The following is a 121896-nucleotide window of genomic DNA, read 5'->3' as shown; positions in this document are numbered from 1 at the left end:
AATTGTTCGTGCCCAAAGCCTGCAAGACTGCTTTTAGTTGTTCATATGCCTCCTCCAAACCCTCGGATGCTATTAATACATCATCGATGTATACCAGAGCTAGTTCTTTCACTACCCTTTTTATCATCGCCTGAAAAACTGAAGGAGCATTAACCAAGCCAAACGGCATACGCAAAAACTCCCACTGTCCATCTGGGGTAACGAACGCCGTCTTCTCTATCGAATCGGGATGTATAGGCAATTGATAAAATCCTGATTTCAAATCGAGAGACGTAAATACTTTCTTCCCGAATAGTTGATCAATCTGATCCTCAATAATTGGCAACGGAAACTTCATAAGTTTGGTCTTTCGGTTCAAAGCCCGATAGTCTATTGCCATACGCGTGTCTCCAGTTTTCTTTTTTACGAGTACTACCGGACTAGCGTAGGGCGACGTACTCGGCCGAATGATACCGTTCATTTCCAATTCCTCTACTATGTTACGAACTATTTCCTTATCGGCCTGCGAGAGACGATAAGGTTTATGAAAGACCGGTTCATCATCTAATAATTCAATTTTTAGTTCCGTTACCGAGGTCCGACCTAATTCGTTATAATTTAACGCTACACAATTTCGATATTCGTTTAATAACTCCAATAATCGACTTTTATCTCCAACACTACTATCGCAGCAGATATCTGTCTCCACTATCGGTCTTCTTTCCTCATAACTAGTCATGTTTACCTCCAACACTTCTCTGCGATAATCACCACATGTGAACGTAACACCCGAAGAATCGGTTATCGCTCGGGTCCCCGCTTTGTTTAATACATCTCTGCCGATAATAATTTCTTTTGACAATTGATCGTCCGCTACGACCAACACCCTAACTTTAAACGGTATATTGTCAACAAATATATTGATTTTAGAGCGTCCAATGGGGACCACTTCCGAATTATTGAAACCGGACAACACCTTATTGGTGTCTTTCAACGTCAAATTTAACTGGCGTGCTAAGCTTTCCCGAATTATCGAACATTCGCTCCCTAAATCAATCGTGCATGTTTTCTCCATAGACTCTACCACACATTTCTTCAAAGATTTAGCCAAAGGATCGACCTTCACCTCTAATGCTTGAGCCCGATGGTTCCCGATGTTTTCGCCCGACACCGATGCCCCTTCCTTGTCTAGTCATGCTCTCTCACTCTTTCCTTTTCCTGCGTTTTCCATACGTAGCTTCCTATAGCATTTACTGTCTGTATGGCCCGAAATACCACAATACCCACATTTCACATCAGTTCTACCTTTTGCTAAAGCACCATTTCCACCTGTTCCCACGGAATTTCTTACCCCCGCGTCCTTGCCAATATCTGTCGTTCTTTTTATATCTAGTGGACAATTATACTTTATATGCCCCTTTTTCCCACAGTGAAAGCATACACCCGATTCGACTCGTCTCGCTTTATTCCATATACCTTCCCGGTCAGAGAAATCTCTTTTCCCTTTGGTAACATTCGATCTATTGGATAGTTCAATCGTAAGCGAATCTAAACAGTTCGTTAGTTCCGGAATTGTTTTTTTCTTCGCTACCGTTAGATTCATCCTAATATGGTCGTCATGAATGCCATACACCACGCACTCAACTAATTTCTCTTCTGGTACGACCAGATTTAGTTTGTTAATTTTTTTTAATTTCTCGAAACAATATGCCTGCAAACTTTGCCCCGGCACACTTTTGTACCCGGCTGCAACTTCTAATAGTTTGCCAAAATTCTCCTCCCCAGCAAATTGGCTGCTAATCAGTTCCGAAAACACGTCCCACACCAACGGAGGACTCGTAAGGCTATCGTACCACTGTTTGGCAATCCCTTGCAATTTACCTACCGCGTAAAAAACCTTATCTGTCCCCTCCCAATTGCAAACTACTGCTAATTCATTAATTTTTCGCAGCCATTCCAACACCGACGCGTCTCTAACCTCGGGATCAAAACCCGGAATGATCTTATCATTCGCGACCTGCTTAACACGTTTAGAGCCTGCTCGAATAGCGTCTGTCAGAGCTGCCGTCAATCTCGCAAAATCGGACTCACCAATCCCCGAGGTACCGTCACCCATACTCGAGCTTCTTCCTCCGTCCGATCGTCCTTCTCTGGATCGGTTCCTGTGGGTGGATGGCTGTGGCCTCGTAACCGAGTCCCTACGTTTTTCCATTCTCCGTGAACTCCGAGACCGCTGCCTATGATGTCGACTCGATTTTCGGACTCGCTCTCGTTCGCAGCTGTCCGGCGACTCTGATCGTCTCTTACAGACTTTCTTCGACATCTCCACCACTTCGTCAAATTCACTTATTATTCACTCGAAGACGACTTTCGAATAATCAGGTCGACACCCAACACGCGAGTGTATCCCACTTCTGAACTGTAAACTTTTATTAATATATGTTTTGAACAAAAGTAAAGTAGTGGCCGTATTAAGTGTATGTTTGGATTTTTCCCGTTCTGCTGCCCAAGCGATCCTTCTTGGTCAACGGTCTAATTTTCACTGGGCCTCGGCCCGGCTCGTCCCTGCAAGGCCAGCCTCCACCGCATGGCCAGTCCTTATCTCCCAACCTAAACATCCTGGGTTCTTTGAACCCGAATCGGACAAAGCCCCTCTGTGCGTTCCGTTACATTTACGGTGATGGTTTTACTCTATTTTCTAATAACAAATAATGTAAAAAAATTAATTTATAAATAATTCATATTCAAATTGGCTGAAAATTATTACCATTGTATGAATACGTACTTATTTAATTTTCCTTGCCTAAGAAAAGTAATTTTAATCTCTGCAGCATGTATTGTATGCAAGACGCTGCTCTTGCACTGTGGGATGTCGTTATCTCGAAGGGCCTACGTAATTCATTGTTCACAATCCCGTGAAAAATCATCTGATTTAAAATTCCGGAGTTGGTGAAAAAGGTACAGTAAACTGTTCCTGCACATTCTCCGTCAAATCATCGTCATTCTCTTGAATTCGAATATTACTTCCAATTTCTAATATTTGGTTTATATGTATACCTGGAAAAGCAGCGGTCAGCATCGGAGACAGTCGGTGTACAACATTGTAATGATAGAATAAAAACGATGACTTAGCTTTTTCATTTCTAATTTTTTATTCATGAAAATTTTTTTAATATATTGTGGTCACATTTTTCCAATTAAAATGATACCAAACACGACATGCTTTAGACCATTCTTATTCATTATACGTAATAAGTAACTTATTTTATTTGCGAAAAAAACCTTACAAAAACTGATTTTTAACATATGAAATATAAAAGGCAAAGTCAAAGAAGGTATGTACATATGTTTTTCGAAAGAAAATATCACCAAAACTACGCTATTCGAGCCTACGTTAGACACCGGGAGTAGGAAGCTTTACACGGATGGGAGACAGAAGGAAACGGAGACGGCCGAGAATGAAGTGTTCCAGGTTTGACATTTGCTGGGACGGGAGAAGCGACATCATTTTGAGGACGAGCCTACGCGTGGAGGCTGTAAAGGAATTGTTTTCTGTACATTTTCCATCAATTCTGGAATTTTAAGATGTGGAACATCGAGAAAGAACACGACATTTAGCCAATTTGAATATGAATTATTTACAAATTAATTTTTTTACATTATTTGTTACAGCATCAGTAAAGCAACAATTTTGCCTAAACTCTTTTCCACCGCACACCACGTGCATCTTGGCAGTAAATTACGTGCAACGTCTATCGTCTTTGATGTTGTCAACAGAAATATCTGTCCAAACTATATATCGTGTTTCGTCTCATTTTAATCAGAAAAGTATCGGCAATATATTTAAAAAAAAGATCAGTGTTAAAATGTTAAAATTAAAAAAAGTTATGTCATTGCATTATGAGTTGTCTTCCGGGAATTCGAGTCAAAGGAGCTGCGGCGCATGCCGCAGCACACGTGTTCATCAACACTATCGAACCTTAGCGTAGCGAGAAAATCGATAAATTAAAGGACCGCAAGAAAACCAATAAATAGGGACCGTAGCAATATCTGGGCGTTAGAATTGGTATGCTGAAGTTACGCTGAGAAGAGTGATATTACTGTATTTTCTTACTCAAATTCATCCATATTTTGATAACCTATTTAAAAAAACAATAGCGTTCTTTAAGACAGAGCCCCTCAGGCTGCTGAAAATAAATCTGAAAAGGTGCAGGGATGCTCAAAATCTTGTGCATCAATTTGCGTGCAAGTGAGTGGTGGATGTTGCCCTGATCTCGGAGCCGTGGAAGGTACTGGCTGACTGGTGTATCGATCTCAACTGCATGTGCTGTTATGCTGTGCGTATATTGTCATACGTTGCTGGCTATGGTTGTAAGTTCTTTTTTTATCCTACTTTTAATACTTGTACGAAACGATCCGTCTGACTGTTTGTTTCTGTAAATTTCGAGGTAGAGCAAATTCTTCCTAATTGACCCTCAACTTGAAAACAAAAATGGACAATTTGGAAAGAAGAGGTACAATTATTCGAGCCTTGCGGCTCGTTTTATAGTTATTGACAATCGGTAACGATCCTACAATCATTCTGTTTTGTAGTCTTTTGGGATTGTCACCTTATCGTTGCACATAACACTACCCTGCTGTAAGCTGTTTGATCAACACTGAACGCGAGCAGCCAATCATGTACCTTTTTGTAATGCCAATCTAATTTTGTCTAATTTTACGTCAGCTACAGTCGCTATAGCTATATCGTCTACTGTAACTGGCAATATAATTATGCTATCTAGTTCGTAAATGTCTACTATGTTGTATTCAGATTGTGATTGTTCTCGTATCTGTAAATGTATGTGATAATTCATCTGCGTTGTCATGTAATTTGCTATTTTTATATTTACTTTGCAAAAATATTTACTTTGCACTTTACAAAATGTGCTAAAACTTAGTGGTTTTTAAATTGCTGCTCGGCTAATAATTCATACAGTGGAATCAACAATGCGTTTAAATTTTCAATAAATCTATCATATCAGTAGTTTCTAAACTCAATGAATGCCTTTAATTCCGTAGTATTTTATGAATGTGGCATTTTGTCAATCGCATTTATTTTCGATTTAGTCTTATGAATGCAATTTTTGTCGATTGTATACTCGCAATATTCTATAGAATCCTTGAATAATTCTGATCTTCCACATTAATTTTTATATTCGCTTCACCTAATCGCGTTAAAATATACTGAACGCGATTAAAGAAAAAAACGGGAATCAAGTTTAGTTTTTCCTCTAGAATAATCTGTAATTGCCGATTCCATTTTCGGCACACACGCACTCACGGCACACACATACTTAACGCGCACGCATTTTACTTACTACATTAATAAGTCCTAAAATTCTTTCCAAAACTTCATCTAGTTCAGATGATGATGCATCAATTGATGAAAAGAATACATTTTCATAAAAAAAATGTTTAGAAGACTGTGCATCTCATTGGTTAATATTTTCATTTTGAACAAATTCCAGCAAATAAAATCGCCTTTAAAGTAAAGTTTAAAGTATCCAGATGTACCATTCTTCCACGAGAAGAAGGCATGGTCCATTTCTGCTGCAGTCCGCTGATCCTCCTATAATCGCAGACAGTAATCGGTAATGATCGATGACGGTGACAAAAGTCATTTTTCCGTGTACAATCATTATCCTCTTGGTCTCGCTACTATCTGTCGTTGACTTTTGTCACCGTATTCGACCAATATCGATCACTGATTGGTATCATAGGAGAAAAAACACCGGATAGCAGCCGAAGTTTGTTTGTAAGGGACCTCCGATAAGCTAAACGCTCGATTGAAGAATACTGACGTTTGGCTTTTCGAGCCGTTCGGCATCGACCAAAGCCAATGTAATCACCTAAAAACCGCCCAAAGACCTCTATGAATCATCGACTAAAAATAACTTGTGCTTCGATCCCTATGAATCAACTACTAGATATAACTTGTGCTCGACCCTTATGAATCAACTAGAATTTACTTGTGCTTCGACCCCTAGGAGATAAGAACTTAGTATAAGAGACCGACCGAAACACTCAGTCCTCAGTCTTGACTGAACCACGGAACCTTGTGTATGGAACATACATATTATTTGTAACGATCAGTATTGTGAATAAAGAGATTGATTGTTGGGCTACGGGTCAACATCATTTTTTTTTTATTTCAAGTCTCGTTTTCACGTGACACCAACCGCGCGGCATGCCACATCTCGTAACTCTCTCTCTCTCTCTCTCATGACTCGTAATTCCGCAATTTTTACATCGTACATTGCGATCGAGAGTACAATTTGTCGTTAAATGGTTTGTGCCACATCTAAAACAAACAATATTAGTCACCGAACGGTACTGCTTATTTGGCGGTCTCGTGGATCTGTGTGTCGCAGTGAAGACCGCGATAGCAATTCCCGATTGTAGTTGCGTGGCGTCTTTTTCCGACAATTTTATTAACGTGGCAATTTGTATTTTCTCGAAATCTAAATCTTCCATTTCTAATAAACATGCTTGTGCCCGTATGCTGACTAGCCTGTAAACGAATTTGTCCCTTAAAGCCGTTTTTAAATAATCCCCAAAGTTGCAATTAATACTTATGTAATACCTCAACAAAGGTTTGTACTGCCTTTCCGTCCACTAGCTTTCGTAAGTAAAAACGGTATTTTTCTGCGGTTTCTAGTAGTTTCGGTGAGTAAAATTCTTCCAAACGTTTGTAAGGATCCGCCGGGGCCAGCTTATTACAAATCATGTAGAAGGCTGTAGATACGATGTAATGTAATAGATGTTGCAAGTATCATTTCCAGTTCGTAATGGCCAGAGCAAACGTATCGATATTAAATGTACCTTGTACAAGAATAGGTTGCGGTATCTTTCTTTGTATACTAAAATTTTCTCCCCAGCACTCTGTAAAAAAGAAGAATAATTGAGCTTCTCAAGAAGGAAAATACTCAGAGGGAAGTAGCAGAAATAATCGGGTGCAGTCAAAATACCATTAGTGATCTAAAGAAGAAATATGATGAAGCAGAGAGTGTTTCTAATCGTAAGAGTTGTGGTCGTCCTCGTGGAACTACTAAATAAACCGATAGAAATATACGTAAAATTCGGAAGAATGTGAGAAGAGCCGCTTCGAAACAATTAAATGGACAATGGACACCAAATGTCTCTGATCGTACAGTTAGGAATCGATTAAACGAAATGGGTTTCACATATCGAAAAACTAAAACAAAACCCTTGCTTACAAGGACACAGAGAAAGAAACGTTTGCAATGGTGTAAAGAACGTAGGAATTGGATGGTCGAAAATAATATTCAATGACGAGTCACGTGTATGCCTTGGAGTAAGAGATGATGCAAGAACATTTGTTTGGAGAAGAACAAATAAAAAGTTTAATGAAGATTGTTTAAACCATAAATAAAAATTTCCACAGTCATATGATATGGAGCTATGTGTTAGCGAAAGGAGTGGGAAAATTGTGTATCCTTTATTAAAATGTTAATTCAGAAACATACATTCATATCTTGAAACATTGTTTAATCCAAAGCATAGAAGATATGTTTGGAGATTCTTTTACCTTTCAAGACCACAGCGCTAGTTGCCACCGCAGTAAAATAGCGAAGTATTATTTACTACAAAATGTCGTCAAGACTATGCAATGGTCGATAGAAAATTTATGGACAAAATTAAAGAATTTGGGAAGAAAGCCACAAAGTAAAGACGAGCTTCGACAGGCCATAAGATTATCGTGGGACGAACTTTCACCAATAGATTGCAGAAACTTAATCACATAAATACCACAGCGTATTAAAGCTGTTATTCGAGCACAAAGTAATGTTATAAAATGTTAATTGCACCTTCGGCTAGAAACTTATTTCCATGTCTCTCTCTGATCGGAATCTTTTTTCCGTCCAAAATTTTGTTTTACCTCTTTTTTGTCAATTGAAATAAATGAAAGTTTATGTTATTTTGTGATTAATTATTTCTTATAAAATTTCCCTACATTCCTGATCGATTTCAATTATACACAATAATATTTTAATATCCCCAAACACGACAGTTGTCCATAAAATTTTGTATCAATCTGTTTGATCGGAAACTTTTTGCCACATGTTTAATATAACCCTGTTACAGACTGTGTGTACGCCACAAAGCGTGCGAATTGTCGTCTACGTAGGAAGTGGGCAGAATGATGCACGAGGCGGTTGTACTTGCGTTCGAAATACCTTCCTTAATTGTTTTTAACACATTCGGTGCATTCATACATCTATTCTTACATTCTTCAGTTTCAAAACTGCTTATTAGATTGCATCATGCTCATTTACTTTTGGAATTTGTTAAAGGAAACAATGTCAAATGTGTGTGTAAAATATTTAAATGGAAGTGAGAAAGCTATAATTACAATTTTGAAACAGAGAGGTGAGTCGAATAGAAATACCATAAATTCTCTCCATTTGTTTCTTATCTTGTAGACAGAAATAGACAATTTGGTAAGAGGCGATATGATTATTCGGACCTCGCGACACGTTTTTATAATTGACAATCGGCGACTATAATAACGTGCCGCGAGGCTCAAATAATCTTATCTCCACTTCTTAAATTATCCATTTTCGTCTACAAGCTGAGGAACAATTGGAAAGAATTTTTTCAGAAGGAAATTAATTGTTTTGAATGTGAAGTATGAAATTTTGTGCAACTTAAAGTCAATTACGGAAGAAAACATGCTACAAAACTAAATGAAAAAGATAATAAAACGGTTATTTGTAATTTCGCATGGAAAATAAGATTTTGTTTGCATAAATCGCTGTACAGGTGTTGATGTTTATAGTGTACAAATATATTTGTACTCCTCAGTTGCTGTTATATTGGTCTTAATTGAATTTTGAAAATTTAATCCCAGAATCCTTTCATTTTGAAATGCGTTTGTGCGAATTGCACTCACTGTATGATCGAGGTACTTAGTATAGTAAAGCAAGGTTTACACAATCCATAATATGAAAACAACATGAAGCTCTTAGTTCAGTAATTTTCGGGGTGACTTACAAGTCTTTTCATTAACGAATATGTAGACCTTACAAATGAATGCTTATGTCAAGGAATATAATTTTTGAAGATGTTAGATAATTCAATTATTTATCAACACTGCAGATTTCATTCTGACTAACAAAAGTTTTCATATAATATTTAGCAACTTTACGATTTTTGAACGGGGATACAGTAAACCGTCTCATGTCTGAACCCCCATTATCCGAGTAGCCTAATATTCATATGTTTTATTCACCTAACGTCCTGTTATTCGAACTGCGTTCTGCAGCAATGTTCGCATACAATTTTTTATAGGGTACTGGAGCCGGTTACTGTAGGGGCTAATTGCTATGCCTTTGGTTCGTTTTCGGGTATAATTAACTTTGTATTTATCGACTAAGCCATGTTAAATTTTTGTATTCACTTATTTTATTTATCTTTTAATACAAAAATTGAATATGTCTTATTCGATAAATATAATATTAATTATGCCCGAAAACGAACCAAAGGCACAGTAATTGGCACAGCAATATTATTTAAAGGAACACTATATAAAGAAAAAAAATTCCATAATGTGTCATGAAAGTATCGATTTATTTCTAGAGGATGCAATAGTGGGCTATACAGTAAGTTCCGCTCGGAGTAATCAATAAACCGTTAGATCTAAATCAATAAAGTGCAACTTTTGATATTACCTGTGCATGGTAGTAAATGTTTCCCTCGAAATTCAATTTTTTGAATTTTTACGACTGACCAAAATAGTTTTTCTTATAAAGTTTCTATCCATCTCTTGAAGCTACAAGATCCAAAACATTAATTCTCAGACAACTACGTTATTGGATTTAGTACTTTAAACATAAATTAATGAATTGAAACAAAAAATTAATTGTTCTGATTATTTGTTACGCTGTATTAATATAACGTATACATCTATGAGTATTTGGTTTTACTATTTAGAACAGAGATACACAATGCATATCGTATTTTCTTTATAACTTTTTAATGAAATACTTTTGAGCATATGTTTATATGATATTTTTTCTCATTTTGTCTCGTAGAATATGCTGACACCGTTTGGGCAACTCTGCATATGTGCTGACAGTCGCGTCGTTATTTATGTTGACGGCCGCAAATTTCAACAATGCGTTACATTTCACTGCTTTGTTGATGTCATACACGACTAAAGAAGCTCCTGTTTTTTGTTTACATTAAGTATGGGTAATGACTTAATTGCTTTGCGGCTCGTTTTTATAGTTACAGATTGTCAACAACTATAAAAGCAAGCCGCAAGGCTCTATTAATCGTACCTTCTCTTCCAGAATTGTACATTTTTGTTTCCAAGCTGAGTGTCCAATTAGAGAGAATTTACCTATGCCTCTTATTTGTAGTAGTCCGAAAACTTGAGAACTACTAGAAGGAAACGTTTGTAACAAATTGCACATGAGTTTGAAATATCTAAAGAAGATGTTAGGAAGATATGTCAAAAATTACAAAAGATATATAAATCTGAAAACTCAGTAGATCGATTAATCACTAAAGAATTTTAAAAGATCCCCCCCCTCCCGTTCACTATTGCACAATAATTGAAAAAATATCTTTATCTACCAATATCCATCACGCAAATCAAATCTCGCATTTGTGAGAAAAAGACCATATATTTCAAAAGTGAATGCACCAAAATATCTACATTTTGTTAAAGAACATTACAATAAGTCGATTTCATTTTGGAAATCAATAATTTGGAGCAATAAATCGAAACTTGAATTAAATTCGAATAAAAAGAAAAAATATGTATAGAGAAAAATAGGTGTAACGTACGGAGAATCTACCCACGTATTTTTTATATTCCTTCCTGAAGGCATACGCCAGGCTGGCGCCAGCCAGGGGTACGACGACGAACGTTCTGGAATCGGACCATATAGGAACACCCCCACTACCATTTTTCCACAAAAATCTCAGTATATAAAGGGCTCAAATGCGACCGGGATTTGGGCTAGTTTCGAGACATTCGTCGACACGTAAACATTAGTGAGATCGAGTTCAATTCTCTTTCGACCAATCTACGAGATAACAACCTAAAGTCAGAAGCCCCCGCCGGTTCAGTGCGAAAAACTGAGAGCGCGTTAGAGTCTGCGAACACTCACTTACAATTGTTAAAACTCAACGCGTAATAAATTAGTTTTTACCAGTTCTCTTTGATTTCTAGTTTAATCATTTCCATCTCCTGTTTCGAACCAGTAGTTGGTAAAACCCACCAAGATATATCTTAACCGCTCGAGGTATATCTTTATTTTCTAACAAATTTACGAAGCACCCTAACACCAATTTCTCCAAACACCTTATCCTAACTTCCTTGAAGGTAGCCACCCGTGTCGAAATAAACATCGGCTGGTCTACGCACCTCATCCAAAAATTCCAATTGCGTGCAACCTCCGGCCACCCAAACTGCCTGGCCCTCGGCTCGTAACAAAGGCGACGCTTTGAAGTAGACACTAATAACACTCACTGTCAAACACAATGGTGGGAATATAATGATACGAGGTTGTTCTTATGACAACCAAATAGGCTACTATTATTGATTATTACTGGCTGCTGGCTGTGTGTTAATAATAACGATCCGAAACACACAGCAAAAATAGTTAAAACATTTTTCGAAGAAAATGGTATTTCTATGCTCCAGTTCAGTCCAGATTTAAATCCTATAGAACATCTATGGGATAAACTAGTGCTACAATTTCCACGAAATCAGAGATATAGAAAACTTTTTACAGCCATAAAAAACAAATGGAATGAAATAAGAACAAATATTTTGGAAAAATTAATAAATATTTAGTAATATGCCAGGGTTGCTGTATTCTGCACCTTGTCCTGCAGGCTTGTACCAATAGATAAAATTATATGGACAATTTAATAGTCGCAAGTGGAATTATGATACTAATTAACGTCCCAATAGAAGAAGTCATCAAGGAATTACCGAGTCAGAGAGCCACCTAGAGTGGTTAATATCTGAAACTTTTGTCACGAACCCAGAAGCAGGAAAAATCTTCGAGTAGATCATCAACGCTCCAGGGAAGATTAAACGGACTAACTTTGCTTTTTCAACAGAACATGACCAGTAACGAAAATTGATTATCTCGCGGTGATTAAAGATTTTGTTAACCATAAAGCAAGATAATAGATAAAATAGTTGAGGCTACAGAGGTCTTTTTGAGAGTCATGTGTGCTTTATGGAGAGTTACATAGTACGTACTTACACTTACACCCAAGTCTGCGTATACATTTTAAAACGATATAACTTTTTTAAATCTCGTCCAAACGACTTCAATATTTTTGAGATTTTAGAAACACTAGTTTACCAGGCAATGAGCATACAAATTTTTGCAAACATTGCAATTGGTCAGAATGACAAAATGTTATGATTGTTTTTATTTTTTTACTTGAACTTGTATTGAAAATTTAAAGATTGCCTTTTGTATATCTCGATAGCTTATGTGCATGTTCTACTCAACGGAATATTATGTGAAAATTCATGTGGATTTTCTACCTAATGGTGTACAATACTTTGAATTTTTGCAGAGTTTTTAATTGTGAAATCAATTTTAAAGAAAATCCGGAAGCTTTGAAAGGCTTATTTCGTAAGGAAGAAGTCAATTCACCACATTCATACCTTTATCTTAATACTACCTTGTTATGGTTATGAATGTATATTTTTCAGATTTTTCATAGAGGTGAAACATACAGAGAATTTCCCGACGTATTTTTTTGAGTCTTTTACGCGTCATGCTTAGCTACATACACAGTGCGACAAATAAGTTTCGAGACTGGCCGAGGAAAACATCATTGAAACAAGATATATGAATATTTTTCAATTTTTTAAATCAAAATATTCTCCTGCAGTTTCAATTCACTTTTTTCAGCGATTCAACAATGATTCAAATGCGCGTTCTAGCTCATTCTGTGGAATTACCTCTAGCACTCATGTAGGTGTTTTGATGGTCAAATGTCTTTAAAAAAAAAACATCCTTTCAACTTCAATTTCAATTTTTGAAATAGGGAGAAGTCACACGGGGTCAAATCAAGCGAATATAGTGGATTCAACACGCAGACTTGATTTCGAGCCAAAAATTGACGAACAATGAGTGAGGTGAGACTCTATGCATTATCGTGCAACAGACACCAGGTCTATGCATCACGATATTCGGGTCGAATACGACAGATTCCGGCCATAAAACGCTTCAAAACTTCGAGATAATATGCGTCAGTAATTGTTTGGCCAGTTGGAACGAATTCCTTGTGGATAATTCCTTTGCTATCGAAGAATGTAATGAGCATTGTCTTAATTTTTGATGAAACTTTCCGTGTTTTTGTAGCCTTGTGGTGAATCTTTCGACTTCCATTCCGCACTTCGATGCTTGGTTTCTGGGTCGTACTGAGAGAACCATGTTTCGTCACCCGTAACAATTGATTTCAGGAAGTTTGGAACATTTCTGGCGGCTGCAACGACTTCTTTGGAATGATTGAAACGATTTTTGGTCATATTTCAAACGTCGATCTAAAAACATAGATAGTGCTATTAGTTACTAAGATATGGTCCGAGTCTCAAAACTTATTTGTCGCACTGTGTATATGCGGAGTCTCGAGGCTCGAGTTGTACTAGGGCCTCTGCCAGACGGCTACTCCCACAGAATGAAACCCGCCACCAAATCCGCTCCTAGTCAGGATCCATCAATAGGTTAATAAATAAATGTATTCAACAATGGTAAGTAAAATCACGTTTTCCTAAAGTTTGTTTGATCTTGGCGCTGTACTATATAGTTCTATAGGTTGTCTTATACCTCCACTATAACTGTCGTCATTTCGATGTATAAACGAAGTGTTTGCGAATCAATTCGAAGGGTTTGCAACCCACGGCAGTCATAATATGTAGCAGTACTATGTCTATCGTTAAATAAACTTCGACAACTAATTTCACATTAAAAATCGTTAATTATTTTCTGAATAATTGTTTTCTACAAACAGTAACAGGAATTTGGAACTATTGGCTTGCTTCACGCTCATTTTGTGTTGATTCTCTTTGTTACTTATTTTTTGAGAGAAAAGAAGATCATAAAAAATGACGGAGCCGTATTGCACATCTAAAATGAAAGGAAACGCTAGTTTACGCGATGCAGGATTGTCTTTTTTGTGTAAATTTGTTAGGGAATTTGTTTATGAATAAAAAGAAAGGAATTTAAAAATGAACGTTATTAATTAAAAATGTTAAATTACTCTAAGGTTGAAAAATTGTTTACTATATTCTCGCTAGCGCTATTTAATATTATTTTGCTAATTTCGTTCATTGTACATAATTTAATTCTTTCGGATTTCAACATTTTTAATTCGTAGACACCGAACTTTCTGGACCAGCCATACTTATCGGGCTCATTATTTAAACGTTTTAGAGGAGCTTCAAATAATAGCTCCTCTGCCTCTCTTTCGCGCTTTCGTTTCTTGCTGATGTCACGGGACCGTATCAGGTCCTGAAGAAATGACGTATGCTCCTTTATACTCTTCTATCGTACAGGCGAATTCACCGATACGTATGAAGAAGGTTAAGTTCAAATAATCACGAAACATAGAATTATTACTTAAGGTTCACAAAAGATCTTGTCTGAACGAAAGTAATTAAGTATTTCCGTAGAAAATACCAAAGTAACGCTTAGAACACAGAAATCGAACAATCTTCCTTTTTCCTGGTTTTGGTGGTGTCCATTGGGGTGGTTCGTAGGCTGGTAGATCGCTAGGCCACGAGATTTGTGTAATATTGTCTTCCGGAGCGGTTGAGTACCGTACGCTTTCGAACTGTTGAGGGCTATTGGTTTGAACATTTTCCTGACAGCATATTTTTACACAAATGGTCGAAGGTATGCAGGTTTTTATACATGCAAGTCTTTATAAGAGCATATCCGGTGCAATTAGATTAGGCGTCGGAATGTCGCCCTGCTTCACACTGGCGTCGTTGCAAGGCGACATGACCGAAGCAGCGTCGTTTTTCTCGTCGTCACTTCATTCTGGGGCGGTTTCTGGGCTTATGGCTTCCACCTAAAATGTAATGGTTTTATGAAAATATTGTCAATCAAAAAATCTATTATAGTTTCGAACGTCAAGAGACGAATGGTTGCAACAAATTCAATCGTCGGTGGAATTTTTCACATTGCTTAGGAGCGATTGACGGGAAGCACGATACAATGCTCTAAGAATAGCGGGAGTAAATTTAATTATAAAGGCACGTGCTATTATGTATAACCGATGCAGAATACAAATTTATTTACGTGAACGTTGGATGTAATGGGATCTAATTTGAGAGACCACGAAGGATTCAAGAGCGCTATATAGACATTATTGCATCAACTAGATCACGAAAAACTACAGCATCAAACACGTCGAATAAAAACTTAGAACATCGCGATATACCAACAAAATTTTAACTGTTATTATCAATAAGTTAAGTGTTGAATCTCCACAGATGAATTTCATTTCAACGAAGTGCAGTTATCGTCAACTGAGCTGCAGTGGATTTTACAACTCCGTGAGGCTAGACGTATGAGTCAACGAATTCGTGAACGCTACAAAAGTCTTTAAATCTGTCAATTCTCGAATCCTTTCCTGAGCGGAATATACCAATTTCATTTTGTTTTGTAACTGACGATGCGTTTGCTATGAGATGTCAAAACCGTATCCAATCTGCGACCAGCCTGCGCTGAATCGAGTTTTCTATAAAACAATCTATAGATTGTTTCGCGTACGTCTTATTAAAAATACGTTTCGACCAATTTCCACAAAACATTGTGCTATGCAGACATATGTACAATTTTTTGTACAGTCATTGGATTCTGATTAATTATAATTAGATTGTAGATGTTTATGCAAATGCATATGTTTACAGGAAGGAGATAAATTTATGGGACTTAGATAGAAATTTGTTTCATCATTTGAGGCTTACAAAATTATAATTTCTTTATTACATATTTTGCATGTTCCATATATTTTGTATATTTTGTATATGTATATTCGATTAATTAGATTTTAACACGTTGGGGAACATGATTAGAGGCGGCAATATTTTATGCAAGCATGCGTATGCCATCAAAGAAGTAACTATCTTTCATATTATTTTATTTAGATAATTAAGATTAACTGCGAGATAATCAAGTTTTCATTTATTTCTGTGCTGTCGGAATTTTTAAAGACAAGAACGCAGTGTGCGTTAGAGCAACACAAGAGATTTACCCAAGGTCAAAATGTTACTGACGATTTTGCTTTTATTCAGCTAAAAAAGAGTAATCGTAACACATTAACGTAGTAGAAAGTACACTAGTAGTAGTAGCAATACTAAGTAGCAGTAAATATTTGGAGATAATTCATGTTCTTGAATATATTCTGCATTAGTTTTGCATATATTTTGCATATTTCGACATATAAATTTTGCATATTTCGACATATAAATTGTGCATACATATCCGCAGTCTAATTATAATGAATTGAAAACGAAGGTACAGATGGTTGCGTGCACCCTTGCTCGTCCTAGAACGAATCAGTATACAGGGTGTTCCACAATTATTTTAACAGCCGAAAATGAGGGGTAGCTGAGGTCATTTGAAGTAACTTTTTCCTTTGCGAAAATGCAATCCGCGGCTTTGTTTACGAGTTATTAACGAAAAACACTGGCCAATGAGAGGTGACGGTGCGAGAGAGAGGGTCCGTGAGAGAGTCCGCAGCACGAGGCTTTGACAGAAGGTCGGGACGGACTCAAGCCGCGTTCGAAGTATTGAACAAGTCACGAAGCGAAAACTTTCCGGATTTTTTTAACTACATAACAGTGATATTTTTAAGAAAAACGCTGTTCACCTTTACTTTAGAACGTCTGAAGAATATTCACTAATTTTTCGGACTCGAAAGAATATGTAGTTTAACTGTGACAGCCGTTTTAATTTTCTGGTGTGCATGACACCTTATGTGTACCATATGAAATTTTTATGCAAGGTGTGTACAGTGAAGATTAATAAAGTTCGCAAATGATATTTTAATTTAAATAATTCCGTGTACGAACAGAATTCAACGAATGATTCGCAAAGCTGATTTAATAATAAATAATCGCGTTAAGGTACGTAAAGGATTTGTTTTTTAGAGAAATATGAAAAATATTATCGATAAGAAACTCACCCATTTAGTTGAGGATGCATTTGCTGACTCGTACGTACTGACCTCGTACAACGAACAGCTGATCCCAGGTCGATGACCGCAACATTCGAGGGATACTGTAGGTGGAACCTCTGGTATGGTTATTTGCAAAGTTCACTTACTCTGCACTGTCACCAAACACTGATCAGTTATTTAATCACTGATAATCCGAATCACTTGTGGATATTTAAGAAAAATCACTGAGACTCGTTCGCGAATAATCGTTTATTCGACGCGTTCGTTCGGAAGTCGACGTTTCACTGCCGAAAAATTCAGGCCTTGACTGTGGGTCCTTGTTGTTCTTCGTTCGGCCGTCCGAGGAAATGACACTCGATACCATTTTCTTCGCACGGCCATTAATTACGTTCTAAGAGCGCAGGGTGACAGCGGGTCGGACACAGTTTACGTCTCGGCATATCTTGTTTATTTCATTTGGCGGTACCCTGCGCTTCGAAGAAAATAGTATCGGGTGTTATTTCCTCGGACGGCCGAAAGACGAACGACAAGGGCCCACGGTCGAGGCCTCGATTTTTTGGCAGTGAAACGTCGACTTCCGAACGAACGCGTCGAATAAACGATTATCCGCGAACGAGTCTCAGTGACCTTTCTTAAATATCCACAAGTGATTCGGATTATCAGTGATTAATTAAGTGATCAGTGTTTGGTGACAGTGCAGTGAAAGATCAGCTGTACGTTGTACAAGGTCAGTGCCCTTCGACATCATGAATTTCAGCCAGCAAATGCATCCTCAACTAAATGGGTGAGTTTCTTACTGATAATATTTTTCATATCTCTCTAATAAACAAATCCTTTACGTCCCTTATTTATTATTAAATCAGCTTTGCAAATCATTCGTTAATCTTCACTGTACACCTTGCATAAAAATTTCATATGGTACACACGAGGTGTCATGCACACCAGAAAATTAAAACGGCTGTCACGGTTAAACTTCATATTATTTCGGGTCCGAAAAATTAGTAAATATTCTTCAGACGTTCTAAAGTAAAGGTGAACAGCGTTTTTCTTAAAAATATCACTGTTATGTAGTAAAAAAAATCCGGAAAGTTCTCGCCTTGTGACTTGTTCAATACTTCGAACGCGGATCGAGTCCGTCCCGACCTTCTGTCAAAGCCTCGTGTTGCGGACTCTCTCGCGGACCCTCTCCCTCGCACCGTCACCTCTCATTGGCCAGTATTTTTCGTTAATAACTCGTAAACAAAGCCACAGATTGCAAATTCGCAAAGGAAAAAGTTACTTCAAATGACCTCAGCTACCCCTCATTTTCGGCTGTTAAAATAATTGTGGAACACCCTGTATAACGCATTTCTCCCATTACAACACGGACATTGTAATAACTACATAAGGAGTCGAAATTTTTTTAATATTTCCAACGGGAAAGTCCCATGGCAGTATAGCCACATAGATTAAAAATAATTTTATTTACTTTGACATTAAATTTGACTTAAGTATTTTATTGAGATCAATTTTAATGTATTATTAAATCTAATTTACATATTCTATTAAGTCTAATGTTAATTTTCTATTGGGTCATTATCGAGTTCAGTCTCAGATTTTGATTATATTTGAATATGTTGTTCTTATCAACGATATACAAACATGCTTCGAATGATTTTTCAAAGTTTTCAATTTTACACAGGCCTGCAAGGAGAAGTGTCACTTTTTTTTCATGAAATCATGACTATTACGCTACCAAACTAATAAAAATGAAATTATTGGAGTTTATAGTAACAACGTAAGAGTATGTAAGGAAAATAATTTTAGTTGAAAAACTGTATTTCTTCACTGTTTATTTTGCAATGATTACAAACAAACGGGTGTATTTTAGCAGGGCACTTTTGAAAACTTGAAAAAGGAGGATATAGCACCCTTTTACGGACAGCTTTCCAAAAATATGCACATATATCTGACCAAACAAAAATTAGATGCACTGACCACCTGCTCCGACGTACGGTGCAATTTTAATATTTCCAATTATAGAATCTCCATTTTTTTTAAAAGCTGTTTGCAAACGGGACACTTGGGGTTATTTCCTCCTTTTTCAAGATTTAAAAATGTGCTAAACCACATCCCGTTTGTTTAAAACAGGTGCGAAAGAAAGAGTGAAGGCATACATTTTTGCAATTAAAATTATTTTTCCTGCATACTCTCAGGTTTTTACTATAATTTCCTAAAATTTCAATAGTAATGATTTTACGAAAATAAAAGTTGACACTTCTTCTCGCAAGCCTATGCAAAATTGAAAATTTTGGAAAATCCTTCGAGGTATGTTTGGATATCGCTAAAGGCTGCAACATACTGAAATGTGGCCGAAATCTGAAATTGCACTCCTAAACTGTCCGATTTGACGTATAATGATCATATTAAGTTTAATTTACGTTTTTTATTACTGTGTAATTATAGTTTATCGTTAAGTTTAATGTAACCTTTTCATTCAGTCTACCTTTAGTTCTACGTTAAGTTAAGCTCTATGTTAGATAAGTCTACATTAAGTAACTGAAGTATTTTATGAAGTTCGATTTAAATTAAATTGTATCGATATTTGAATAAATTAGTTAAATTTTCACTTACAGTAGTGATCGCTGACGGTGGTATGAATGACGATTGTGTTGTCAAAGTGATCAGCAACGACAACGAAAATTATAATGCAGAAAAATATTGCCAGTTGGTTAGATCTACCTCATCCTCTCCGCTCCCGCTCTTCCTCGCCCTGTTATTTTTTTATTTCTTGCGACAGCTGCAGTAAATATTTGTTTTAATAAAGAGAATGCTAAGAATTTAACTTTTTGTAATTCAGTATATGTCGTGTACTTTACCGGGTTCCGCACATTGTGAATTTTTCTTTTCTTGTAGGCATCTGACCTTGTCTAATATTTCCTTCAGTACGGGTTCCTGCTCATACAAATGAATCAGTAGTATTGTCTTATCTTTTAAGATTATTCACAAACGAAAGTATATTAGATCGGCTCCTTTTTTACAAATAGATCGTGATATCTAATGTATTTAAAAAATTAAAGAATTAGATGCAGAAGCATTAGAGTTAATAAATAAGTAATATAACGTACAGGACAATAACAATAACAATAACGATACAATTTTTATGTTATCTAACAATATCCTGACATTTTCACATGATCCAGATCAAATTTATTAATATGGATCACTATGGTACTGCGGCGAGCTAATCTTAGAGTACGGACCGGTTCCGTATTCTGAGAGTAGCTGTTCTGCTAGCCACAATACAGCTTATACAAATTTCGAGAATATGAGTCAATACGTAACGAAAGCCCTTAACTTATCACCAAAATTAGCCGATATCAGGAACCCGTTAAAAATTGTTAATTAATTAATTGCCGGAATGCTATAAGAATTTAAGGCGATGGTAATTGCCTTAGACAATTTGCAGGTACCAATCACCACAGATTTCGCGAAAACTAAAAGAAAGGTTCCAAGACCTTGCATCACTGTGTGTTTTTTAAAACATAAAGCGATAATTATAAACTGCACCACGAACTTATAGGACGACCTAATAAAGTTATTGCAGAGAGGAAAGAAATATAAAATTTTTTATTTCGCATAGAAATTAATTAACGACAAAGAAGTGCTAATCGACTTACTAGCTCTGGAAGAAATCGTAATAATTTTTGAAATTTTGTGCAACGATGATATTTGCCACCTCAAACTTAATTACGTTTTCATGTAATATTTTTTTTCTATTATCATTAATAAGGGAGAAATCTGAAGTGCTCACCGCCTAACATGGTTAGACCACTCTATATTTTGTGCCACGTTTTACTTTAAATTCTTTATCTTTAGATTTTATTTAAAACTCACTCAAACAATATTAGTCGAATGAGTTAGACGTGTGTCGCGAACGCTCTGTTTGTTTTGGTTTTACCTATTACGATCACTCAGTGGCCGTTTCTGACAGTTATCTGTGGCAGTTAAATTTTTAAAATAGCCTACAATGCCAAAATCGTTTTAACATCGCAAATATGCAACAGATGTAGTAAGCTAGTCACAAACCCAGTGGAGTATCAAATCTGTGACGTAGTTTCGCATACTGGCTCCTAATGTCTAACAAGATCTGAGTTGGGCGGCTCTGAAATGACAGTGGTTTCGATGGAAAAAGAAAGAGGAGAGCGTTTCGTCCAGGACTCGCTAGAGGAGTCATTGGTGCCACGCTCTATAATAATATATCGAGTGAATTATTTGAATTGTTTACTAACCAGTTCGCTAAATTAGGAGAAAATCTAACAGCCAAGATTACAAATGAACTCGATTATATTCGTGAGACTTACAAGTTTGAATTAGCTGAAATCAATAATAAAATATCTTTTATAACGTTAAAAATAAAAAAATCTGAAAGAGAAGATCACGTTAATTAACAAGAGTTCAAGCAAATGAACTAATATACAAGAGATTGTAGGGGAACTAGAAGAAAGACGGAACAGATCAAATAACCTAATTCTATTAAACCCTGTCAGGATGATCGCTGTAAGGTCACCAATATTTTAAATACAATAGTACCTAATAATTATGATAACATCATCAGAAGAGACAAAAATATCCGAAGCCATTAGTAATTAATCTTCCTTCAACAATTATTTCTGTTGTGATACTATAACGAAAAAAGATATATAAGGGACCAGCAAGAATTAGTCAAAATCTTACACAAGAGCAAAGATCTCACCTCAAGGGCCTTAAGGAACAACTCCGCGCTGTAAATGATTCTCTCATAGCTTACTGTACGTTACCCTAATAGAATCCCTGAGATTATGAAGAGAACCACTGCGTACTATGCAAAAAACATGGAGCCCGCCCGAATATCTACTTCCAGAACGTGAGAGGTTTGCGTATAAAACTCATCGAACTCTGTAGATCATTGTTGTTATAGCGCATGTCAAATATGATATAATTAGATTAGTGGGAACCAGGCTATCGGATGATATAGTAAATACTGAGCTACCTTTTAACGCTTATTCCATATATTTGGTTGTGACAGGAATGCACCAACATCGTCCTTTAGAGAGGTGGAGGAGTCTTATAGCAGTGTAGAATAAATGAAATTGCTCCTCATTAATGCTACCATTCGATGATATCGAACAACTTTTCTTTAAGTAGAACTGGAAGGGTGATCATTTTGTTATTGGCACTATTTTATTTCCACCCAATTCGCCGATATCAAGATCTCTGTGCATGTGTGTAAAACATTTTAGAGAAATACAATAATATTAACATATGCCTACTAGGTGAATATAATTTACCGTATCCATCCATAATTAGAAATAAAATATTTGAAGCAGATTGCAAAATAGCCGTATCGTAAAATATGTACAGTATTATACAAAAATATTGCCAATATAACGAGAACCGCTCTAAATTTAATATTTTCTAATTTTAACATCAGTTATCGTAGCTCATCTGTAGACTATTTACTACCACTCGACCTACATCACCCAACTTTAACATTTTACATATATTAATAATTTAATTTTAAGATTAATTATTTAAGTAAAATTAATTAGTAAAAATAATTAGTAAAATTAAATATTTAAGTTAATAAATAATTTTATATTTATGTTATATTTTCAAAATATACACTTTATCAAGTTCATTAACAAGAATAATAATTTATATCAAAAAGAACTTAATATTACTGAAATAATAAAATAGGAAAAATATAAATACTAGTAAAAATTAATCTTATTGAAGTAAATGCATATTCACAATTAATTGTCCTCCAAGTCGTGTTAATATAATGAATGAGAGAATAAAAAAACCGTAAGTATATTAATTTAATCAGTAAAATTTATTAGATGAAAATTTATTAAAATTTGATATAGGTATAAATATTAAAATTAAAATTGATATAAATAAAGTAATTACTCTTCCAAATTTATTTGGAATTACTCGAAGAATTGTGTATGCAAAATAAAATATCATTCAGGTTTAATATGTTTTGGAGTAATTATTGGGTTTGCTAAGATGAGATTATCTGGATCAGATAAAATATATGGATATTTTATAATATTAATAATAATAATAAATATATTAATAATTAAGAAGTATCCTAAAATATCTTTAATAATAAAGTATGGATGAAAGCTTGTTAAGTAATATTTATTTCTTGTTCCTAGTGGATTTGAAGAACCTCTAATATGAAGAAAAAAATAAGTGAATAATTTGTAATAATAAAATAATAAATGGAAAAATGAAATGTAATGTATAGAAACGATTTAATGTTGCATTATTAATAGAGAATCCTCCTTAAATTCATTCAACTACTATTGGTCCAATATAAGGAATAGCCGATAATAATTAGTAATTACAGTGGCCCCTCAAAACGATATTTGACCTCATGGTAAAACATATTCTAAGAAGACTGTAGCTATTGATAAAATAAAGATAATTACTCCTACTAATCAAACTTTAGTTAATTTAAATGAATGATAATAAATTCCTCGTCCAATATGAATATAATAATAAGAAAAAAAATGGAGCTCCATTTATATGAATTAATCGAATTAATCAACCAAAATTAACATTTTATACAATATGAATAGTTCTTTCAAATGCAAATATAATATTAGGGCAATAATGTATAGTTAGAAATAATCCTGAGATGATTTGAATTAATAAATATAATCCCAAAAGTAGTCCGAAATTTCATCAATAATTGATATTAATTGATGTTGATAATCTATTCAATGAATTTATAAAAATATTCAGTAATGGATTTAATTTTCTGAATTTAAAAAATTTTCAAATTTTCATAATTTTTAATTTTTCGTAAAGGTAGATTATATTTTATTAAGCATGTTTTTATTGATAAATATATAATTATTAATAAATATAATATTATTAAAAAAGTTAAAAGAGATAAGGGATAAATATAAATTTTTTTAATTTTATAATCATAATACACACACAGTCTCTCTCTTTCTCTCTCTCTCTCTCTCTATAATAATTATAGAATTTTTAATATCTATAAATATAAAAATTATTATAAACATAAAAGTTATTATAATTAAATATACATAGTTTTTATGAAGTTTATAATTTTTATAAAAAAAGTTATCGATAAATCTTGTAAAGTATAAAAATATAATTATAATTCCTGTAATTGTAAAGATAAAGGTTATATAATAATATATATAGATTTGTTTAAATAAAATAATTTAAAATTTGTATAATAATTGTAAAGGTAATTAATAATATTATATAATTTAGTGGTATAACATTTTTTGTAATAATATGATTATATATATAATCATATTATTATATAAAATTTTTAATCTTTTTGTATATTGCATATATACATACATGTTACAACTGAAACAGAAGTAAAAACGAAAAAGAAGTGAGTCCGCACACAAATACGGAATCAAATACACTTTCAGTACATACTGCTATACATATAGTACTTAATTAGGATATGGTTAACCTTGCATTTTTCACTTTTATTTACTCACAATTAATTAGCACGAATTGTCAAATACTTACATGTCACAAAATCCAAATATTGAAACGCAATAGAAGAATCTACGGGTTCGAATTTCGAACCACGTGTTTGTGCAGTGAATAAGGAACACTAATTTTAACACTAGATTTACGGAGCACTAAACGTAGCTGTTTTATATTAGTTTTTAAAATAACAATAAGGCATTTATTCTGATTTTGAACGAGTCCTATGGTAATATCTGCCGCAAGTAACGCATATATTGAATAAATAACTCATAGATATATCTTTATAATCTGAATAATCGTAAATTGAAAAACTAATGACCCGTCATTTTGGCGGGTTCCCTAAACCTAGTGTTAACAAAATCCCAATTAACCCTATAAGAACGAAGAGCGTGCCTGATTATTCTCTTCGCGTCAATAAAGTTAACAAATATATAGCACATACAAATCTAAAGAATGCAAATACTAACAAGAAATGTAGAATATAAAACAGAAGAACTTCGAAAAATTGAAGAAAAAGTTCATTCATAATGTTCTGTATAAATATGTCGCTCAATAAATTAATGAAATTCAACCAAAGAATGCAAACGTAAACAATACAACCGAAACCTAGAATGGGTTAGTATCGTTCCGCACTTTCAATTGAACTTTGCATAAGTATTCACTTCTTCGACGATTCTAACACGATCTGACAAGTTGTGTCCTGATGCAAGAAATCTAAGCTGAGAAAACAATAAAACGAAAACTATAGTTTAAACACTTTCTCGTTCGAAAAATATTCGAATTAGTTGCACGTTGTTCACGATCACTTACAGCCTCCTGCTGACACATTTTCAAGCTCACAAAAGAATATAAACGTCCTATTCTTCAATCTTCAAATTTGAAAGTTGAATTCTGCACATCTGTGTTGTTATGATTTTAATGTTTTGTTTTGTTGACATTTTTCAAACAAGTTTGACTTCAGGGTCACTATCGAATCAACGACATAAAAACACGGCAGAACATATGAGTTTTTTCATGTCGAGGATTCATTTGATTTAGAGATGTCCCAGAAAGTGAGCTGACCAGCATCAGAAGGTAGAAGAATACTTTCTGGCCAATCTGAGGTCTCGGATAGGCGGTAGGCCACACACCCATCAGTAGAATTAGTCTTTTGTGGAACGTGGTGTCGGGGCCGTTTACGAATATCATCGTAACACGACGGCAGGTTACTGACTGCAGTACGATCGATTTTCCAGCGTTTTTATATCGTCGCACGCCCCCTTTTTTAGTGAAGTCATAATGAAATGATTGACAGAAGCTGTAATTTCGATAAGTCAACGACCGTCGCGATTTTTCCGACGGCGAGAGTAGAAAACAAAATGCATTAATAATGTGCACAAGTCCTTATACTACGGTCTCTCCCCATGGGTGTCCCTTACTTTTCAAAAAGTCGTTTCCGGCGTGGAATGTTTTATTTGATCAATTCCATTGTAATCCTGAATAATATGTACTTCGCACGCGTATTATATTATTTTTGATATGGGATCGTTTATACGTTATTCCAATACTCCTTTGATTGCACTAGCCTAATATCTACTTAATAGTTCTTAAGACTATTGCGGTTTTATGGATCTTTATTACTTGATACTGCCAGATTAGTAGTTCCGAACAAGAAACGAATTTGAGTAGGAAGAACGATTGAAATTGATGGGTAAGTTGCTATCGATCTGTCAATGTCCATAACTTTGTTCTTTGTTGTAGTATGTTTAATGTGATATATTAAATTTGATAAATTATACATTATTTTTTATTGTAAATTTGTTGATCCATATTGTACTCGCATCTAGCACATTCTCTACTGTTCACAGTTCTTGGTAAATCTATAATCTATAGGTTAGAACTAAGGGCTTGTTCTTACATTTTTGGAAAGTACATAGTAATTTAATCATTTCTTTTTGAAATTATTAATTAAGTAAGCTTATTCATAAGCTTTCATAAGCTTAGATTCATAAGCACAAACATTGAGAATTCTAAGACGAAGTGCTAAGTTTAAATGGACCGTTATGTAACTCCATGTTTGTTTTAATATTATGAAATAGTATATACGACAAATCCAATGGGCTATCGAATGTGTATGTTTCATTGAAGCGCATACTTGAATAACTTTGGAAATATTGTACGTAGAAATTCATGAAGAGAAGAAAATGAACACGGCTAGAACTTTCCAAGCAAGACTTATTAATATTTTCGGCACTGATAAAATGAAAGAAACTTTCTGTTATCGAAGTGTGTATCCTCCTGTACTGCTTAACTTCCCTCAGGGGCTGCAGCTGGTGAGAGCCAGTTGTGGTATGGGCTCAGCGAACCCAAGTTGCCTGAGCTCTAGCATACCGTAAGCCTGTGGTCATGTTTTACAGGCCCGGGGTCTTGCCTTAACTGGCCGGGCCGCGAGGATGATAACCTCTCTAAAAAATCCCTAACCCTAAGCAGAGGTGCGCAGTGATGGGGTGCGCACTGGTCGATGGCATCGGTACGTGGCCAGCGGGTGCGCTGGTCGCTAGCGGCCAACCTCTGGACACCCGACGCAATCCAGTTATATTTAACCTTACCTGGGTGCAGGGTGCTCCGCCCAGACTGACAGTTTATCCGCCATGCTCGTGGGAATGAATATGGATTCTAAACGCGAGCGACTAATATCCTTAAAGGATATTATTAGGGAAGGGGGGCGACGAGCCGAGGACGCATGACTCGATCGGTGGTAGTAGTAGAGAACGAAGTAGGAGTTCCGTTAGGCGGAGTAGTAGAAGCAATAGTTTGAAAAGAAGAAAGATAGATGATACAAATGCGTCGGAAGAAGGAAGTAATAGAAGTATTAGATCGAATATTAGTGTGAGTGGATGTGTAAATGTGCGAAAAATGGATGTAAGCATGATGGAAGTAGAGGGAAATGATATGATATGTATGAAAAAGATGAAAAAGGTGAGAAAGTGAGGAAGTGTATGTTTAATGATGCAAATCGTGTGCCAAAAGGTGTGAGTGAGTATTTGTTAAATTGTGTTAGTGAGTATGAGGAATGTATAATGAGATTAATATGTGAGAATGAGAGGTTGAAAGGTAGATTGGAAGAATATGAGAAACGCGTGGGTATGCCTGCCAGTCTGAGTAAAACGTATGCGAGTGTTGCTGGAATGGGTGTGGGTGTTGGAACGGGTGTGGATGTTGGTAAAATGCGAAGTGAGGGAGTGAGTAGAGTGGATGAAAAGAAAGATAGAAAATATGCTGTCATTGTGAAACCAAAAGACGACAAGGTGACAATGACTAGTGAACAAGTGAAAGAGAAAGTGATGAACGAAGTGAGTAAGGATTTGAATGTGCGAGTGAGAGCTGTAAGAAAGATAAGGAGTGGTGGACTAGCGATTGAAACAGCTAGTTTGAATGAGCTGAATAGAATAAAAGATTGTGAAAAATTCAATGAGATTGATCTAAAAGTCGAAATACCAAGGAAAATTGGACCAAAAATAATTGTTTTTGATGTGCCGAATGAGATGAATGAGAAAGAATTTATGAATGAATTGTATGAAAAGAATTTGAAGGAATGTGTGAGTGAAAATGAGTTTAATGAACGAGTGCGGATAGTGAGTAGGAGAAGTAGAAAGGATGCGAGTTTAGGGAATGTAATTGTTGAAATGAATGTGAGAATGCTGAATAAATTAATTAATGAAGGAAGAATTTACATAAGATGGAAATCTTGTAAATTCAAAGAATATGTGAGTGTGTTGAGACGTTTTAAGTGTAGTGGCTTTGACCATGTTGCGAAGGAATGTAAGGAAAAAGAGAATCTTTTGTCAAAAATGCTGTCAGAAAGGACATGTGAGAATAAATTGTGTTAAAGATGAATTTGTATGCGGAAATTGTAGCCTAAAAGGTAATAGATGTGATCATTCGGTTATGTCTGAAGAATGCCCGGAATATAAACGTATAGTTGAGAGAGAGAGAGAGAGAGCGAACGAAGATCAGTAATGACTAAGTGTATGTTAAATATAATTCAGTGTAATTGTCAGCGGGCGTATACGGTTATGTGTGATCTGGGAGTGGTTATGAATGAGAAGAGTGTATGTGTAGCGATGTTGCAGGAGCTGTATGTGGCTGTGGATGGGAGTATAAAAGGATTACCAAGCTGTATGAAAGTATTTGCGCATGAAGGTGAGCGAATGGGAGCGGCTGTCGTGGTGAATGATGTGCGTATAGAGGCGGTATGTGTGAGTGAGTGCACAATTGAGTATGGCGTGTGTGTGTGGTTCAAAGGAGACTTTGGTGAGTTGTATGTTATGTCCATGTATTTCAGATTTGATCGGGATATTGAGAAATATCTTAGATACATGGATAAAGTGTGTGAATGTTGCGTGGTAGGAGGGTCATTTTTGGTATGAATGCGAATGCGGTATCTCCCTTATGGTACAATAAGGGAGATGGCCGCTCAAGAGAAAATGAAATGCGTGGACGTGAATTGGAAGAATGGATCATTGTAAATGGTATGCAGGTGTTAAATGAGCCGAGTGAATGATATATGTTCTCTGGTCCGAATGGACAGAGTGACATTGATGTGACAATTGTGAATGATTCCTGTGTTGAATGTCAGTTTGAATGGCAAATAGAATGTGAGTAGGGAATAAGTGATCATAATTTTATAAGTGTTGGTATGATATTGGATAAGGAGTGTGTGGAAATCTTGAATGTTGAGAAAAGATGGTTTTGTAAGAATGTTGATTGGGATGAGTATATGGATGAACTAAGACATAGTATGGTAGCGGGTGTGCTTGATGTGCGAAATGATAAAAGTGCGGATGAATTAGCGGCTGGAATGGTACGTTTGATCCAAGATGTGAATGATAAGTGTTTGAAAATATGTAAGAGACTGAATAAGAGAAAGATTGCATGGTGGACAAGAGAGTTAGAGATAATGAAGAAGAAAGTACGGAACAAACGGAAGAAAATGCAGAATGCTAGGCGGCGAGGAGAAAATGTGTATGAAAGAGCACTAGAGTATAAAAGAAGTTTGAGTGAATATAAGAAAGAGATGTGTAGAGTGAAAGAGGATTACTGGAAGAAATTTGTGAGCAAATGGAGTAATGAGGACCCATGGGGTCCTGCTTACAGAGTATGTAGCGGAAAATGTCGTAGTGAATGTTTAAATACGATGAATGTGAATGGAAGAATGACGAAAACATGGAATGAAAGTGCGAATGTGATATTGGATCGCTTATTCCCGGCTTCGGAGATGAATGATGTGAATGACGAATTGAATGACGGAAATGAAGTAATAAATAAGGAAGTGAATGGTAATGGAGTTAATGGAGTAAATGATAAGAGTTTTGAATGGTATGAACTGAAAGAAGCAATTAGGGAAATGAGGTTGGCGCCAGGCGCCAGGAACAGAAGGTGTGAGTGCTAAAATCATGAGAAATGTAGGACGGAATATTTGAAGAGTATGTATGATGTGTGTTTGAAGACGAATACCTTTCCGAGTGAATGGAATAACGCACGTGTGATTATTTTGTTAAAGTCTCCTGAAAAAGTTAAATCAGACCCTGGGTCTTATAGGCCGATTTGTTTATTGTCAGTTCTGGGGAAAATCCTAGAAAAAATGATGGTCAGGAGGCTAGAATGAAAGATGGATGGGAGAATGTGTGACGCGCAACAGGGATTTACGAGAGGTAAATCAACGGAGACTACATGATTGAAAGTTAAGGAGTATGTATCTCAGAGTGTATGTAAGTATGTATTGGGGATATTTGTAGATTTTAAAGGAGCGTATGATAATTTGGAATGGTTTAGAGTCATTGAGAAATTAAGTGAGATTCAATGTAATGAGACTAGTTTGTGGAAAGATTGGGACCGAATGGTTTGTATGACTGGAATAAATGATATAGTATGGAAGCGTGTAGTACGTGGTTGTCCGCAAGGATCTATAGCTGGGCCGTTTATTTGGAATTGAATGATGAACGACTTGCTTTTAGATTTGAGTGCGGTAGGATGTAAATGTGTTGCATATGCGGATGATTTGTTTTTAATGATTGAAGGGCGTAATCGAGTGGAACTGGAGAGAAAGGGAACTGAATGGATGAGAATTGTGTGTCAGTGGGGAGAAAAAGTAGGAGTGAGTGTTTCTGAATCTAAGAGTGTGATGTTGATGATGAAGGGAAGTCTGGCAATGACTAGAAGCCCGAATGTACGTATGAAAGAAAAAGGTATGAAAAGAGTTGAGTGTGTGAAATATTTAGGTATTTGGATGACTGAGAGAATGCAATTTAAAGTACATTTGAAAAGTCTGAAAGATAAAATAACTGCAGTGGTTGGACAAATGAGTAGAGTGATGAGGCGAGAATGGGGAATGAGAAAGAAGGGTATGCGTGTGATTTATAGAGGTTTGTTTGAAGCGTCTATGATGTATAGTGCTAGTGTATGGTGTGACAGTATGAAATTTCAGTATGCTAGAGATATTATGAATAGATGTCAGCGAGTGGTTTTATATGCTTGTCTGAATGTCTGCAGAACCGTTTCAACGGATGCAATGCAGGTCTTATGGGTACCCCCCCCCCGCCCCCAGGACCTGGAATGTAGAAGGAGAGGCGTGATTTGGAGATGGAAACATGGTGTGAGTGTTGGTGAAAATGAGATTGTAAATGATGAGGACATGACTGGGGTGGAGGAGCAAGAAAGAGAGAGATTTATAAATGAGAGAATGATAGAGGTATGGCAGCGTAGATGGCATGAGAGTGAAAAAGGGCGAGTGACGTATGAATATATTACGAATGTTCGATTTGCATGGAAAACGATTAAGTTTGAGCCTAGTTTATATGTGTGTTTCTTGATAACTGGGCATGGAAGTATGAATGATTTTTTGTGGAAGCGTGGGTTATGTGTGGATTGGCGAAGAATGTGTTTGAGAGAAGAAGAGTGAAAGTGAGTGAAAGAGCGAATGTCGTGTAAAGCCTGGTGTCCAGAGGTGCAGGGGGGTCCCCTTGCAGGTTGAAAGGCCAGCTGGATACGGTTCGCCGGGTCTAGTCGACCAATTCCTGTAAGGGCCTTTGGAGAGTAGCGACTCCACGCACTCGAAGCGCTGGTTCATCAGTACCAGAAGTGTAGGCTTCCAAAATGGTAGTAGCTAACGCTAAAAAAGATCCCACTAGTGATCTTGACTGATACCGCGGGGACCGAAAGACCCCGAGGAGTGCCTCGACCCGGTCATGGGTAGGACCATCGCGGGGACAGTGGTAAGGCCAAATGCTGGTCAGAGGCCCCTTTTCCCGGAGTCTCGACGGGTGAGCTGCGCATCGTTCAGCTCGCGCACCGTCCTGTAGAAACGGTAGAGCGTGGAAAGTCGCTCGGCACCACTGGTTGTCTGCCCTTTAGGCCCTGCAGCCTGGGAGTGTATCAGTAGTTCCCGCATTAGCGGGAACGCGCTGATTGGGCATATCCCAATCCCACGCCCATGGGGGCCGTGTGGTTAAACCTTTGGGTTGGTGCCGCACGTTAAGTCAACAGAGACGAAATGTACTGCTTAACTTTCTTATAACTATGTTGTTTTGTACTTATTATTTATTATGCTTCTGGATACTTGAAGAATGCGTTTTGATTTCTGAACAGGATTTATTACAAATAGCTCGTACGTCTGGCGTTATACACAAGTGACAAGAAAGAAGAACATCACTCGGAGACATTATACACTAATTGTTACTCATGCACATCATATCGTGTGCAGCGTACCGTGGGGCACACGTGGTGTGACCAGTTGTCGAAGTCGCTTCGTGACGCATGTCACATTATGATAGCGATGCATTCAAATATCTGTGGTTGCAAACAAGAACACCTCATATCATATGTTTTTACTTTCGAAATAATTATTCGTCTGAAGTTACAATCATTAATTCTTTGTATTAATTTCGATTAAATGGCATTATATTTCTGAGCTCATCGAATTTGTTTCCTAGATTTTTCCGGATAAATATATAAATCCTGTATTCTCTAGTTTTCTCTTTGCAGTCACAGATATATTTTATAATTTTATGTGGGAACAAGTAGCGAAATGTATATATATATATATTCTTCAATGAGTCATATTGTCGACTTTCAAGATAATGATAGCTCTTCTCCAGTATCATTCATCTACAAGAAATCTAAATGACTGAAACTGAAAAGCATTAATGAATAAATAAATATTATCGCAGCGTCATTATAAATGAATCAATATAATGCATGGAATGGAAGAAAAAATTTATTTATAATGTGGTGCATTACAATGACTACAAAAACATTATTTCCGCCAAACAAATGAAAAAAATAAGAAGTATTTTTTATTATCTTATTCTATGTATATTTATGTTACGTTCTCATGCACTCGCGAAACGCAGCCTATACTAGCATCGCTTGGAGTAAAACAAACACTTGCTACTATTATAGTAAACATAATATAATCCCTACTGGACAAGGGAGACGAGGAAAACGAGGAGGATACTGAGTACATACTTTCCAAACCAAAGTGGAGGCTACAGTGAACGAAGTTTGCATACAGGCATTAGTATCTTTTCAATAATAAAAACTTAGTACTTTGTTACTAACATTAAAATTAAGTTGAAAATTTAGACGGCAATAAAAAATAAAAAACTAGTATTTTAAACACAAAAGAACATCTATATTTTTGGTATACAAGATGTAATGCAATAAACATATAAAGACACTGTTATAAAAAAAACAACAATTATAACAACAGTAATTAATATTTCCACCATTACGCGTTTTATTACTTCAAATACCATATTCTTTATACTGCAAACTAACTTTCGTTATGTCGTAACATTAATTTTATTCCATTCTTGCCTTATAGCGATTTCCAACTTTTTAACGTTACTACACCATTTATTATTTAATATGATCTTGATAAGATTCCCCATACGTTGTCTATGGGGTTTAAGTCGGGCAAACGTGCTTGCCACGTTATAAGTGATAAATCTTTTTGCCAAAACCATTCCATTATTTTTTTAGCGCTGTGTACAGTAGCGTCATCTTGCTAAGAAATTATATTTTCATCACGGTTTTCTTCTATAAACGGAATTAAACAATCTTCTAATAAATCTATGTATTTATTTGCGTTCAATGTGGTGTAAATTTTTCATATTGGTGTTTTTGCAGAATAGCTAAACGCGTTAAACTTCCTCCGCCAAAACTGCTGCTCATCGCCACTCCTATATCAGTACGCAGGTCGTATCAATAATATTTATGACCGTCTGGTCCATGTGTTTCCATGTGTTTAGTAAGAGGTGGTTTCACTGCTTGGTTTTGCCATAGTCTCCACCAAGTTTTCAAAAATTATGAATAACATTAACAGAAATATTGACTTTTAGCTATTCATCCAAGAGATAGTCCTGTATTATGATAAGTTTCTATTTTTATTCGTTTTTCCAAACTATTTTAATTAATAAAAAAATTTAATAAAAAATTAAATATTTTAATGTACAAATAATTGAAAACAGTCCTAATAGTAACATTCTCTGAATTAGGAAAGACGTTTCTCGTGTCAATGATGCTACTTTACTAATTGTAAGCAAATGTTACTCTTCTTATACAAATTTCGTACCTACCTCGGCAGATATTCTTGAGTCTGTGTTCATAAATTTGAAAATCCGGAGTTTTTTTGTATACAGCATCGCTTCACAGTAAACATATTGTCCAACGTATTGTAGTGCTCAGAAGGAGTCAGTCATTTCGGCAGAGGAATAAGGGGATACAGTAATTTCTCCCGGAAATGTCAAATTTCGGGTCACTATGAAATTCCCTGTACTAGTCCTGCGCCTATGTAATTTTGGGTAGGTAGCACGCGACGCAAATTCTCGGAAGACAACACGAAATGGTCTGTTTGGGTCCAAGTCAGGAAAGAAAAACCGCAGAGCTGCAAAATACGTGACCAATCTCCGTCGAATCGTGACATGTGGCCTCAGAATTTCCTCCGAATCGTGGCAATAAATTAGAAATAAAAAAGTTAAGTCATCGTTTTAATTCTAGTGCGACTACATATTTATATTAATGTATACCGGCATGCTGGCTGCTGTCTTTTTTGGCCGACTGACCTCGTGGCTCGAAGAGTCGTGTTTTAGCGCGATTTTGTATTCGCAGATTTGCATGTTTCGATTTCGATTCCAAACATTGAGAGAAGAAATTACTGTATTTCATTCGCTTCGCCACACCTGCACGCCCGTAGGGATCGGTCAACTTAGCCAATAATAATTAAAATTCTGAAAATTGGTAGAGGTTTGTTGGAGTGGGCAACCGATTCCACTTGCTCCTTCCGTCATTTAATTTATGCATAGTGTTTCAACCCAACAATATGTGGCGGCTACCTCGCCAATAGAAGGATTCTCGTTCACGCAAGTAACCAATCCGCCTCAAGTTGTATTTGTATGTATACAGACTTCGTGCGTCCTACCGCATTTCAACGTCAAAGGCATGGGTCCGCTAGTACAGCCTTACTGATGAGTCCTCAGGCGGGTCCCAGACGAAACGTTTCCTCCCTCTCTTTCTCCAACACAGTCACATTTCAGCCGCCGCCAAAAATACATTGCAAGCTTACGATCATGAGAGAAATACAACATGAGCAAAACATGATTATTTTCACTTATATGTCACAAATATTGTATGTTAGTCGTTTAGAAAGCAACACAAGTATAAAAAATATGAGTATATTACAGCACGTTTGCTGCACAATGCAATGAAAAGTTAATCAAAATGCTAATTAGTAATTAGTAATAACAAATAATCATGTGTGCATCAGAAGAATCTGAAGTTAATGCTTTAGAGATAAGTCAACGCTCTTGCATCTAGTAACTGTTGCGTCTGTTCTACTTTGTTTCGATTGTTCTCTGCCTCCTGACGTACGTGGTCGCATAAATAATACACACTCACATACCTACACAAAGTACAAACAGCACACGCGTCTGCTAATAAGGGAATTGCGTTTACCATACTGCGAGGGCGTTAATATAGGTGGGTTGATGAGAATTTGTCCTACACTTTTCAGCTGGTATTAGTTTGGTAGTACTTTAACTTTGGTAGTATTTTGATATTACTAAAGTTTCCGTTTCATAATCAGTGAAAATGAATACAATGGATTATACTTTTTCAGTCAATCATAGTGTCCATTTTCGCTCTATGTATACACGATCATATTACCAGTCCCATTCCCGAATCTACTGACGCATATAAAACCAAAACTCACTGGACCGACGCCCATTGTCTAGTAGTGATGAGCAGATCAGGAAAAAGTATTGTAAGCATGGTTTTATATGAGCCAATGCGCACTTCGCGTAGGGAATTCCTTAAATATTTTGGAAAACCAGTGAAACGTCATCCTAGACGAAATTTTTATTTTTGTAGCTTATGTAGCTTATTGTAGCTTACTAGCTCCCACTATATCGAAATGATTATCTGATTTATAAATTTGCAACAAACATGCGCCGTTGAATTAATATAAAATAAAAGTTATATAAATACTTATTATACTCGCATAGCTGTATCATACTTAGTAAATTATGCTTACTGTTTAAAATTAATGATAGAGTAAGTGTCAAATATTATTTTTTAAAACGAGACAATCATTTCGATACAAATAATTCATGCAACAGATGGAGTAATAAACAATTAATATTGATCAGACTTATTAGTACAAATTCAGTTGGCTTTCAATAACTTCATCAGCGATTCAATAAAAACTATTGTGATTCTCCCAAATGGATAAAAACCAAACTACCGAATAGGTAAAGCCCGAAGTACCCAAAAAAAGCAATATGACCGAACCAAAAACCTCCTATGCTAATGTTGCAAAGCAAGAGTACACTCCAACCCACGATCAAGCCATAATTTTACAATCAGTCGATAATATCACCATTAGAAAATATGTTCGAGCCATTGGAATTATAACAGGTCCTAAAGCCATAAAATACATTTCAAGAATCTCAAACGGAAAAATATGCATGTATTTGGACAGTAAAGAAACAGTTACAAACTTAACTTCAAAATTTAAAACAATAACAATAAATAATGAAAACATACAAATCGGACCAATGATCTTACTGACCCAGCGAATCATTATTAAATCTTGCACCAATCATTCCCAACTCGACAATACAAAATGTATTCAGAAGAAATAACGTTAAAATGTATTCAAAAATAACATACCTGAAATTAGGAATCATAGACCTAGATTTTGCACACATATTAAGTTTCAGAAGACAAGTCTATATAGAGGACACTAATAAAATACCGACTTCATTTACAATTACACTTGACAACAATACACATAGAATATTCACTACTACAGAAAAACAGATCTGCTTCAGTTGTAATCATGAAGGCCATATCACTAAGCAATGTCCTAACAATACAAACACGAACGAAAACGGTTCCCAGACCGATCCGAACCTAAATCCCCCCCCCCCCCCTGCCACACGTATCATCGATCATGAAGAAGGCAGGGCAGAATGAATAGAGACAGAAGAATGGAACACAAACAAAACAGAGAATAAGAAAAAAAAACGCTATCTACAACAACAGAAGAAAGCCATACCAACCCAGTAAAATTAAACGACTTGAATTTCGAGATCCCTGCTTCAATAACATTAAAAAAGGATAACAAAGTTCCTGAACCATCCAACAAAAAATCAAAACGACCCTAGAACCAGCTAAAAATTATATCGAAGACACAAGAAACAACCACGTATTAAACTACAATTTAAAAGTTTTCTAGAAAAATCAATTGGAGTACCAATCCCAGTAGAAATTACAGAAACGTATACGAACGATACAATAGCTATCACTGAAATGATTATAAGAAGAAGATTATGATAAATGATTATAAGAATCCAACCCCTCTTCAAAGAGCGGAGCATAAAAAACGGGTTACGAAAACTATACAAAAAAGAATCAATCAAGACTTATAACAAAAATCAAACTCTTCCTGTCACGCTCTGCGGTCGATGCACGTTGCTCTCGATCGATTGACTACGCGCGTTGCAATTCTCGCGCTCGTATCTCATTGATCACTGTTTTTCGTTAATAACTCCGAAAACACACACACACACACACACACACACACACAGCCACGGATTGCATTTTCGTAAAGAAAAAAGTTGCTTCAAATGACCTCAGGTAGATTAGTGGGATTTCCGAACCAAAGAATATCGTTTCTCACTTTATGCAATGCTCCCCTCCCCTGTAGACTGCCCAATCTTTTCGAGTTAAAATTCTTATGTGCAGCCTTTATGTTATCGCTCTTAACATAACAGGACTCGTGCCAATAATTATTATATTTTTTTATTATATATAAATCTACGTTTAGGTTTACTTTTTTCTATTTTTATTTCTCAACTATGTAATACCCAATATGTGTTGTAAGGACAAAAATAAACATTATTTAAAAAAAAAACTGTGTGACCAAGTCGGTCGACTACTAAGCGGAGGTGCCGAGTTCGCTTCTCGTATGCAGTCCTTTGTTCTTTTCCTAAGATTCAATAATATTAACATAAAAAATATTTTATATTTAATTTGCAAACTGCTTATTTATCTCAATTTTAAAGTCTTCTAAACTGTCCATTCAGGGTCAGATAGTTCACCTTTTCAATGATACAAAGTAGAAGTAGAGTGGTTTTTAATTCTTTTATATCGTATTTTCTACAAAAGTGTACCCTTCATACATCTCGTTTGAAATTGCAACGCTGATGTGAGGGGTGGAAACTTTGATATCTAATCTCGAAATTTTCAATAATATCCTTGATATCAACTGCGCGTATATTCTTCTGAAGCCGTATTACGTACTGGCGCCACTTGATGGACGCAATGCGAACGCGACGATAATGCACTTATGGTTTTTAGCACACACATCTTTTCGGACAAATTATTGTTTAATTCATATATTAAGTACGGAGATTTTTCGTATATTTTCGGTGATTTTTTCCAATCTCCCCTTCGTGACCCTTAATCTTCCAACGTGTCATGTGCGAGTATCATGATTCTTTCATTGGAGGAAACAGTCGCCCTTTTTGGAACCACTGTGACTGGTTATACAACAATTTCGGTAAACTAGATATCTGGACTACGTATACACATCTCCACTGCCATATTTGTACTGATTTTGACAGTATGCAAAGACCACGATTTCATTCCTCATTTGGCAGTATTCTAGGATCCATACCTGCGTGTGTACCAGGTGGTATCGCGCTTAGACCGTTAATTATTATCTCCCTGACACTTCTCAGTGTGTCAAAACCGAGAGCATAGAACTTTGGCTCCGCGAAAACACTTCACATTTAACACTAGTAACATCCTAATTTATTTGGGTGATATATTATATTAAAGTCTTAGTATATCGAGTTAATTCAATACTTTCAACTCACATCTTCTTGTCGAATCCAGTTGCTAGTATCAAGTCCATTACGATATTCATTTGCCACTCCAGCTGCACCAACTTGATAAGTTACGATCCCGACGGTGAAACAAATGTTGGCTCGTCTACAACTAACAAACTCTTTCACTCTGTCAACCAAACGAATCCTCGGTCAGTCCTCACTTTAGTCCTCAACTCGTAACACATACATCAAGAATCATGGAAATCCTTTGACGAAGTCATTAGAAAGCCAGCAGTCACTGGCAGATCAATATCTTTACGACTCTGAAGTACTGCACACTTCGTTACATATCCCCAAATCACTGTTCTACGAAGTCGTTTTCAGTGTTGACTTTACAAATACTTATTACTGTAAACTAAACATAATTGTCAGCGGTATTCATTCATTTGTGTCTTTGACCAGCCTAATTGAAGCATGTTCAAGTTTTGACATAACCTTGACACCTCATGAAATTGTTTTCATGAGAATTTAAGAAAAAACGCAAACATAGAATATATTTAAAAAAAACATGACGTATTAAGTGCGAAAAGAATAATAAACGAACAAACTGCGTTCTCAGGTCAAATATAACGATAGTATAATATACAAATATCTTAGGCGGTCAAATACCGTTAACATGGTGACTGCCACGGTGATTCTATTGAGAATATATTCTCCGGTCACGGGTGACCACCGTGGCACTAATTCAGAAGGTGACTAAGTAAGACGAAAGATAGCGACGTTGTCAGCAGACGTTCCCAGCTACGGAAAGTGGCTGGGAACTGACACACGTGCGTGGACTCTGAGGGAAATCGCAGGCAGTCTATAACTTACTTCAATTGCAAAGGAGGAACAAAATAGGAGGTTACACACTACATTATCCGTATTTTCAATTATGACTTCGAATGTATTAATCATGTTTTAAACGATATCAAACGGAAATATGCAATTTACTTCTGCCGACTTTCGAACCGACAGAAGTTAATGACGGAAACCATGAATAAAATATAGTGCCGAGGTGTAGTTGGACGATACATTAGATTTTCCGTTCATACACATTTTGCATATTCTTGAACATGGACGCGTTCCAGAAAAATTATAATACCTATTATACTGTGATGTGTATTACTGGACTGTTGCCCAGTGATCACTCTCTAAAAACGAACGTTCGCAGACTCGGTTTCTGTTTGCTTACTCTCTGCTGCATTGGGATGCAGGTAAGAAATACACGAATACTACTGGAATATTTTTGAAACCGAGAAATTAAACTTCTCATTCTTGTCAAAGTACCAGCACGTTTCTCGAAGAGATGATTCACAGTGATAAAATGGAATGCGATAATGTGACATACCTGAAGTTTTTATAACTTTCGTTAAATATCCTGTGACTATTCTTCGACTATGCATACAGGGTGATCCGTTTAATATGATTTGGCGGAATATTTCACAATGGATTGAAGTTATCAAAAATATGTTTCTACAAAAGTTGTTTCGTATAGAGGGTGACGTTAGATGATATGAGCAATATTTCTACAAGTGTAGTGTTAGGGGAGATATTAAAGTGTAATTAATATTTTTAAATGGAACCCTGTATTTTTTTATCCATAATATAACAGCGTTTACTGAAATTAATTCAATGATCTGCAACATGATGACCTACAAAATGATAGCATCTTACCTTTTGGTTTCTACGCAACTGTGATATCCATTTGTATCAAATCTTTTGTTTCTTGTCAGGTGGTCCTCCTATGGAAAACATGCGAAAATGGTAACAACTTGTACATAAATTAATTATAATTTTCACTTACCGCTATTCAATTTGTGATAAAAAGTATTACGACTTGCGTTCATCTGCCTCATATGCATTTCATTTGTCATTTTATTACATGGAATGATATGTTGTAAGCGATTGTATTTGTTTCAACAAACACTGATATACTATGGATAAAAAAATACAGGGTCCCATTTAGAAATATTAATTTGACTTCAATATCTCGTCCACTACCACACCTGCAGGAATATTGTTTAAATCATCTACCGTCTCCCTCCATACTGAATAACTTTTGTAAGAACATAACATTTTTGATAACTTCAATTCCCGGGAAATATTCGACCGAGTCAATATATTACTCTATATGTATACAGAATGTCACCTAACTAGTGGCACAATGGGATAAGCGCTGATTTTATTTTAAAAAATGAAGAATTAATTATTTTCATTCAACAAATAATATTATTGAATAGGAATGAAGTGGCACATCTGCCCATGACATACCAATTCTACTTCTAGTCATACTACAAACACGCAAACATGACGCATCTTCCAACTCAGTTTTCTCGAAAGCAATGCGTTAAATGAAAAAATGTTATCCTTTGTCTATGATTCATTTTTTAACTTAGACTAAGCCACCCAGTTACATAACACCTTGTTGTACTAACTCACTTAGATCTGAAACTAATGCAGTTAAACTTTTCCGAAAATTCCAAAATTTTCGGATATTAAATCAGTGATGTAACGATGTTTGCATTCACTATCCGTTAGAATTTGTCGTAATGATCTATTGTTATAGTATTCTTTATACCTTTTACGTGATGCCAAGTGACGTCGGTAATTTGAAATTTGATCGAGTACGCCAGCCAGATTTTAATATTAAATTGTACCGCACACGGTACGGTAAGTATACATAGGTTAATGAAGCTGTGTGATATCAATTTAATTATTCGTTGTCTACGAAACGCCTCAGCTAGAAGAGACTACGAAATTACATCTTCTAATGGTAATACGATATACAACTATATTGGGACACCATATAATCTTGAATTCTAATATTTATATTTGGATAAATGTACATCCCACAACAAAAAAGAGTTATATTATTTTAAAGTATAGTATCTAGATTATATATACAAAAAATGGATAAATTTTTCCATTTGGTTGAGAAATAATACAAGATAAATTCAAATAATCCGCACTTCTATGCCACAAAATTATTGGGACAGCAGACCCGTAACGCTATTGACGTGTTGATTTCGTGTTAATTTTAATCAGTGTTCGCAGAAAAGTAGGCTACGCAAAGAGCGGAGTGATCACACATGCGTGGGGTATCCTGCACAGTGGTGTGGCGAGTTTTCCGCATGAATATTATATTTTTGAACTACGATCGCGACGTGATGTTGAGCCTCTTTCTGATCGTACTTCAGAATTATAATGCTCACTTGGTAAATGCGCCACGACGCATCGTGGACCACAGACAAGAATTAACTGTGCACGCTTCTTTTAGCATGATTTCAAGACAAAAAACCATGTTATATAGGTCGTTCAATTCGTCTTGGTGTCAAATATTACATTATTGAGTGAAAAATATATAGTGACAAATAAATAATCGAAACATCCTCAATTATTTATAAAATAATATAGTTTTTTAAGTTTTTATGTTGGAGTTTGTTGAAGACTCAATACTGATTATTTTTTGTAAGAAACATTTCAAACATTGAATCTTTAGTGTTTTTGAATTTTCTTCAGAAAGATCAATTTCTTTGCGTATTTTTCTGACAGAATTTCTAATGAATTAGAAACTATGCTCCTCAGTCTAAGATACATTCACAGTAAGGCAAATACTATTTAATTTTTAAAAATCAGAAAGATAATATGAGTCAATGATTTGACAGCGAGCTCTCTGTCTGGATCTGTGTGTGTCGCTGTGTGGAAATCCCACGCATGCGTCGCCTGACTCCTCTCCTTACGTAGCCTATTTTTTTTGCAAACACTGACCCCGAACACTCACAAATTTATTACAACATGGATCGCAAAAGTAATACTTCGTTTAAAATACGGCAATTAGTGATGTATCACTAGGAAAAAGAAAACTCAATGCTAGAAATTGCAAGACTATTAAATGTGGCTAAGGGTGCTGTGTGGAATATCATAAGAAGATGTCGTGACGAGGACAGGCATGGATTGAAACCACAAGAAGATCGGCCGAAGAAATTTAATATTCATAATAGACGCTTCATAGTAAGAAAAATTAAAAAAGACCCCAAGCAAGGTGTACCAGAACTAGCTACAAAACTTAACGACAAGTTTGACGATTAGTATACATGCACAAACTGTACAAAGAGTTTTGAGATCTGAAGAATATTATGGACGAATATCTAGAAGAAAATCATTTATCAACGCAATCGACAGAAAGAAAAGAGTGCAATACGCTAATCAATATGTACCAGAAGAAAATGAATCTTGAGATACTACAATTTTCGCAGATGAAAGCAAAGACATTCATTGTGGTCACCGAAAAGTAATGGTGTGGAGAAAAAAAAACAGAAGAATTGAATCCGAAATATTTGCAATCGACTCTGAAACACAGTTGATGATCAATGACGATGTGTAAATGCATATCAAGCTTTGGTGTTGGTGAATTGGTATTTGTAGACGACATTATGAACAAAAATATGTATCTCCGATTCCATATTAATCGGCCGTAATTATATCCACTGCCGACTGTTTCCAACCACGAGAACGCGTTCAAGAGCCGCGGCCATCTGGCGGCCATGGAGTAAAGCATAACGCATCGTTCGTATCTAGCGAGAAACGTTGCGCTCTAGCAGCTGTGGCGCGATTCTACGGCCGGCCTGCGAGTCTGGTTGACGATTTGGGGAGTGGATGGGTGCCATAAAAATGGGGAAAGTCTCAGGTCGGGAACGTACCCATTACAAATTTTTGAATGCTTCTTTGGGGGATTAATTGCTTTGAATTAATATCTTTCGGATGCATGTTTGGGTGAACTCATTGATATGGACGTTTTTATGGTATAATTTGTTAGAAATTTTATGTGGGATCTGAAGTCCAAACCGAATTCATCTGCTTTTAAATTACATTGCAAATATTTCCAGGGAGGGGGGGATTTCACATATTGTTGCAATTGCTATGGCATTTTTACGGCTGATGTGTAGAAAGTCATTATGGTATACAATATAGCGGGTGTTCGTGTCTTTTTCTTTTGTATTGTGTATATGTATCGTGATGAAATATATTTTTTGTTCATTCCGATATAATTTCTAAATAAATATGTAGAGATAGTATGTTTTAGTAATTATTCTATTTTTTACTAAACAGTGACGCATACAAAGTACAATACAAAAAACAACAGTAAAGCAATATACAATAATTCTCGTAATCGTATGTCGAAGACATAAATTGTGTTAGTTATAATATAAATCCGTATCGTTATTCGTATCGTAAACCGTAATCGTGACCGTGATCGTAGCTGAGTTCGTAAAATGCGAATGCGAATACAATAATGTCTCCCTATCTGTCGCCGGGGCCGAATTCTAAAGTGTCGAGAATAATACGCAGGAATTGATTTCATCGATTTCTTCCACAATGGAAGAAAGGGTTAAATATAACATGTAATGACATAAAAAATTAAACAACTACATGGTGCGAGACGCCATCGCGTCTCATGATACATGTATCCCAGATTCAGATGATCACAGTTCAAAGATGTTTCGTCCGCAAATAACACTTTTACAAATTGATTCATTATGTCAATACGTACTACTATTTACAACGAATATGATAACTTAAAAGAAAATGGGTGCTGCCTTACACATTTCCTGATAAAATCATCTAAATATTCTTACAGGTTGATGAAAAATAGTTTCCTGGTCATAAACCTGTCATCTACCAAATTTGTGATGTAAATAGACATTTTTATGAAACCTCCAATTTAATTTTTGAAGATCAAAATCAACTTCCCAATCAGGTTATCATGCATGTCTAAACGTAATTTTTGCTCAGCTAACTCTAAAGACTAATTCTAATACTAATACTTTTTACAAGTCATGTTGCATCGTTAGTGGTACTTAAAGTTACTTTTTGTAATTAATATCACTACTTATTACAAGTTAAGATCACTGTACGTGCACATACTTTCTACACAATTATTACCGAAAAAGGAGTTGAAACACATGACGCAGTTTCATATTTTTCACGTGCACACATAGAAATTTAATTCTGCAATATCGTTTGTGTTTGTCAGAAGATTTATTATAATTATAATTGTATAAACAGGAGATCGAGAGACAAACTGCTTGACGATTCCAAGCTCAGAAAAAGACAATTGCATTTCGTCGGAAGATCAGAATGCCACAATCGTGGAAACGCTAATCGATACCAACGCTTTCCCTCCTATCGATCGAAGTGCGTTCTTTACGCACTTACATAGTTTACCATTTAACTCGACCTTTTACATTTAAATTTAATATTTCTGTACAGCGGTTATTTATACATTTACACACCAACTTGGTTAATATATCTTATACATATATGCTTCCTACGCTCATGAAACTTAGCATTTTTCGAAAATTCTATCGCATTTTGATTGTCACAATATACCCTAATAGGAGATTTAATATATTTATCACCCCCCCCCCCCCATATGAGACAATAACCGTTTAGCAAAGATAATTTCCTGGACATTTCTGAACTGACTATGCACGCTAAGTTCGAAGTTTTTGAGCTCATGACCTGTTAGGAGATTTACTACAATTGTAATTGTAATGAGAGCGTACAATATGTACGATGCAAGGGAGATCGAGAGACGAACTGCAAGACGACGCTAAGCTCAGAAAAAGACAAACACATTTCGTCGGTAAACCAGAATGCGCAATCATACATCAATCGATACTAACGCTTTCCAACAGTATCCCACGAATTCTGCTCACAAAATATACATATTTTTGTTAATTTAAAGGATTCAAAAAAATAGTACGAATAAATTTTGTCGGATTAAAAGAATTATATACCGTTTAAGATGTGTTGTTAATTACAGTTACTTAAAGATTAGTATGATGTTATTTCAGAGTTTCACTAAATTTTGTATAATACATTCTATTAACTATTTCACCAGTAATAAGGAAGAGATCTCAGTTAAATTATATGTTATATACTAATTATCATTACACAAATCCATCTTATTTTACTTTCCATTACTTTACATACCATGTAAAGTAATTAAAGCGATTAGAATATGCAAATAAGTAGATTATTAACCCTTTACACTCAGATATCATTAATACGGCGACACATCCTTGACAAAGTGACAATTAATTTTAAGTTTTGTTTCAGACTGTATGAAAATTATGTAAAGTACATAAATTAAACACAAAACCTTTTATTCATTAATTCCTATAAAATTTCACAGCAGTATAATGATTTTTATTTTAATTCGACTTTGTATTAAAAAATCACAAATTTTGGTCCCACTTGAATATAGATATATTGGAAAAATCTTTCGAGTGCGAGACGTGTTATTTCATAACTATGCTACACGACACTACATAGGATGACAGAAAAACTTGTTGTCGCGTGAAAAAGGATGCCAGAATGCACATGAGTGTGCACTGTTGTACAATATCATTGAGTATGATCCCTCTAATGTATCTGATCCATAGTCATAAACTGTGTCAAAATTGTGTCGTATCGCAATATTAATTTGGTACAACACTCATAGGATCATTTACCAGACGGAAGGAAAAAATTGAGCTTGTGTGTGAGACGTGTTTTTAGCCACATTCAAATATCCTAGGTGTCAGATTGTTTACGTGTGTGTTGTATTTTGTGGGACGACTGCGAGAGGAGTCGTATTGTATGTTAGCTTAAATACTAATAAACGTTGAAAATGTTGATAAATCGGTCTATCATTTAAGTTGAACATAGCCCAATTTGAAGTGACGGTTGCTACCCATTATGGCGCGCTGGTCGCTGTAAATCCTATTATGGAAAACTCTTGTTCGCAAAAAGCTAAAAGGCGATGAGAAGCAATTGCACACGGAGATTTGCGCACATTTGAAGTGCGCGTGTATGGGGACTTTGCAAATCGTTATAGTTTTAGGGTTATGAATTTAGCAGTCTTTCGGTGCAACTGCTACGGAAAATATTGACTAAGGCATAATGGTATCCACTACGCATTGATTTATCGACGAAAATATTCCAAATTAAATTCATTCATTACTACAGAAAAAGAATTTTAAGAATCATAAAGACTTTTATAAAACGATACTGTTCGTAATGTTCTAGAAATGATATGAAATTGTTAAAATCAAATATAATCTTGAAATGATTTAATACTGTTAAAACCAAATGTAAAATTTTCAGGTATCGACGTTAAGAATGGTAGAAACTTCACTGCATAATGTACTTCAGACGTTATCGTTCACCTTTCCCTTGTTATTATTCGTTTTACGATACGTTGGATTCATCATCAGTTTTCCAGTAGTAAGTTGGAACCATCGTTTTCCTTTCAAAACGGGTGGAAAATTAATCATGTAATTATTATATCCCTTAATCGACACTTTTCATGTGGTTTCAGATAAAATCCACAATTGAAAATATTCAACATGATTTCATTGCGACGAAAGATCCTATGGAAATGGATATATTCATGAAACAAATAACAGAAGCGAGACGCGTGGTCATGGTATTAGTAGGTAAAGATGTTCAATCGTGTGATCCCTAATTACACTAAATATCAATATTAGAAAAATGATTCCTTCTACAGGGGAGACTGTGGCAGCCCGATACATAGACAAATTTGACATATTTTCATATTTCCTACCTAATATACAAAAAATAACTGTATACCGGTATAGAATACAGATGAGTTTGAACCTGATTTAATAAGAACCAACATACCGCGAGTTCTACAAAAATGGAAGCATTAGATACTTTGAAGTAAATTCGCAATTAAAGGAGAATGGTTCGGAATTGGCGTAACGAATTTTATAAACGTAAGCTGTAATTTCAAGTATACATGGTATACTCCATGTATAATTCCTAGGTTGCGTTTATCTGCCATTTTTTCGCAAAATGAATTTCCTTCTAACGTCTTAAACAGTTATTTTATTTATTTACGTTTGCTAATATTGAAAAGCACAAAAGCACTGATTGGTTTACGAGCTTTTGCTTCAATCACTTTTATTTGCTTCCTTCAACAGTGTTTTCAGCCTTCGAAAATATTCATCCTCATGGAATAAGTATTCCCATGCAGCAAAGGAGTTTATGAACAAATTTAGTTCAAATGGAATATTGATTGAATAAAACGATCTGCTTTGCGACTTGTGTATTTTTATTTTGAAAAGTTTTGTATCTTTGTACATAAGAAGATTTGACAGTAAAGCAAGTAGGAAAGAGATACTAAAAGGAAAGGTTAGCAACTAAACATTATTGTTGTATCGCATTTCTACCAGATTAGCGGCACTCCACTCACACTGAAGGATTTGGATCTTCAAATATTATATCATACTATTTACGAGTACATTAATGTCTCTCTAATTGGCGCTCAGATTGTCCACAAAAATGGACAATTCGGGAAGAAGAGATACGATTATTCGAGCCTTGCGGTTTGTTTTCATAGTTACGAATTGTCAAGAACTATAAAAACGAGCTGCAAGACTCGAATAATCGCATCTCCTTTTCCCAAATTGTCCATTTTTGTGCGCAGTCTGAACGTCAATTAGGGAGACATTACTGTATCTTTCCGAACCTATCAACTACAGTAAATTTTCTCTAATTGATCCTCAATTTGGAAAAAATATGGGAAGGGGAGGTATGATTACTGCAGCCTTGCGGCTCGTTTTTATAGTTGTTGACAATCGACAACTATAAAAACGAGCTCCGAGACTGGAATAATCGTATTTCCTCTTCCAAAATGGTTCATTTTTGTTTACAAGTTAAAGGACAATTGGGGAAATTTTACTGTACCCTTTCAAAATCAATTTATACAAAATGTTCAAAAAAAGCATCCAATATTTATGTGATATATAGAACACATTAAACTGAGTAAAAAAACCTTAGTAAACATAGATCGAAGAGCACATAGAACGCGTATTCTGCGCATGTGTGTGTATTTATGCAATCACGAGCGAGCGAGACGCGCGACGGGAATCAGGAGACGTACAACAATCGAGACAAAGTAAAACAGACGCAACAATTACAAGATGCAAGAGCGTTGACTTATTCCTAAAGCATTAACTACAGATTGATTAACTTTCCATTGCATTATGCAGCAAACGTGCTGTACTATACACATACTTCTTATATTTATGTTGTATCATATGATTTTTTACACAGTTATCACATACGTTTTAAATATATGTTCAATATTTGTGAAGTAATAGGTTCGGGTATACAACCTAAAGATAATATCGGGAAACGAGAAAATGAAATACTACGCATAAACTAAATGACGCAAGGGGCTAGGGGAATCGATCGCCCGCTCCACATAGCCTCTTCCAATTTTCAGACTTTTGATTATTATTGACTAAGTTACGAGCTGAGTAAGACACGTGATTGGCTGGATCGGGCTACCGATCTTCCCATAGAAGTGGATTTCGGAAAGTAATAGAAAAAAGTGATGACTACGGACGTACTGGTGAGACGGAGCTATCGGAATATCCCTCTTGCTCCTCTGCCAAAATAATTGATTTTTTCTAAGCACCGGACAGTATTTGCTTCTCTTGCATGCGATGTTTACTACAGTGTTTATAAATCTCGTTTTGAAAGTCCTCATTCAATTGTCGACAGTAAATTTAATCGAGAATAAGTCAGTTGTGAATCGGCAATTGTGGATCTTATTAGTATTAAGCAGATATATCAATATCACACAGAAAAGGATTGACTTTTCGATCTATGCTTACGAAGGCTTTTTTATTCAGTAGAATCTGTTTTGTATAACATATAAATAACGAATGCTTTTTCAACATCCTGTACAAAATTATAAACTTTTAGCAATTGTGACACAAGAAACGGAATCTATTGAGGTTCGATTCCGATCATCAAGTTTTGTTCATCTGAGATATTTATATTAGGGAAAATGCGATTTTCGTCGTAATTTAGGTATATCTCTTTTTACCTAACTCATTAGTATTCACATTAAATGTAGAGAGTGGTGAATAAAGTATTTATTTCGCCTAGAATGTAGACTTCTACATGATTTGTTTTCTCCAAAAAAAATGCACCGTCTGTGTCCACAGTCTCCCTTAATTCGTCACCCTAATAGGAGCAACTTGTTAGTTGACATATTAGAATTATAAAAGACTACACAATTGATCACATTTTTTACTTTATGACTGTCGTTGCAATATTCTGTTCACCGTTGTCTTGCTACAGAAATGACTGCTTCTGCACTACAATAGTTTAAAATAATCCTTTTACGTGGGAACGCGCATGTTAGATATACGTATCTCATCTATTTGTATACAAGATGTACCAGGTGAAGCACAAATTCAATAGTTTCGAAATAAGGAAATTTGGAGCGGCTTATACGTATATTCCTGCGTGGAAGGACTCTAAAGAAATCATTGTATGTTGGAACTATTCTGGAGTAACATTATTCTTTCTTGTAGTCGTATCATCTGGAGGAGCGTTGCTGTTATCTCTTATACTATTCATTCCTACAATATTGCAATCACAACTTCATATACGTTATCTAAATATTTTTGGATTCTTTTATCTCGAGCTTAATCGGAATTCTACTCTAGTTGTTTATCAACTTATAATTGTACTCTGGATGGGACTATTATCGCTAAGCTGTACGGAATCATCGCTTGCTGTCATTGCCTGTTATTTGTGTGGATTATTGGAAATCACCAGGTATGTTTCAATTCAGTTGTTTCGTGCGATCATACTGATTCCAATCGATTTGATCATACAAGTTTGTGATACTCTGTAGCCTGTTTCTAACAGTTGTTTGTGTTGAATCATCTTTATATACCATTGTCGGCAAGGTACTCTGGATGGCTAGTTTGTTGTTGCCATATTAATACATATACTTTAGTTGAATCCTCATCTGCGTGTGTAGCCTTTGTAATACACTCGTGAATAAATTGATTCTCCTTGTTCAGAGCGAATGCCGACTCATATAGCTTTAATCACCGAAGCATTAAACTGTAACGCAATACTAAACTGAACACTCCTTTTAGAGAACACTATAAGTGCCAATATTAAAAAAACCTTCATATAATTGGAAAATGTTCTACGTGTCAACGATAATACTGTCATACAAAATTTTACAGAGAAGAATTATTTTTTTAGAAATTAATTTATATGCTATGTATTTATGTGGATGCCAAATATCATTCATTTAATGATAATTGACTTGGAACGTTCCTACTATTGGCAAAGCATACAATTAATTTTCTGTGCAAGTTATTTAGGGACATAGCGAATCGTGACAAAGAACCTATATACTTTTTTGGAAATGTTAATTACTCTATTCATAAATAACAGAACAGAGTATGAATTTCCAGATTATAGAGCATGTTAATGTTGAGCAGCGAGAAACGTACTCATAAATAGTAGTTAAATAATTAGAAATATATTATTTTAAAAAAATGACTATATTAATAGTACACATATATTTTCATTGCTGTAGTTACCGAATACGAACAGCTGTTGAGCAGCTGGCGAATTCAGCGACGCTTACATCGAATATGATAGACATACGATCAGCAATGGATTTGCACCAACGTGCTTCTGAGTTGGTACCTTCATTCAAATATTAGAACAACATAATCCCTATATATTTTATTGTATATTTATTCTATCTTACGTCTTCTCTTTCCATCGTGAATGTACTGAAACATGAATTTGCGAAGGAAGACTCTCAGCAAATATTACGAAGTCTTTGGCGATACCTTATTTAGTGGCAGTCCTAGCAGTTGTTGCCTCGTTTGCTGCAAATATATACCGCGTAAGCATTGTTAAAAGTGTGTAAGAAGAAATAGGTCGAAGATCATTATTCCGATATTTCTATACTTCCATCGATGGAAATATAATGCAACTGCTTCTGATACTAATAGCTATTCCTGGCGCTTGGAGATTTGAGTGACAAGGAAAACATATTGTTTTGTGTTCCAGTTACTTTGGTACATTTGTTCATTATATATTTAAACAATTATAGTGGACAAAAACTGATTACTTCTAGTATTGGATTATTCAATGATATGTAAGTTCACTCTCTTGAATAAATGTAATTTCTATCAACGATAATTCTGAAAATAAAATCGATCTAATAATAATGGTAAAGTTACCCACATTTTCGAATAAGTTGTGTAGAAATTACGTTAAAAGATTACGTAATTAAAAGTTGAAATACACTTGTGTGTATCGCATAATAATGACACGACACTATTTAATGCAATAGATACGATTCATTGTGGTACCGTATACCACCGAAGTCACAGAAAATATTACTATTCGTATTGATGAGAAGTAGTTACCAAATGGAATTTAGTTGCGCTGGTTTATTCGTTCCGTCTAACCAAGGCTTTGCCAGGGTAATCAATTGTTTTACATTCTATCAAATGTGATGTCTTTATTCTCAGATTCAATGAACATCTGTTTCAGATGATGAGCACATCATTTTCGTACTTTACCACAATCACGTCGGTTCAGTAGGAAACCTAGAAATATTGGACGACAATGCTGATCACTGTTTAGGGGAAGAAATATGTATAATGCGTGTACAAAATTAATTGTTATTGGCTATACGCAGCTGCGGATTTTTATAGTCGCAGAGTTCACGCCACTTGGAATGTAAACTGAAGATATCACTATTGGTGTGCGAGACTCGGTCGGGACGGGAACGGGAACGGGAACGATTTTCAAATTATCCAATTGTACCGTCTTGGTAATAAAATCTTTAATAAAGAAAGTGATAAAACTACACATCATTTTCGTATTTTACCGCAATCACGTCGGCTTAGTAACAGACTTAGAAATGTTGGACGTGGCAATGTTGATCACTATTTAGAAGAGGAAGTATGTATAATGCGTGTACAGAATTAATAATTGTATATTTTCACAATTTCTTTCTGCATTGGACACCTAAAATGTGTTCATGTGTGTATTGTGTGTATATGTGTTGTCACAATCTGTACAGTAAATTCTTCCTAGAAAGTCCGGTGATATGGTGCGGGGGAGGAGAGGAAGAGGAGAGATGGAGAGAGGACGAGAGGGTGAGTGAGGGGAAGAGAGGGTGAGAGGGCGTGAGGGAAAGATGACGAGCGGTTGAGAGGAGGAGGGGGGAGAAAAGAGATAACGAAAGACGATGCAACGCTGATCCTTGTCTCACCACTCTGAGTCACCAAAAAGAGATAAGGTTGGAGCATAAGAGGGCCATTCATTGAGCGCACGACAGTCCTATTTCTACGACTGACCCGGAAGGAGCGTTGACCGCAACGAACAAGTTCCCGTGTAATAACTGTGCAAAATAAAGATACGCTGGAGAGTTACGGCTGTCCAGCTCCTTTTTAAAGCAGTCGCTCAAAAAGCCAAAGACGAGGTTCGAATCTCCGGCCGAACCTTCTCTATCCCAAGCTTGGGAACATCTTTCCCGCCTTCGCCTCTACTCGACAGTCAATTGTTCCACCATTAGATTTTCTCCGTTATACAGTAAATTGTCGTTAATTGGCGCTCAGATTGTATACCAAAATGGACAGTTTGGAGGAGATACGAGATACGAGGAGATGCGATATTATTCGAGCCTTGTGGTTCGTTTTTGTAGTTACCGATAGTCAATAACTATAAAATCGAACTACAAGATTGGAATAATCGTATCTTGTCCTTCCAAATTGTCCATTTTTGTACATAATCTGAGTGTCAAGTAGAGAGAATTTACTGTACTACAGCTTTCCTCACCACGTTAATCGTGCGTCAGTCGCATGCATGGGGCGAGGTAACAGGCGTTGGTGTGATGAGGAAAGCCTGCATGGGAGGAGTTAGAGACTGATCTATTCAATCTGTCGGCCTCCCCCCCCCCCGCGCTCCCCATCATTTTCTCCTACAAATTTCAAAAATGAGATAATGGCCCCTGTGTCCTGACGTGTTTAGAGAAATGAGGATCCATGGCTGAGGGCGGCCAAAATAAAAGTCAGAAATGAAAGGCGCGCACATATTGTACCAACATTTGTTTTGTTAAGAAAGTTTTTCTTATTTTTTTTTTATTAGCCATACATGTTACTAATCTAATACCCATACTACTACTAATTTGTTTAGAGTTAATTTTTTAAAATCCACTTCTATGTGTAATCTATATTCCTATATTTCCTATAAATGGTTTACGAACGATTTACGTACGTTCTAAAACACGCCTTAAAAATGTTCTGATTTGTAACACAGGACGATCGGAGGACGTTTATATGCCATCCATAGGCCGTTCCCAGGACATGCATATAACAAAATAACCTTGTGCTATCTGGGATCGTTCATGCTATTCTACCTTCACGTGCGTCTCAAAGCACCACTTCGTCAAACTCCACTTTCGTGTTCTTAATTAGACGAGTGACATCTATTAAGATCCACTTATGCAGATGTGGTTTCATGACAGAATTTACAATGCCTCGCCAGGTGATAGTCTGGGGTTAGAGAAGTATAGTTCTAAACTACATCTGACCATCACCAGATTGTCTGCGTTGAGTTCTTTCCTAACCTCATTTAAAAGAAGGATGGAATTCTATTTATTCAGAATATTTTTTAGAAAATTATTTATAACATGCCAAAATGATTAACTGGTGATATTAAGCAAATCATATGTGCAACAAAATATTAAAATTGAAATTTTGTATAACTTATATATAAAATATTTATTTTTAATATGACAGCTTTTGATTTAAAATGTATTGTACTAATAAAACAATATTCTTAGAAAAATATTATTTGTGTATTTTCAATCTGTAAGAAATAACGAATCTATATACACAACAAGTCACACGATAGCTGAATCACACACTTTATACACAGAAATACATAAAAAAGATAGTATTATGGCGAAATATTAGTGAGAGTGACTGTTCATATATTGACAGGTGCAACCCGTATTAGGTCGAGGCATAAATAACTTCGATTTTTTTATCAGGCATTTATTTTGTTTTTTTTATATATATTTTTTCGTTTCTTTTATTTTATTTATTTTTAACCCTTATCTATTCAGTGAAAGCAAAAACTCGTTTGTCCGAGTGACTCATAGTGGGTAGATTTTCGTATTTTACAGTGACTCACGCGGAGATTCGGCGTGTCTAGAGAATTGAACGTAGCAGACAGTAAACCTGGAAAAGTGCCTCGTCATAAACAATGGTGACTTCTTGTAAACAGCTGTTAGTTATAACGAAATAAAATGCTAATTTTTGGAGGAAGTAACAGCTTTTCGGGGAATTGCATTCTACGGATGGAATGGTATTGTGTGAGAGTCATCTGGGTTGTTCGGCTACTCCAACTGTTATACAGGATGGTACACTTAAACATTTCCACGTATTTAAGAGATATTAGGAGATATTTATCTCTTGCAATAAAGATGTTCAAAAAATTTTCTTAAATGGGTTTCCACTAATATGAATACGATGCAAAAAATAGTTTTTTCAAGGTTAAATGGGTTTCCACTAATATGAATACGAAGCAAAAAATAGTTTTTTCAAGGTCAGCATATAAGTGTAGCATATACAGAGGTTCGCAAAAGTATTTGAATCCTAGTATAACTTTGATTTCTACGCCATACAGGGTGTCCCAAAAATGTCTCATAATATGAAAATGGGGGGTAGCTGAGGTTATTTGAAATAACTTTTTCCTTAGCGAAAATTCAATCTGCGACTTTGTTTGCGAGTTATTAACGAAAGACACTGACCAAAGAAAGGCGAGCAGGTGAATTTCAACGTGATCATTCGCTCGTGCACAACGTGCTTCGACCGCGAAGCTTGACAAAAGAAGGGGGACACTGTGTCGCGTTTGAATCAATAAATAAGTCATGGAGCGTAAACTTTCCAATTTTTTTACCACATGACAGTGATAATTTTAAGAAAAACGCTGCTCATCCTTATTTCAGAATGTCTAAAGAATATTTACTAATTTTTCAGACCCGAAATAATAAGTAGTTTAACCGTGTCAGTCATTTAAATTTTCTTTTAAGTGCATGACACCTCACGTGTCAATTCCCAAAGCTAATTTAATAATAAATAATCGCGTTAAAGAACATGCAAGATATGTTTGTTTAAGAATTGTCGAGAATATAATTAACAGTAAACTTATCCATTTGCTGTCACGAAGTCGGTGTACTGATCTCGTATAATGTACAGTTGGTTCCAGGCCGAACTGTTTGTATTGTAATTCTTCTGTTAGGGTTATAATATTTTTATTTTCAGATTTGGTAGTTGACACTTTTAGGTTACTATGGAAACAAATTTCGTGTACTTTTGTTTATAACTGATAGTTTGCTGTCAATTTTAACATGGAGTGCAAAAATGAACATTTTCGACACATTTTACTTTTTTATTTTCATAAAGGTAAGAAAGTGGCCGAGGCTCGCAAAGAGATATGAGAAGTTTATGGCGTCGATTGCTTAACAGAACACGCGTGTCAGAATTGGTTGAAAAAATTTCGTTCTGAAGATTTTTCACTCAAAGGTGACCAACGTTCTGAACGACCTTCTGAAGTTGACGATGACAAAATCAAAGCCATAATTGAATCGAATCGTCGTATAACTGTACGAGAGATCGCAATAAGGTTAAATGTATCACACACGACAATTGAATTTCACGTAAGATGACTTGGACTTGTTGAGAAGCTCGATGTTTGGGTTCCGCTTAAATTGAAAGAAATTCACTTAACACAACGAATCGGTATTTGCGATACGCATTTTTAACGTAATGCAATCGACCCTTCTTTTAAACGAATTATCACTGATGATGAAAAATAGATCGTTTAGAATAATATTAATCGAAAAAGATCATGGTCCAAGCGTGATGAACCAACACAAACCATATCAAAAGCTGAATTGCAACAGAAACAGATCACGCTATTAATTTGGTGAGATTATAAAGGTGTTGTGTATTTTGAGCTGCTTCCAAGCAACCAAACGATCAACTCAGATGTTTGTTGCCAACAACTTATGAAATTGGACAATTTCATGAACAATCAAAATGAAAAGACCAGAATTGGCAAATAACAAAGGAATCGTGTTCCACCACGACAATGTGAGGCCTCATACATATTTAAAGACACGTACGAAATTATTCGTTGGGAAGTGACATTGTATCCTTCATATAGGATATTCATATTCAAAACATTTTAAGTGGTAAAAATTTCAATAATAACGATAGCTTCAAATCGCACTTGGTTGAGTTTTTTGCTGATAAGGACCAGAAGTTCTATGAGCACGGAATCATGAAGTTACCAGAAAGATGACAAAAGGTCATCGAATGGAATGCAAGATATTTGACCCATTAAAGTTCATTTTTTGTATATATATAGAAGAAATTGAATTTTATATCACATTGAAATACTGAAATTACTTACATCACTACATCACCATCCTAACATTTTCAAATGGATAAAATGTTAATGTTGTAAAGAATAGTCAATCGGTGACAACAATGTGTTTTTAACTTTACGCTAATATGCAATGAATAGGAATTTTTCGATCAATAAAATAATTTATGTGTGTATACTTGAACTAACCATGCGCATGATGAATAGTTAGTGTTAGCTTAATTTTCAAATTCAATTTTGGATACTTTTTTCTTCTAGTTCAACAGCATACGCCACAGAACATGTATGATCGCTTTGTTGACATATGATTGCGGAAATGTAACGTATTTATGCGTGTTGCTCTTTGTTTAGTAGCCTCAGCTCCTGAACACACTTGAGATCTGTACAGATATTGTATGCAATACTTTTTTTCTATTTCAGAGACTGAATTACCGAGACTGTAGAAAATGATGTGGTAGAATAGCAGACTCTATCTAAATGGAACGGGGTGAGTTAGTGAACAACGTGTGATTGTAACAGGAAAAAGTGTGTCTGAGGTGATTAAATTTACAGCGTTGGAAGCTTTTAAAAATACATTGTTGCTGCGTTATATTCCTACGAAAAACTATCGATGTTTGCGACAAAAACATTCAAGCGATTTCTTCCCTGCTCGTCGACGTCGTCACGGAACTGGGATCCTTACGGATCTTAAATAATACAAAAACGAACTCTAAACTAAAAAATTATTTATTTGAAATACTTTTATTAAACAATTATTTGGCTATTCGTTGACCTGATCAGAAATCCATTTTTAATTTTTTATACATATTAAACTGTTAAAAATTTGAAATTTTTAATTCACGTATTTTTTAATTACAATTTTCATGCATATATGCCTCCGGACTATTTAAATATGTTAGTCTAAGAGATCTATAGAACACAAGTATGGTTTTAAATATTTTCAGTATATAAATAATATTAACAATTTTTCTTATGCTCACATAATTTCGTATAATAAAATTTATGTAATAAACATTTCGTTTTAATACGGTAAGTATTATTATTGGTACCAAAATATTAAGAAAGCCATAAACAATTACGATGTCGCAAATTAAAATATATTATCGAAACCGTCAAAAGCCATAAGTAAACTTTGTCGGTAAACTTCGGATAAAACATTTTAATGCTAGCGTAGTTAATTTTGTCGAATTTATGTTTTGTTTGGACTTCTCCTAAGTAGAGAAACTACATTATAATTCTCAACTACGATCAGACAAAAGCCTCCTGTTGCGGCGTTATTGTAGTTCAGAATTATAATGTTCACGCGGTAGATACGCCACGCCGCTGTGCGGGTCTCCTTGCGCATGCGTGATCACTCCACTCCTTACGATATCGATTGTACAGCTCATTTTCAAGCGCTGTTTGCTCAGCTACAACTAACTATGGTTAATATACGCGATCGTACCAGCATTTCAAAGTCTTGTTTACTTCATGCTGAAACTGCTACGTACCTAGCGAGCTAGCAGGTTCTTCCCGCCGCGTAGAGCGGAAGACCGTACATTATAGTTCGGTTTTCTACGCTCGATACGCGTGGTTTATATTGCTCCGATTTCTCTAGCTATGTACACGCATGCGTTCTACATAAGTCATTGTTCGTCCTGTTGCGTTCGATGTATGCTGTGTAAGTTATACTTTCTACTATTCTCGCGACGAACGGTGCTCATTTCTTGTGTTCATTTACGCGATTTTTCATTTGTTCAATTAACGTAATTTTGTAAATTCTCAGCGGCCTCTGACTTCGTTTCTTTACTATTAATGAATAAACGTGTAGTTGAGTTTATCTGTTTGGTTCCTCCGATAATTGCTAAGCTATTTGGGGGGGGGGGGGGGTTAATCCACCCTCCCATTAGGTCAACCTGCCAACACTAGCGATTGCAGGAGTATTCACTGCAACAGAATTGTGCAGGTTTACAATTGAATTACTCCAGGAATTATAATTACAACGTAATTGAACTAAATTACAAAATAATTCAATTACATTTGTAACGTATGGAAAATTTTCCAACATATTTTTTGATTGCTTCCTGGGAGCGTATGCTGCCTTGCGCTAGCCAAGGAGTTCGCTTTGTCCCCCCCCCCCCCCCGTGTCCGCTACCTTGTCGTGGTGGGGGGGGGGGGCTTCGTGCCCTAATGATCCTCAAGGTTGTGCTAGCGGGGAATTTATTCCCTGGCAGGTTCTACCTAGCTGGAGTGGCTTCAGGTGAGGGGCCTACTAAAGTCGGACACATACCGTAAACCTGTGGTCATGTTTTACAGGAACGGGGGTCTTGCCTTAGCCGGCCGGGCCGCGAGGATGACAACCTCTCTAAAAAATCCCTAGCCCCAAGCAGTGTTGCGCGGTGAAGAGGGCGTAGCTGGAGTAAGCGCCAGCTATGGTTGGTGGGTGCACCAATCGTTAGCGGACAACCCCGGGGTACCTGGCGACCCCCCGGGCGTATTAGCCTTCCCCGGGTATGGCGGCTCTACCCGGGGTGACCTCCTTTCCGACCACACTCGTGGGATCAGCTATGGATTCATTTACAAACAAAACTGGGGAGGGAGTAACGAGCGTGAGGGGGAGGCGTGCGAGGCTATCGTGCGCCTCGAGAGATATGTGGAGCCGGTGTCGCGGGGGCATTCTACCACACGCGGCACAAAGAGGCCTGCGGCGGGCCTTGGCGATTGCGATGGGGGGGAGGAGTCGGACTTCTCTGTCTCCTCCCACCACTCGACGCAGAGCGTCCCGGGCACCTCTTCTACAAGGAAGAGAGACCGGCCACCGTCGACTGGTGTGTACGTTGGTCTCCGCGAGGCCAAACGTAAACAGGCTGAGGCTGAAAAAAGCCTTATCGCGGACATCTTCGACCCGGTTGCCCCGGGGCCGAGACCCGCGAGATCTGGCGACCCGCTTCCCGATGAGGTGGAAGTCGCTGCGGATTTCCGCGGCCGCCCGACGCGGGACGTAGCGGCGGCAGTAATGGAGTGCCTGGGCGACGTGGCCAGGATCTCCATCTCTGCAATGGGTCTAAAGGCCAGTACGGTCAGGTCCCTGCGGACGGCGGCCCTGAACAGCCGAGTGGGTGTTGCGGAGCTGGCAATTAGGTCAGCTCCCAACGCTACCCGGCTGTTAGAGGCGGAAAACGCCCAATTGAAGGACCAGAAGGGGGGAAAAAAGGGTGGCGGTAAGGGGGGGCTCTGGCCGCTAAGGCGGCCCAGAGTCAGCCCGCTCAGCCGCGGGCCGTCCCTGCGGTTGCGCTGCCTTCCACCACACCTCCAACTGAGGTGTGGTCCCAGGTAGTTGGCCGGAAGGCCAAAAAGGCGGCTGCCGCAGGTAAATCTGCGGCAGCTGCCAAGGCCGCTCCGACCGGGAGGGCGGCCAAACGGGTGGCACCGACTGCCCCCGGGAGGGCTCCTCTGCCGCCGCGTCCGCCCCGCACGGCTGCCGTCACAATAACGGTACCGGCCGGCGGGGCGATGAGTTATGCCGAGGCGATGACCACTGTCAGGTCCAAAATAGACCTGGCAGAAATTGGCATCGCCTCGTTAAAGCCCAGGAGGGCCGTGACGGGGGGGATTATTTTGGAGGTCCCCGGAGCAGATGGGGCTGCAAAGGCCACTGCCCTTGCGGCAAAGATGGCGGATGCGCTGGCGGGAAACGGCGTGAAGGTCGCGCGCCCAATAAAGAAGGCCGACCTTAGGGTGGGCGGCCTGGTCGACTCGACCACGCCGGCGGAGGTTGCCACAGCTGTCGCCCGTGTGGGAGGGTGCGACCAGGGGGATGTGAGGACCAGCGAAATCCGGTCTTCCCCCTCTAGTTTGGGCACCCTCTGGGTCCAGTGCCCTGCTGCGGCCGCACGCAAAGTTGCGGTCGCGGGCAAAATCACGGTGGGCTGGACTCAGGCGACGGTGGAAGCCCTCAGCGCCCGGCCCTTGCAGTGCTATCGCTGCCTTGGCCTGGGCCACACTAAGCAGCGGTGCACTGCGGCCGAGGATCGTTCCGACTGCTGCTTTGGGTGCGGCAGTCGGGACCACAAAGTGACCGGCTGTATGGCAAAGCCAAATTGCCCGCTTTGTGCGTGCGTAGGCAAGCCAGCCGGTCACCGCCTCGGTAGCCGGGCGTGCCCTGCCAGCGCGAGACGCGGCAGAGGGAGCAGGGGAAGAAAGACCACGGTGGCTAAGGCAGCGGCCACCGTGGCCAACAAACCGAAGGAGGCATCAAAAGGTGCCATCGTCGGGCCCGCGGCGGCGATGGATGTTGAGGCCTGCCTATAATGGGGCCCAAGGGCCCTATAATACAGGCCAACCTAAACCGCTCGGCCAGGGCACAGGACCTTCTTGTGCAATTCATGGCCGAGCGGGGTGCCGGTTTGGCCGTAGCGGCGGAGCCGTACAGGATTCCCGACCATCCACATTGGATGGGGGACCTGAGCGGCTCCGCCGTTATAATATGGGGAGGCCGGCCGGGGTCCCCGGCGTGCTCCGTTATCGAGCGCGGCCGGGGATACCTGGCCGTTGACTGGGGCGGCACCGCGGTTGTGGCGATCTACGCGCCTCCGAGATGGTCCCTCGAGGAATTCGAGCAGTATCTGGACGTGGTAGGGAGATGCGTCTCCCGCTGCCAGCCACGTCCGGTGCTGGTCCTGGGGGACTTCAACGCCAAGTCTTCAGCTTGGGGTTCCCCCAGGACGGACCCGAGGGGCCGGGAGGTGCTTGATTGGGCGGCGGGACTCGAGCTCCGTCTTCTAAACACGGGCTCGGTCCATACGTGCGTGCGGCACAATGGGGGGTCCATCGTTGACCTTTCATGGGCAACGCCCCCAGCCGCGCGCCGTATTACGGGGTGGAGGGTGGCAGAGGAGGTCGAGACGCTGTCCGACCACAGGTACATTGTTCTCGGTCTCTCCGCCGCCCCATCGACGCCCCGACGTCGCCCCGCTGATGAGGGATCGCCTCAGCCGCGGTGGGCGCTGAAGCGCCTCGACCAGGACGCTCTGATGGCGGCAGCCCACGTCGTGGGCTGGCCGGCAACACCGGACGGGCCAGTCGACGGGACAAGGGAGGCCCATTGGTTCCGGGGCGCAATGACGTCGATTTGCGTCGTCGACATGCCCCGGGCCAGGGTCTTCCCGAGGTAGGCGGTGTACTGGTGGTCGCGCGCGATAGCGGATTTGCGCACAGAGTGCGTCCGCGCGCGACGGCAGTACGCCCGCGCCAGTCGACGACGACGTTCCGACGTGGAGCTGGCTATCCAGCTGTATGGACGATACAGGGAGAAGGTGGTCGCCCTGCAGCTGGCCATCAGGCAGGCGAAGAGCCAGGCCTGGCGCGACCTTCTCGGTACCTTAAACCGAGACCCATGGGGGCGCCCATACAAAATGGCGATGGGACGATTACGTCCCTGGGCGCCCCCTGTGACGGAGAGCCTGGATCCGGGGATGCTCGGACGGGTCGTGGACGCGCTATTCCCCGTCAGCGGGGAGGCGTCCCGGCCCGTCCCTCAGCTAGAGGGACATGAGTGGTCCCCGGATCTGGAGGTCGCGCCGGAGGAAATAGCCGGGGTAGTCAAATGGCTCCGGGGCAAGAATACTGCCCCGGGGCCGGACGGTATCCCCGGCCGGGTCTGGTTGCTTGCCATGAGCATCCTGGGCGAGAGGCTAAGAAGCCTCTACTCCGGGCTCCTGAGGTCCGGGGTGTTCCCGGACCTCTGGAGGAGAAGTCGGATGGTCCTCTTAAGGAAGGATGGGAGACCTGTGGATTCTCCCTCCGCGTACCGGCCTATTTGTCTCCTGGACGAGGTGGGCAAGATCTTTGAGAAGATCATTGCCGCCCGCCTCGCCAGGCACCTGTCCCGCGATGGCCCCGATCTGGCGGACTGCCAGTTAGGCTTCCGGGAGGGACGGTCGACGATCGACGCAATCGATCGTCTTAAGTCCCTCTCGGACAATGCCGTGGCACGGGGCGGGGTGTGCCCTGGTTGAGCATCAGGTGCCTCCCTATCTGAGGCGGGTGATCGGGGCCTACCTGCGGGACAAGTGGGTAGAATACCCGGGCCGGTACGGGATGATTCGGAGGGAGGTGGCCTGCGGGGTCCCGCAGGGGTCCGTGCTAGGACCACTCCTGTGGGACCTGGAGTATAACGCGGTCCTGGAGAAGGCCTCCCTGCCCGACGGTGCCACCCTTGTCTGCTATGCAGACGACACGTTGGTGGTCACCGTCGGGGACACCTTCGAGAGGACCATCCGACGAGCGGAGGTTGCGGTGGCAGCCGTCGTCGCGAGGATCCACGATCTGGGGCTGAAGATGGCCCCGGAGAAGGCCGAGGCCGTCTGGTTTGGACGGCCTCGGTCGCGGCCACCGGCCGGATCGTGGATCCGGGTTGGAGAAGCCTGCGTCGAGCTGAAGTCTGAGATCAAGTATCTCGGACTGATCCTCGACAGCCACTGGAGGTTCGGAGCGCATTTCGGCCGCCTCGTCCCCCGAGTTGAGAGGGCAGCGGCTGCGCTAGACCGCCTGTTGCCCAATCTCGGGGGGCCGGGCGATATGGTGCGCCGCTATACCTGGGCGTGGTGCGGTCCATGACCTTATACGGCGCCCCGATTTGGGCGCCGTCCGTGAGGGCAAACCGGCGCAACACACTGTTGTTGCGCCGGCTTCAGAGGCAGATGGCCCTTCGCCTCATAAGAGGCTACCGCACCACATCTACCGTGGCGGCGCTTGCTTTGGCGGGAGAAATTCCCTTCGAGCTGCAGGCGGTGATGCGCGCCTATATTTATAGGCGCATATGCATCGCTGGCCGGGCTCGGGGGTACCCGCCGGAGCAGGAGACGATCCAGTGCTTCGAGCTCCAGGCCCGGGGACTTGCACTCGCCAGATGGCGTGCGGAGCTTTGTTCCCATGCCGGCGAGCGCGTCCCTGGGGCTCTCCTGCCGCACTTCACCTCGTGGCGGGAGAGGCGGTTTGGCAGGCTCTCCTACCGTGCGACGCAGGTATTCACCGGTCATGGCTGCTTCGGTGTCTACCTGTGTCGCATCGGTCGGGAAGCGACGACGGTGTGCCACTACTGTGGCGCGGAGGAGGACTCGGCGCAGCATACACTGGAGGTATGCCCCGCCTTTTCAGTGCTGCGCCGAGTCCTAAGAAGGGAAGTTGGTCGCTCGCTCTCTCCAGCTTAGTTGGGGCCATGCTGGAGAGCCCGAGAAAATGGGCGGCAGCCATCGCCTTCTGCGAACAGGTAATGTTGCAGAAGGTCGGCGAGGCTGCCGAGCGGGGTCGCCGTGAGCGGGGGTTGCGGCGTGTGCGCCCACGCCTAGAGCCCCCCCCCCCGAGCAGCTGAGAATAGGCGGGCGGCGGGTGTACCAGATTATGCTGGTTTAATTTCCCGCCGCCCGCCAACTGAAGATGTCCTCCCTATACCGGGGAACATCGAACATCGAACGAACATCGTCGCCCCCGACGGCCGCCGTGCCCAGGGCGGGGGCCCTGGGCACCCTCATTGAAAAGCGGCCGTCGTGACGAGGCGGTGCGGGGAGCGGTCCCCCGCACCGCCGAACCAAGATTATTCATGGGGGAGGATAAATCTCCCCCCGGGACGCGGCCGGCCACCGCCATTCCATCCTGGTGGCCGGCCAGGCGAGGGGGAGCCGCGGTTGTGTTCGTTAAGAGTTCCCGTGGCTTCCACAGTAATCGCCAGCGCCCTAGGCCGCCGTGGGGGTTTTAGCGGGTCAAACCTCGCACTACCCCCGTCCCGCCCACCCGGGCGGGACGAGGGTGTCTGGCCAGCAGATTTCCCCCACGATAAAAAAAAAAGGAGTTCGCTTTGTATGCAGAGTTTGGCGGTAGTTGATGCGTGACTGAGTTAAGGAGGAAAGGAGAGGGGGAGACGTTTCGTCCAGGATCCGCTAGAGGACTCATCAGTAAGGCTATCCTAGCGGGCCCTTGCCTTAGACGTCGGGATGTCGGTAGGAAGAACGAAGTCTGTATATATACAAATTGAGGCGGATCGGTTACTTGCGGGAAGAGGAGTCATCTGTTGGCGGGTCTGGAGGTAGCCGCCACAATAGTGTCCCATTTAAGTTGAGATTGTAAAAAATCTCGTAGACACCTGATTTTAAAAAGATGAACTGATACATGTTCTTCAGTATTTCGAGTGGAGAATCAAATGACACTACTAGTTTTTTAATGCGTGGACGTTTCCAAGGTTATTTCAAAGTCTTCTTGTTTTTTTTTATAAACCTATATTTTCTATTTTGGAACCTTGTTCTATGTAAAAAAATGCACAATATTTGTTTGAAACTTTTTTCATAAGGTGTTCTTAAATGAAATAAAAAACTGAACTAAAAAATATTAAACTTACAAAGCAATCTTTCAATAAAAGTTGTGTATTATTTTACGTAGAATATGATTTCGAAATAAAAAAATATAGGTTTATGATGAAAGATAGCAAAATAACCTTAATATAAACTTGATAACACCCACGCATTAAAAAACTAGTAGTGCCATTTGACTTCCCACTCGAAATATTAAAAGACTTGTGTCAGTTTTTTTTTTTTTAAACAACGTGTCTACGAGATTTTTTACAATCTCAATTTAAATTAGACACCTTATATACAAGTAAAATATCTTCAAAGAGAAACTTCAGTAAATTTTCCCTAATTCGTGCTCAGATTGTGCACAAAAATGGACAATTTGGGACGAGAAGATACGATTATTCGAGCCTTGCGGTTCGTTTTTATAGCTACTGATTGTCAACAACTGTAAAAACAAGCCGCAATGCTAGAATAATCCTATCTCCTCGTTCCGAATTGTCTTTCTCAAATTTTGTGCACAATCTAAACGTGACTTAGGCAGAATTACTGTACCGTTTTCTAAAAAAATTTTGGCTACACAAAGGGTTCAAACGCGACTAAAGTCAGGCTTACTTAGTTTCAAGTCAGTAACAGACTAAGAATCGTTAGCAAAATCGCGTTTAATTCTCTTTCGAGCATTTCAACCGAGTACGTATATCGGCACGAGGTTATAAACCACCGCCGACTCAGTGCTACAAACTGAGAGCGCGATTTAGAATTTGCGTTACATTCATACACGTATAATTGAAATAGACCTAAATCTTATAATATATTCCCTTATACCAGTCTAGAAATTGACAATAGGAAATGACAACGATGACAATGACTAGTTGTCAAGGTCAATTATTCCATTTCTTGATTCGAAACAATAGTTGGTCCAACACATAGAAATTGGTATACACTGAGATGTATTTTCTTAAAAAATTATGGGAGAATCAAACTTTAATGTCTACGTCCGATTCTTAATATCGCTTCGGAGACGGTACAAGCATCGGCCTTTTCACAATTTCTAACTAAAGACGCCCCGCCCCGATAATGGAATAAATATAGGCTAGAACACGACCCCGGTGATGAGACAGATATAGACTACTTCGCGTGAACCAATCCCAATATTGGCGTTCCGGCAACGAAACGCCAAAAATCGTATCAAAACTCCGGCAATGAGCACTTAGGTCCACGGTTCCTAACACATCGTAATGCAAATACATTGTTCGTTCGTTTTGTTCGTTCGTTTCGTTCGTAGTGACGAGCAGTCACGTGCAGTCACGTGCAGTTTCCAGCCGTCTTAAGTAGTTAGGAGCAGTCTCGAACAGATACGCAGAGTCACGTGGAGTCTCGAGCAGTGTCGAGCAGTCACGTGCAGTCTCGAGCAGTCTCGAGCAGTCTTGAGCAGTCTCGAGCAAACTTGACTAGACATGAGCAATCACGAGAAGTCTCGAGCTGTCCCGTGGAGTCTCGATCAGTCTCTAGCAGACACCAGAAAGCACGTGCAGTCTCGAGCAGTTTCTAGCTGTCTCGAGTCAAGAGTAGACTCGAGCCTTTTCGAGTAGCCTCGGAGGCCTTTGAGCTGTCTCAAGCAGTGACGATCTGTCTCCAGCAGTCTCAAAACGTCTCGACTAGCCTCGAGCTGTCACGAGCCTACTTGAGCTATTACGAGCAGACTCGAGAAGTCACATGTAGTCACGAGCAGTCGCAAGCCGCCTCGAGCAGCCTCCAACTGTCTCAAGTAGTCTCAAGCCGTCTCAAGCTTTCACAAGCAGTCTCGCGCAGTCATGTCTGGTGTCGAGCAGCCTCGAGCGGCCTCGCTCAGCCTCAAGCAGTCTGGAGAAGTTTCGAGCCGATTCGAGATGTCTAGCTGTCTCGAAGAGTCGCGAATTGTTACGGAGCGGCTTGATACTTTTCGAGACAGATCGTGGCGGCACGAGGACTCTCAAGGCTGCTCGATACGGCTTCAGACAGCTCGCGACTGCTCGTGACCGCTCGAGACAGTTCGATGAAACACACGATTTAGCTTCAGATTCAGCCGAAAAAAACAGACTGCTCGAGATTGCTAGAGCCGGCTCGAGACAGCTCGAGACTGCTTGAGACTTCTCGACGTTTCTCGAGATCGGTACAGACTGCTCTAGGCTGCTCGAGACTACTCGAGACTGCTCGCGACTGCTAGAGAATGTCCGAGAATTCTCGAGATTTCTCGAAATTTACATATAACCAGCCTTTTGTCTTGCTGGTACTTTCTGAATGTATACCCTAATATCTACTCTTTCCACATAACCTTCTGAACATTCTTTATTTATTACTGAAAGAGAAACTAGGATTTTAGTGCGAAGCTGTAATTCTAACGTAGTGATAGAACAAAGGCATATCTAGTATTCCAGCTGTTTTAATGGGAAATGAATCGTCTACTACTTGAAATCTAACGTCAACATTTTTAATGAAAATTATCAATTTCTCATTTGTACTAACTACTCCTGAACTGACCCACTCCTAAACTACTTCTGTTAAATAATAGATGACTTCAGAATTTATCTCTCTATTTCCTTACAAAAATAACCTCTTTTTATAAGATTTACATGAGAACCAGTATCAACTAAGAAACAACATGAATTTTTATTAAAAATTTCGTGTTGAACTGAAATGATTGGTAAAGAAAAAAGTTTATTCAAGGTAATAAGGCTAAATTCCTCCTGGTAATTCTTCACAATAGTACTTTTCTATAGCTGCTTCTAAATTCTTATTTAGCATTTCATATAACCGTTGACCATACATTTCTATTCTTTCCTTATCTGTTTGTTTAACTATCATTTTTTCATTATGCTTTTAATAAATTAAATAAGTCTTCCAAACTATTTGGTTCTTGCTTATTTTCTATTAATTGCAATGCATCCTTCATCAATGCAATCCTTCTATTTTATTCTTTATTAAAGCTAATAAATTTATTCTATCTAGCGATTTTATTCTGGAATTAACCATCCTACTCCTATTTTCCATCAAACTACGGTACCAATTCAATGGCTAATTTTAACGATAGATATGCATTTTCAGGCTCAGTGAATGATAAATTACTATTTTAAAGGAGAGCTGAAGAAGATGTAGATGGAAGATTCCATAAAGAAGATGGAGTTTCAACAGGTGAAGATTTTGATACAGAGAAATCTCCATCTATATGAACTGATTGCAACTTCTTATCTACAGAAGACTTTTGTGATGAATAACTTTCAGATAAGCATATTTCCAATGTCGTTATTATGTCTTCTACTTCAAAACCTTTATCACTAGTCAGGTTCATCTTACGTTTTCGTTTTAGTTTCTTTAACAAATTGGCACGCAACATTTTAAACTTTATATACTTAGTTCAGTTGACTAATTAAGCGAATAATGTTACTAACAATTACGTAATAGTAATACGAATCTCGATGATGGTAATGACCTCAATCGAAACTCAAATTGTATTAAAATATATTTAATATTCAGTACGTCTGTCTGGAAAGAGCTCCGAACAACAAAATGCAACGATTTTTAATCGCACGTTGCTAACATTAACATTTGTATTTTGTTTCTACATAGCGCTTTATCACATAGTTTTGAATATTGTTAATTTCATAATAAACAAAATGAAGTAGTTACATGAAGTTATTCTAATTTGAAATTCCCTCCAAAATAATATTTTGAGATGGCGATTTAATTTATTGCGTTCACATACGCACAAGACGGAAGCCGTAACATTATTAATTGATATTCGTTGGTAAGTAACAATAAAAAGTTGAATCCATATTTATAAGTTGGGAAGAATTTCATTAACATAATTTATAAACTGAATCAAGTTTAATATTGTCGATAAAATAGAAAATTTCAATATCTATCACTGCTGCAAACCTTATGGTACGTGTCACAAGTCACAATTTACATCGCAAGGCAAGTTTTAAACTGTCGCATTGTACGTATATGGACACCAAGAAACGCATTTGATGCGATTGCGATGTGCTGCATTTAAGAACGTATGTGCGCCTTCCTAACCTGCAGTGGTACTGTCATTTCAAGAGGAAAAAGTAATAATAATTTTTTACTCTGCAAATTTTGTATAACAAGTAACACCTACGGCTTTTAGAAAACTTTCATTTTGCATAAAAATGCCTGTTTTTTCGGTCATTATTCATGAAATTACTATGCCACATGTTACCGCATTTACACAATCATTGTTTTAATTATATATACAAGAGTTTTGTAACGTTCGTGTATTTTTGTAAATTGTTATTGGTATCTAACGTGCATGCTGTTTAAGCACGTATTTCAATCATTTATGCCTACAAAAAATCGCACACAAAGAATTCGTATTGCCATTGCAAGGAATAAGTACCTTCTGCATGTAATCCGTATTCTGTTACAGTATTTTTGTACAATATGAGTCGATTTTTCGCAACTGGTTATGATTCTGATACTGATACTGCATCAGAAGAAGAGCAAGTACCTAGGGGACCAACTGCAGCTTTCACAGTATGTGTGAATCACTTTCCAGGTTGAGATTTTAATTCAGTTTTTAAATACTTATTGCGCTTGTGTTTATTCGTCATACAGTTCAGTGATGAAGAAGAAGAGACAAAACGGGTTGTTCGTTCGACAAAGGAGAAGAGATACGAAGAGATTGCAAATCTCATTAAACTAATACGAAACTATAAAAAGATCAAAGACATGAGCAGTATGCTGTCCAGTAAGTGTTTAAGACAATTAACATGCACAATTGAATAAATACAGCAAAAGAACATTTTTTATGCAATTATAGGTTTCGAGGATCTAATGCGTGCCTATCAAAAGGCATTACCTGTAATTACGAAAGAGGAAGCTGGCCAAACACCGCGATTTTATGTCAGATGTTTGGTGGAAATGGAAGATTTCATTAATGAAATATGGGAGGATCGTGAAGGGCGTAAAAATATGTCAAAAAACAATTCGAAGTCTTTAACTTCTTTGCGTCAGAAACTTCGTAAATATAACAAAGACTTTGAAGATGACATAGCCAAGTTCAGAGAGAATCCGGATCAAGACGACGACGAGGAGGAGGATAAACGTAAATATGTAGAATTGAATTATATTGAATTATATATATACGTATATCATTCTAAAGAGAAATTAATCGATAGCTTACATTTTAGCCGAAGAAGTTGTAGAATCTGAGGAAGAGGATGACAGTGCTGTAGCTTTCAAGAAAGCTGCTTCCGAAGCAAGCGAACCAGACATATCCAAATTCAAAGTTAGTGATACGATAGCTAATATTAGAAGACATTCGAAGTATTTGTTGGAAAGATTTATAATAGTTCACGAATTACATGGTTTTCTAGAAAAGTGCGGCTGATGGTGATGATGGTAGCGAAAGTGAATCTGATTGGGGCAGCTCCTCGGATAGTGAAAGCACGAGTAGCGAAGACGAGGGCCAATATCAAAATATTCGCGAGCGATTCATTAAAAAGTATCTCTAAGCACGATCAATAGCTATTAATATATTCGATAGAATTGATACAAGCTCCTATTTGTTTCAAGTAGAGCGGCTGATAAGGAGGAGGAAGAAGACAAAGCGAAGCGGAAAGAACAGCGAAAGGAGCGTAAAGACAAGGAAAGGAAAAAGAGGAAGGACGAGGACGATGGTGAAGGCGAATGGGAGACTGTGAAGGGGGGTGTAGCCATCGCATCCGAGAAGCCGAAAATGTTCGCTAAAGATGCTGAGATCAACGTGGCTGCTGTTTTGAAGAAGCTGTCTGAAATCATTGCTGCTCGTGGTAAAAAGCGCACAGACAGACGGGAACAGATAGAGCTGTTGCACGAGTTGCAATCGATAGCTGATGCTCATAATCTTGGGCCAGCTGTGGCGGTGAAGATCAAGTTCTCTATAGTATCCTCTATCTTCGATTACAATCCGAAGGTATCGGACGCGATGAAGCCTGAGCACTGGACCAAGATCCTGGAACGTATAACAGAGATGCTGGACATGCTGCTGAGTACCAAAGACATGATAATCGCCGAGAACGTATCTGAGGATGCGGAAGAGTTTGAGGTCGCTCCGTATAAAATACATGGGTGTGTGTTGACATTAGTAGAACGTTTAGACGAAGAGTTCACGAAACTGTTAAAGGAGTGCGATCCGCACAGTAACGAGTACGTAGAACGATTGAAAGATGAGAAACAAGTGTCGACGATAATTGACAAGGTTCAAGAGTACTTGGAAAGGCAAAGAACCGCGTCCGAACTCTGTCGCGTATATCTACGTAAAATCGAGCATTTGTATTACAAGTTTGACCCGAATGTTCTTAAACAGAGAGAGGTGAGCACATTGCTATTGAAAGTGCACATGCATGTAGAAAATACTTAATTATTCATGCCTCTTTTCAGGGAGAACTCGGTTCAGACGTTACAACGTCCGTCCAAGTAATGGAGAAGCTTTGTAAATATGTTTATGCTCGTGATGGAACGGACAGGCTCAGGACTCGTGCGATCCTTTCTCATATTTATCATCACGCTCTTCACGATAACTGGTTTCAAGCGCGCGACCTAATATTAATGTCTCATTTACAAGAAACCATTCAGCATTCTGATCCAGCTACACAGGTGTGTTCTCTATAACTATACTATAATTCGTCGGGTATAATTCTGTACTCCTGGATAGAGCTAAATTGTAGTTCGTTTGTAGATTTTGTACAATAGAATTATAGCTCACCTGGGCTTGTGCGCGTTCCGTCACGCGAATATTAAAGATGCACACAATTGTCTGGTCGATTTGATGGTAACAGGAAAGGTGAAGGAACTTCTGGCGCAAGGTCTTCTTCCTCAAAGACAGCACGAGCGTAGCAAGGAGCAAGAGAAGATCGAGAAACAGAGACAAATGCCGTTCCATATGCACATCAATTTAGAACTTTTGGAATGCGTTTATCTGGTCTCTGCAATGCTCATTGAAATCCCATACATGGCTGCTCATGAGTTCGATGCGAGAAGGAGAATGATTTCGAAGACATTCTATCAACAGTTGAGATCCAGCGAACGTCAGTCGTTGGTTGGTCCTCCGGAATCGATGAGGGAGCACGTTGTGGCCGCGGCGAAAGCGATGCGCAACGGAAACTGGTCGGCATGCAATAATTTCATAATCAACGAGAAGATGAACGCCAAAGTTTGGGATCTTTTCTATCAAGCGGATAAAGTTCGGGACATGCTTACAAGATTGATCAAAGAAGAGGCTTTGAGGACGTATTTATTCACCTATTCGCACGTCTATGATTCTATGTCTATGCCAAAACTGGCGGAGATGTTCCAATTGAAACGACCCGTTGTTCATTCTATTATCAGTAAAATGATCATCAACGAGGAGCTTATGGCGTCACTGGATGACCCCACAGAAACCGTTGTTATGCATCGCAGCGAGCCAAGTCGTCTTCAATCTCTAGCGTTGCAGCTCACCGACAAAGTGAACAATTTTGTCGATTCCAATGAACGTATTTTCGAAATGAAACAAGGTGATCGATCGAGTTTTTAAATAGCTAAACATTCGGAATTGCTCACAGGTAATAGTACAATGTTTTTTGTTACAGGGAACTTTTTTTCAAGAGGAAATCAAGGAAATTTCCGCGACAGGCAAAATTACAACCGACAAGGACAGGATTGGGGTCGTCAGAGACGAGATCGCGACAGGGATCGTAATCGCGAAGAGAATCGAAATTATTAAATTAAAAACATTGAATACCGTGTACACACTCATGTAAATAATGTTGAAAATAACAGTATGTAAACTACAGTACATTATTTTATTATCTACTCAATATTTATAACTATCTAAAACTATTCACTTGTAGTACAAGAATAAAATATATCGATTATACAGGGTGTCTCAATTAACTTGACCATTTCAAAGTTGAGAGACCGTGTGTGCGCGAGTGTAGAGAGAGAGAGAGAGACTCTTTTTCTTTTTATTGTTCGTTAAGTGTTGCTCTTATATCTCCTTTATCTTTTCGAGGATGTTATTACCCGTTATAATACTTCGAATGTAAGAACAAGTCGGATTCTTGAGGATTTGTCTGTGTGTCTGCAAGAGGCAATTTCAGCCTATTACGCAAATTATCACTGTTTTAGAGTGTAATGTACTATATTGTCCGCTTACAACGCAATCCGGTAAAGTAGATAATTTATCAAGATTCCGACGATCGCTTTCCTGATTCACAACAACATTCATTGCTTGGGCCTATGGAAACAATTTGGAACTGTTAGATTTAGCAAAATATTAACTGAACAATCACATGAATTATTATATTAACATTCACGGGAATGTAGTTGTCATTGAACACGTAACTAAGGACATGTGCACATTAAGCACGCAGTTCCGCAGGTAGCAAGAAACCCTGGACGGGCAACCAAAGCGGTGCGTGCTAGCGACCCTGTCATAAAAAATGCTGCCGATGAAGGTGTGCATTGTTCAAAAAGGCAGAAATGGCTTTATTGCCGGAAAGAATATGGCTCGAAAGTGATAAATTTAGAAATAGCAAAGGAAGAAGACTATGGCCTTACGCAATTGAAAGTCCAACGAATGTGACCCTCTGCCGATTGCACGTCATTCGCTGAAGGACTGTCAATTTGTCTCGCTGAGCCGAAGATTTCCCGTTCATAAATGTTTTTTAGGAATAAAAGAAAAGGTCATTCGCCCCGGAGAAAGTTGGTCGGAAGCAGCACGAAAATTTCGTTGAAGAACGGAACAGACGTAACAACGGCAATTGTTACGCAATTTGGAATAGTTTCATTTTGTCAGGCATTGGCACGTAGTCTATGGTTTCTACAGCTTATATTTGGCTCTCCCAAACTCACACTTTCGTTCGGCAAATATAGCGAACAAATGCTAACGTTTATAGATTCTATGAAACAATGTTTAGGTTCCTCGAACACAAAGAATGAAGTTGGAGCTTTAATTTTGATGGCTTATTGCACAAGGTCATGAAAGTAAACGTCGACGTGGAAATCTTGGACAATCCTCGAACAAAATTGGATCCGAACAAAGACCAGATTTACGAAGAAGTAAGAAACAAACTATGCAGCAAAGTTTATCCCATCTTACATGGAATTAGCAATTAGCTGTCTACATTACTGCCTGGCAACTTATTGCGGACACGTTAGGATCAGACTTTCAGATTATCCAAAGAACAGAAATGCCCATAATCGAATACAAAGATAGAAAAGAATGTTTAATCTACATTGAAAGATACATATATCGGTATGCAGTCTATCAACTAGATTGAAATTACTGTTTTTAAAACGATTAATTTATTTTTTTAGATGATCATCCGTTAAGAACTTTACGTTTGCTCTGTTTGTTATCTATCGCGAGCGACGGTGTCACGCAAACCGACCTATAATCCATCCAAAAGCTGCATCTTCACGCTCACGGATGCAAGCGAAATTCCGTTATTTTATAAATTTACTCAGTTTACTCAGATACAGACCGGAGAATCTTTTGCATAAATTACCAAATTGGACCAGCGAATGGAACAACGATGCTCAGAGGATGAAGCTTTTGTTAAGTTATTTTAAACAAATAGAACAGAAATACGTACATGTCCTTAGTTACGTGTTCAATGACAACTACATTCCCGTGAATGTTAATATAATAATTCATGTGATTGTTCAGTTAATATTTTGCTAAATCTAACAGTTCCAAATTGTTTCCATAGGCCCAAGCAATGAATGTTGTTGTGAATCAGGAAAGCGATCGTCGGAATCTTGATAAATTATCTACTTTACCGGATTGCGTTGTAAGCGGACAATATAGTACATTACACTCTAAAACAGTGATAATTTGCGTAATAGGCTGAAATTGCCTCTTGCAGACACACAGACAAATCCTCAAGAATCCGACTTGTTCTTACATTCGAAGTATTATAACGGGTAATAACATCCTCGAAAAGATAAAGGAGATATAAGAGCAACACTTAACGAACAATAAAAAGAAAAAGAGTCTCTCTCTCTCTCTCTCTCTCTACACTCGCGCACACACGGTCTCTCAACTTTGAAATGGTCAAGTTAATTGAGACACCCTGTATAATCGATATATTTTATTCTTGTACTACAAGTGAATAGTTTTAGATAGTTATAAATATTGAGTAGATAATAAAATAATGTACTGTAGTTTACATACTGTTATTTTCAACATTATTTACATGAGTGTGTACACGGTATTCAATGTTTTTAATTTAATAATTTCGATTCTCTTCGCGATTACGATCCCTGTCGCGATCTCGTCTCTGACGACCCCAATCCTGTCCTTGTCGGTTGTAATTTTGCCTGTCGCGGAAATTTCCTTGATTTCCTCTTGAAAAAAAGTTCCCTGTAACAAAAAACATTGTACTATTACCTGTGAGCAATTCCGAATGTTTAGCTATTTAAAAACTCGATCGATCACCTTGTTTCATTTCGAAAATACGTTCATTGGAATCGACAAAATTGTTCACTTTGTCGGTGAGCTGCAACGCTAGAGATTGAAGACGACTTGGCTCGCTGCGATGCATAACAACGGTTTCTGTGGGGTCATCCAGTGACGCCATAAGCTCCTCGTTGATGATCATTTTACTGATAATAGAATGAACAACGGGTCGTTTCAATTGGAACATCTCCGCCAGTTTTGGCATAGACATAGAATCATAGACGTGCGAATAGGTGAATAAATACGTCCTCAAAGCCTCTTCTTTGATCAATCTTGTAAGCATGTCCCGAACTTTATCCGCTTGATAGAAAAGATCCCAAACTTTGGCGTTCATCTTCTCGTTGATTATGAAATTATTGCATGCCGACCAGTTTCCGTTGCGCATCGCTTTCGCCGCGGCCACAACGTGCTCCCTCATCGATTCCGGAGGACCAACCAACGACTGACGTTCGCTGGATCTCAACTGTTGATAGAATGTCTTCGAAATCATTCTCCTTCTCGCATCGAACTCATGAGCAGCCATGTATGGGATTTCAATGAGCATTGCAGAGACCAGATAAACGCATTCCAAAAGTTCTAAATTGATGTGCATATGGAACGGCATTTGTCTCTGTTTCTCGATCTTCTCTTGCTCCTTGCTACGCTCGTGCTGTCTTTGAGGAAGAAGACCTTGCGCCAGAAGTTCCTTCACCTTTCCTGTTACCATCAAATCGACCAGACAATTGTGTGCATCTTTAATATTCGCGTGACGGAACGCGCACAAGCCCAGGTGAGCTATAATTCTATTGTACAAAATCTACAAACGAACTACAATTTAGCTCTATCCAGGAGTACAGAATTATACCCGACGAATTATAGTATAGTTATAGAGAACACACCTGTGTAGCTGGATCAGAATGCTGAATGGTTTCTTGTAAATGAGACATTAATATTAGGTCGCGCGCTTGAAACCAGTTATCGTGAAGAGCGTGATGATAAATATGAGAAAGGATCGCACGAGTCCTGAGCCTGTCCGTTCCATCACGAGCATAAACATATTTACAAAGCTTCTCCATTACTTGGACGGACGTTGTAACGTCTGAACCGAGTTCTCCCTGAAAAGAGGCATGAATAATTAAGTATTTTCTACATGCATGTGCACTTTCAATAGCAATGTGCTCACCTCTCTCTGTTTAAGAACATTCGGGTCAAACTTGTAATACAAATGCTCGATTTTACGTAGATATACGCGACAGAGTTCGGACGCGGTTCTTTGCCTTTCCAAGTACTCTTGAACCTTGTCAATTATCGTCGACACTTGTTTCTCATCTTTCAATCGTTCTACGTACTCGTTACTGTGCGGATCGCACTCCTTTAACAGTTTCGTGAACTCTTCGTCTAAACGTTCTACTAATGTCAACACACACCCATGTATTTTATACGGAGCGACCTCAAACTCTTCCGCATCCTCAGATACGTTCTCGGCGATTATCATGTCTTTGGTACTCAGCAGCATGTCCAGCATCTCTGTTATACGTTCCAGGATCTTGGTCCAGTGCTCAGGCTTCATCGCGTCCGATACCTTCGGATTGTAATCGAAGATAGAGGATACTATAGAGAACTTGATCTTCACCGCCACAGCTGGCCCAAGATTATGAGCATCAGCTATCGATTGCAACTCGTGCAACAGCTCTATCTGTTCCCGTCTGTCTGTGCGCTTTTTACCACGAGCAGCAATGATTTCAGACAGCTTCTTCAAAACAGCAGCCACGTTGATCTCAGCATCTTTAGCGAACATTTTCGGCTTCTCGGATGCGATGGCTACACCCCCCTTCACAGTCTCCCATTCGCCTTCACCATCGTCCTCGTCCTTCCTCTTTTTCCTTTCCTTGTCTTTACGCTCCTTTCGCTGTTCTTTCCGCTTCGCTTTGTCTTCTTCCTCCTCCTTATCAGCCGCTCTACTTGAAACAAATAGGAGCTTGTATCAATTCTATCGAATATATTAATAGCTATTGATCGTGCTTAGAGATACTTTTTAATGAATCGCTCGCGAATATTTTGATATTGGCCCTCGTCTTCGCTACTCGTGCTTTCACTATCCGAGGAGCTGCCCCAATCAGATTCACTTTCGCTACCATCATCACCATCAGCCGCACTTTTCTAGAAAACCATGTAATTCGTGAACTATTATAAATCTTTCCAACAAATACTTCGAATGTCTTCTAATATTAGCTATCGTATCACTAACTTTGAATTTGGATATGTCTGGTTCGCTTGCTTCGGAAGCAGCTTTCTTGAAAGCTACAGCACTGTCATCCTCTTCCTCAGATTCTACAACTTCTTCGGCTAAAATGTAAGCTATCGATTAATTTCTCTTTAGAATGATATACGTATATATATAATTCAATATAATTCAATTCTACATATTTACGTTTATCCTCCTCCTCGTCGTCGTCTTGATCCGGATTCTCTCTGAACTTGGCTATGTCATCTTCAAAGTCTTTGTTATATTTACGAAGTTTCTGACGCAAAGAAGTTAAAGACTTCGAATTGTTTTTTGACATATTTTTACGCCCTTCACGATCCTCCCATATTTCATTAATGAAATCTTCCATTTCCACCAAACATCTGACATAAAATCGCGGTGTTTGGCCAGCTTCCTCTTTCGTAATTACAGGTAATGCCTTTTGATAGGCACGCATTAGATCCTCGAAACCTATAATTGCATAAAAAATGTTCTTTTGCTGTATTTATTCAATTGTGCATGTTAATTGTCTTAAACACTTACTGGACAGCATACTGCTCATGTCTTTGATCTTTTTATAGTTTCGTATTAGTTTAATGAGATTTGCAATCTCTTCGTATCTCTTCTCCTTTGTCGAACGAACAACCCGTTTTGTCTCTTCTTCTTCATCACTGAACTGTATGACGAATAAACACAAGCGCAATAAGTATTTAAAAACTGAATTAAAATCTCAACCTGGAAAGTGATTCACACATACTGTGAAAGCTGCAGTTGGTCCCCTAGGTACTTGCTCTTCTTCTGATGCAGTATCAGTATCAGAATCATAACCAGTTGCGAAAAATCGACTCATATTGTACAAAAATACTGTAACAGAATACGGATTACATGCAGAAGGTACTTATTCCTTGCAATGGCAATACGAATTCTTTGTGTGCGATTTTTTGTAGGCATAAATGATTGAAATACGTGCTTAAACAGCATGCACGTTAGATACCAATAACAATTTACAAAAATACACGAACGTTACAAAACTCTTGTATATATAATTAAAACAATGATTGTGTAAATGCGGTAACATGTGGCATAGTAATTTCATGAATAATGACCGAAAAAACAGGCATTTTTATGCAAAATGAAAGTTTTCTAAAAGCCGTAGGTGTTACTTGTTATACAAAATTTGCAGAGTAAAAAATTATTATTACTTTTTCCTCTTGAAATGACAGTACCACTGCAGGTTAGGAAGGCGCACATACGTTCTTAAATGCAGCACATCGCAATCGCATCAAATGCGTTTCTTGGTGTCCATATACGTACAATGCGACAGTTTAAAACTTGCCTTGCGATGTAAATTGTGACTTGTGACACGTACCATAAGGTTTGCAGCAGTGATAGATATTGAAATTTTCTATTTTATCGACAATATTAAACTTGATTCAGTTTATAAATTATGTTAATGAAATTCTTCCCAACTTATAAATATGGATTCAACTTTTTATTGTTACTTACCAACGAATATCAATTAATAATGTTACGGCTTCCGTCTTGTGCGTATGTGAACGCAATAAATTAAATCGCCATCTCAAAATATTATTTTGGAGGGAATTTCAAATTAGAATAACTTCATGTAACTACTTCATTTTGTTTATTATGAAATTAACAATATTCAAAACTATGTGATAAAGCGCTATGTAGAAACAAAATACAAATGTTAATGTTAGCAACGTGCGATTAAAAATCGTTGCATTTTGTTGTTCGGAGCTCTTTCCAGACAGACGTACTGAATATTAAATATATTTTAATACAATTTGAGTTTCGATTGAGGTCATTACCATCATCGAGATTCGTATTACTATTACGTAATTGTTAGTAACATTATTCGCTTAATTAGTCAACTGAACTAAGTATATAAAGTTTAAAATGTTGCGTGCCAATTTGTTAAAGAAACTAAAACGAAAACGTAAGATGAACCTGACTAGTGATAAAGGTTTTGAAGTAGAAGACATAATAACGACATTGGAAATATGCTTATCTGAAAGTTATTCATCACAAAAGTCTTCTGTAGATAAGAAGTTGCAATCAGTTCATATAGATGGAGATTTCTCTGTATCAAAATCTTCACCTGTTGAAACTCCATCTTCTTTATGGAATCTTCCATCTACATCTTCTTCAGCTCTCCTTTAAAATAGTAATTTATCATTCACTGAGCCTGAAAATGCATATCTATCGTTAAAATTAGCCATTGAATTGGTACCGTAGTTTGATGGAAAATAGGAGTAGGATGGTTAATTCCAGAATAAAATCGCTAGATAGAATAAATTTATTAGCTTTAATAAAGAATAAAATAGAAGGATTGCATTGATGAAGGATGCATTGCAATTAATAGAAAATAAGCAAGAACCAAATAGTTTGGAAGACTTATTTAATTTATTAAAAGCATAATGAAAAAATGATAGTTAAACAAACAGATAAGGAAAGAATAGAAATGTATGGTCAACGGTTATATGAAATGCTAAATAAGAATTTAGAAGCAGCTATAGAAAAGTACTATTGTGAAGAATTACCAGGAGGAATTTAGCCTTATTACCTTGAATAAACTTTTTTCTTTACCAATCATTTCAGTTCAACACGAAATTTTTAATAAAAATTCATGTTGTTTCTTAGTTGATACTGGTTCTCATGTAAATCTTATAAAAAGAGGTTATTTTTGTAAGGAAATAGAGAGATAAATTCTGAAGTCATCTATTATTTAACAGAAGTAGTTTAGGAGTGGGTCAGTTCAGGAGTAGTTAGTACAAATGAGAAATTGATAATTTTCATTAAAAATGTTGACGTTAGATTCCAAGTAGTAGACGATTCATTTCCCATTAAAACAGCTGGAATACTAGATATGCCTTTGTTCTATCACTACGTTAGAATTACAGCTTCGCACTAAAATCCTAGTTTCTCTTTCAGTAATAAATAAAGAATGTTCAGAAGGTTATGTGGAAAGAGTAGATATTAGGGTATACATTCAGAAAGTACCAGCAAGACAAAAGGCTGGTTATATGTAAATTTCGAGAAATCTCGAGAATTCTCGGACATTCTCTAGCAGTCGCGAGCAGTCTCGAGTAGTCTCGAGCAGCCTAGAGCAGTCTGTACCGATCTCGAGAAACGTCGAGAAGTCTCAAGCAGTCTCGAGCTGTCTCGAGCCGGCTCTAGCAATCTCGAGCAGTCTGTTTTTTTCGGCCGAATTTGAAGCTAAATCGTGTGTTTCATTCAGATCAGAACGTATATCGTGTGTTTGTTCTGGATTTGAAGCTAAATCGGGTATTTCGGCGGAATTTAAAATAAATTGTGTGCGCCGTCTGGATTTGAAGCTAAATCGTGTATATTGCCTGAATTTTAAGGTAAATCGAGTGTTTCGCGTAGATTTTAAGTAAAATTGTGTTCGGCTGAATTGGATGTTAGAACGTATTTCGTTTTCATCGAAAGTATGAAAACGGTAAGCATTGAACACAAGAAGCCGATTAACAGGCTACCGGTCCGTAAGTTGTCAAGTTTTCGTAATGCGTGCAAGCGAGCCTCGTAATTAATAATTGCGTGCGTCATTGATTAAGTATTATTAACCCTTACGCTTCGATCGCCGTATGTATCCGACTTGCACATATCCGGCATGCACGATGTGACGTACAGCGACATGCGAGAGCTGGCTACATCGTGATTTAGTTTTCGGGTAGCAGTGCCTCTTGCGACTGATACGTAAATCTTTTGACAAATCGAATAAACCACCCACGATATGAGTCATATTTGTTCTACCTGCATCTTATCATTACTATTAAGTGCCATAAAGGAATAGAAAATCGAGAATACTGCAAACTTGAGGGTAGAGAATTTTAGAGAAGCTTTGAATTGATATGTCTGCCTGGTGTCTAAAAGTATCCTCACTTCTTACAAGTATTATAATTTACTTTTCATTTCAATTAAGTATTCAGTGTATATTATATGTACATTGGCTTTTATTGTATTACTTATATTATGTTTTATTTTATTATTGTATATTATACATCACTATATATTATATATTATTCTTTCACTACTTTTAATTGTTGATGAGACTTTGTACCCATTAGATAAATTTATATCTTTTAAGTAGAAATTATGAGTATATTGTTTTAAAGAAAAGTTCCTTTTCTTATAAGGTACACTGTCCACGCACAATATGTACACTTTTGGCGGGAGGATCTTGTTCAGGTGTGGCGCTACGGCGGACCGAATCGACGGAGTGAAAGGGTTAAGATCGCTCAGGGACTACCGAATCTCGGCAGCGCCCGTGGAGGATATGGGGGGTAGCGTTCCCTCAGACGAAGTCTGACATTCGTGTATTTCACATGATGCCAACAGATTGTCTTAACCCCTGAACCCATGTTTTCGTCTCACTATGTCGGCAACTGTGACCTTTACCCTTATCTCCTCGCCCTAGCGTGTAGCCCCATAAGCATCTTTCTGTTGAGTTGATTGGCCCTGTACGTACGTAGCACAAATTATCAAGATTTCGCTATAAGCGATACCACTGATACTGGTTTTGTTGCAGATGCAGGTAATTAATGTTTTCTATTTTATCCTTAATTTTTAAATATCAATTCAGTTTATTTCTATCAGCACAACTTAAGAACCTTTTAGAATTTTAGAATATTAGAACTTTTTAGAACATTTTAGAACTTTAAAACTTTAGAGTTTTTTAGAAATGTCATCAGAACCCTTTATAACTGTTTTCAGAACTTTTTAGCACTATTTTTAGAATTTTTTAAAAATGCTTTGAGAACTTTTTAGAACAGTTTTTTGAACCAATTACAATTACTTTTACAACTTTTTAGAACTGTTTTCAGAACTTTTTAGAACTGTCTTCAGAACTCGTTAGAACCTTTTAAAGTTATTTTTTGGACATCTCAGAACTGTTTTTAGAACTTTTGAGAACTGGTTAGAACCTATTAGAACTGCTTTCAATACGTTTTAGCTCCGTTTTCAAAACTTTTTCGAACTGTTTTCAGAATCTTTCAGAACCTTTTAGAATGGTTTTAGAACTTTACAGAATAATTTTCAGAACTTTTTAGAACTGTTTTCAGTACTTCGTAGAACCGTAAAGTTCTGAAATCACTTCTAAAAAGTTCTAAAAATAGTTCCAAAAAGTTCAGTAATCAGTTCCACAGTTCTAAAGGGTTCTAAAAACAGTTATAAAAAGTTCTCAAAACGGTTCTGCATAGATCTGAAAACAGTTCCAAAAAGTTCTGAAACAGTTCTAAAAAGTTCTGGAAATTTTCCAAAATGTACTAAAAACGGTTTTAAATAGTTCTGAAAGTAATCCTAAAAAGTTCTAAAAACAATTCTGAAAAGTTTAAAAAATCAAATCTAAAAGGTTTTAAGAAGTTCTGAAAACAGTTATAGATTTAGCCGAATTTTATGATTCGTGTTCAAATTCTGCCGATTCTTATGATTTAGCGTCAAATTAATCCGAATCCTATGATCTAGCTTCAGATTCTGCCGAAACACATGATTCAGCTTCAAATTCACGCCCAAACTATATTTCAGATTCAGGTTCAGCCGAAACTTATGATTTAGGTATTCGAATTGCTGAAACATATGATTGAGCATCATATTCATCAGACTCAAACGAAAGTTGTGAATCATTTTCTGATTCACCCGGATCATATGATTCAGCTTCAGAATCAGCCGAAGCTTGTGATTTAGCTTTCGATTCAATCGAAATTTATGTTTTTGATCCAGATTCAACCGAAAATTATGTTCTAGCCTTGGATTAGGCAGCCACAAATGGTTTAGATTCTTGTTCAGCAAAAACATATGCCTTAACTTTAGATTTATCCAAATCTTACAATTTTGATTCAGCTTGAAATGAATCTTATGATTTAGCTTCAGTTTCAGCCGAATCTTATGATTTGGCGTTTGACTCAGCCGAAATTTATGTTTCTGTTCAGATTCAACCGAAAATTACGTTTTGATGTCGGATTTAGCATCGATTTTAAGCTAAATCGTTTGTCTTGCATGGACTTGCAGCTAAATCGTTTGTTTCGCATGGATTTGAGGCTAAATCGTTTGATTCGCATGAATTTGTAGCTAAATCGTGTGTTTCGCATGGATTTGAAGCTGAATAATGTATTTCGCATGGATTTGCATCTAAATCGTTTGTTTCGCGTGGAATTGAAGCTAAAACGCTTCTTTAGCATTGATTTCACGCTAAATTGTTTCTTCCGCATGGATTTGAAGCTAAATCATGTATTTCGCAAGGATTTGATAGTAAATCGTCTCTTTCGCATAGATTTGAAGCTGAATCGATTATTTAGCATGGATTTGAAGCTGTATTGTTTGTCTTGCATGGACTTGCAGCTAAATCGTTTCTTTCGCATGAATTTGAAGCTACATCGAGTATTTTGCGTGGTTTTGAAGCTGAATCGTGTATTCCGCATTGATTTGCAGCTAAATCGTGTATTTCGCATGGATTTGAAGCTAAATCATGTAATTCGCAAGGATTTGATGGTAAATCGTTTCTTCCGCATAGATATGAAGTTGAATCGATCATTTAGCATGGATTTGATGCTGAATCGTGTTTCTTGCATGGACTTGCAGCTAAATCGTCTGTTTCGGAAGGGTTTGAAGCAGAATCGTTTGATTCGCATGGTCTAGAAGCAAAATCGTTTGTTTAGCATTGATTTCACGCAAAGTCGTTTCTTTCGCATGAATATGAAGCTAAATCGATTATTTCACATGGAGTTGATCATGAATCGTTCCTTTTTCATGGACTTGTAGCTACATCGTTTGATTCGCATGGATTTGCAGCTAAATCGTTTCTTTCGCATGGATTTGAAGCTAAATCGTGTATTTCAAATGGATTTGGTGCTAATTCTATCTTTTCGCATGGATTTGAATTTAAATCGTGTATTTCGCAAGGATTTGATGGTAAATCGTTTGTTTCGCATGGATTTGAATCTAAATCTTTTATTTCGCATGGACTTGAATCTCAATCGTTTGTTTAGCTTTGATTTCATGCTAAATCGTTTCTTTCGCATGAATTTGAAGCGAAATCGTGTATTTCAAATGGATTTGGTGCTAATTCTATTGTTTCGCATGGATTTGAATTTAAATCGTGTATTTCGCAAGGATTTGTTGGTAAATCGTTTGTTTCGCATGGATTTGAATCTAAATCTTTTGTTTCGCATAGACTTGAAGCTGAATCGTTTGTTTAGCATTGATTTAACGCTGAATCGTTCCTTTCGTATGAATTTGAAGCTAAATCGAGTATTTCGCATGGATTTGAAGCTAAATCGTGTATTTCGAATGGATTTGATACTAATTCTATTGTTTCGCATGGATCTGAATTTAAATCGTGTATTTCGCAAGGATTTGATGGTAAATCGTTTCTTCCGCATTGATTTGAAGTTGAGTCGTTCCTTTCGCATGGATTTGAAGCTAAACCGTGTGTTTTCCATGGATTTGAACCTAAATCATGTGTTTCGCATGCATTTTAACCTTAATCATGTGTTTCGCATGCATTTTAACCTTAATCATGTGTTTCGCCTGGATTTGAAGCTAACTCGTTCGTTTCGCATGCATTTGAAGCTATATAATTTATATGGGCAGTATTTCAAGCTAAATCAGTTCTTTCGCATGGATTTGAAGCTAAATAATACGTTTCGCATGCATTTGAAGCTAACTCGTTTGTTTCGCATACATTTGGAGCTATATCATTTATATCGCAAGTATTTGAAGCTAAATCATTCGTCTCGCATGGATTTGAAGCTAAATCTACTACTTCGCATTGATTTGAAGCTAAATCCTTTGTTTCGATTGGATTTGAAGCTGCACCTTCTACTTTGCATTGATTTGAAACTAAATCATTTGTTTCGCATGGATTTGAAGCTAACTCGTTCGTTTCGCATGCATTTGAAGCTATATAGTTTATATCGCCAGTATTTCAAGTTAAATCAATTCTTTCGCATGGATTTGAAGCTAAACCTTCTACTTCGCATTGATTTGTAGCTAAATCATGTATCTCGCATGGATTTGAAGCTAAACCATGTGTTTTCCATGGATTTGAACCTAAATCATTTGTTTCGCATGGATGATGTTAGCATTTAGCTTCTAATACTTGCGAAAAATATGATTTAGCTTCAACTGCATGCGAAACAAACGAGTTAGCTGCAAATCCATGCGAAACACATGACTTAGCTTCAAATGCATGCGAAACAAACAATTTAGCTTCAAATCCATGCGAAATACATGATTTAGATTCAAATCAATGCGAAGTAGAAGGTTTAGCTTCAAATCCTTGCGAAACAAATGAATTAGATTCAAATACTTGCGATATAAATGATTTAGATTCAACTGCATGCGAAACAAACGAGTTAGCTTAAAATCCACGCGGAACGCATGATTTAGCTTCGAATCAATGCGATGTAGAAGGTTTAGCTTCAAATCTATGCGAAACAAATGATTTAGCTTCAAATACTTGGGAAACAAATGACTAAGCTTCAAATGCATGCGAAACACATGATTTAGCTTCAAATGAATGCGAAGATGAAGGTTTAGCTTAAAATCCATACGAAACAAACGAGTTAGCTGCAAAACCATGCGAAATACATGAATTAGCTTCAACAGCATGCGAAACAAAAGAGTTAGCTTCAAATCCATGCGAAACACATGATTTAGCTTCAACTGGAAGCAAAACAAACGAGTTAGCTTCGAATCCATGCGAAACGCAAGATTTAGCTCCATATCAATGCGGAGTAGAAGGTTTAGCTTCAAATCCATGCGAAACAAATGATTTAGATTCAAATACTTGCGATATATGTGATTTAGCTTCAACTGGATGCGAAACAATCGAGTTAGTTTCGAATCCATTCGGAACACATGATTTAGCTTCAAATCAATGCGGAGTAGAAGGTTTAGCTTCAAATGCATGCGAAACGCATGATTTAGCTTCAAATCAAAGCTAAGTAGAAAGTTTACATTCAAATCCACGCGATACAAATGATTTAGCTTCAAATACTTGCGATATCAATGATTTAGATTCAATTGCATGCGAAACAAACGAGTTAGCTTCAAATCCACGCGAAACACATGATTTAGCTTCAAATCAATGCGAAGTAGAAGGTTTAGCTTGAAATCCATGGGAAAAAAATGATTTAGCTTCAAATACTTACGATATAAATGATTTAGCTTCAACTGGAAGCGAATCAAGCGAGTTATCTTCAAATCCATGCGAAACACATGATTTAGCTTCAAATCAAAGCGGAGTAGAAGGTTCGGCTTTAAATCCATACGAAACAAATGATTTAGCTTCAAATCAATGCGGAGTAGAAGGTTTAGCTTCAAATCCATGCGAAACAAATGATTTATCTTCAACTCCACGCGAAACAAATGATTTAGCTTCAAATACTTGCGATATAGATGATTTGGTTTCAACTGCATGCGAAACAAAATAGTTAGCTTCAAATCCATACGAAATACATGAATTAGCTTCAAATTAATGAGGAGTAGAAGGTTGAGCTTCAAATTCGAAGAAACAATTGAAAAATATTGGAGGAGTATTTAATGGTAATAAATATGTAAATATATGATTACTATTTATTAGTCATTCATAAAATATAAATGCAAATCATAATATTAAGGATATTGATAAATTAATAGATATATGACTTGTTGGAGTAAAAATATAAGGAAATGATCATAATAGATATCATTTTAGAATTATTATTATTACAGTGATAAAATTAATTCAGTTAAAGTAAAAGATTTTTTTTTAAAGATTCAAAAATTCATTTAAAATAGAATTATTTAAAATTATTAATAAAATATTAAATCGTGAAGGGATTAATCAATAGGTGCAACTAAATAAGATGAATGGAATTGTAATTGAAATTCAATTTGTTAAAGGGTCAAACATTGATAATATGTTATTTATCATAGAATTTTAATTATGCTATGTTTATTAATATAATATTTTGTTATGATTTATGATTGATTGATAAATTTTGAGATAAAATTAAAATAATTAATTATAATTATAAAAAAAGTAATTAATAATATAAACAAATATAAAAATAATCAATATATTGGTCTTATTTTGGGAAGTAAAGAATATTATAATCATTAGAAGTAAGTGAATAATTACTGTAAATTGGTTTAAGTTTCAATTCAGGCACCTAATGAAAAGAGTATTATATAAAAATTATTTTAAATTGACAATTCGTTGTCATAAAAATTAACTCATTCGTTAATTTAAGTTTTTGATTCAATTTGCAAAATTATTATAATTTGTTCTTTCAATTACAATTGGTATAAATCTATGATAGGCTCCACAGATTTTTGAACATTGTCCAAAATATAATCCTGGTCGGTAAGTAATTAATGATATTTGATTAATTCGACCTAGTATCGCATTTATTTTAATTCCTAATGATGGAACTGTTCAAGAATGAATTACATCTATAGAAGTTACTAATAATCGAGTAGAGGTATTAAATGGGATAACTGCTCGATTATCTATATCTAAAAGACGAAATTGATTTATATTTTCAATAGATTCGATTATGTAATAATCGAAAGTAATATTATTGAATTCTGGGTATTCATATCTTCAATATCATTGGTGACCAATTGATTTAAATATATAGTAAGTTGGGTTTCATAATTCATCAATAAAATATAGTGTTTTTAATGAGGGTATTGAAATAATTGATAATATAATTATTGGAGTATCATATATATATATATCATAAGATTTCAATATTATTATTGTTCAATAATTTTAAATTTAAGAATTTATTATTTATGATAAAAATTATGATATAAAGAGTTAACATAACAATTATTGATAATACAATTATTGTAAAATTATAAAAATAAATTAAATTATCTGCAAAGGGTGATTTAGGATCTTGGAATGATAATATTTTTCATGTAGCTATATATAATTTAATATTTATGTAAAAATTTCGATTAATTTTATTATTTTGATAAAAATTATGAATTTTATAAATGAAGCTTAAATTCATTGCATTTATTTCTGCCATATTAATATTTAATTAAAATAATTGGAATTTCGTTAAATCTATGGTTCAATGGTGGATCTTTCATTGTTCTAAAGATGAATGACTGAATTTAAAAAGAATTAATCGTTTTATTATTGTTGAGATTATTTATTTGTATATAGGTTTTACAATAGACTTGAATATAAAAGGTATACATACATACATATATATATATATATATATATATAATATAATATAATAGAAAAGTTATAAGCACACTCGCTCTCACGGTTCTACATGATGCGAAGCTCAGACGGAAGTGAAAAACAGTCGCAACACAAACCACGCTCGATCACACAACCTGCAGGCATTGCTCACATGTATATTAGGGCGTATTTCCAACAAAAAATATAATATTAATAAGAATAATATTAATTAGTATTAGTATTATATATATAATAAATGAAATAGTTCTTCAAGTATTTTTTCGAGTATTTCAATTACATTGTTCAATGTACTTTTCAATAGACAAAATACTTTATTTATTTTATGTTAGTATGTTAGTAATGTAGTATAAAATAAAGCATTAAAAACATATATTAGTATTTTTTAATGCTTTATTTTATACTAAACTACTAAAATACTAATATAAAATAAATAAAATATTAATAAATAAACTATTAAAAATAAAATATTTTTTCTACTAAAAAATAAATTGAAAAATGAAATTTGAAGAACTATTTCATTTCAATTCTGAAGAATCTATTATTTAATATTGTTGCGAATTACTCCGTTTCTCTTGCGTCGCGGCATTTTATTTACAATATTAAAACTATACACAACTCAATTAAATTATATTTCAGATCATTCAATTTGAAATGTTGCTCGCTTGACAGTCTGAGCTAGACTCTCCGATTGTCCGTTGGTAACACACTTCCGTGGCAACCCCTATCTTCTATTATTTATTAAGGAGTTGTTCACATTACAACGACTTGATTTGGACAAGACGCCGTAACAATATAATAAGTTCTGGTGGTATATACAACGATACTCACACACATACACACACACATTTCTACATAGGGGCAATAAATAAAGGTACAAGCTCGAGCTTCATAAATGCAGGTACAAGCCTGGTCTTCTCGGGGAAACATTAGGTACCCATTAGGACTCTCATTTACCTGGAATTTACCTGAAGGAATAGTACAAAAGGACTGCACGTTCCAGTGCGAGACACTTCTTCCCATAGAACTACAGAGGCGTTCATCAGCCTAGAAGACGATCAGTCAGACAGTATCTCCGCGACTTCACATACAGTTACTCTTCTTCACATAGAGTACATTTTATATCCGCTAGGTGCATTTTTAAACACTGTATTATATTTTGTAAATGTCTGGCATTTTCGATGCTATCGAAAATGGGTAATTTGTATGTTTTACTACCTTGTCCGTTCTTTTAGGTAAAACGGCCCTTGCTGCCCATCTGCAAGGCACGTGAGCGCTAAACGTGCGTTGACTCGAAAGTCCGTTACACGGATTGGTTATTTATGACCACCAAGGATTTTTCGACACACAGTTTGCGGGTCTTCCGCGTTTTCAAGCAGTCGTCGGTGAGCAGCCTACGAGTACACTCGTTGTCTCTAAGCTCTAACGAGCCAGCCTGTAGAATAGATCTTGTGTGTTCAATAAATATACTCTTACCTAAAAAACTCTGCCTTTGATTATTTGCAAGCAAATAATCCACAGGTTATGGGCCCAGCACGCTTCCACTGCGCCACTAGTGTATTTATTTGGACACATTCAAGTGCATAGTGGTGTGACGTGTGTTTAAAGAATAACGTGCGACACATCATCCTTATCATCGCCGATAAGGTTTAAATTGATCTGATCAAGCTGGACGGAACGAACTACTCGATGTGGAAATTCGGTATTTCATTCCTGTTGCAGGCAAAAGATGTTTCTGGCTTTGTGAATGGCACAGAAGCAGAGCCTGACCGCACGAGAGTGAACGAATGGAAGAGATGGATAAAATCACAAGCACAGGCTGCAGTTATTCTCCGTGGATCTGTAGATAAGAGACTACATCCAAATTTGATTAACTGCGCTGATCCAAAACAGATTTGGACGAAACTCAAGGATTTGTATAGTGACTCAAGTGAAGACGCTAAACAAAGTGCGTGGCAAGAATACTATGCGTTCCGATTTATGGATGGAGAATCTGTCGCACTTCAAATTGAGCGATTTGAAAGCATCTGTAAGAGATTAGCAGATGCAGAAGAAAAACTCTCCGATGCTGCTGTGGAATCTAAGCTGTTGAGTTGCCTAACTTCCAAGTTTTCCGCATTTAGAATGGCATGGGAATGTACTGCAAAGCGGAGCGAAAGAAAGAAAATCTGATTGCCAAGCTCATCCCCGAGGATAAACGACTCTCTGAAGCCGAAGGAGAGAACGGGTCATCTCTTGGATTTCGAGTGCAAGCACTCGAATTGAAGAAGTATTCGGACGACAAAGATGCAAAAAGGAACAGTAAATTCAGCAAAAGCGAAGCAAAGATGAGGATAGAAGATCTCAAGAAAAAAACAACATGTAATTTCTGCAAAGAAAAGGGTCATTGGGCGAGAGAGTGCCCGAAGAGAGAACAAAAGAAGCGAACTGAAGACGCAACAGAGTCGAAATCAATAGATTCTACTTACATCAGTGAAGTCACGGCGCATTCTTCGCAAACTACTAGCAGTGATAAAGACATATGGATCGCGGATTCTGGTGCGAGTATGCATATGTCGTGTTGCAAAGACTTCTTTACCTCGCTTGAACCGTTGACCAATAATCATTTTGTGAAAATAGCAGATGACAAAGTGTTAGAAGCAGCAGGAAGAGGAACGATAGTAGTATTAGAAAAAGTGAACAATCGAAATCAAGAAAGAAGACTTGAAAATGTTTTATATGTGCCAGAGTTGAAACGAAATCTTTTTTCAATTGGTGCGATAATTGATAAACAGTACTCATTCCATGCATATGCGAAGAGATGCGAAATTCGTGATAAGCATGGAAATCTCTCCTCAATTGGTGTACGGTACGGCAAGCTATTTCGGATGTTATTTGAAGTGAAAATTGCTCCGGAACAGTGCAGTAGTGCGATTTCGACTAATTCTCAAGTACAAAGACTAAAACTTTGGCACGAGAGGATGGCACATATGAATGTTCGAGCCTTGTACACAACAAGCAAAGTGTACAATGAATAGAGTTTTTTAATAAACAATGTCAACGATTCTTTGAATTTAACGCCAATATCTCAGAAAAAGTGAAAGAAACGAAAAATGGTACTGGGTCTCGAGGTTGGAAGAGACATCGCCGAAGAACAGTCGGGAGCAACCCAAAACGAGACACCTGTTAGACAATCTAGAAGAATAGCGCAATTGAAGATCAAACAAGAGGCTGATAAAAGAAGAATCGAGGAGGAAACTTTAAAATATGAAAAAAAAGAAAAAAGATTCCACGGAGAATATGGTATGGAAAACGATGAAGAAGAACATCCAAAGTGATAAGTGTGTGTTTGTTGGTGTTGTCGACGAAGTGCGAGTGTTTTTAGCATTGTACGTTGATGACGGTTTAGTAATAAGTAAGAGTCAATGTGCAATCGATATGGTCATATAGGATTTGAAGAAAAATTTTAAAATTACTACTGATAATGTGCTCGAATTCGTAGGTATGGAAATTGAGCGAAATCGTGAGAAAGGTATGATTAAAATAAGCCAACGATCTTATATCGAGAAAATTATAGCTAAATTTAATGAGTGCTACGCGATACATATAAATGTACCTGCGGAACCAGTTTATGTCTGCGAAAGAATGTACCGAATGAGAAGTATGATAGTGTGCCATATAGAGAGTTGATTGGATCTTTAATGTTTACTGCAAGAGTGTCTCGTCCCGATATAGAATATTCGGTTATTATATGAGTCAGTTTTTCGAATCTTACGGTAGAGAGCATTTGAATGCTGCTAAAAGAATAATAAGACATTTGATGGCTACGCAAAATTTCGTGATAATATATGGATGCAGTGGGAGTCAACGTGATTTAGTTAGTTATACCGATGCAGATTTTGCTGGTTGTATCGGTACGAGAAAATCAAGAGGTGGTTTTGTTTTCTTTAATAAAGGGGGTCCTATTTCCTGGTCGGAAAAGTCCACGGCAACTTTAGCATGCGTTGCCACAACTGGTGATTCGGGGGAATCACGGGAACACTTAAGTACACTACCGCGGCTCCCCCCGCTCGACCGGCCATCCAGTGATGGCTAGCCGCGTCCCAGGGAGGAGTTCAATTCCTCCTCCCTATAAGCAGTATATAAGCAGTACGGGGAGGCCGCGCCCATAAACCGCACCACGCCTAGGTACAGGCGGCGCACCGGACCACTAGGCCCCCCAAAGATTGGTCAGTAGGCGGCCAAGAGAGGCCACCGCCCTCTCCACCCGGGGAACGAGGCGGCCGAAATGCGCCCCGAATCTCCAGTGGCTGTCGAGGATGAGACCGAGATATTTCATCTCGGATCTCACCTCGACTCAAGCTCCTCCCACCCGGACCCACAACCCAGCCGGTGGTCTTGACCGAGGCCGCCCAAACCATATGTCCTCAGTCTTCACCGGGGCTATCTTCAGCGCCAGGTCGTGGATCCTCGCGACGACGGCTGCCACCGCAACCTGCGCAATTCGGACGGTCCTTCCGAAGGTACTGCCGACGGCAACCAGCAACGTGTCGTTCGCATAGCAGACGAGGGTAGCACCGTTGTGCAGGAAGACCCTTAGGACCGCGTTATAACCGAGGTCCCACAGCAATGGTCCCAAAACGGATCCCTGTGGAACCCTTCGGTCTACCTCTCTCCGCATCATCCCGATTATCCCGTCCCGGCCTGGATATTCTATCCACCTCTTCCGTAGGTAGTCCCCGATCACAGCCCGGAAATAGGGAGGGATTTCATGATGAGTATGGGCCTACTTAGTGGCGGACCAGGGCAGGGTGTTGAATGCATTGACGATGTCAAGCGACATCACCAAGCACACCCCGTCCCTTGTCACGGCATTCTCAGAGAGGGACATGACGCTACCGATCGCGTTGATCGTGGATCGTCCCTCTCGGAAATCGAACTGACAGACCGCCAGATCGGGGCCGTCGCAGTACAGGTGCTTGGCGAAGCGGGCCGCAATGATCTGCTCGCCTCATCCAGCAGGCAGATAGGTCGATCGCAGAGGGAGAATCCGCGGTCCTCCCAGCCTTCCTTAGGAGGACCATCCGACCATTCCGACCACATCCGTCGGGGAGAATCGCCGATCTCAGGAGAGCGGAAAAGAGGCTGCGAAGCCTCTCCCCTAGGACGCTCATGACGAGCACCCAGACCCGGCCGGGTATACCGTCCGGCTCCGGGACAGTATTTTTGCCCCGGAGCCATCTGACGACCCCGACCATCTCCTCCGGCGCGACCTCCAGATCCGGGGACCAATCATGGTCCTCGGTCTCGGGGTGGGATCGAGATACTTCCCCGCTCGCAGGGAATAAGGTGTCCACGTCCCTTCTGAGTACCATCGGATCCAGGCCCTCCGTCACGGGGGGCGAGTCACCAGTTTCTTGCACCTTCTCCTGCAGACGCTTGTGTGAGGACCAACTCTATCATCCCAGAACGCCATTATCTACATCCTGCCCTTCCATAAAATCTGCACACGACCCAACCAATTCATCAGTATAAGACCCTTCGAATCAAATAAAACATGTTCAGTTCTGTTTTGGTCAAGCTCTGAGTCTATCATTTCGTTACTCGTAATAATCGCCGACATACCGTTTCATCAACGATTCCCATACCTCAACAACATATACGTATCTCCGTTGAATAAAACTTACTGTACTCGCGACGGTTGAGTAACTGACCATTTTATTATTCTCCGGGCTATTTATTTTTCTGCCTTCGCCGATGCGAATCCTAGTGTTATCTTTTTCTAAACTGCAGAGGAAAGACACAACTAGCAAGTAATTCGTAAAATTGTAGATATGAAATTCGGCAGGAAGCGATCAGGTCTCTTTGCCAGTCCAGTTCTCTATAAGCGCATTTCCTCTCGGACCGACTACCTTGCACAGTATACGTGTATTTTTTATTTGTCTGGTTCCTTAGCGCCTAATATGCGCATCTAGAATCGGTTCGGTTACCTACGCTCGACACGTGTAATCTGTATCCCAATATGCATTAGACTCTTATAGACATCGATTTTTCGTCCATTTTAGGTCTGAACGTCTTACGAGCTCAAATAGACTTCTTTAAGACATTTTATTTCAGACGTTGAAACGACGTCCGAAACAAGACTATTTAAAGGTGTCTGCATCGAAAAACATCTTTAAGACACTTGAAATATGTCTTTGTAGGTGTCGGCACATTTCTGACGTGTTGTGTTTACAAGGCATAGATGAGAATGTGTTGTCGGGCAGCAGGGATAGCAAGATTCTGCAGAAAAGGCACATATTACAACAAACATTTGATTAACGAATCAAGTTTTATATATACTATTGCTACATACATTTATACTATTGCTAATTTAATAAGAATTAGCTTCTTAACATCCTATCCTACCTGTTATCCCTATTTTTACGTTTCCTACAAATGATCTGCAAACGACCTCTAATAATGAATAAACGTGCAGGCGAATTTTGCCTAATTATACCCTATTACCTTAGTTAGTCTTTTTTTATTATTGTAATTGAAATTACTGATTCCACTCTTGACTCATCCTCGATCTCTGTCCTTGCTGCATCATATTTGAATTTTTGCCTCGCCACATCATCTTCAAAACTAAATGTTAGATATATTAAGGGATCTGACCACTTTGAAATTTAAAAAAATTGAATTTTTTTGTCTAACGTAGGAGTTTGAAATGTTAAAAATAAATTACAAAATATTCCAGCCTTTTAAAAAAATTGTTTTTATAAATAAGAAGCCTGTAGCTGATTCGTATACGTGCGTGCCGTAGTGTTAAGATATGACCGGGATTAAGATTTCACGGTACACGGCGGAGAGCGCTCCGAAGCGGAGCACCTATCCGCGCTTCGCGAGCCTGCCATGTTTCACGAATAGCGACCCGATCTTGTCGCTTATGAACTGGAAGTGGTATCGGACAACCATGCCCCTATCCAGGTGGACGCCTAGGTACCTAACGGTGGGTTTGAATTTGATATGCTTCATTCCGATCCGAATGGTCGGTGACCTTTTCTGGAAGTCTACTTTAGTTGCGCGGATTGCTTTCCTTTTCCTATTGGGTCGCGATCCTCCCTATCTGTATATCCGCTGCGATGGGCCATCGTCTCGGATTTGCGGTCGGACACTTCTAACTTTGCTAGTTTGCACCAACCTAGGAGCTGGTCAACAATTCGTTGACCCACGATCTATAGGTTTCTTCGGCTCTTACCACTTACGAGGACAATGAGATCGCCCGCGTAAGCAACGAATCTATTCTCAACTGAGGTCTCGAGCGACTTCAGGAGACCGTCGAACATCAATCAGATCCTTTCTGTTCCTACGGTAGCTTGTAGACGATGCCCCAGGGCTCCGTGTTCCCGTTCGACGTGACAAAGTTTTGCCAGCTCCCGAGTTTCGCCCTCTTCACCTTCCTGCTATAGTCCCGTAGCGAAATGCGGTACTGTCGCAGTTTTTGAAGGCGGGAGGGTTCTTCTCTCTCTTTCTGGAAGGCACGTCTCTGACGATAAACGGCCTTTTTGAGCTTGGTCATCTCTTCTGTCCAGCGCGGGTTAGACTTCCGAAATCTACGTTTTCTGGGCATTGACGCAGTGCAGGCATTAGTGATGATGTCTGTACGCGTCTTTGCCATGCTACCGGTTCCCTTCGCCGACTCCAGGCTCAGGACTTCAAGCCTCGATCGTGAAAGATTGGACAGGATCTCGGAGAACCGCTCCCAATCAGCTCGACGTGTGTCGAACCGAGAGTTCGACAATTCAGTCCCTGATAAATGGGGACATCGATGGGGATGCCAGGGTAACGTCGATGTATGACGTCCAAAAGGTGGGTAGCTGGGTAGCGTCACACACACACATTCATAACATTTAATCTAAACGCGGAAACTAAGTTTTCTAATTGCGCGCCTTTTTCGTCTGTGTCTTGCTGGCTCCAGAACGAAGATTGCGCTTTCGCGTCTATTGAGATTAAAATTCTCTTCCCCCTCATTGCAAGGAGTACCGTTTCCAAATGCCTGAGGTGCTTCTGTATCTCTTCGCGGTGTCGAAAGTAACATGACACCGCGTAGAAGGAGAAGCCGGGAGCCAGCACTTCCGCACAAACGCAGTGGGGGTTGCTGAGCTGCGAGATGAAAATAGATCGAAGTGAGGGTTGCAGATGGCGACAGCAGCCCACGGGGAATATGTTCCTTCTGCCGCCATCCTCACTCCGGTCCCAAAGCTGCTAATTCTATATTTCGTGCCCTGCTTGCTGACGTGTGTTTCCTGTAGGAGCAGGACGTCGATCCGCTTCTAAGACACGAGTTCTCCGACTTCACCCGTAACTACAGCTGAACATTGCATATTTAGCTAGAGACTGATAAAGACAGCTCCGTATACCGTTTCGGACTGGTAAAAAACAGCTCTGATGAGGTTAGGTATGGGTCTGAAGAAGAAGAACAAGGAGGAGGACCGACGAGTGGCAAAAGGAAAGAGAAAGAATGGTGGTAGAAACATTGTCGAAAGACTTTTACCGATCGTCAAACAAGGTGGTTTTCTACCGCTGTTGTTACCTGCTTTGGGAGCTTTGGGAGCGTTGACAGGTGGCGCTGCTGGGGTGATCAAAACGATAAACGATGCGAAAGCTGCGAAGAAACAATTGGAAGAAGCGCGACGACATAATCGCGCTATGGAGGGTCGCGGAGTGTATCTCACACCGTACAAACGTGGGAAAGGAATGAAGAAAAGAAAAAAAAGATAACTCGACGACGGACGTTGAATTGAAAATTGCCTGTAAAAAATTACCGCATTTTCGCGGAATTTTCATGCGCGATGAATTGACGAAACAAGTATGGGTAAACGAACGAGGAATAGTGAATCTGGATAGCGGTCATGGTTCAGGAACGCACTGGGTCGCGTATATAAAGCATGGTTCGCAAGTCAGTTACTTCGATAGTTTTGGAGATCTTCAACCACCGATCGAATTGATTCGTTATTTCAAACCGAACGCGGCGATCTCGTACAATCACAAGATTTATCAATGTTATGACGAAAGCGTGTGCGGGCAATTGTGTGTGAAATTTCTGCGAGGAACTCTGATATATAGTAGTTCGTCGCAAGAATGTCATACACGTTCACGTTATAGGGGAAGAAGTACTTCCAATCGTCCAAGTACTTCCCGCCTATAGATCTCAACAATGTTGATTACGAACTGGACCTGCTCGATTTTCAAATTTATTACACGATACCAAACATCAGTTCAAATATCGGAAACAACAAATTCTATTTCGGTGACGAGGGTGAGGAGATAATCATCCTGGACGGTTCGTACGAACTGGAGGCGATCAACGCTTAATTGAGGCGTGAGATAAGCGCGCGGTTGCCTTCTCCAACGAAAGATAACAACGATATAGAATATCCACTAGCGAATATCCACTATCCTACGAGCGAACAACAACACTATGAAAACCGAAATTAAAAGTACATATAAGATAAATTTTACGAAACCTGACACCGTGGGCCCTATCCTAGAATTCTCTAAGAATCGCATTCTATCACCGAACTCGTGGCATGTATCGGACACTTCCGTGAATATCATGAACACGAATATTATTCGAATAAAATGCAACGTAACCACCGGTTCGTACGATAACGGGAAACTGGTTCACATGAACGCCAGCACGAGTCATTTACCTTCCAATCGTTACAAGATCAATGGATGATTTAACGATTCGCATCGTGGACCAGTCTGGACATTTGACTGATTTTCGAAACGAAGAAATCGCGGTACGGATGCACGTTCGTCGAACCGTCTCATAACCTTGACATAACCGTTATGTTAATTCATAATAATAATACGATATCGAATACGTCGAACATAAAAAACGGTGCGCCGTTTCGAAATAACAACAACAACAGTAAGGAGAAGAAGACAAGAAAACTAACCGCGCGAAAAGTGGAATATCTACGATCTTTGGGATTCATCGTTACCAAGTAATCGAACTCGCTTCACCACCATGTCCGACGACATTTTGAACATCTCCGAGGCACCAATCTTCGACAATCGAATAATTAAGATCGACCTGCACACCTACAATCCGTGCGTCAACACACCGTCTGGAAACAGCGATGAGATAAGAATACCCATTCAACATCAAGACTGGTACATTCCTCCGTGTAAAAGCTTCCTATACGTGGAGGGAAGACTTAGCCTACCAGGAGAATCGACCAACGACATGGTGGCTCTAGACAACAATGCGGTAGCGTTTATGTTCGACGAGATACGTTACGAGTGGAAATCGATCGGTCCAGAAATCCCGATACAACGACCTTGAAGAATTACGTGAGTCTGAACATTACGAAGAACATCGCGCTGTCCAACGCGGGCTGGATGTACAGAAATGATGATCAACGGAGGGAAAATCTCATCGCAACGCTTACGAATTTGCTAAATTTCAACTTTTGCGTGCCTATGAATACATTGCTATGCTTCTGCGAAGATTACAAACGCGTTGTAATAAATGCTCGGCACGAATTGATTTTGATTCGCGCGCGCAACGACGCTAACGCGTTACGAAGCTGGTCCGACAATGCGAAACCTGTTCTGTATTTGCATAAAATTCAATGGAGAATGCCGCACGTCGCTTTGGACGAAATACACAAGTTGTCGATGCTGCGTATTCTTGAGAGCGAAAGATCGATCAGCATGAGCTTCCGTTCGTGGGAACTGTACGAATATCCGATGCTGCAAACAACCACGAAGCACACGTGGGCGATATAAACGGCTCCGCAAATGGAAAAACCACGATACGTGATATTCGCGTTACAAACCGAAAGGAAAAACGATTTAAAGAAAAACGCTACCCAATTCGATTCGTGCTTCTTATCCAATATTCGACTTTACTTGAACTCGGAAATGTATCCCTACGACGATTTAAACACCGAGTTCAAAAAGGATAAATACGTGTTGCTCTATGTACACGAAATTTCAAGAGTCCTATTATGGAAACGGCGAGGAGGTACTGAATACAATCGACTTTCCAATGTACGGACCGTTCGTCGTCATCGATTGCTCGCGACGAAACGAAGCGCTAAAAAATGCAGCCATCGACGTGCAAATCGAATTCGAATGTCAAAAGGATGTCCTGCCTTCGACGACCGCATACTGCCTGATGATACACGACTGCATCGTCGAGTACAACCCGTTGACGAACATTGTCAGAAAAATTGTATAATTATGAAAATTTTATTGTAAAACTAACATGTATCGAAAATATATATTTACTATCATAAAATATCTCTCTCTTTCTCATCCTTTATTCCGAACAGCCGCCCAACCTAGTAGCAAAAAGAAATAACTAACACTGCTAACATCCTGCATTCTCCCTATAAAACTGCACCAATACTGGTGAATTTATTCGATTGATGTGAATGTGTTTTTACACAACAAATTTACAAATTCAAAATGCTTTAAACTTTGTATTACATTTTTCATTCATCGTTGGTGCCACCACCCTCGTTGTCGTCGTTGGTGGACAAAACAGACATTGCGCGCTAAACATATATTATAATCAAACGTTTTAAAATAAATTTTCAATTTCATTAATTTCAAACTCACAATTATTGCACACGCCTCTCTCTTCTCCTCCATCGTATGGTAAAAGATGCCACACTCGTCCACCCTTCTTAGTGGTATTGAAATCGTTCGAGAATCGACGCCGAGGACATACGGACAATTCCTGGACCAAAAGCGAGACTCCCTGTGTGTGTGTGTGTGTAAACCACAAAATTCGCGACGGCGTTCGCGAAAACGCCTTAAACCCCTTTACAACGCGATTCGGCATTCTCATCGCCGCAGTTTCAGCGCGATAAGAAAACGCCGCAGTATTAAATTTCAATAAGACGAGAAGACCGCTTTAGGAAACGTGTCCAGACTCGTTACAAATGTTGCGGTAGAGAGAGAGAGAGAGAGAAAGAGAGAGAGAGAGAGAAACCGTTGCGACGCGTCTACCCCTCTCTATCACTCCAAAATCTGCGCTTCGTTCATAGCGGATCGAGCGGCAGAGAGAAACCGATGCGTCTACCCCTCCCTCTCACCCCAAAATATCTCCTACAATGTAAAAATGCAAGCACGATGAAAACGCTGCATAATTAAATTCATTAAGACGAGAAGACCGGAAGATAAGCGACTATATCAATAACGCGTACGAAATGCGAAACCGCGAGACACACCCCCTCCCCCCATCGCGGAGCTGTCCGCAGCCCTTCCCTTCCATACCCACCGGCGCTCGCGGCAGCACATCCGCCCCCAGACCCACCTGTGCTCAAGGCCACACTTTCCCCTCCATACCTCCCAGCGCTCGCTGCGGCTGGATTCCCCCCTCTTGCTCCGCGACTCGACTTACCCCTTGAGCACCATGGCTTAAAACGTTACTACTATACCTACTAACGTCATTGCGACCCCAAGCAAGTGGGCCTCCTCCAACCCGCCGACGGCCCGGCAAGTGTTGTTGGCCAGGCCACGGCGTGTGATGCCGTCGACGTGTGTTGATCAGAGTGTCCTGGTCGAGGCGCTTCGGCACCCACCGCGGCTGCGTCAATCCCTCACCGTCGGGTTGGCGTCGGTGTGTCGGTGTTGGGGCAGCGGAGTTGTCGTGTGATCAGACAATGTCTCGACCCATTCCGCCACCCTTCACCCCGTAATACGGCGCGCGGCCAGGGCGTTACCCACGAGAGGTCAACAATGGACCTGTCAGGCCCACGAGTCCCGTGGGAACCCCAAACCTGGAGTTGAAATCCCCTAGAACCAGCACCGGACGGGGAAGACAGCGGGAGACGCATCTCCCCAACTGCCGCACCCATAGAAGCAGTCGGACAGATCCTCGGCTGAAGTGCACCCCTGACTGGTATGGCCCATGCCGCGGCAGCGGTAGTACTGCAAAGGTCGGGCGCCAAGGGCCTCCACGGTCCTACCTTCCCTCTATTTTACAACTTCAAATATGACATAATAAACATGTATAATATAATAAATATATATAAATATGTATATAAAAAACTAGTACAGAAAATTAGTTCTTCTATGATTATAATTTTTCAGCTTCAAATATAAGATAATAAACGTGTATAATATTTATAAATATATATAAATATCTTTAAACTAGTACAGAAAATTAGTACCTCTACCATTATAATTTTTCAACTCAGCGAACATCGATGTCACGCGCGTTCCGCTCGAATTAACCCACCGTAGATTTCCGTGGAAATAAACGTGCCCGCTTTCCCGGGGAAAGCGGCAGCTCGGGCATTGAACGAGCGCGTAACACGTGTGTGCACAGACGAAAAATATTTGCTACGAAGTACGCATAGCGCGCGGGGGCGACTTAACCTTTTAGGTACGGCTGAATTCTTCGCGAGGCTATTTTCCCAAACGGCAGAGTCTGATATGTACTGTAGTACAGATTCCGATACTGTGTGTATTCCGTCTGTATATTGTTAACAGTGTTGTAAATCGATGTGAAGAGAAAATAAGTATGAAACAATGCATATGAAGACGATTATTTAATTCAAACGGTGAACAAGTGAGCTACTAGAGTGAGCCACTATAGTGGCGCGACGTGCCTAAGAGGTTAGTTTCGCGGCACGCGAGCGATGTTTTCTGTTATAGAGTTCAGCCGCGCGGCGAGCACCACTTTCTTCGGGATCCTCGTCTGACTACGTATTTCCGAGCGTTCCGCATATTCAATGCTCCCCGATTCGAAAGCGTTTTGTGTATAGTGTCGCGTCCCGCGGCACGCTTTTTTTTAACCGCGCGCGAAAACGGGACATGGTCGCGCGTCGACGCCTTTCGTCCCCGATTACGCTGCTCCGCGACCAGTTAACGCGCTCGATACGTATTTTGTCGTGGATTCTAAACGATTGAAAGGCGACCGCGACTTCGCTCGTTACCGAGACGCGAGAAATGAAATTTGATTCAATGAAAATTAATTAAAAATTATTGTTTAACAAATGCAAATATTATTTAATTATATATATTTAAAAGTGACTATTTTTCAAATATTTTTCGTGAAAATTTCATCGTGATGTCTTGAATGGTTCGAAAGTTATAGTGGAATGTCACCGAATTTCTCGATCAGGCCCAATTTAACGAAAAACGTATAAAAACCGACAAATTGCGCATTTTAAAATTGCTCGCGAGTGCAGCGGATGTTGTATAAAGATTTGCTTCTCGCTGCATCAATTTTAGCGAAAAAAAATATACAGCTCAGCGAGACTCGAACCTTGGATGCCTGGATCGCAGTCGGGCGCACTCTCCACTTTTTTTTAACAGTTTATTTATAAGGCATACGAAGTGTTCACGGTTCTTAAAAATAACTATAAAAATAAACGAAAAGTTTTTCCTAATGCGTTAACAATACTAATGTGTAAAGGCAGATTAGCGGTCTACAAATATCGTGTCTTCGTCGGAGGAGTATTGGTAGTATACCCCTCGTGGTGCTATTTTCGCATTACACAGAATGCGGTTCACAGCTGCAGATATTTGCATTTATTACGGACTTGCTCCCAAAAACGCCTTTAACAAAACAAGTGCTCGTATCGCTTATTTTGAAACTTAATTCTAAATACTAAATACTAAATATGAAATACTAAATACTAAATACTAAATACTAAATACTAAATACTGAAATGATTGAATGATAAGATGATGATGAGGTGGTGTGGTGATGTTATTTACACGATGGTGGATGAGATGAGATTGAGGTGCAGTTGCGATGATTTTATTTACATATAAGATAGATGTAAAGGTGAAGATGAGGGGAGAGCGAGGGTGAAGTGAAATGAAATGAAGTTGATGACTTATTAGATAACTTATGAACTAGTTCGATTCTTAGGAACTGTTGACAAGATCGTTGTGATGATTCATTGCACATGATTGCACATGATTCTTTAGCAGTGTTAGGAGTGGCCGTTCAATAACAGTAGTAACAAATGCACTTGCTCACTCCGCATGTAACTGTAGTGACTTAAATCTATTGGCTAACCACTAGTATTTCTTATAATCTAATCTTTTCGTTTCTGTGAGATCTTTATGCGAGATAGTTGCGCTGTATCGGTACCCTAGTTCAAGTGTAATTTGACCATGCTCCTGTGGAGTGTATTTGATGCGTTTATTTCCTCTGCGGCGTGGGATATGGTACAGTATCAGTACTCCGTTTTTATTTTGTATGTATCCTAATTTGGCCAAGTAAATGAATGCTTCAGGAGGTATAAGACCTATTGAGAGGGTTTCTCGGATGTAATTGTCATCTGGGTGTCCTATAGGGAATATTAGACTATTGTACGTGACGTGTTTTGTATTGGCAACATAGTTTCTAAAACACAAAATAGTGTTATTTTAATTATGAAATTATCGATTCTATTGATGTTAGCTTTATTGTATATGGTTTCATCATTTATATGCTTGTATAGTTTGAGTGTGTTGATCTGTATAATCCCAGGCAAGCTCTGTGGCATCGCCTTTCGAAGATGCGTATTTCTTCCATTATAGAGGCAGCGATATTGTACCATATCTCGCAGCCATATGTTATGATGGGCCTAATTAGTGTGCGGGAGTGGAATAGTCTTGCGCACGCACCGGAAGATTTTCTCGCTTTCTGAAGCTGTGTTTGTGGGTGATTGTTTAATTGGAATCTACTATCTATAACTAGGCTTAGATATTTGACTGTTTCTTTATGTGGGATTTTGACGCCAGTATGTGGGTTGCCTATGAGATGAAACGACTTATAGTTCTTGAGTTGATAACCTATTGCTCCTTTAAGGATAGGCCTGAATAATATGGTTTCGCATTTTTCTGTATTTACTTTTAGTTTCCAGGATTTGTAATAAGTAAAGATACTATTGATTGTGTTTTGGAGGACTGCTTGCACCTTTTGGGGGTTTATCCCTGCGTGGTATACTATCAGGTCATCGGCGTAAGCTATCATAGAGCATTTTGTTCGCTCCGGGCCAAATAAATTCAGGACGTCACTCGTGAATATATCAAACAGGATTGGTGAATTTATGGTGCCTTGTTGAAGGCTATTAGAAGTTTTGAATGGACGTGAAAGTGTGTAGTTGGGAAAACTAACTCTAAAAGATCTGCCGCTTATCATATTTTTTATTAATTTAATTAGGATCAGCGGAAATTCTTTACGCTTTAGTTTGTAAATCAATCCATCTAACCAGACTGTATCAAAAGCTTTCTCGAGATCGACTAAACGGGCACCGATGCAGGAACCACTGCTCAGGGCAAGATTGACGTCGGAGGATAATTTGTTAATCGTGTGGAGTGGCGTTTTCGGAATCCATATTGATTCTCGGGCATTAAGTTTTTGATATTGCAGATATCTAGAATCCTGTCGTTGATGATGTGTTCGTAGACTTTTCCTATGTTCGACAATAAACTAATCGGACGGCAGCTGTCTGGAAAAGAAGGGTCTTTGCTTTTTTTAGCAATGGAGATAATCTTAGCAGCTTTCCAATCTTCCGGTAATGTGCTGACGTTTAATAAGTTGTTAAACAGGATTGTGTATGCCCGTATGATATTGTTGGGGAGCTTTTTTAAAACAAAGTTTGGAATTTGGTCGTTCCCAGCGGATTTTTTATTGTTCAGTTTTTTGAATTTGTTTCTTACTTCAGGAAGGTTTGTGAAGTATGTTGGCATAGCGTCTGGTTGTAAAGAGGTTAAGACCGAATTTGTGGTGAAGAAGTCTACGGTGTTAGAAATAATCTTGGCTATTTCGTCGGCTATTTTTTCTGATTCAGAATTGATCAGGTTTCTGAAGCTATGGTGATTCAAGTGTTCAGTTTTGTTGCTAGCCATGGCGTAGTGTGCTGCTAGGGTATTGGATTTTTGGATGTTCTCACGTATGATGAGAAAATTATTATCATCTTTTTCAAGAAGACCTGGGTTTATGTTTGCACAGTTTAACATGCACAGTATCGTGGGAATGACGGTTTTTTTGTGTGTAGTAGTTTTAGTCTGTATTCAATGTCGTGTTCGAGGATCCAGAAGTTGAAAGCAATTCCTCTCTCGTCATTGAATTTGTTTTTCCAAGCTGTGTGTTTGGCATTCCAATCACCTGCTAATATGTAATAAGCATTTGGTGAGTCCGAATTTAGATCGGTAAATATATTATTAAGTTCGTTTATGAATATTGTCAATTTTCTCTTTCTCGCATAGATAGCAGCCACCAGAAGGGTGTTACCGTTGTTCAGATCTATCTCTATAGCTGTTCTTTCTATGGTGTTAACTGTCTATTAAATCCTACTGGTTTGAATTTGATAGTGTTTTTTATTACAATTGCAGTACCGCCGCCCTTGCCAGTCACTCTGTCGTTTCTAATTATGTAATAATCTTTTAAATAAAATGTGTGCTTTGGTTTGAGGTGAGTTTCGTTCAGGAATAAAATGTCAGGGATATTGTCATCTATTAGATTCAGAAGTGCCATTCTTTTGAAGTTACTTATGAGAGAGTTTGTGTTTAAAGAAATGATCTTTAAATTGACGTTGTCTGTGTTTTTGTTGCCGGGATTATGATGCATTGCTGAATATGGAAAGTATGTGGTTTAGGTGTTCACTAAACATTTCAAATTTTTTTTTTAGGTCAGAGAGCGTTTTTTCCAAATTAATTGTGCGGGATTCTAAGAAATTGATCTTTGAGCTATCCTCTCTATTGTTTGTGTTCTGTGATCGAGGTGTCGTGACGTGTGGATGTTTGATTGTTTCCTATGCTGAGACCATGGCAGCGTAGGAGATTCCCGGTTGGGTACGGGTTTGCTTAAATTCCTTATATATATATAGGTGGAACTTTTTCCTGAGAATCTGTCTTTTGGTTCATTCTATATTTAATGAAATCTATTGTTTTTGGACGGTCTCTGTATGAGGCTGGATGTCCAAAGGCATTGCAGTTAATACAGTAGGGGGTGTGACGCTGGTCGGGTCAGAGGGGGATTTTCCCAACGAGCACTCCCTAGGGGCATGATTGTGATTGCACTTGACGCATCTACATTTTAGCCGCTGTGTAGTCAAAGCGTTGCAAGTGCTGGGGGCGCGTTCTCTACTGGGCCGATATTTTTTTCCGAGTGAAGAGGTTTATCTCGTCTCTCTCTCTCTCTCTCTGTATGTATATATGTGTGTGTGTACTTACGTTCGTATGTATATATGTGTGGCATAAGTAGGCGGGGGTCGCACGCGTAACGGCGGAACGCGAATAGAGACAGGTCATTTGCCGAAATTGGCAGGGTCGTGTTTTAACCGCAACACGGCTGCACCTCGCGCTCGAAAAACACACATAAATAAAGCAGCTTCTATTTCGATTACTGACCGGAGCGCGACCCTCTTCGTTGACAACTCGGCCCGGTCGCGCGTCGCTCGGGTCCGCGTGGATTCCATTGGCCGGTGCTGTAACGTTGCGGGAGAGCACAGCCGGCTGGAAAACAGAGAGAGAGACGCCGGCCAGCTGACGGAACGGGAGGCGCGGCGAAAGAAGGATGTTCCGACAACGAAGAATTTCATAACCTCTTAATTGCAAATACCGAGATAGCGCCACTCATTTACATTTATATATCGCATTTCGATAATTCGCTGCCTCGCACAGTTCGGCTATATTTTTCTGCTCGCGTATTCGGCAGAGAATTTTCACGGTCTGGCGGACGGCCGTGTTCCTTTCCCCGGCCTAGCCGCTTGGGTTTCGGTGCACCGTTCCCGGCGGATTCGGGGATCCCTCGGCACGTGACCGCTTTGCAGAGTAATTTAGCAGAGTGGCCGGTAAGTTATTGCGAACGGACACCGGGATTTAGTTGCGTAGGTCATTCGTGCGATTCGGTCGAGCAGAGCTAAGATTCGATGAATTTTCTGATGACAAATATTAGCTGCTGGCTGCTTCGAACACCGCCGGTAATTTAGTAACCTGTTGCACGAAGATGGGGGACGAAATATTTGGTGAAGTAGACCCATTTCGACGGATTTAACGAATCGATCCGGACGCTCTTGGCGGGAGATAATTCCCGAGGTGATTTGGAGCAATTTTTTAACGAGTTATTAACGAAAAACGCCGATCTATCAAGGAACGAGTGCGGCCGACACTCCGCCCCCGCGACAGCGTGGCCGAGTCATTTCGACCACTGCCTCCGCCCCCCACGACAGCGCGGGCTGCGCGCTCTCCTCAATTGGTCCACGTTTTTCGTTGATAACTCGATAACGAAGCGTCGGAGGAGATTCTCGCAAAGGAAAAAGTTTCTTGAAATCGCCCGAGGCATCACCTCGTGCTACTAAATAATTTAACCCGTACCAGCCTTAATTCTCTTCTGATTCAATTATTTATTAACAAACTTGAAAATTGTGATTATTAGATTGGAGATTTGTTGCATTTATGACAAAAGTGATTAGGTAACAGCAATAAAAATATTGGAAAACTTTGCGAGCATTGACTCATTGAAATCATTAAACGAAGAAATATTTATTGACACGAACGATTTTTCTTTTGCATAAAAATCTGACGGAACCTCCTATTTTCGGCCGACTTGTAAGACAGCCAAGGTTCATCAATACCGCGATGTTCCTCGCCAGTGTTCGCCGTTCCAGCTGACGGTCCAGTCAAAGGCAAGCGACCCGGGGAAAAAAATACAATTGCTCGAATTACCGATGGTGATGTATACAAGTCTGGTGAATATGTATGCATACCTTACAAAGCCAGTGTTGATGAATATTGTTGCCGATTAATGCTGGCGCAGTCGGTCGAACTTGGTTACGGCGAGATTTTATTTTTTAGGTCGCCACGGCAGAGGGTCTGTCGACAGCAACGAAAGACCGACGACGGATTTACGAGGAAATTTCTCGAAAATTTGATTTTTTCGGAGGCTTCGAATGCTATGTTTTCAACATTGAAAAAATGACAAAGCATTGAAAACGTTGCAACAGCGTGTTCGAGCAGATAATTCGGTCGCGATTAAAACTGTTATTTATATGCATTTACGAAAACTGTTTCAAAGCGGAACAAAGTTCGCGCATCTCCCGTCGGTGGACTGCATTCCAGGAACTTTTAATGGCCCAGAAACATTCATGTCATCCCGCTAAACATTAACCGAGATTGCCGCGAAATTATTTCCCGAAAGTTTCTTATTCCTTATATTTGGAAGCTACGTGTACTTAATTCAGTAATTAAGAAACTTCCACCCGATGTCTAACATGCGCCGGTAATCACTTCAGCGAGGACGGCGTCGCGCTGAAGCAGCGCGCGTGGATGTTTGCAACAAATTTTCGAAAACATCGGAGGGAGACTAAATCCCTGAGTTGCCGACGTTATGAATACATTATGTCCAAAAATGGTAACAGAAGAATCCTCATTCTGGAGAGGTTCTTTATGCACGTACTGAAGCTATTTTTTGAAAATAGTTTTAGTTTACACTTGGCTTGGTAGAGGACCTATCAGCATCTAGGAGACCCTAGCTGAACGACTGGACACAATTGTAACAAAGAATTCTAGAGACTTGTTTGTAGCAAGCAGAGTCTTGTAAAGAACTCATCCAGGATTTTTAGAAGGCCCTAGAAGTGGTCGCAGAAGTATATGGCAGACTGTGGACTCATCAGTCTCTTGCAGATCCTAGTTGAAGACTCATCAGTATTTTGACTAGCGCTGCTAGAAGACTAATTAGAGTCTAGCAGGTCATAGCACGAAAAATAAAGAAATTGGAATTGGAATAATTCTCGTTTTATTTATAAATTCCAATATTCAGTCATCAGAATGCACATTCAAAAAAACCAAAACTTCCCGCATCTCTTGATCCGAGTCCACGGCTCCTTTACGGACGTTGCGGCCGGGAAACCGACCGAACGAAGATTTCGTCGGGCGAAGATTTGATCGTGCAGAAGCGCGGTTTCCTTTTCGCAGAGGCGTGTACGTTTGCGGAGAATCAATCGCCGAGGATACCGGCGAGGGGCAAAAGCTCTGTTTCCCGGGCGGCTGCATTCCGCCGTGTAAAAAGCGGCTTCCCCGTGGCCGCTATTTCACGAGGTACCCATTTTTCTCATTACCACTCGTTGCTACGTTCTTAATGAAAGCCGTTTTTCTCGGCGCCGCTCGCTGCTGCATTCTTAGCCCAAGCGCTCTCGAACATGCGCGCACAGCCCCACGGCCGCCGTTTTATGAGCCATTATTGGCCGATCTGCTCCCTCGTTACAGGCCACTGATCCCCCGATGAATGTCAAGGAATCGGAGGCCGGGGATTTGCGGTCACTTCGTTGTTCCGTTGTCGCGTATTCATAGTCACGGCGTGCGCGATGCGTTCCCGTTGGCATTGCCTTCCGTTAATATCGTCTAACGATCGCCGATCGGCGACTCCGTGTTTTTCATTTGCCCCTTTCAAATCCACGCTTTCTCTACGGGCATTCAGTTAAATTACCCTCGAGCAGGTGTTTTGAGAAATTATATTTTTCTTTCATTCGATTATGATGAGCTGGATGATATTTGTGGGGTAATAATTGAACTTCTTGAAATTAAAATAATAGAACTTGTAGGAATTTGTAATTGTTTATTTACTAATAATGCAATACAAATATGTTGATTATTTGCTTGCAAATAATCAAAGGCAGAGTTTTAGGTAGGAGTATATTTATTGAACACATAAAATCTAATCTACAGGCTTGCTCGTAAGAGCTTAGACACAACGAGTGTACTCGTAAGCTGATCACCGACGACTGCTTGAAAACGCGGAAGACCAGCAAACTGTGTGTCGAAAAATCCTTGGTGGTCATAAATAACCAATCCGTGTAACGGACTTTCGAGTCAACGCACGTTTAGCGCTCACGTGCCCTGCAGATGGACAGCAAGGGCCGTTTTACCTAAAAAATTTTATTAAAAATTAACCTTTTCGATAGCATCGAAAATACCAGACATTTACACTCCCAATTAATTTGTATGTTCTATTACTCTAAGTTTTTTTCGCAACCCAATGAATATCTGCTTAGGCAAGGGTTTCGTAAATATATCCGCAATCTGCTCCTTTGACGGGACATATATAATTTCCATTTCTTTTCGACTCACAATATCTTTTACGAAATGGAACTGAATATCTATGTGTTTTGAACGTTTGTACTCCGCTTCTGCAGTTGAAAGAATTAGAAATTTTATTCGACCTTCAACTTCAGCAATTCGACTGTCAGTAAATATACTAGTCGATCATTTATTACTCTCATTGCTAGGTTCAGCAGTAAACATCTAATTTTCAATTATTATTCTAATTATTATTCAAAATCTACTAATAATTTTAGAAATATCAGTTTCAATTATTCAATCACATGTTTTTATTATTCTTATATTATTATACTATAATGAATCATTTTAATATAATAATTTCTAATCATCCATTTCACTTAGTAACTATAAGTCCATAACCATTAATACTTTCATTCCTTCCGTGCGGTCGCCACCTTGCCGTGATGTGGAGCTTAGTAGCTGCAATGGCGTCTGGAGCGATGCTGGTTGAAACTTCGGTTCCTGGTAGAGCCTTCCTTGACGGTAATGTTCAGACTGAGTGGTGAATAACTAAGAGCGATCAAGGGGAAGGAACCCCGAATAAGAAATCAAGCATGCAGAATCCCAAAAGGAATGATTGCACTACTGCACAGGAGGTCAGATCTGCAGTGCCGGAGATCGTTAATCAACGACCGCAGCGCAACAGAGGTGGACCACTTAACCCCTGCGGCGTTAACTAGGTCAAGTAAAAAGGATAGTAGGCTGGGACTTGCCTTGGAGCTTCGTATAAGTGAGACCCACAGGACCGAGGTCGAGCAGCTTCTCAAGATGGCCACGATCATCGAGTCTATGAGAAGGGTGACCCGAGGCCGACTACCGCTCGTAAAAGAGCGAAACAGGCGGACGAGTTTACCTTGGAAGCTGAGGAAGATCTCAGGAAGAAGAGGCAGGCACAACAGGAAATCTGGACTACAGTTGTCGGTCGTCAGAAGCCGAAAGCTAAAAACCCGGCGAGTGCGGGACCAACAAAAACATTCACAGGACCGCGACAGACAGCAGGCAACGCAGCCACCAGTAAGAAGGACGCGGAAGTCTCAGACGACCCGAAACACCGGAAGAGGAGGAAGAAACGGCGGCCCATGAAGACCAAGATAAGCGCTGTAGTATACAGCCTGCCGCTGGAAAGCTTACGCGGAGGTCCTAGAGAAAGAAGCAGGTGCGATCTATGGAGACGGAAACCGAGATCCGTCAAATCAGGAAGAGGCAGTCGGAAGGTGTTCTACTACTCCACAGCGCTATTGAAAAGGCCGTAGGAGGGGCGGGCAGATTTTGCACACTTGTTCTCCGTATTAAAGTGGAAATCATTGATTTGGATTGCTGTACCACTAGCGAGGATACTGAAGACACTGAAGGCGGAGGAGCCGAATATTGCGCTGTTAACGGCAAACGCACGAGAACAGCGCAGGGCCGTTGCGGACCTGGAGGAACAGACCGCTCTTCAGCTGATAGCGAAAAACTGCATCAAGGTCGGTTGAGTGAGCTGTCGCATTCGACGGTGGACGGAGCTCAAGCGCTGCTACCGGGCAGGCAAGGAAACATGGCAAGGACCCCGACAGGAGTGGCGCCTGCTGTACACTGCGGTTCCCCGCCCCAGTACATGATGTGCGCTGAGCTCAACGGCCAGCGTCCCAGCCACATCAGGCCATCAGGTCCGGAGTTTGTGGAGCTTTCAGAGAAGCTCTGCGGGAGCTGAAGAAACGATCACAGTGATGGCGGTCTTTGTGATACAGGGTTATGCCAATCAGAACCGGGTCGCTGATGACATGCTCAATCAGCTCGTCCGGGAACAGGATGCTGATTTCTGCGTGAACAAACACGGGACTGGCCGAGACTTCGTGTGGATCGAATCCCGGGACATCACACACGTGAGCTGCTCAAAGACAGCAGCCACGTGTTCTGCGAGAGAGTTGAGGTTATCGAGGATTTTCTGCGTGACATGAGAGGAGCTCTAATCGAAGCTGGGTCCATCAATACCACGGCCGTTGAACGGGGAATGCCGACGCCGAATAGAAGGGGAAATCTGCTCATGGAGATGCCGTCCAGGCTATGGCTTGTCAGGGAGTGTCAGGGAGTGTCATCACGAATACTTAATTTTTCATTTTCCAAATATTTTCCGATCATGGAGTTTGCAAAAATTCCCCCATCACTATTTTTGCCGTAGGACCTCACATCTATGATAGCAAACTTTCTGTTAGCATCTACTAACGCTAACAGCACAACAAAAAATGTTTTTTTGTAATTGTAATATAGAGAACCGCTGTGTTTGGAGGAGCTACAATTTCAATATGTTTCCCGTCTAAGGCCCCCAAACAATTTAAAAATTCCATAATCTATACATATCCTCTGCTATAGTTAGCCAATGCTTTGTGATTGGTGTAATGCAGTACTGAATTGATTGCTCCGCGAACTTCTAGGACTATACTTCGTACAGTTGAATGTCCTAACCGATAATTAAACGCAATTGTGCAAAAAAACCCTGTAGCTAAAAACCTAAGAATAAAAGATGTATCAGTTGTGCAAAACTATATTTTACGTTGCGTCTTCATAAATACAATACATAATTAATTTCATTGTATGTATTAAATGTTTCTTCTTCGTATTTACAGGTACCAAAGGACGATGGAAAGCATTGAGACGACATTACAGGAAATATTTGGCTAAGTTAAGAACGAAAAGTGGCCAGGCAGCAGACATAACCGAATATCATTCCTACAGTATCAGATAATTCACGACCGTGAAAGATTTTCTTTATTCATTGAAGATGAAGAAGAGCATAGGAACCTAACCCTGGATTATGATACTGAAAATCAAATCACCCGATAAACAATTTTTTTAAATGTATGGCACAAACTGTGAAGACTTTCAACTTGATTGACCAATATCACATCAAAAATGAATTATATAGGTGTTCCACAATTATTTTAACAGCCGAAAATGAGGGGTAACTGAGGTCATTTGTAGTAACTTTTTCCTTTGCGAAAATGCAATCTGTGACTTCGTTTACGAGTTATTAACGGAAAACCCTGACCAATGAGAGATGACGGCGCGAAATTCGAGAGCCCGCAGCACGAGGCTTTGACAGAAGGTCGGGACGGACTCGAGCCGCGTTCGAAGTATTGAACAAGTCACGAAGCGAGAACTTTCCGGATTTTTTTACTACGTAACAGTGATATTTTTAAGAAAAACGCTGTCCACCTTTATTTTAGAACGTCTGATGAATATTTACTAATTTTAATTTTCTGGTGTGCATGACAGCTCATGTGTACCATATGGAATTTTTATGCAAGGTGTACACAGTGAAGATTAACAAAGTTCGCAAATGATATTTTAATTTTAATAATTCCGTGTCCGAACAGAATTCAACGATTCATTCGCAAAGCTGATTTAATAATAAATAATCACGTTAAGCGACGTAAAGTACTTGTTTATTAGAGAAATATGAAAAATATTATCAATAAGAAACTCACCCATTTAGTTGAGGATGCATTTGCTGGCTGGAATTGTGGCTCATGATGTCGAAGGACATTGACCTCGCACAACGTACAGCTGATCTTTCACTGCACCGCCGCCGCGCTCTCGTGCACCTCCCGTTATCGTAGGCGGAGTCGACAGTCAGATTGTAATGGCGTCGTACACCTGTGTTTTCGTGGCCACGGATTTGGTGCCGATCTATCGTACCGCCGCAACGGGGAAATTACTACAATTGCGCGCCGCGGATATAATAACCTAAATATTGTAAAAGGTACTAGTTCTTATATATATAGGTGCAGCCGCATGGCTGTGCAACTTTATGAAGCAATGACTCGATTAAAGTCTAATTTACAGTCTACTTTCGTGTCTTAATAACGTCCGCGAAATCCGCCCGGCGGGACGGGTAACTCTCCCCTTTCCCCGTGCTGGAATCCTAGACCCCTGTCCCGTAGATCTATCTTGCGTTTCGTGTGGCACTCTTCTGGTGCCTGGCGTACAGACTTGATATCGTATCCCACGTTGGATTTCCCGGGAATCGAACTTTGTGGCCTGAGCGTCTTAAAATTCCGGAGTCACTCCTGTCCGCGTTCGGGGACCCGCGTAGGTCAGGGCAGCATCACAAATTATTAAAGACTATATTATTATAACAATTATAAAGATGTACAAAATATATTGAATTATATATTAACATTGCTTATATGTATATATATAGACGTCCTGCTCTATCGAATCGAATTCTTGTTGCCGATGGTGAGATCAACCCTGTTCCGTCCTGGACGGATCAACACCAGGCAATCGGTCTGGTCATTCGAGGGCCTACGGGGCCTAATCTACGGCCCCGAGAAAAGGGGCCTGAGAGACCAATAAAATAAACCGAACCCTACGGGACAAGGTCCAATACTTCGGCGGATTTACAACGACGACCCGCTATAACTACCTTTCTATACGGTTTACTTTACCGGTTAGTACCGGTAAGGCGAAAAATATATTAGGAGTATTGTGACGTGACTCGCATTCAGCTGTTACCTGCGTTTTTACGTCGCGTTCAGTCGTGTGTTGTTCTCTGAATCATACGGTCTAAAAGTGCAAAGTGCGATTTTTATTTCTTACAATTTTACATTATTTCTATTTCATTCTATTTTATTCTATTTAATTCTATTCTTTTTAATTCTACTATTATATTCTACTCTATTTCAAAGAGCAGGTTCAAGAAATTGAAAGTAAGTACACACTATTATAGTAACTATAATTTTATTTCGAATTTATAACGCGATACAACTTAGTATTGTAGCAATTTATTCTAGTAATTGTAGCAATTTATTTTAACAATATTTTTTTTTTTTTTATAGAGATATGAGAAAAGAAATACGTGAGAAGCTGGAGGAGGTGCATATAAGGGAGGAAGGCAACACTTCCGGCGTTGCTGGAAACGCCGTTGGTGGCGGAAGCAGCAGCGGCAATGCAACGGAGGGGACGACCGACAATTCTCTGGCCAGAGCGAAGGAAATCGCTCTGGCCTACAATGCCGGCAAAGCTGTGAGTATATGCAATATATGTGTACATTAAAATGTATATTTATAATATATATACTTCTAATTCTGCTTCTATGTAACAGTAGCATTGGAAGAGTATATTGGGAAAGCTAGCTCGGGGGACCACAAAGCCCTCGACAGTCGTTATGGTGGCTGCCAATGTAAGTAAATGTAAAATAATAAATAAAAAATACTTATATATATATATAATATAATATAATAATATGTATAATAATAAATTGTAATAATAATATATACTTTTACGTTACAGAGAGAACTAAAAAAGTTAATAAAGAAGAACATATATGGGCCCCGAAAATGGGGGCTTCGAAAAAAAGATGGAGGAGGAGGACAGAGAGGAGGGTGAGGAGGGGGAGAAGGGGGAGGAGGGAGAGGAGGAGGAACGGAAGCTCCAAAATACGTTATAAACTTTTAATAATTTGTTTAAAAGTATGAATAAATACATCATTTTTATCATTTCTGTTATTTATTTCCCGATATGATGCAGGAGTTTCACAAACTACCGATTGTGCACACATCATATAATCAATCGGCATCTCCTCTCCATCATATGAAATGTGCGATTTCCTTTTAATCCTATCACTTCTTCTTGGTTCTGATTACATTCTTTTACTGCTATTTTTACTATCTGTATTTATACTGTTCTGAGAAGAAGATCTATCTACTGTTATTTCCATATTATCATTATGGAATTTTTCATTGATTCTGTTCGGACTTATACTCTCTAGTTTATCTGTTTTTCCATCAATAGACTTACTACATTCACCCACTGATTTTGACTTTACGTTAGAAACATCAGTTTTATTTCCAATATTTTCCGAACTTGAACTATCTGATTTGCCATTATCAGATTTCTTTAATTCGTTTATTGAATTTGACATTACGTCAGAAATTTCAATTTTATTTTGAGATTTTTCACAATTAATCTCTTTAACATTCGCTACCGGCCTTGAACTTAGGAAAAACTTCGTCAAATATTGTATCTCTGACAACGAAATACTTTTCCTTTTCCACGTCCCACACTCTGTACCCGTTCGTTTCATAGCATACTAGTATTCCTTTCCATGACTTTTCGTCAAATTTGGTTTTACTAGTTTTATCATGCACATATACTGTAGAACCAAATATTCTTAAATATTTTATTTGTGGCTTTTTACCATGCCACAAATCAAACGGTGTTTTATCTTGTTTCAATCCCCTCGTTGGACATTTATTTATCAAATATGTAGCAGTAAGAACGGCGTCACCCCAAAAACTTTTATCTAAACTTGCACCGGCTATCATCGCTCGGGCTTTTTCTGTGATCGTCCTGTTCATTCTTTCTGCTACACCATTTAATTGTGGGTTTTGTGGAACAGTCAAGTGATAACTTATACCCGTATCTATACAATAGTTCTCCATCTCATTCGATAGATATTCTCTACCCTTATCACAGTATAAATTAACCAGTCTCAGATTAAAATGAGATTCACATTTTGCAACATAATCTTTAAAAACATTAAAAAGTTCTGATTTGTGTTCCATTAAATATGTAACAATAATGAGTGTACTCATCTATGAATGTTGCAAAATAATTTTTGTTATTTCTTGTGGAAGGAGCGATTGGACCGCACACGTCCGAATGTACTATCAACAAAGGTCTTTTTACATGATCTTTATCTTTTTCCTTTTCAAATGGCAATCGTGCTTGTTTTCCATGCAAGCTTCACATAAGTTATTATTTGGTATTGTTTTATTTACCAATTCGACATCGCTAATCATTCCTTTATTTCTTAACTCTAAGAATTTACTTTTTCCAATATGTCATAAGCGTTCATGCCATAGTTCAAAATTACCTTTGATAATACTGTACATTTGGAGTGAGTTTACTTGTTCATGCATTATTCTAAAATCTATTGTAACAAGATTGTTCGAGGACTTACCCCTGATGATCACTTTACCGGATTTAAAAATCTGTACACCTTGTTTATCAAATACAATCGTATTAACCATACTTTGCATCTTCGATACAGAGAGCAAATTATATGGTACTTCCGGCGAATATAGGACGTCCTTCAATTCTCAGCTTCTGATTATCAGAGCGATAGCTCGGCCAGGACTGATACGGGAGTCACGGTTAGCAAGCAACGACTTTTACGTGGTTCCTGCTATGAGTACTCCCTATCCTTGGGCAGGAAACTAATGCTGTCTCTGCTACGAGCTTACTCTGATTTTGTCTAGGACAGGAATCCCAAACTCATTCCTACCTCCTATACCATATTCTGGGTCTTCGTTAGAGGGCGCGAGGTGTTCCGAGGCGAGTTCGCCTGCCCCTGGTTCTCCATGGGCGCGAGCGAAGGAAGGGATCCGGAAAACCGGAATTCGCTGGAGTCTAAGGAGCACGTCCATTGCAAACGTCTCGATGACATATACAGATTTTTCTTCGGTCCTTTCCTTTGGTGGTGGCCTTGCGGGGAGTAGGTGGATAAATTTGGCTGTGTATGCCCTAGAACCGCGGAAACACATCCGAGTCATCTTCGTGTTGGCCTGATTAATACTAGATGTGCCTATGTACTGGCGGTGGCGGCCTATTGACTCGCTTGGGGTTGAGCTGTGACCCCCCAGACTAGTCCTCGTGTAGGAGTGTTGCTCGCCGAGCCACTGGTGCTGCGGTGATGAAGCAGAGGAACCATCAGTGAGTTATACATGTAGTACTTCGCATAATGATGAGGTCTGTATAAGCCTTGGGCTGTGGCTTGCTTCTAATTACCCAACCGAGGAGCTACGGCTCCCCGATTCATATTTGGTGGTTTTTCTGGTCGTGTTTATAGCGCCGACCGGGGATCGCTTTTGTGACGAAATACCACCTGAAATCCGTTGAGTGTTAGAGTTGTACACGTTCGCCTGCTATATATAATAATTGCTTATCGGGGAGCTTCTGCTCTCCGGTTCACCTTAGTCGGTTTTTCTGGACTTCCTTTTAGCTTCGATCAGGATGCCGTCCTGTAATGCAGCACCTGAAAGCTATACGCCGACAGGTGTTGGCGCAATATCATCGTGGGCTTGCAGGTTGTTGTATACAATAATACTCTACCGAGAGCTTCTGTTCCCTGGTTCACGTTACGCGGTTTTTGAGGTCTCCCGTCATCTCAACCAAAAGTCGCCTCGAGCCAGGCGACACCCAAAAGCAACACGCAGACAGATATCGGGATGCATGCCACGCAGCTTGCATGACACACGCCGCTGGACTCAGCAAAACATGGCATGAAACTGATCCCCTGAGCAGCCTTTGTCGCAAAGGGTCACGCATGCCGTAGTTACACTTGAGCCTCCTCGAAGCGCTGCATCGCGCGGGTGCCGCTGGATAGTTCGTTGATAAGGATGTAGCGAACAGATCGAAGTGTGGTGAAGAGGAAGAGGCAATCTCTCCGACTACTGTTTCCCATGTGTTTGCCGTGCGTGGCGACCCTTGTCGCCGGTAAAGGGGGTCCTGGGATCTGAGAAGGCCCTCTTCTGCGGGTGAGACGTCTCCAACACGTACCGTTGGCCTCCGTTTCGAATAGATGGGCGGCTGGACGAGAAAAGTAGCCCTGGTCCAGTCAATAGTTTTGGAACGATCATATGCTGCTGGGCGAGGAAGCGAGCAAGGTTGAGCAATCGACCTAGCCAGCAGACTATATTCGATTCGTAAGCCTAACCCAGCCTGATGGCTGGTTCCAAAACTGGGAGCGAAGGTCAGCACATGGCTGACAAGATCGTCGAAACAGCCAACTGGGTCATTATTGTCTGTCCGCAGATTCGTCTGCGACTGAAGAATAGTGAAGGCCGAATGTATATCGGATGGAGCTACGGCCGTGTGCAGGACTACATCTCGGCACTTCGGTACTATCGGTGTCAGCACTTTGGGCACTCCTCAGAGCGCTGTAATTTCAAAGACGATGTCTGTAGTCATTGCTACGAAAAAAGTCATACCTTCGCCCTTTGCAGCAAGAAGAGCAAGCCCTAGGTTTGCTCCAATTGCTAAGTAGAGTCATTCGAGTCATGCAGCATTAGATGGAGCGAGCTCGAAATGTGACCGAAAAAGTCTGGACTGTGATGCACGCACGTGAGGCAGATGTGCTGCTCGCGCAAGAGCCATACAGCTGACGGGGTACAGTGCCCGCGCTAGGTTTATCAACGAGACTGATCATGACAGGTGATCCGGTAATGGCTGCAATAACGCCAGAAACCCGGATCTAACCATGGTCAAGATCTCCAACTTGTGCGACGCACATATGTTTTGTGTGGAAGATTCGTGGAAGGTTCATCTCAGGTTTAGTTTGGAAGCTTCCTTCTGATCCGGCCAATACTTTCAATACTCTGAAGAGATTGAACCAAGTCTGGCACGAATGGAAAGAGCTTTGCGTGCACTGAAGTACAGTCGAGTCTTTATCTCTGTCGATGTCAACGCTAAATCAACTCTGTGGGGTAATGCGAAGACGGACATGAGAGGCCGTAAACTCGAAGGGTTTATCGTGAGCCATAGCTTGGTTGTCTCAAACGAGGTTGGAAACGTCGCGACGTTTTCCATTCCAAACGGAGAGTAATGCACAGATATCACTCTAGCGACACACGACATAAGTGACAAGGTGCGAGGTTGGAATCTATCACCGAGTGATAGAGTTTTCTTTGAAGACAGGCATTGACGAAACCGGAGAGAAAACCCCTAATAACAACAACATCGCCTGGAATGGATTGTTACCGAGATTCCGGCTCGAAAGCGCAAATTGGCCAAAGTACGATAAGGCGCTAACATCGCGAACATCTTGCACATGAAATCAAAATGTCGATCATCCAAGCGTGTAATTCCTCAATGCCAACCAAGCGGTGGCACTCAAAATCCGTCCCATGTTGGACTCCAGACTTGACAAGACGGAAGAGGCGAGTCCACAAACTTAGACGAGCTTCCCAGAATCTGGTATGTTTGGATAAGCAGAAGGTGGCCACGAGGACCGAGTATCTACAACAGAGAAAGACCTACAAAGCCGCTATTAGAGCTACTAGAACCCTGAGTCGTTATGTATAAGATCACAAGGCAGAAGATGACCGTTGGCGCGGTCATCTCTAACATTCGTACTG

At 39.2% G+C, this 121896-nt stretch overlaps 4 protein-coding genes, 3 long non-coding RNA genes and 1 pseudogene across 12 annotated transcripts; 3 read left to right on the top strand and 5 right to left on the bottom strand.

Moving 5' to 3' along the window:
* Window positions 1-6144: 6144 nt before the first annotated feature.
* On the bottom strand, window positions 6145-11622 carry LOC117219500 (uncharacterized). Its single transcript, XR_004490038.2, has 4 exons — window positions 11420-11622; window positions 6844-6903; window positions 6605-6756; window positions 6145-6532 (listed from the first exon to the last, which is right to left on the bottom strand). It is a non-coding gene; the product is annotated as an uncharacterized LOC117219500 (long non-coding RNA).
* Window positions 11623-14152: 2530 nt separating this feature from the next.
* Window positions 14153-39961, bottom strand: LOC117219501 (uncharacterized). Its single transcript, XR_013034918.1, has 4 exons — window positions 39147-39961; window positions 20073-20148; window positions 19828-19993; window positions 14153-15099 (listed from the first exon to the last, which is right to left on the bottom strand). It is a non-coding gene; the product is annotated as an uncharacterized LOC117219501 (long non-coding RNA).
* On the bottom strand, window positions 23059-25554 carry LOC143260681 (cytochrome b pseudogene; annotated as a pseudogene).
* Window positions 39962-40187: 226 nt separating the features above from the next.
* LOC143260644 (uncharacterized) lies at window positions 40188-52860 on the top strand. Of its 4 annotated transcripts, XM_076526788.1 has the most exons (10): window positions 40188-40354; window positions 41707-43827; window positions 47292-47411; window positions 47506-47623; window positions 50540-50786; window positions 51568-51672; window positions 51795-51885; window positions 51995-52140; window positions 52339-52471; window positions 52542-52860. In XM_076526788.1, exons 3-10 carry the CDS (start codon window positions 47307-47309, stop codon window positions 52590-52592), a joined length of 996 nt encoding a protein of 331 aa, XP_076382903.1. In that variant the 5' UTR covers window positions 40188-40354; window positions 41707-43827; window positions 47292-47306; the 3' UTR covers window positions 52593-52860. The 4 variants fall into 4 exon arrangements, with proteins under 4 accessions (XP_076382903.1, XP_076382902.1, XP_076382900.1 ...); XM_076526787.1 differs by lacking the exon at window positions 41707-43827 and having other exon boundaries at window positions 50675-50786; XM_076526785.1 differs by lacking the exon at window positions 41707-43827.
* A 16843-nt stretch (window positions 52861-69703) lies between these two features.
* On the top strand, window positions 69704-73670 carry LOC143260677 (eukaryotic translation initiation factor 3 subunit C-like). Of its 2 annotated transcripts, none has more exons than XM_076526993.1 (10): window positions 69704-69861; window positions 70200-70306; window positions 70388-70520; window positions 70593-70877; window positions 70963-71060; window positions 71149-71276; window positions 71351-72125; window positions 72194-72409; window positions 72492-73308; window positions 73384-73670. In XM_076526993.1, the coding sequence occupies exons 1-10, from the start codon at window positions 69813-69815 to the stop codon at window positions 73515-73517; spliced, it is 2742 nt and encodes a 913-aa protein (XP_076383108.1). In that variant the 5' UTR covers window positions 69704-69812; the 3' UTR covers window positions 73518-73670. The 2 variants fall into 2 exon arrangements, with proteins under 2 accessions (XP_076383108.1, XP_076383107.1); XM_076526992.1 differs by having other exon boundaries at window positions 71348-72125.
* On the bottom strand, window positions 73578-74079 carry LOC143260680 (uncharacterized). Its single transcript, XR_013034969.1, has 2 exons — window positions 73950-74079; window positions 73578-73874 (listed from the first exon to the last, which is right to left on the bottom strand). It is a non-coding gene; the product is annotated as an uncharacterized LOC143260680 (long non-coding RNA).
* Window positions 74080-75224: 1145 nt separating this feature from the next.
* On the top strand, window positions 75225-75966 carry LOC143260678 (uncharacterized). Its single transcript, XM_076526994.1, has 3 exons — window positions 75225-75434; window positions 75508-75588; window positions 75664-75966. Exons 1-3 carry the CDS (start codon window positions 75225-75227, stop codon window positions 75754-75756), a joined length of 384 nt encoding a protein of 127 aa, XP_076383109.1. The 3' UTR covers window positions 75757-75966.
* LOC143260676 (eukaryotic translation initiation factor 3 subunit C-like) lies at window positions 75874-79840 on the bottom strand. Of its 2 annotated transcripts, none has more exons than XM_076526990.1 (10): window positions 79683-79840; window positions 79238-79344; window positions 79024-79156; window positions 78667-78951; window positions 78484-78581; window positions 78268-78395; window positions 77419-78196; window positions 77135-77350; window positions 76236-77052; window positions 75874-76160 (listed from the first exon to the last, which is right to left on the bottom strand). In XM_076526990.1, exons 1-10 carry the CDS (start codon window positions 79729-79731, stop codon window positions 76027-76029), a joined length of 2745 nt encoding a protein of 914 aa, XP_076383105.1. In that variant the 5' UTR covers window positions 79732-79840; the 3' UTR covers window positions 75874-76026. The 2 variants fall into 2 exon arrangements, with proteins under 2 accessions (XP_076383105.1, XP_076383106.1); XM_076526991.1 differs by having other exon boundaries at window positions 77419-78193.
* Between the last annotated feature and the right edge of the window lie 42056 nt (window positions 79841-121896).

This window comes from Megalopta genalis, chromosome 16, assembly GCF_051020955.1.
Source record: "Megalopta genalis isolate 19385.01 chromosome 16, iyMegGena1_principal, whole genome shotgun sequence".
Classification (NCBI taxonomy): Eukaryota; Metazoa; Arthropoda; class Insecta; order Hymenoptera; family Halictidae; genus Megalopta; species Megalopta genalis.
Note: the sequence above shows the minus strand (reverse complement) of the source record. Positions and strands in the feature narration are given on the sequence as shown.

Bases quoted from the DNA above. Each gene is read 5' to 3' on its own strand.
- LOC143260677 (XM_076526992.1), top strand. From the start codon at position 69,813: ATGTGCGCCTTCCTAACCTGCAGTGGTACTGTCATTTCAAGAGGAAAA. The intron at 70,307-70,387 runs GTATGTGTGAAT...TTCGTCATACAG, and splicing joins GACCAACTGCAGCTTTCACA to TTCAGTGATGAAGAAGAAGA. The intron at 70,878-70,962 runs GTAAATATGTAG...CTTACATTTTAG, and splicing joins CGACGAGGAGGAGGATAAAC to CCGAAGAAGTTGTAGAATCT.
- LOC143260676 (XM_076526990.1), bottom strand. From the start codon at position 79,731: ATGTGCGCCTTCCTAACCTGCAGTGGTACTGTCATTTCAAGAGGAAAA. The intron at 78,952-79,023 runs GTAAGTGTTTAA...ATGCAATTATAG, and splicing joins CATGAGCAGTATGCTGTCCA to GTTTCGAGGATCTAATGCGT. The intron at 77,053-77,134 runs GTGTGTTCTCTA...GTTCGTTTGTAG, and splicing joins ATTCTGATCCAGCTACACAG to ATTTTGTACAATAGAATTAT.
- LOC143260644 (XM_076526785.1), top strand. From the start codon at position 40,214: ATGGACGCGTTCCAGAAAAATTATAATACCTATTATACTGTGATGTGT. The intron at 52,141-52,338 runs GTAAGTTCACTC...TTAATGCAATAG, and splicing joins ATTGGATTATTCAATGATAT to ATACGATTCATTGTGGTACC. The intron at 52,472-52,541 runs GTAATCAATTGT...CATCTGTTTCAG, and splicing joins CTAACCAAGGCTTTGCCAGG to ATGATGAGCACATCATTTTC.
- LOC143260678 (XM_076526994.1), top strand. From the start codon at position 75,225: ATGCAAGCGAAATTCCGTTATTTTATAAATTTACTCAGTTTACTCAGA. The intron at 75,435-75,507 runs GTTAATATAATA...TTGTTTCCATAG, and splicing joins ACAACTACATTCCCGTGAAT to GCCCAAGCAATGAATGTTGT. The intron at 75,589-75,663 runs GTAAGCGGACAA...TGCCTCTTGCAG, and splicing joins CTACTTTACCGGATTGCGTT to ACACACAGACAAATCCTCAA.